The following is a 135,287-nucleotide window of genomic DNA, read 5'->3' as shown; positions in this document are numbered from 1 at the left end:
ATAGAATTTGCCCAGGAATCTCAATTAATGGTCCTGTGATAAGAACACATATTCCATCTTGGGTGCTTCACAAGTTGGATATAATGGTATAAACACTTGCTAGTTCAAGAACTGAAACTCAAAAATATACTTTTGGTGAAAATAGTGTTTGCATCTCAGCAGCAGACTGACAGGCTGTTACCTGCTTTTGGTTCGCTCCTAAGACGGGCTTCCTTTCATTTTAGTTGATGGGTTCTATCAGTTTGGGTGGGGAGCAGACATTTTGGCTGAATCCACTAAGTGAAATAAAAGAGGAGGAGAAATATGATTTTCGAGGGAGAAGGAGGGGGAATTACAATTGTCACAAAAAGATTTTGCATCAGTCATGGCCCGTGACTGAAACATTGTTGTCACCAATCCATGAGTACTACACAGATCATTAAGAGGGTGGTTTGCATCATGTTGGTCACTGTTACTTGGACTTTCATAATTATTGTAATCCCATGTCTTGTTAAGACAGATAAATTGCTTGGGGAAAAATGAGATTGACCATGTAGGATATGAATTCAAATCTTTCTGTAAGCCTAGTTGTATGGATACTTTCTCAGAGTGACAAAAAATGTTCTGACATGGTTTCTATTCTTTATCCCTATTACATACTTTTGGAAATGTAATGTTGACTGCCTTATTTTTCTTCGGTGTCATGCTCAGTCAATCAATTTATTGTATATAGGCAAAGGCCTTCACAATGAACAACAGGGGGCAACAGCAAGGTATTTCTCTAAAATCACACCATAACCTTTAAAGTCTATGGTGTAAAAGCCTACAGCATAAACATTTAAGCATAAAAAATTAGAATTGCAATGCACTAACATAACTGGAGAAAGGCTTCTTATCTTCCAGTCCAAATTTGGCTACCAGTTTGTAGATATTTATTGGCTAAGAGTTCAACTATCACTGGGGGGAGGTTTAGATTGACCTGAAAATCAATAAAGAATAGGAGATAAAAAATCTCTGAGCACTATTTATAAATTTATAAAAACAATTAACAGTACATTATATCGTCAACCTGCTTACATCCATAAATGCATTTCCTTTCCATATGAGCTATTTCAATGTATTTCGCCTCTAAATATGCTGAAGGCATCTGCTGAAACCTAAGTTCAACAAAGGCCCTATATAATTGTGAAAAAGTCAGCCTTTCAAGGTAGTGAGGCCTTGAGTGGTTGTTTTTAATTTGAGGGTATCAAATAGAGCAACAGGCAGAAAAAATGGATTTTTTAAATTGGTTAGCACCATAACTGAAGTTCCAAGTTCTAAGTTCACGTAAACTAAGTGATAAATATTTATTCATTTGGACATTATAAAGCCTAAGATTGTCTTGACGCTTCTGTGCCGAACTTCCTGTCCTTAGTTGCTCCAACCAGCAGAGCATGGTAAGAATATGGTCTTCAAAGGTCTACATCATTTAGGCTAGATCAATTATGGCTGCTATCAAGGGAAGACCCAAAGTTCTAAGATGAGCTGGTGGGGTCCCATGAGGTGACAGTAGGAGGCCCTGTAGGAGCCTGTTCATGACACTTAGCATGTGGTGGTGATCAAAACCTTGGGATTTACATGTTGAATGCTTAAAGTTTTCTTTTTTAAATGTAAAACAAATTAGTCAATGGAGATTCGTTCATGTGGGAACCCACAAAGAAGAAATACAAGTCAGAAATAATAAAGTCATCTTCACCTTTACCTATTTGTGGAAATGACTGTGATTGACTTGTATTTATTTACTCACATGTAAACCTGAATCTATATTCTATAAATAAAAGGAGTCACATCAAACTATAGAAACATCAGACCAAGGGAAGTCAGGAACCATAAATGCTGTAGCTAATCTCAGGCATTCATTGTGAGACCTTTATTTGAAGAGGATTTTTAAATGTATTGATAGATGAGCTAAGATAAGAACTGCTCAGAATTTTAGGGACATATGTAAAGTACTAGTTTTTAACATGACAAGAACTTTACTATCTATGTTCTGCCTTCTGAATCCTCTTGAGTTACCTTTGGGTCATTTTGCAGATTTATGCTAAATGGAACAGCATCCTTAACGTGGGTTTTTTTGCAGGGGGAGGGCGAGAAATGCTCAATGTTCTGAAGGATTTTTTCCACGATTCCCCCTCCAATCTTCAGTGAGTAAAAAAAACCCAACAATAAATGGTAAGCTATTTTGTTTATTCGTTATGAATTTTTGAAATATTTGTGGTCACTTCATGGGGCTTGGCTTAATAAGTTTCTCACTATTCTTGTATGAACTAGCATATTTGTGCCATGAAGTATTCCAAATTACATCTTACGCATTTATACATTTTCTCTTAAGATCACCATTTCAGGGAAGCAGGTTGAATGATCTAAATTCAAAATGAGGGGGAATCAATTAAACAGCAACTAGAAATATTTTCAATCAATTGCAAACATTTCATTCTACATACCTTGGAAATCTGTTGGTAGAAGGGAATAAATCCACTAAATCATTGTGTGGAAGCGTCCAGATATAATAATGAAATAAATGAATGCAATTCTATATTTTTCTATTCAGAAGTCCCATTAAAATCAATGCTTACTTGTAGAAAAGTTGATACAGCATTGCAGTCGGATAAAAAGTCCAGTTGTAAAGGTACTATTTCTTCCAAATGGAGGTCTCATATTTCTCATAGGAGCATAAGTTTTGTCATGCTTTGTTATGCTTTGTCATGCATTGTCAGTTCAGTGCTTCTAATCAGCGCCTCTCACTGTCAAAGCTGGTGTTACATGAGCTTTTCACAAGCATAACATGAATACACCATCTATTCTTCTTTGTTCCATCTTTGTAGTAAGATGTTTGAACATTACACACTTTGACCATTATAAACATAGTAGAGACAGCCTTGTACAAATGAATTTCATTATGACTATTTCTCTGTAGACTCACTGCTTGTAAAGGAAGTGACCTACTACCGCAACTCTCTTTATATTAGAAAAGTGAGTAGTATAAAAATGTCTTAGAAATATGGTACTTCTGGTGAATGACATCTTTCTTTTCCTCTTGGAAATTATTTTAATAGGATTAAGGGAACATTTATTTAAAATTTGTTTCATTCTGTATGGTTGTCTAGAGCTACACATTTGTTGTAATTTCTACTAATTTGCAGTTTACACATACAGTGTAAGGGGACTTTGTAGCTTCTATTATAATATCAGTATGATGGCATTAGGTTAGTAGAATTAGACTGAATCAAACCTAAGATCATAGAATCATAGAGTTAGTCACATTTAGGTTTTGTTGAAATTCATGGGACTGATGGCTAATTTTTCACACTGAATTCAATGTAACCCAAGTACTACTAACATATTAGACTTGACCAGGTTTTAATGATTTTATAATGGCTATAGAAATCCAAATGGCATTTGATTTCTTTTCCTTCAGGTAACATCCTGATGCCACAACTAGGAGAACTGAATAATACTGAGATAACTGAATTTGTCCTCATTGGATTCTCAGGGAAACCCAAGACAAGGATGGGTTTAATGAGCTTTCTTATCTTAGCCTACTTGGTGACAATAATCGGAAATGGACTCATTCTTTTTGTATATGTAGCTGAGCCCCGGCTTCATAATCCAATGTATTTTTTCCTTTGCAATTTGTCCGTACTTGATGTCTGTTACACCACAACTTCAGTCCCTCAAGCTATTGCCAACTGCTTGGTGGACAGACCGGTCATGTCCTTTAACATGTGCTACCTTCAAATGTACACTGGCTTATACCTTGGATCAACAGAATGCTTCCTGCTTGCTGTCATGGCTTATGACCGATATATTGCCATCTCCAATCCCTTACGTTATATGGTCATCATGAACTGGAAAGTTTGCATTGCTTTGGCAGCTATCTCCTGGGTAGGTGCCTTCATGTTGTCTATAGTTCCTTGTCTTGCTAACCCAGCACGTTTTTGTGGACACAATGAAGTGGATCAAATAACATGTGAGCTCACAGCCCTCATGAAATTAATTTGCTCAGATAACACTGTGGGTCAGCTTGTTATGTATTTTACAAGCAGCTTCACTCTCCTCTTCCCCTTCTCTTTCATCCTCTTTTCCTATTTACGTATTATTGTGGCCATCCTAAGGATTCATTCGTCAGGTGGGAGGTGGAAAGCTTTCTCCACCTGTGGTTCCCACTTGACTGTGGTGTGCATCTACTATGGAACATGCATATTCACCTATCTGAAACCTCAGTCTAAGGTGATGGAAGAAAAAGACAAAGTTATAACTGTGATTTATGGAACCGTTGTTCCTCTGTTAAACCCGCTAATCTACACACTGCGAAACCAAGAAGTGAAAGGTGCACTTAAAAGGCTGACTGGGAAGAAACAGAGATCTCAGCATTGAATCTGTATTTACTTATGAATTCATATATATATATATATATATATATATATATATATATATATATATTGTTGTTTAGTCGTTTAGTCGTGTCCGACTCTTCGTGACCCCATGGACCAGAGCACGCCAAGCACTTCTGTCTTCCACTGCCTCCCGCAGTTTAGTCAATATAGTCATATTGAAATACTGCCCCTCAGTGAGGCCAAACCTAGATTCACAAAATGTTTAGGGATATGCATATCCCCTCATTCACTGTATGTATATATTGTGTCCAATGTGGTTTCCGCTTTAGAAAGACTATTTGGGATTTCAGCCGAAAGGTCATGAAAATGCCTGTCTTTTGTATTTCCTTAGGGCCAATATAGACCAGATGGGGTTGGCCATATTTATGGTTCATGTGTCTGTCTTATTACCAAACAAGGTGGGGTGTGTGAAGTTTCTTTTATGTCAAGAGTTGTGCTTGGTTTTATAGAGCTGAACCTTCCTCACCCAATTCTATTGCTTCCTACACATCTCGCTTCCAGTACATCAGCAATTTACTGGTGGAAGAATTGGATGAATTATGGAGAGTTAGTGTGTGTGAGATGAGAAGGCTCAGTTCCATACTTCCGTTCAATAGGTTTTAAACAGCCTCACCTTGCCTTCACTTTATATGATAATGAGGCAGACATGTACAAATTCACTCTTCTTCTATCTGCATTGGCCCTATTTCACATGATAATTTTGTCCTCAAAATAATACTTATTATTTTCCCCAAAATATATCAGCATCATCAGCATCACTAGTGTAAAATTAGGAAAACTCATTTAAACATGATTTTCTGTATATATCTACTGTAAGTGTTTTACTATATGTATATTGGGTCTTGGGCTATCTTACCCAAAGGTTTCAACTAGAATAATAGAAATATAATTTTTCTCTGTCTTGATACACCAAAATGTAAGGAAGAAACAAACTGTAAGGAGCATTAACACTCCCACAGTTATTAATTTTTGCATACTTTCCAGGTGCATGTATATATCTGCGTATGTAATGAACCAATAATAAAATTATAAGTTATCAAAAGTAACTTTGTTGAAATGAGTTTATCACAGTCATATTTACACTTTGGGTTGGGGGACAGCAATCTAAGAACTAGTAATTGATTAAAGTAAAATGTGTCTTAATCAATGGTTAGAGATAATGAAGCAGTCCATAACTGTAATATACAGTTACTGACTCACACTTGCATGCACAAAAGCATGAATTTGCACCCTGAGTGACTCTCCGAAGCCTTTGTGCTCGCTCTCACTCTCTCTCACATTGCATTGGAATGTGTTTATGCCTACACTCCAGATAGCCATCGCCAGTCACGGCCCACCTGATGCCCTGATCCTCCAACTGGGTGAGAACAACCTTGTCATTTGAAAAAGTACGGACTTGATTTTGACAGCAATCGCTGACCTAGAACAACTGCAGTCTGCATCTTTTAGTCATAGCTCCTCCCTCATTGTCAGTGGCGTGGCACAATGAGATCAGCCACCTAAACTATGCCCTTGTAAAAATCAATAGGGCCTTGCGACAAGTAATGCAGCATCTTCAGTGTCGCATAATTCAATACCCAGACATTAAGCCCAACATGCCCAAATTGTTTCATCCTGATGGTGTCCATTTCTCCCCCTTGGGGAATGAGCATTGGGTAAAACCTGTGTTTTGTGATGAATTCACCCCTGAATAGACTCTGTCATGCGTCAGTTGCCCCAGAAGGGGGGGCTGAGAGGGATACACACCCAATGCCTATGCCAGGGGTCAGCAAACTAAGGCCCGGAGGCTGGATGCAGCCCACCGGGATCGTAAATCTGGCCCTCAGACCCTGTGGACCCTGCTGCCCATGTGGTCAGTCCCCACACTAAACCTGCATGGCACAGGGGCCTCGCCGTGTGGGGACAGACTTCCACTACGCTGGCACGGCTTTGGATTGGCTGCAGGAAGTTCCTGCAGCCAATCCGAAGCTGCGGGTGCCTCTGGACAATGCCCCTTCCCACTGAGGCGGCCGTGTATGGCCAAGAGCCAAGCGGAAGGAAGCAACAGTGGCAGGGAGGCTGCCTCCACCACCAGGCCAGTGGCCTGGGCTCCGTGCCCCATGGACCCCTGGCCAAGGCAGAGGACGATGACACTGCCAAAGACAAGATGGTGGCGGCGTGAGTGGTGGCAGGGGGTCCTTTCAGGAGAGGGTGGATCCAGCAACCCACAAGGTCAGAGGGACTCCTGAAAAAGTTTGTGGAACCCTGGCCTATGCCAAAGCTTTCTACATCTGAAATCAAAAAAGTTGTGGTTGTTTAAATCCAAGACAGTTGTGTCCATTCATTTACCACTCAGCTGTTAGGCGCGCTGGGATGGGGGACTGCGGCTGGGCATGCAAATGGAGCCTTAAAAAAAGCAAAAAAAAAAAAAAAGCAAGTTGAGTGCAAAGTGAATGTTTGGAAATTTAAATAGATCACATTGATTTGCATTTATTTATTTATTTATTTATTTATTTATTTATTTGGCAAACATTTGTAAACCCTTTACTAGGGAAAAGAAAAAGTAGTTTTCAAGAAACTCTTTAAAAATTGGTTATAAAATGCCAATGAAAAGCCAAATATTGAAAAACGGGTTCTGTTAAACAAAATATAATTTCAAATAATAGAAGAATTTTTAAAACTCTTACACCTACTAAAATCACAGGGCTGCATAGGCTTTTTGGAACAAAAGCATTTTCATACTAAAAATAAGTATAGATGCTGCCACCTATACTTTATCTAACTGGATTCATGAGGTGAAATCAAAGCAAATCTTATTGCTTTCTAGTGAACTCAGTGGAATTCCTTTTGATTAAATGGGTAAGGGCTATTCTCTCTGTTTGAAACGTAGATGGTCTTGTGATCATTACTTCATTTATATGTTGAATAGTTATTGGTGGTTCTTGATTGCTCTCAAGCGAATTAATCAGTATAGATTAGGTCATGTGGGAATGCAGAAGGTTAAAGCAGAAATCAAGAACTAATATAAGGTTATTCCTGTTTACCTGAAAGTAACAATGCTTCAAGATGCATTTTCACTCACATATAGATAGATCCAGTTGTTCAAGAATGGAAGATATGTTTCCTACATAGCTATGGTTATTGGATGCCCAGATAACATAAGAAAAAGAACTTGTAAAGTAAATATGTTGTAGCTAGTTTGATACCTTCAATGTATAACTTTCTTTTTAATTCGCTAATAGTGGATCAAAAAGGATCAATAAAATGGATTCTTAAAATGTATTGATGTGAGTGCACTAGATTTGGAATAACCTTAAGGAAGAATTTAAAATATTTCTTTTTAATCTGTAAAGAACTCCAATTTAGCTTCAAAAGCTCTTTCTCTCACCTTTCCCAAGTCTCTTGAAATTATTTTTGCATCATCCTGCTGTAAGTCTGAAAAAAGGGGAACTACCACATTGCACCGATTTTTTTTAAAGCATACTGTCACAACTGAGTAGATTATTCTCAATATTTGGAAGAGGTTTTTTTAAGGTAACTTTCTCTTTTAAATGAGCTTATTACTTGTATTCCACTTATAACTGGGTGCAGCATTTTACATTAGGCACTGAACCTCAGTTCAATAAAACTTCATTAGAAGTGTTTGATTGCTATTATTTTTCATATTTATTTTATACATTTTGTGTTTTTATGTTGCAATTCTCATTAATCTTGGAGGAAGGTAAGTTAATAATAATAATAATAATAATAATAATAATAATATGCCTACTTACATCTCTCTCGCTGAAATCAATTGGACTTTTAAGTTTTTAACTTACACAAAGTCTTACCCAGTGGAATGATTTTGAAATAACATAACATTGTGTCATTTTTCTGTATATGTGTGCTTGTGCAATCTGCAGTGTTGTTTAGCTTGTAATATTGCAGAAGACGATAAGGAATCAACAACCTGCACTTGAAAAGGATAATAATCAACAAAACAATAAATAGGGATACTAAAATAGAATACCAGTCAATTCAAAACAAAATATTGCTCATCTACTGTTAAAGATGTCTTAGAAACGTGAAAATGTAACAAATTTAAAATGGGCTTTAATAAAACAAATCTCCAGCACCTACGTAATTTGATTATCATGATCTGGTAAATTTGCATTGCATTGGTGTTTGTTCCATGGTTTGCTGGTTGTTTCATGGATTTCCTATGTTCCCTTTTTCCAGCCTTGCCTAAGCCAGCAGGGTGACTTGGAAACAATAGAATGTATCATGCAGCTTGTGATGTCAAAGCTTGCATTAAATGCTCAGCTGGTGCTCTGGGTCACTTGGTTATGAAATACATATACTGCTCTTTCCCCTTAACAGGTAATATTGTGGCCATTCTGCAACACTTTTCAGCACATGGCAGATGGGAAGCTCTCTCCCACTTGAACCCCACTTAGTTGTAGTTTGCATCTCTATGAAACTTGCACATTCAAATATCTAAAAACCCAGTCTAATATCACACAAGATAGGCCTCAAAATTGCATTTTACTGACCAGTGATTTGTATGTTAAACAACTTAATCGACACACTGCCATTTATTTATTTATTTTTAAGTTTGAGATCTTTCCCCAAATATGAGTCTCTTTTAGAAAGTTGAAAAAAAATAAAAGCAAAACTGACCATAAATTACATGTGGGTTATTGCCCTGTGGGGGGCACTAATTAGTGAGCTTAGAGTCCTTAGGGGCCAAAGAAAGAAAGGATGATTCCATACCTGTTTGGTCTGACTTTATTTCATTTGTAAGCAAGGAAGAACATGGCTGAGAAACTCCCTTGGCCTATGAATGATTATGGTTGCGACTCAGAGTATTTGAAAACTTTAATTACTTTTCTCTGGTATAATAGCATCCATGTTTTGTAACCCTCTCTGGTTTAACCATTATGTCTGTCCTATAAATAGTTCCAGTTACTATGTTCCACATATTCAGATACCCGTGGTTTATTTTATTTGGTTTTATTTTATTTCTGATTTCATTTGACAGTGATCTATAATTGTATATGGACTATGTTTATTGTTGCCAAATCCTGTTTGATAATACTGTATTTTGTTGAATTTTGTATAACATTTCTTTTTAAAATAAAAAAATTAAAATATAGGCTTTTTGCCTGTAATATATGCAATGCATAGAAATAACTCTTGACCTATTTCTCATTGAATAATGTACATATTTTCCCCACTTGTTTTCCTTTTATTCTGTACGATCATTGGCTGTAAAACTAAAAATTTATTTAATTTGACCTGTATAACCTGTTTGTGTGTGTCTATGATTCAGATTACAAACATTTTAATCTAGTTATAAAATTATCAATTTCAATATCACGTTTCTACTATTCTTTTTATAAATGCCTGTATCATATGTAGCCAATACTTTCTCAAATATTGTGCATTTTCAGTTTCTTCCCTTGATCACCAAAAGCAAATTCCTTATGCAGAATCTAGGAGACATGAATGAGACTGACATCACTGAATTTGTCCTCATTGCATTTTCCGGACATCCCAAAATAAGAACAGGATTAGCGGCTTTAATGAGCATCATCTACTTAGGAAATGTTGTTGGAAATGGACTCATTGTCTTCGTGGTCACAGCTGATCCTCGGCTTCACAATCCAATGTATTTTTTTCTTTGCAATCTGTCCATCATTGATATTGGTCTTTGTACTTTTTCAGTTCCACAATCTATTGCCAACTGTTTGGTGGACAGACCTGTCATGCCTTTTGCTTCATGTTACATTCAAATGTATGCTGGCATATACCTAGGAGGAACGGAATGTTTCCTGTTAGCAGTCATGGCTTATGACCGGTATGTTGCCATCTCCAGTCCACTGCGTTATATGATTATCATGAACTGGAGAGTTTGTGTTGTTTTGGCTATTGCATCATGGACAATGGCCTTTTTGCTAGCTATCGTTCCCTGTCTTGCAAAACCAGCCCACTTCTGTGGACACAATGAGGTGGATCATTTTGCCTGTGAGCTCACAGCCCTCATGAAGTTGATGTGTTCAGACATGGCAGTGAGCCAACTGATCATGTACTTTACCAGCACCTTCACAGTACTTTTCCCCTTCTGCTTGATCCTGTTTTCCTATTCACGTATAATTGTGACCATTTTGAAAATAGATTCATCTGGCGGCAGAAAGAAAGCTTTCTCTACTTGTGGATCTCACCTGGCTGTGGTGGTGGTTTTCTTTGGAAATGCTATAGTCCAATACATCAAGCCTCAATCTAAGGACAATCAGGATAGTGATAAATTTATTTTTGTCTTCAATGCAGCAATAATACCCATGTTAAACCCTTTAATCTATACACTGAGAAACCAAGATGTGCTGGGGGCACTTAAAAGACTGATACGGAAGAAACTGTAATCATATTGTTGACTGAACCTTAGGGTTTCTCTTAATACTTGAGAGTACAGTGGTACCTCTGTTTACATACTTAATTCGTTCCGGAGGTCCGTTCTTAATCTGAAACTGTACTTAACCTGAAGCACCACTTTAGCTAATGGGGCCTCCTGCTGCTGCCACGCGATTTCTGTTCTCATCCTGAAGCAAAGTTCTTAACCCGAGGTACTATTTCTGGGTTAGCGGAGTCTGTAACCTGAAGAATATGTAACCTGAAGCATATGTACCCCAAGTTACCACTGTATGTTAAACTGAAATGATGCTTTAAACTTTGCATTTTCCTTAGGCCAAAGAGATGTGAAGGGGCCACATATATATTTATACAGTGCTCTCTTTTAATGTAACCCTTTTAATAGGTTGTTAGTTTTGTTAATTAAGAATATGGAGATGTCTATTTTTTTCTGAAAGGAAGAAAAAATGAAAATAAAGGAAATGTGCAGTTTTTCTTCACATAATGTATCTGCTGTATATAAGTACCTTAGCTGTGGCAGATGAAGGCATCCAGTTGTGCTGCAAACGATGCACCACAGCTTTTCTTCTCACTGCGCTCCTCCCTGTAGGCATTCCTCTTTTGGTCACTGTTATGGATACACAACTTGCCTGTCTGTCTCTAGGCACTGTGGTTGTATACAAGGGTTGATGTTCCCTGCCTTCAGGTCATGTATGCAGACATCTTTGTAACACAGAGTTAGTCTGCCAACAGGCCTGGTGCCAGAAGCCATCTCCACATACAGCACATCCTTGGAGACCCTGACATATTCCATACTGTGGACATGGCCAAGCCAGCATAGATGTCACTGATACAGGAGTGTGAACCTAGTCAGATAATAACATAATAAACATTATTATAAATAAATAAATAATCCAAGAGGTGAGTCGGTTAACGACTCTATATAACACGAGTTCTCTTCAGTTAGTATGCATCCTTTAATCAGGCTGTGTCAGGTACTGTCTGGATGAGGAGTGTGAGGAGCCTTCCACCCAGGAGCTCCCCAGGGAAGATGAAGACTTAGACCCCTGGTCCTGGTGGTGGGACAATGGGGAGGGTTGAGCTGGGTGGTGGTGGAAGCATGAGGGTGGAGTGATCAAGGGGGGTTAGAAGTCCTTTCCAGGACAGGGCTGGAGGTTGAGCGTCTTGATGTGAATACAGACACAAACAGGGAGGAATCAGAGAGTACACCTGCCATACCTTAGCAGGGTAGTCTCAGTCCTTCTGGCTCTCCTCCTCTCACACACCCCTTTAGTAGAGTCCTACATGTTGCCTAGCAATGAGCCAGACAGACCCAGAGGAGGAGCTCATCCCAACGTCACAGTCTCTTGTCTGTTGGGGAGGGCTCCAGAGTGAGAGGCTAGAGGGGAACGGCAGGGCCAGAGCTCAAGTTTCCTTTAACGTCTCAAGCTGAAGGAGTTAAGCCTGGGAGAACTCACTATGTTACTTTCTGTGAATAAAAAGTCAAGTGCATTCCAAGTCTCTAGCCTCTTTCTTATTGACCTGCAGGGGCCTGGCACTTCTCTGTTGGCCCTCATTACAGGCTGTAAGGCTAGTTAGAGAATGTGGCATGGACACATTAATGGCAAAATGTGATACTGGATCAGCCTTTCACCTGCTACCTAGACATGCAGATGATTTCTACTGGTTAGGGTTACAGTTCTGGCCTTCAGGGAAGTGGACACTATCTAGATGATTATGTATTAATGGGGCCAGCTTCATCGCAGGCTTGTTGGCAACTCATGGAGTTCACCACTTTGACAGGGGAACTGTGCATTCCACTGGCCACAGATAAGACTGGTGGTCCAGCCACTATTAGGGATATAATAAGATTCAGTGGCCCAGACTGAAAAGTTAGTCTGTAAGGTCTGATTGCTCAGTTGCTACAGCAAAAGAAGGCCACATCAAGGCAGGTGCAATCCCAGCTCAGTCACCTGAACTTCACTTGCCAGGTTATAGCCCCAGGCAGAGCCTTTTGCATTTCTCTAGCCCAACTCAAGCCCTCCTGCATATTGGCTCCCCATCATGATGTCAGTCTCACAAAAGCTTTTAAAGCTTATGTATTGGTTTGGCTAAAGTTCCTCCAGGATGATAGTATGGTGGTGATACTGGCCTAATATTTCTGGGCAGGAAGTTGCAAAGTGCCACCAGCACTTTAGAAGACTCTACTGTTTTCTAGTAAACTTGGTGTGATTCCTTTTCATTAAATGGTTGAGTCCTAAACACTCTTTGTGGTACCTTGGTTGTCGAATGGCTTGGCTCCCGAACAAATTGGCTCCCGAACACTTCAAACCCTGAAGTGAGTGTTCTGGTTTGCAAATGTTTTTCGGAAGCTGAACGTCTGACACAGCTTCAGCAGTTTCTGATTGAGTGCAGGAAGCTCCTGCAGCCAATCAGAAGCCTTGCCTTGGTTTTCAAACAGTTCCAGGAGTCGAACATACTCCCGGAATGGATCAAGTTCAACAACCAAGGTACCACTGTAAATAGTTTTGTGATGATAACTATATATTTATATGACTAGTTATAAGAGTTCCTTGAATGCTTGCAAGTAAATTAGTCAATAGGGATTATTTCATATGGGAATGCAGAAGGATATAGCTGAAATCAAGAAGTAATATAATGTTATGTATCTTTATCCAGATGTGACAATGCTTCAGTATATTTTTTCATTGAAACATAAATACACCTGATTAAGAACCAAATCTGTGTTATCTATACACAGATAGCTATTGAAGGATCAGAGAGCATATGAAAAAGAATTCAGAAAGTAAATGCCATATAGCCAGCTTTGACATTTTAATTATATTAGTTCAATTTTAAGTTGATAAAGCTAGTAAGTCAAAAGGAATCAGAAAAAAGGATTCTGCAAACATATTGATATTAATGTGCTAGATACAGAACAGTTTTGAATTTAAGGGATAATTAAAAATATTACTTTTTAATTTGCAAGGAACTCCATCATAGCTGCAAAAAGCCCCACTTTCTTTCCCAAAGTCTCTTGAAATTGTTGTTGTGTTATCCTACCAGAACTATGGGGAAAATATTTGGAAATAACCAGAATACACTGAATGTTTTTAGAGAAAGCCTATTGTCAAAACTGAATAGATTTGAAGATTGTATTTAAAAGGTAAGCTATCATTTTTAATTAACCTTATGTATTCCACTTAGTTATTCTTGGATATGCTAGCTTGTACATTAAATACTATGCCTCTGTTCTATAAAGCTTCATTAGAAGAGTTACATGCATACTTACATATCTACCACTGACATGAATGAAAAAGTACTTAAATTTTTCAAAGTCTTACCAAGTGTCTTAATCTAGAAATAAAATTATATTATATGAGAGTCATATATTCAAATGTCTGAAATCTCACTCTAATATAGCACAAGAAATAGACAAAATTATTTTGCATTCTATTGACCTGTTATTTTTATGTTAAACAATTTTTTAGTGAATTCACTTAGAAATCTTTTTAAAATGTGTTTGTGATGTTTCCCCAGATGTGGTGTGAGAACGCAGGAACGTAGGAAAGAATAAAAAGGAAACATCTAATAAGATCTCAGGCTTTCTCAATAAATTACCTGTGATGCATATAAATATTAGTTGAGCTGTCTATCCAGGGAGTTTCTATAATTTTGATCCTACACATTTTTATCTAATCAGAGCATTATCAATTTCAAGGTTGATACTGTAGTTTCAATACTGTAAATGTCTAGTTTATATATAGTCAATTCTTTTACTTTCTCAAATATTAAGCAACTTTTATTTCTCCCCTGATCACCAAAAACAAATCTTTATACAGGACTTAGAGGATATGAATGAGTCTGAAATAACTGAATTCGTCCTCATTGGATTTTCTGGACACCCCAAAACAAAGATAGGATTGGCGGCTTTAATGACCATCATCTACTTGGGAAACATAATCGGAAATGGACTCATTCTGTTTGTAGTCATAGCTGATCCTCGGCTCCATAATCCAATGTACTTCTTCCTTTGTAATCTGTCCATCATTGATATCTGTCTTTGTACATCTTCAGTTCCACAATCTATTGCCAACTGTTTGGTGGACAGACCCGTCATGTCTTTTGCTAAATGTTACATTCAGATGTACACTGGTATATACCTTGGATCAACAGAATGTTTCTTGTTGGCAGTCATGGCTTATGACCGGTATGTTGCCATCTCCAATCCACTCCGTTATATGCTTATCATGAACTGGAAAGTTTGCATTGTTTTGGCTATTGTATCATGGACAATGGCCTTCTTACTTGCTATTGTTCCCTGTCTTGCAAATCCTGCCCACTTCTGTGGACATAATGAGGTGGATCATTTTGCATGTGAACTCACAGCCATCATGAAATTAATTTGTTCTAACATGGCTGTGGGACAACTGTCAATGTACTTCACCAGCACCGGCACAATCCTTTTCCCCTTCTGTTTCATCCTTTTTTCGTATGCACGTATCCTTGTGGCCATTTTGAGAATCCATTCATCTGGAAGCAGACTGAAAGCTTTCTCTACTTGTGGATCTCACCTAGCTGTGGTGCTGGTGTTCTTTGGAAATGCTATAGCACTATACATCAAACCTCAGTCTAAAGACAAACAGGCTAGTGACAAAATTATTTATATCTTTAATCAAGCACTGGTACCCATGTTAAACCCTTTAATCTACACACTGAGAAACCAGGATGTGTTAGGAGCACTTAAAAAGGTGGTGGGGAAGAACCTGCAGTCATAATATTGGATGAATCTTGTGAGTTTTAATGGCATTTTAAATTATCATATCACTGTCATGTTTTTAATAAGCTTTTTTTAAAAAAAATTCTTGTAAAGAACTTTATATTTCTGAAATGTGCAATAAAAGGAAATAAAAACATAAAAAATAAAACATAATAATAAGAAACTAAAGCACAGGTTTTGTTGTCATAATGTATGACCTCTTTATCTATCATCTATTTATTCAGTTGTTCTGTAAATCAGATATGGGCTATCCTATCCGAATGATTTAATCTGTTCAATATATTAGAAAGATAAACTATTATTTTACTGATAAAGCAGAAATGGTGAATTGGTGGTTCTACAAATGATGTTTGACTCCTTCTCGCAGCAGCCTGAGCAACCGTAATAAGTAGTCAGGGATGATAGAAGCTTTAGTCCTGCAATATTTAGAAGTCCACAGGTTCCTCAACCCTATGATAAAGCAAATAATTTGGAAACCAAAAGGCCCAGTTATCAGATGAAATCTTCCTATAACCTAGCATTGAATCACCTCTGGTTTCTGGAACTAAATAAGCCCGGCAGAGATCTTAATTTGTTCTGCAAAGTCATGTTTGCCAAGTCAAGCCACGCCCTTCCACTCTACACCTGATGTCAAAAATTTAAATTCTGAGAAGTTATTTAGAATGTATAAAAATGTTCCAAATACCGGCCGAAAGTGTCAAGAAAAATGAAGGGACATTTTATCATGCTTGGTGGACATGTAAAAAAGCTTTTAAATAGTATTGGATTCAAATACATACGCTGATACAGAGGATTTTGGAGATCAAGTTTCATTTGAAACTAGAACTCTTCCTACTGGGACTAATGGATATAAAATTAGAAAAAGACTGAAACTTTATTTCAATATGTTTCAATATAGCAGAAATACATTTGTTTCAATATAGCAGCAATACATTTATATGCACAGATACCTACAGTTGAGGATAGTTATTAAAATTACTGGACTTAGCAGAGTTAGTGAAATCAATGTGCTTAATCAGAATAATCACTGTTAATATTTACTAAAGATTGGAAACTTCTTATAGACTTTTTGCATGAAAAAGAAAATGAACTTTTAATATCTAGCTTTGAAAATTGAAAATAATGTTGATTTATAGAAGGTGGATTTGCTGTTGGGTGTTATCTTGGAGTGGGTGTGTTGAATAATTTTCTATATAGCTGGCAGATGAAGAATCAGAAGTTCTCTTTATTTTTATCCCCCCCCTTTCTCATTCATTTATTCCCTTCTTTTCCCTATTTCTGCCCTGTGTTTTTATTTAGATTAGCATTTTAGTCTTGATAAAAAGATATCTGATAGTCATATTTGTATCCCCCCCAATTTCAATAACATTTACTAAAAAAAGAAAAATAAATAGGCAACTTTTAAAAATTAACACATACAACTGCAAGGTGATTTTTTAGTCCAATCCACAACCTTGCCATATTTCCAGTCATTCCTTTGGACAAATGAGATACAACATAATATAGACAACATTTATGTGTTATACAATAGAACAGAAGACCTATAAGCATTTTACAAGTCTATTATATTCTTCCAGAATACCAATAAAATGCAAAATAAACATTAATTTCAGGTGTTTGTGTGTGTGGACGTGTGTGTGTGTAAACTAGCATGTATAAAATGTGTATACTTTTCAACATAACACAACTTCTGGAGCACAAAAAATAATAGGAGGCACCCAAAACAATGCCATAATGTTGTCTGTCTAATATCCGTTGGTAGAAAGTTCTAAAGTGCCACCTACACTTTTTTAAGACCAGACTCAGTGGATGCAGGAGGGGATCAGAATAACCCTTGAGTGTGTTCAAGTAAATTCAGTGGGATTAATTTTGTTCAAGTTGTTGAGGTCTACAGTTTCATTGTGAAACCTAGTTTTCTGATGATAACTTCAGATTTATAAGCTGGATAGTTGTAGATCTATTTTCAACACTCTCAAACAAAGTAGTCAGTGGGGATTGTATCATATGGGAATGCGGAAGGGCAAATCAGAAATGAAGAACTAATATAGCACTGTGTATCTTTAGCTGGATGTAACAATGCACACACACAAATACACATACCTGTCTGTTTAGGAATTAAATTTATGCTACTTATATAAGGAGAATTACTGAAGGCCTGGATAATGTAAGACAAATAATTAAGAAAGTAAAAGTGCTATAGCCAGCTTTCGGACCTTTATTGCTTTCCTTTCTTTTTAATTTGATGAACATAGTGAGTCAAAAGGAATCAGTAACATGGATTCTGAACCTGTGTTGTTAGTAATACACTAGATCTAGAACTGTTTTGAATTTAAGGGAGAACTAAATATATTACGTTTTTAATTTGCAAAAAATGCCACTATAGCTCCAAACATCTTCTTCTCAGTCTTGCATTATGTTACCAAAATATTCTTGCATTATCTTACCAAAATTGTGGGGGGAAATCTAGCACAATGAGCTGATGTTTAAAAAAGCATATTGTCACAACTGAGTAGATTTTTCACCCTCATTTGAAGAGATTTTTTAAAAGGTAAGCTCTTCTTTAATTGACATGATTATTTGGATTCCACTGTTTCGATTTGTATTGTAAACAACTCTGTGATCCTTGGATGAAGAACAATATATAAATTTAATAATATTATGAAAATAATATACCTCTGTTCTATAAAGCTTCATTAAAAGTGTCACAATGCATCAGTCCAACTGAAATCCCTGGAATGTTTAAAGATTTAACTTTGACAAAGCCTTACCCATTTTTTACCTTCATCTGAAAGGGACGAAAATCAATGAAATAATAATCTGGGATGCTTCCAGCCAACTGAAAACAGTTTTCCCCCCTTTCTCTTGCAACTGTTAAAAATGTTTTAGAAACATGCTGGGGAATTTTAAAATGTGCCTTAAATGAAAACATGTTGTTTTGTTTTTTATTAGTGTGCATTTGAAAGTGTAGAAACCATCACATAGTTCTAGATAAAATGGAAGATAACATAACAAGAGAAAATAGCTTTAAAACCCTTATTTCACATGTAAATTATAATTAGATAGCATAGCATAGTTACCTTATACTGAGTCACACCATTAGGCCATTTAGCTCATTATCTTCTAAACTGACCAACAGTGACTCTTTGGGGTTTCAGACAGGGAGCGTTTTTGTCCCTATCTGAAGATGCCAGAGATTGAATTAGGAACCATCTGCACACAAAGCAGATGCTCTTCCATTGAGCTGCAGCCCTCCTTCCTAAATTATCAGATATTATGACATTAGGTATATGCAGATAAAATGAATGCCTATTGGTATCAATCACTTTGACTGAATAGTGTTTTGTGTATTTGGTCTACCAAAGGGACGTGGGTGGCACTGTGGTCTAAACCACAGAGCCTAGGGCATGTCAGTCAGAAGGTCGGCAGTTCGAATCCACACAAAGGGGTGAGCTCCCATTGCTCATTTCCTGCTCCTGCCAACCTAGCATTTCGAAAGCATGTCAAAGCACAAGTAGATAAATAGGTATCGCTCTAACGGGAAGGTAAACGGCGTTTCTGTGCGCTGCTCTGGTTCGCCAGAAGCAGCTTAGTCATGCTGGACACATGACCCGGAAGCTGTACGCAGGCTCCCACGGTCAGTAAAGCAAGATGAGCACTGCAACCCCTGAGTCGTCCGCGACTGGACCTAACAGTCAGTGGTCCCTTTACCTTTATTTGGATTACTGCCTCTAGCACTTTTTACTAACTTATTCCAAATGGAACTTTGCCACATCATAGAAGCATTAGCCATGTCAGACCAATGGTCCATGTAACTTTTTGTTTTGTTCTTCAAATGATGCATAGTAAGGTACTGCTTGAGCTTTTGCAAGCAGGCATGATAGAGCCACCAATCCTCCTTCGTTAGGTCCCACCACCCAGTGTTTACATGCGTAGTGTCTGTGTAGTGTACCTTTTTCAAAGATGCTTAATAGCAGAGGCAGATTAACCATCATTTGGAGCAAGAAATCCATTGTATTTGGTGCAGTCCCAAGATGATATTTATTCATCTTCGGGTTTTTCAGTTTATTCTGGCAGATCTATTGTACTGCTATTGTTAGAGTCATATTTTAATTTTTAATTATTTCTAATAAATGCCAGTACAAAACCTGGAGCCATATGTAACTGAACTGGTTTCCTTTCTACTGAACAATTCTATAGTTGGAATTAGGAGAATTATACAGAAATATTTGTTTTTCATTGGATATTGGATATATTAAATTAACTATATTGCTTTGGAATTAAGGCCAGAATGGGCTTCATAAATTTTCTGATCTTAACCTCCTTGGGGTCAATAATTATAAATGGACTCATGGTCTTAAGTAGTTGCTAAGTTGAATGCACATTTTTCATTTTTCCATGGTTGACACTTTTTTACCACCACTTCATTCTCATAAGCTAAAACGCTGTTTAGTGGACAAACCTATCATGCCATTAACCAGTGTATGTTGCAATCTCCAGTCCCATACATTATATGATCATCATGAAATGATATGTTTGCATTGCAATGCATGCCTCGTGTACATAAACTTGCAGTTGGTAGCTGTGCCCTTGTATTGTCTCATGCACTTCATATTTCCTACTGTTTTGAGCTTTGCTGTTTCAGCAAATTAATTTGGACACAGTGTTACATAACATGTAGCATGTGGCATGTAACATGTAGCATGTGAGGTTTCATTAAATGGATCTACTCAGCGAGCATATTGGACAAACTGGTTATGAAGTACATGTTCTTTCCCCCCCAAGTCTCCTTCCCTACAATATCACTGGGTTTTTTGTATATCAGTTATGTGATGCATGTGGTTGTTGTTGTTGTTCTGCCCTATACCCAGGGAAGTCTCAGGGTGGTTCACAGGGTAGTTCACGGAATAAAATCAAAATATAAAGCCACAAAATACGTAATCAAAATAAAAACAACAACAACCCAATCCCCCCAACCCCCCTCCGCTTGATTATCTATTTAGCTATCAGTTCTATAGTTCAGATCCTAAAAATTGTTGATGCAATTTAATGGTATCAATATCTTGGTTCGCAATATTCATATAAATTAGATTTATATATAAGTTAGATTAAATATGGTTAATCATCTAGCTTTCTCAGATATTGAATATCTTTAATATCTTCCTTGATCACTCCAAAAAATCTTTCTGCAGAGCGTATAAATGAATGAGACTGAGATCACTGAATTTGTCCTCATTGGCTTTTCTGGACATCCCAAAACAAAGATAGGATTGGCGGCTGTAATGACCATCATCTACTTAGGAAACATAATCGGAAATGGACTCATTCTGTTTGTAGTCATAGCTGATCCTCGGCTCCATAATCCAATGTACTTCTTCCTTTGTAATCTGTCCATCATTGATATCTGTCTTTGTACATCTTCCGTTCCACAATCTATTGCCAACTGTTTGGTGGACAGACCCGTCATGTCTTTTGCTAAATGTTACATTCAGATGTACACTGGTATATACCTTGGATCAACAGAATGTTTCTTGTTGGCAGTCATGGCTTATGACCGGTATGTTGCCATCTCCAATCCACTCCGTTATATGCTTATCATGAACTGGAAAGTTTGCATTGTTTTGGCTATTGTATCATGGACAATGGCCTTCTTACTTGCTATTGTTCCCTGTCTTGCAAATCCTGCCCACTTCTGTGGACATAATGAGGTGGATCATTTTGCATGTGAACTCACAGCCATCATGAAATTAATTTGTTCTAACATGGCTGTGGGACAACTGTCAATGTACTTCACCAGCACCGGCACAATCCTTTTCCCCTTCTGTTTCATCCTTTTTTCGTATGCACGTATCCTTGTGGCCATTTTGAGAATCCATTCATCTGGAAGCAGACTGAAAGCTTTCTCTACTTGTGGATCTCACCTAGCTGTGGTGCTGGTGTTCTTTGGAAATGCTATAGCACTATACATCAAACCTCAGTCTAAAGACAAACAGGCTAGTGACAAAATTATTTATATCTTTAATGCAGCACTGATACCCATGTTAAACCCTTTAATCTACACACTGAGAAACCAGGATGTGTTAGGAGGGCTCAAAAGGCTGGTGGAGAAGAAACTGCAGTCATAGTGTTGATTGAATCTAGTGTGTTTAGACATTATTTTAAACTGTCATGACACTTATATTTTCAGTTTTCTTTGGGTGAAAGGGAGGGGGTAATGGAGCTGCATTAATATTTTTCTAAACAGAGTGAATAATATTGATAATAATAGAAATAGAAACAAAAAGGTTTCATTTATATAACATATCCACTGTATATACTCAATTACTCAATCCAGTGGTTCTATAAATCAGATCTGTGTGCTATCCTACTACAAGGATTTAATCTGATATATCCTGAGAGTAGAATATATTCAAATAATGAACAAATTCTCTACAGCAAATTAAGCTCTGGGGAGAATGCATAATATGAACCTACGAGGACTTTAAAAAGAAAAATGCATTCCAATACATAGTGATGAGAAAAATGCTTTACCCATGAGGATATCCTCATGGGGAAAGCATTTCTTCTAGCCAATTTTATCTGTGCAAAAGCACTTACAGAACCTGAATTAAGCAGCCCATAGGCAGAGCTTTTTTTCAGCTGGAACTCACCAGACCCCAGTTCCAGCACCTCTCAGGTGGGTACCATTGCCATTGTGTGCTGAGGTCCCCAAAACACCCCTACCCCAATAACTCACACATCACGCATAATTTTTGTTTAAGGTTTTTGGCATAATTTTGGCCACAACTTTATTAAAATACAAATTGTGAGTGGTTGCTTAGGCATTGGTTATGACTATCTGTCCCCCCCGCCTTGGGGGACAGCACTGACTCCCGGATTCCAGCGAAAGCCAGTGTGGAGGAACAAGATCAGGGATAACTGGAGCTGCGACACAGACCCTCAGCTTCTCCCCGCATGCTCCCAGGAGCTTACGCGGCCCGCACCTGATTCCAGGGGTTTGGACGAGAGGATGGTAAGCCCCTGAATTCCTTTAATGGAATTCCCGTGCAGCAGCAGCATTGGAGGGGCAGGCACAGCCAATCCATACCCCTCCACCAACCAATTTAACCAATGCCTAACCGCCAACCTTACAAGTTGTGACGATTTGCTACGCAGTAGGCAAAAACCAATTGGCACACACTAATCAGCCAAAAGGAAAAATTCCTACCAGGCCCCCGGACCAATGCGGACGACCCCATGACAGGCATAGCAAGGTCAAAGCACAAGCCCAATCAAGGGAGGGAGGGCGGGTGATCCGGTGCCCACAGCGAAAGAGAAAGGAACATGCTGTGAGCCTTGTTTAAATAACCTCTGTTCCCACCCCTAAATTGGCAACATCAAATTTACCCCAGTAACACCAACCACCAATCCGATCCAAGCCCCTTCAATCTATCCTGCCTGGCAACCATGGGGTGCTTTGCTGGACCCCATCTGCAACACGTGCTCTCCTTTAAAGAGAACACACTTTCTAGGAGAACAAGGAAGGTGTTCATGCTGAGTTCCGGCACCTCTTTTTCTATTTTTTTTTTAATGGCACTGCCCTTGGGCATGGCTTTATCAATATACCAGCAGTGATTCAATTCAAAACCCAGCAGTCAGAAATCACCTGGATGTACAGGAGAGCAGGCAGAAAGCAGATTCAGTGTCACATTTTGCCAAAGGTGTGGCAGGATCTGATCAACTTCATTGTGATACAAAAAGGCATACCACACTGATCATAATTTATGTGGGATTACATCATTCACAGACACACCCACCCCCTGCCTAGGATATGACAGATTGCGAATTAACTTGCCCAGAGCCTTTTTGGGTATGATGCCCAAAGTATGCACCTGAAACTCCCCTAGGGGTGGGTCCAGGCAGGGGTCAGAAATCCTCTCTGTGGCTCTCTCTCTTTCTGCAGCAATGTCAGGATGCTCCAAGAATAAACTCTGGTTGGAAGCCTCATGGCAACTGTGCTCACTCATCACTGGGATCCTCAAACCTTGGGTGAAACCGTCCAAGATATATTGAGTGGCTTGATGGTTCGCATAAAGTTAGCACAGAGGGTATACAGCCACTAACTTGATAAGTTCTGAAAGACTTACATTGGCTCCAAGTACGTTTCTGAGCACAATTCAAAAGTGTTGACACTGACTTTTAAAGCCCTAAATGGCCTTGGTTCAGTATACCTGAAGGAGCGTCTCCACCCCCATCGTACAGCCTAGACACTGAGATCCAGCTCTGAGAGCCTTCTGGCGGTTCCGTCCCTGCGAGAAGTGAGGTTACAGGAAATAATGCAGAGGGCCTTTGGGTAGTGGTGCCCACCCTGTGGAAAGCCCTGCAATCAGATGTCAAGGAAATACACAACTATCTTACTTTTAAAATACATCTGAAGGCAGCCCTGTTTAGGGAAGTTTTTGATGTTTGATTACAGGTAGGTAGCCATGTTGGTCTGCCGTAGTCGAAACAAAATAAAAAAAATCCCTTCCAGTAGCACCTTAGAGACCAACTAAGTTTGTTATTGGTATGAGCTTTCGTGTACATGTACACTTCTTCAAATTATGAATTCTTCAGATGTATCTGAAGAAGTGTGAATGTACACAAAAGCTCATACCAATAACAATCTTAGTTGGTCTCTAAGGTGCTACTGGAAGGGATTTTTTAATTTAATTTTAACGTTTTATGTTTTATTGTGCTTTTATTTGTTAAATCATTTTTATTAATTTCCCAGTAAAAACATCCAATTAACATATCAAATCATAATCCAATAAAAAGAAAAAAAACTAAAATAAAAAGGTCAAATTATCTTACAAATTGTAATTATTACTTTTTCAGGCTTCTCATAGTCTGGACCTTGAAGCATAATTCCAAATCTCAATCCTGCCTCTCGTTGTTGTTTCCATATTTCCACATCTCAATTATAACACTCTAACTCCTTGTCTCTGGCTCTGCGATTCTCTATCATGTCAGAATTCATATATCCTTTCGTCCGTCGAGTATAGCTTTATTTGTGTAATATACTTTTCCAACTGTCTTTTTGCTAGTGCAGCTTCAACTGGCTCCATTCCAATCTGGGCTGTTATCCAACTCTCTGAAGTTTAATGTCGCGGCAACTCCCAAATCATTAATCCTTCCAGTCCAAGCTGTTGTCCAAACCTTCCTTTTGAGATTTAAAAATACAGTACCTTCCACATTATTGAGTTATTCTTCATAATTATTAAGCAGACTGTTTGCTATGTTGCAATATATCAGCCATTTGGCGATCGATCAGCCTTCCTGATTGTTTTAAAAAAACAATCTTTCACTATAAAATGGCATGTTGAAATTACATGCCTGGGGAGGCTTGTGGAAACAAAGAAAAAAAGAGTTTTTCAAGAGGTGCCAAAAACAAGACTATGAAGGTGCTTGCCTGCTATTACTGTTCAGACCAGCCCTTCCAACGTGCAATTTAGTGAGAGTGAGCAACAAGGAAGAGACAGAGGTGATGGAACCAGAAAACACAGTTGTGCACTTTTTCTTAAATGACTGCAATTAGATGGTGGTGAATGCTAGGATCCATGTCATCTCAGTATAAATTCTAAAAGTGACCCACTATGCCTCAATAGATATTAATGCAACACTTTAATGAGTTTGATTACTAGCCCTGTTCACATTAGCACACACCCTAATCTGTGAAGATCTTCAAATAAATAAAGGCAAAAATGAAGCTGGCGATTATCCATAGACCATCCTATGGCCTCCTTTGTGAGGATGTTGACTCCTTCCATGGATGTTTTTTAAGCCATTTGTCAAGGATGCTTTATTTGAGATTCCTGCATCACAGAGGATTGGACTAGATGAACTTCTGGGTTGCTTTCAACTCTATAATTCTATGATTCTATATTTCTGTGTACATTCAGGAATTAAGGCTCTTAATCAAACAATATTGTGAATGCATGGATATTAGAAGCTCCTTTTCAGTGTGTTCATTTGGACTCTAATTACCCTATACACGGCAAAGAAGAACACAAGGAGTGTTGCGTTGATAAATAACGGCAGACAAAGAGATGTTTGTTTCAGAGCTTGCGTGTGATGAGCCAGATGAAATTGAGAGAGAGTGTGTGTCTCTGTCTCTCTGGCTCCACAGCTTCTCTCTTTTATTCAAAGTTAAAAAGCATGGCCACGGTGTGCTTGTGGCTGATTGGTTAAAAGTAAACAAAGAAACTGAATTCTTATTGGATTACATATATGTAAGGCGGGCTTACATAGGTTCATCAATCTTTGGTACATGAAAGAAAATATGCAAGAGCTGCACTTAGACAGGTATATAAGCTCTTAATCCACTTATGACTAAAATTGATTATAATATGACTAAAGCAATTACTGATGTTATGATCATATATAAACTCACATAATTAATTATACATTGAGGATTAACATATCATTGTGAACTTAACGTGAACTAAAATAAAAAAGTGGTATGCAAGGAATGGAATGTAGGGATTTGTGTGCCAGGGACAGGCTTGCGCCGTGTGCGTGAAGGAGAGAAGCGTGTCTGATTATAAGAAGCTAGAAATAGTTCCCAGAATGCAAGAGGAAAGAGAACCAGTGTTTTTCTATACTGGCACATAAGAATGACATGTCTACATCTCCTCCTTTCTTTTCTTCTTTGCGAGATAAGGCAACTGGGTGAATAAAGCAACAATACTTCCGGATTAGTGGTTTGCCATCAAATGCCGGAAATAATACTGCTAGGGTTGATGGGGCAAAAGTACTTCAAGATTAGTGGTTTGCCAACGAATCTCAAAATAATCCTACCCACATCTCCCCTTTTTGTTTTTATTTTTCTTACCGCTGGCGTTGCCATTTCGCATAATAGGCTGCAAGAAGTGCACTAGGTGGTTGAGGGGGAGAAAAAAGGCGAGAAAAAAGACTTGTAAGGCTAGGAATGCATTGGAGAAAGCAACAAAACAAAATTAATATACATACAATAATAATGGCATAATAAAAAAGACTACGAAGCCAGTTGAGATTAGGGAGCCATGCAGTGGACCATAAGGAAAAGGAGTCCCAGAGACCAGAAAATCCGACATCCTTTTTTATGTGGTGAGTAAGATTTTGCAAATGAGAAATTTGTCTTTGAACGGCCTTAGAATTGTCAGTGATGTTGAAACAGCACATGTCTTCGACCTGTTCACAACCATAATGATGGAGCATGAGTAGGTAGTCAATAGCAGGATTTTGTAAAAGTCCATAGTGGAGTTTTGTAAAAGTCCATTATGTAATTCACTCTGTTCTTTATTCAAAAGGTGCAGGGCTTGAGAAGTAAATTTCAGGGTTTTTTCTGCATAACAAGCTAAAGAATTAATATTTGCGCTATTACGTACAGCCAAGCCAGGAACACCTAGGAGAGAAACAGCTAAAGAGACGTATTCAGACCTGCTGGGAAGAGAGACAAAAGCATCACAATCATTAGTCAATTCAGTAGAGCAGCGATATCTAGAGCGGGATAAATGATGCTTCTTGGATAAAATGATGGTCAAACGGCTTAAACAACAAGGTGTGCCATGACTAATGTTTGCTGGAATGTAATTAAACGTATAGCCAGGACACGACCTGAAGATTTCCAGTTGAGGGGAAGTGCAAGCTTACTCATTAAATTGAATGGTAGCTTCTAATTGTTGTAGTAAGTCTCTTCCCCACAAGTTGAGATGGATTTTCAGCACACAGGGCTGGACGTAAGCAATGGTTTCAGAGCTATCAGGCAGAGAAACAGACAGCCACTGTGCGCTTTTGCAAGAAGTCTGGTTACCTCCCACGCCCCACACTTCAGGAGAAGATTCAAGGGGCCATGTGGGATCCCAAAATTTACTGGAAATGACAGAAACATCCGCGCCAGTGTCTATCAGACCCTCTAATAGTTTTCCATTAATTTTATACTTACAAAGGAGTTTTTCTCTTCCAATACGTTGGGTTACAGCTAGAAGCTGTGGGGAAAAAGATGAAGAGAGCTTGTGCAGATTAGTATCAATAGCAGAAACAGTATCAGGTGGAGAAGGCAGCATCACCAATTGTGCCCAAGATTCGCCTTTTGTTAACTGCATGGGCATATGGCTCCAAAATTGGACCATGATTGTGCCCACATAGTCAGGAGGTAGGACACCTGGGATGATCTGAATGCCTTGTTGTGCAGCAGAAAATTTAGGTAAAATTAAACCTGTGAGGTTAGAAGGAAGTGGACCTGCCATTTGGCTGGCCATGATTATGATTTCACCAGGTAATGCAGTGCTTTTGGTCTCTTGATTAATCAAATCAATAGCAAATTCAAAAGGCATATTTTTAGAAACTTTTGCAGCAGCAGAAACTAAAGGCTGACAACTCTCTATTCTTTGGGGCCCGAGAGTCGGGGCCCAATGAAGTTTCCCTGAGACCTACATTGATTTGCCCAATGATAGCCTTTCCCACATTTGGGGCATTTTTTGGAAGGTCTGGCCGTGGTATTTGCAGTATTATTCTTCTGTGCAGTCCCACCCGGGGCCTTGCACTGCTTTGCAAAATGGCCAGGACGCTTGCAATTGAAGCAATTACCTGTTGGTTTTACGGAAGCCTGAATTGCAGTAGCAAGCAATGACATAGCATGTGACTGACTTCCTATTTCCGAACACGATTGTATCATATCTGCAAGACTAAATTTTGAACGGCATATGATAGATTGTAACACTTTCTTACAGTCCGTGTTCGCATTCTCAAATGCCAATTTTTTCAACAACTCATCCTGAGCTATTTCATTGTCTATTTGTCTAGAGATAGATTCTTTCAATCTATCTACAAATTGATGATATGGTTCTGAATGCTGTTGTTTAACATTTACAAAAGAACTCAGAGGCTGTCCTGTAACAGGAATTTTGCGGAATGCACGCTGCACGCAAGTTGCAGTGTGCTGAAAGTGTGAAGGTGACAACAGGGCTTGGGCAGCCAAAGTATCAAATGGTGCAGAACCAAAAAGTTGACTGGCTGTATGCATTGGATCAGCTAGAGCTATGGCAGCATGTTTGAATTCATTTTCAAATACAACAAATTGTGCTGGAGATAGCATCATGCGCATCAAATCTCTCCAGTCAAAAGCTGTCATCGTATAAGATGAAGCAATTCCCTCTAACATTCCCATAACATAAGAAGATTTCAGACCTGAATCAGAAATGGCTTTTCTAAAATCTTTCATTACAGTATAAGGCAACTTTTCGTGGTAAACCTGCAACTGATTTCCTCCAGGGACATTTTGATAAGTGAGGGGAAAAATTAATGGCATTTCACCAGCCCACGCAGATTTTTCGTCCAAGGAAAGAAGCCCATTCTGCTTAGCTTGTAACAGCCCTGCACGGACAGCTCCGTACTGAGGTATCATGCAAGCATGCTCAGAAGGGAGGGGGGAGGGAAGAGAAGCATGCTGATTCACAGCTTGTACAGAGACAGACTGAGAAGCAGGCACAGAGGGGGGATGAAGGGGGATAGTTGAAATCTGAGACGAAGCAACAGCAAGGGGAGGGAGATTTTGGCTGGGTGATGAAAGAGACAAAGGAGGCAGGATCTGTGGGTATGGTGGTGGAGGTTTTTCTGCAGTTACCAACAGTGGAGAAACTGAGGGAGAAGACAGTTCTAATTTTGCTATTGCATTTGCGCATTTTTGCCATGTGAGTAGGCAGTTAATTGGAGCCCTTGGCTCAGAGAAAAGAATTTTCCCTATCTTCTCCCATGTGCTAATTTGTAATGATCCTTCGTCTGAATAAAAGGGGCATTGATATTTAATTTCCAGTAATAATTGTTCAATCTCTCTTAAAGAAATTTGAACTTTGTCTACAGTCTGTTTTACGAGCGAGTAAAGTTCTTTTGCATGAGCCATTTGCACCTTACTTAAATCCCCTCCCATACTAACGAAATAAGCGCTTGAGACTTTTATCCTAGTCGAGTTAGGTATGAGGGATGCAGGCTCTAAAGGGATCTGGCAACTTACCCTTCTTCAGTATCACGTCGGGGTCACCAGATGTTGCGTTGATAAATAATGGCAGACAAAGAGATGTTTGTTTCAGAGCTTGCATGTGATGAGCCAGATGAAATTGAGAGAGTGTGTGTGTCTCTGTCTCTCTGGCTCCACAGCTTCTCTCTTTTATTCAAAGTTAAAAAGCATGGCCACGGTGTGCTTGTGGCTGATTGGTTAAAAGTAAACAAAGAAACTGAATTCTTATTGGATTACATATATGTAAGGCGGGCTTACATAGGTTCATCAATCTTTGGTACATGAAAGAAAATATGCAAGAGCTGCACTTAGACAGGTATATAAGCTCTTAATCCACTTATGACTAAAATTGATTATAATATGACTAAAGCAATTACTGATGTTATGATCATATATAAACTCACATAATTAATTATACATTGAGGATTAACATATCATTGTGAACTTAACGTGAACTAAAATAAAAAAGTGGTATGCAAGGAATGGAATGTAGGGATTTGTGTGCCAGGGACAGGCTTGCGCCGTGTGCGTGAAGGAGAGAAGCGTGTCTGATTATAAGAAGCTAGAAATAGTTCCCAGAATGCAAGAGGAAAGAGAACCAGTGTTTTTCTATACTGGCACATAAGAATGACATGTCTACAAAGGAGTTTTTAGCTGGGACAGGAAAAAGCCCATTTAATCCAACATCTTGTTTCCCAAAGAGACTATGGGAGGCTCACCAGCAGGACCTGACCAACACAAGTTTTCCTTCAGATTAAGCATTATGTAGGTCCATATTCCTGCAGAGTGGCGTGAAAGTTTGTATTGTTTAAGAATATTCTTGAGAATGCTGATTCATTCCCCTGGGATTATGCACCAATGGGAGTGAAGAGGGAGAGTATTCATTAAAAATAGCAAGCAACTAAGGAACAAAGTCAAACGAAGTCCTATTGGGCGTTTTTGTTTTTTGTTTTTTTGTTTTTTTGCTGTTATATGGATGCATAAGAACAACAACAACAAAAAAAGTTGGATTTTTGTTCTGTGGAACACAAAAGGAGACTTTATTAATGCAAGTATTTATTGTGGGGCTGCACAAGGACAATTCCACACATTTTCAATTATGATGCCATCATGAAAGAGATGCAAAATTCATCCTCTTATACGGTATCTAGTTTTACTTAATTTTCTTCTTCTTATTATTATTTTGAAATCTCATAAAATATTAAGTTGAATTAGTTTTCCTAGTTGCTATTCAAACAACTTTATATTTTTCTCATTGTTCCACATACTGATTGGATGCAATTCCCATGTAATTTAAAGAATGCTGCTTCTTGATTTAATAACAAATGCAGACACAGGACATCCACAGAGCCTTAAAGGGCAAAAGCATTTAAAGGTATTGTTGTGTTTTCATTTCATTCTTTATTTCTCTTGCCAAATTTATCCAGCTGAAAGGTGCTGTGCTCTATTTTGACAAACTGTGAGTATTCAAACTGCAATCAGATGAAGCAAAATCACTTGGATCTATATTTGCTTTTAGGCAATTCACATATTGCAGTTTCTACGGTATATAAAGTGAAATACTTGAGTTAATATTTGTGAGAGAGACCCAGTAGGGATGTGTGTGTTTGTTTTGCAGTGGCAGGTGTCCAGAGAGTGAGAGAGATTCTCAGCAGAGTTTTAAAGGTTTTTCTTGAAGGTATTCAAAACTAAATGACAAAAAATAAGCACGTTTCAATGCTGCTATTTTATACTTTATAAAATTCACGTCTGCCCTGATAAAATAGTCTTTCAACTGAAATGCTATATTGAATATTATGCCAGCTTCACAAATGACATTGAAGTGTTGTTGCTGTTTTTCAGTTATTCCTAAAGTGGAATGTGAGGTTTTCCAATGCACAGCAATACAAACTTAAGTTATCATGAATAAAATTCTTAACAGCTCTAGATGTACTGGTTCATTTTTTTAAAAAATCATGTAAAACATATTTCCAAAATAAGTGGGCATAACTATCAAATATGCATTAAAGCTGTCCTAACATATTCACATCTCCAACATTATTATTAATGTCATTTGGATGTATCTCATTTAACATAGGTGGAGAAAGATATATTGTTTGTAAGGTGAGTTTTAGTTCAGTTGTTTCATCACCATGCAAATGTTTCAACATAGACTGCAATCCTATATCCACTCACCTTAGAGTAGCTCCAGCCAAACTGAATGGAGCTTACTTCTAAGTAGATATGCCCAGGGATGTGCTTTGAATCACTTAATGATTTAGTATAATTTATATTCCAAACCTGCAACAAAAAGCTATATTTCCAAGGTGCCCCAACAACCAAAGCTATTTCATAAATAAAGATAAAAAGTTTACTGGAAAATGGTTCTTTTTGTAAATTAATGGAATAATAAAATCATAGCTAAGCAACATTCATTTATTTATTTTCTTAAGAAAAGGTAAATAATTAATACTTTATAATAATTTTATTTTAACTATATTTACATCTTTATTAATCTTGTCTATAAATTTGAGTAAGTTTTTTCGTTTTTCGTTTACCAAAAATGCATTTTTGTTTTTGTTTTTTATATAACACATATATAAACTTAAAAAGCCCTAAACAAATACATTTTGGATTACATTTTATTGCTTTCAAATTACTGTTTTTCATAATTTAATCAATAATGTCCTACACTCACTTGAATAAAAAGAATGCATGCAAATAATTATACAATGTGAATTATTTTTCCTATGATACTTGAAGAGAAGTACCGTATTTTTTGCTCTATAAGACTCACTTTTTCCCTCCTAAAAAGTAAGGGGAAATGTGTGTGGGTCTTATGGAGCGAATGCAGGCTGCGCAGCTATCACAGAAGCCAGAAGAGCAAGAAAGATTGCTGCTTTCACTGCGCAGCATTTCCTCTTGCTGTTCTGGCTTCTGAGATTCAGAATATTTTTTTTCTTGTTTTCCTCCTCCAAAAACTAGGTGCGTCTTGTGGTCTGGTGCGTCTTATAGAGCGAAAAATATGGTAATATTTTCACGCTAACTTTCTGATTAAATAAAATAAATAATGCATCATAAGAAAAAGTCATCCTCCCCTCTGACTGAAAGGCTTACTTGCATAACATTTTTGTAATTTGACCGTGGCCTTGATTTAGATTAATTCCTTTCTCTATGTCTTTGCAGATAATACTGAATTCAGGATATGGAAGAGGAAAATGAGACGACAGTGACTGAGTTTGTCCTTATCGGCTATTCTGGTAGACCAAAGACAAGGATAGGATTACTCGTTTTCATAACTGTTGTGTATTCTATAACAGTGGTGGGAAATGGCCTCATCATCTTGGTGATTGCAGGTGATCCTCGACTGCACAACCCCATGTACTTTTTCCTCAGTAACCTTTCCCTCCTTGACATTGTATATTCAACATCTTCAGTCCCACAGTCCATTGCAAACCTTCTGGTAGACAAGCCCACCATGTCCTATACAATGTGTTACTTGCAAATGAGCATTAGTGTTGGCTTGGGTGTGACTGAATGCTTCCTTTTGGCCATCATGGCTTATGATCGGTATATAGCCATTTCCAGTCCTCTACATTACACACTAATAATGAGCAGGAAGTTTTGTATTCAGTTAGCAGCTGGGACATGGACAAGCGGCATATTCTTGGGGGTAATCCCGATTTATACCATGCCAGCTCGCTTTTGTAAACAAAATGTGATTGACCATTTGACGTGTGAACTCAAAGCAGTTTTGAAGTTGGTTTGCTCAGATACTTCCATGAACCAACTGGTGATGTTCTTAACTGGCGTTCTTACCTTGCTTGCCCCCTTTGCCTTTATCATTTTCTCATATTTGCGTATTGTTGTGGCAATTCTGAGAATTCATTCATCAGGTGGGAGACTGAAGGCTTTCTCCACATGTGCATCCCACTTGACAGTAGTAACAATCTTCTATGGCACTGCTATATTCTCGTATCTCCGACCACAAACTAAAAGTACCCATGAATTAGACAAGATAATTTCTGCCTTCTATGGAATTGTGACTCCCATGTTAAATCCACTCATATATACACTCAGGAATCAGGAAGTAAAAGGAGCATTAAAAAGACTTGTGGGAAGAAAAGAGAAATAATAATTAAAAAATGAGCATAGAGATATAGTGAACAGAATTAAGTTCTCATAGGTGCTGCTACTTTTGAACAAGCCTTTATCCACTGGTATGTTCTACTTGATTGTGATAAAAAAAAATTCAATGGCACCACTATATTCTATTATTTTCTACCCCCTAGTTAAATCTACTGGGGATGTAGAATTAAGCTTATGTTGTGCAATGATCTCTGCAAGTGCGATTGAATTTTCCTTTCTTCTCTCCCCATGCTTTCTCCACACTCCTCCCAGTTGACTCTGAAGGATTGGGGATGATACTAAGCAAGTTTCTGGGGTGCACAGGGGAAGGAGAGGTTGGGACTTGCAAAAGTTGTTCCAGTCATGCAGTGATTGAGGTCACAACCATACCATATATTAAAAGCGCATTGCTTCCCTCAAAGAAACATGGTAATTGTAGTTCCATTTCACTTGCAGTAGGACCCACTGAGCAAAGTGGGCCTTACTACTAATTGAATAAGCATGCACACAATTGCACTGTAAATTAATTAGAAGTGGACTTATAATGTTGGTTGTGAGTACTAACTCTTCGCTTCACAACCTTATGTACTTTTTTCCTCATGAACTCTCCTTCTCTTGTAGCTAATATTTTTCACCTTTCAGAGCACAGTTTCTAGAAAACCTGTAATTTCATTTGTCAAATGTGTTGCTCAAATAACCAGGGTGCTTTTCTAGGGCATAGCTCAAAGCAGTCAGAGATTATAAACATTTATGACCAGTATGCTTCTTTCTTTCCTTTATTTTCCTGTGTTATATATTCAATATGAATGTAAGAATCAGAAACAGATGGTACAGGACTCAAGGACATGCCTTCTTGCTATGGCTGGTTCTATGTCAGTCAATGAAGTCTAATATTTATGGGCACCATACTTCTGAGGCTCTTGCACTTCTAAATCTCATATCTCAGTTGGTCAGCTGCTTGTTTTTCATGCTTCTCCCCCTTCTTATTTCCCAATCCTTCCATTTTAACTCATGGAGAAGTAATTGAAACTTGTAAAAGAGCTTGGAATTAGAATATGGTTACTCAGTAGCATTCTTCAGAGGTCCATGCCTATGTGATTAGATTTTTGCAAGAAGGAGAGTGGGGGAAAGTCCATCTGCCCTGTTCCTTCATTGAATTCTAATCACGCAAAGCGTGTTCTCCCTAAAATGAGAGCACGGGTTGCGGTGTGGGCTGCCAGGCCAGCCCTCTGTTGCCAGGGAGGTTAATGGTTATTGCCTGGTGCAATGATTGGCTGACTAGGTTGCTGGGGCAAATTGCTTGTAGCAAATTGGTGGGTGGGACCATAGTCTTTAAATATTGGGGCACTCTGGCTTTTGCTTTCTCTTTAGCAGAGTGCATCAGATCGCCCGCCCGCCCTGTGTTCTGGTTGACCTTGCTTTGCCTGTCATGGGGTCGTCTGCCTTAGGGCAGGGGCCTAGTAGGAATTTTACCATTTGGCTGATTGGCTGGTGCCACTTGGTTTTTGCCTACTACTTAGCAATTCGTCACAACTTGTAAGGTTGCGGTTAGGCATTGGTTATAAAAAGCTGGTGGTGGAGGGGTCAGGATAGGCTGTGCCTACCCCTCCAATGGTGCGCGAAGGGAATTCCATTAAAGGAATCCTGGGGCTTGCCATGATTTTGTCCAATCCCTGAAATGGGACCAGGGCCGGCAAGCCTTGGGGAGCTGGTTGGGTGAGCGGTGAGGGCTGTCGCTCAGCTCAACTGATCCCCAACATTGTCTTTCCTTTCACTGGCTTCCGATGGACTTTGGAATGTCAGTTCTGTCCCAAGCGGGGGGACAGATAGCCATAACCAATGTCTAAGCAACCACTCACAGATTTTGTATTTTAATAAAGTTGTGGCCAAAATAGTGCCCAAAAACCTTAAATTTAAATTACGTGTGTTTTGTGAATTATTTTGAGGGGTGGCTTGGGGACCTACAGACACAACTATATATCATTTCATGAACTGGGAGCTGAAATACTTTGGGGAGATTACTCTGCTCTCCACACAGTTTAGAATCCTGGACTGTAAGGGTCCTAAATCACAGTGGAGCCTACTAGGGATGTTGAAGATGTAGAAATGGCTGATATTCCCATATTCATCCTGTGTCCAGAACAGAAATCAATCAACCCAGTGACTAGAAATCGGTAATAACTGTTGTTATTTAATGACACTGTGCAATGGACATGTAATGTATGACATTCCCTGCTGTTTAATTTGTGTGCCCCCCCCCTTTGCATTGACAATAAATGCTGTGGAAATAAAGTATGTTATTTATGTAAATTTGTAACATACATAAATGAAGTTTAAAAAATTATGTAAATTGCATTGAATAGTGAATGAGACAAATAAAATTGACCCCTAAAGCCAACATAACAGATTCCAAGCTATGATAAAGCCCGTCATCTACACACTCAGAAATCGGGAAGTAAAAGGAGCATTGAGAAGATTTGTGGGAAGCAGAAAGGTGCCACAGTAAAAGTATATTTAAAAAGGGAGCAATGCTTTACTGGACCTGTTCTGATCATATTGCTAATAAAAGATTCTTGCAAATCTAGTTGACTTGTCAAAGGTAAACATTTTTAGGTAGAAGTATCTCCATCCATGTCATTCAGTGGCCAACCTATTCAAATTCTAAGGAAATGTATGTAGATAAAGGGAATTTGGAAATCAGCTCATCATGAAATGAAACAGTGAGGGGGATGAGTTTGGAACTGCTGTGAAACACAGGAACATTGAAAGTCACCTTATACAAGCTCAGACCACTGATCCATGTGGTTCGGCATTGTCTTCCTTGACTGGTAGCAGATTTCCAGGATTTCAGGCAGGGAAATTTGCAACCCTACCTGGAGGTGTTGGGAAATATTTATACAAATGTACTCTACTGCTGTGTTATGGACCACCCCACATATAACACACTAGATTTCTTTATTTTTCTTTGCAATATGAACAGGTACAGATGACACTCTGTATTGCATGAGTGTTCTTGAGGCTGCTGAATCAATGAGGCTCCTGGGACTATGTACCCAAGGGAATGCAGAATAAGAATGTAAACTAACTAAGGAAAAATACTGAGAGAAGGGCTTTTCTTTCCAAGAACATATATCTACTGCCTTCTGCAATGCCCTTCTCTCTACTTGGAACATTTGGAACTTTCCAAGGATCAGAAATTGATACTCTATTAATGCAACCCTTTATCCTGTGTACCCATAAAGTTATAAAACCTTTTCAGATTAAGGATCCACCTTTACCTCAAATATTAATTTTTCAACCTGCTTCTTATTTATTTATTTTTTACCTCCCATAAAAGACTGCTCTGGAGGGCCATCTTGGGTCTGGCTGTGAACCCTGAGTGGATCATGATGCACCAGGTGAAGACCAGTGGTTAAAAAATGTCAACTCTCAGTTTAATAACAAATGCTGATGGAGGACACCCAAAATGCTTTGAGGGTCAAAGGCATTTAAAGGTATTCACTGTCTATTTTAAAAGTATATTTCTATATATATTGAATGAGCAACCGTCTCTTTTTAAAAGAGAAAATGAACTTGAAAGATGTATTCAGCTTGTAAATTTATTGGGAAGATGAAACAAAAATAAAAACAAAAATTCAAATGAGCAAACAGCAATCGATTTATCCGCATTTACTGGTTTGGGCATCCATTGTAAGCACACACAAAATGCAGTCCCACAAATCTTATTTGTTTGATCACTTTATGAAAAGCTTAGAGTATATCTGAATGAATTCAGGATGTCTTTACTTATGATTAATAATAATAATAATAAATTTTATTTATATCCTGCCCAGCTGAAGCCGGGCTCAGGGTGTTGGATGTAATCCTATATGAACTTACCTTCACAAGTCCCTTAGAACTCTGATGTTAGTGGGACTGAAATTGGAAGCAGCAGTATAATTATAACGTTATGGAGGTTTGCAGAAGAAGAGTTTTCCATCATCCTTCTGCAGCTCTTTTGGAGAGCAGGGAGATTCCCTGAACAATGTATTGCTTCAGTGGCAGGGGAAATCACAAAAGTGTAACTTGAATCCTGAGTTAAATGAATTTAAGTAAGTTAGCATTAACTTTCTCCCATTAGTCCAACTGAATTAAGACAATATGGAGACTTCTGCATAAATTCAAAGTACAAGATTTAATTATTAATTGGACTGTGTGATCCTTGCTGCATTCACCAGAAGGATCAAAAGTTGCCCTTCATTTTTAGTGCCTCTTCCCAAAGCATCCATCAGGAAATTCTTATATTCATTACTTAAAAATAGCACTCATTCAGGATAGTTCCATCATTTCACTGTACTTAGGCAACATTTTTATCTTTTCAAATGATACTGGGTAAATTTCGTCGTCTTGCTGGAAAACTTCCGTGTGACCATAATTTCTGAATTATTAATGCAGCTTTTCTAAAACATGTACCGTATTTTTCGCTCTATAAGATGCACCAGACCACAAGACGCACCTAGTTTTTTGAGGAGGAAAACAAGGAAAAAAAATTCTGAATCTCAGAAGCCAGAACAGCAAGAGGGATCGCTATGCAATGAAAGCAGCAATCCCTCTTGCTGTTCTGGCTTCTGGGATAGCTGCGCAGCATGCATTCGCTCCATAAGACGCACACGCATTTCCCCTTACTTTTTAGGAGGGAAAAAGTGAATTTTATAGAGCAAAAAATACGGTATTTCAGATGGTCTCTGGGAGATGTATGCTATACTATTAACAAGTCAGACCTCAATGTGTGCCAAGATTATGCGTGATCAGCCAGCCATTTGATGATGAGATTAAACCAGCAAGATACAGAAGAAGAAATGGCAGATCAATAGGGGATTTCCATAGTTTGCAATGCATTTATACAAACTTTTTTCTTTTATAACTATTTCTCAGTTAAACAGGATAAAATGTAGGAAAGTTACAAGAGTGCCTGCATGGCTGCAATTTAGTTTTTATACAATTTTAAAAGGGAGCAATTTGTAAGATTTTAAAAATAACTGCATGTTAATCTGCATTTTACAGTATGTTAATGACTGAAATACCTGAATACTATTGACTAGCAAGTTGGTTATTTCCTTTCTTTAGAAAATCCCATTCTCAGTGTCATTCAAGATAATACTTGATTCAGGCTATGGAAGAGGAAAATGAGACTACAGTGACTGAATTTGTCCTCATCGGTTATTCTGGTCGACCAAAGACAAGGATGGGATTAATAGCATTCCTGACAGCTGTCTACTCCATAACCATTGCGGGAAATGTTCTTATTATTTTGGGCACCATTGCTGATCCTCGACTCCACAACCCCATGTACTTTTTCCTTGGTAATCTGTCCTTCCTTGACATTGGGTATTCAACAACTTCCATCCCACAAGCCATTGCAAATCTCCTGGTGGACAAACCTACCATGTCCTTTGCAATGTGTTCCTTGCAAGCCAGCAGTGGTGTCTGGTTAGGTACAACTGAATGCTTCCTGTTGGCTGTTATGGCTTATGACAGGCTTATAGCCATTTCCAGCCCACTACATTACATGCTGATTATGAACAAGAGATTGTGCATTCAGTTAGCAGCTGGGACATGGTCAAGTGGCCTTTTTTTAGGGGTTATTCCCATTTATGCCATGCCGGCTCGCTTTTGTGGGAGAAATGTCATCAATCATTTCACATGTGAACTCATAGCTGTTATGAAGCTTATTTGTTCAGATACCTCCGTGAGCCAACTGCTTATGTTCTTCTCTGGATCCCTCTCATTGCTTGTTCCTTTTGCCTTTATCCTTTTCTCATATTTACGCATTATTGTGGCAGTTCTGAGAATCCATTCATCAGGTGGGAGACTGAAGGCTTTTTCCACATGTGCCTCCCATTTGACTGTGGTAACCATTTTCTATGGCACTGCTATATTCTCATATATCCGACCTCAAACTAAAACCACAAATGAACTGGATAAAGCAATTTCTCTCTTCTATGGAACTGTGACTCCCATGTTAAACCCACTCATCTACACACTCAGAAATCAAGAAGTAAAAGGAGCCTTAAGAAGACTTATTGTAAGGTAAAGGAATTATTTAAAAGAAACAAACAAATGGGATTCAATAACGAAAAAACAACCAAGTTATGGAAAGATATAGTCCCTCCTATTGAGAAATGGTTGATAAAATTATTGGACTTAGCTAAGATAACAAACTTATCATGTTTAATCAGGAAAAAAATATATTCTTTTTTAGGGTTACAAACTTCTTATGAACATTTTGCATAAAAGAGAAGATGAATTTGTAGTAACTGGATATGAAGATTGAAAAAAATATTGGTTTATAAAAATTAAATAGTTTGATATACATTTCAGTGAATACAGAGAATCAAAAGTCTTTTCATCTTTTATTTTTTATTTTCCCCCTTTTACTCCCTCCTTTTTAAAAATAATAATAATAATAATAATAATCTTTTTCTGAAGTTTTAGAATTCTGAGTTACCACCAAGGGCATTTTTAATTGTGAAGCCGCATCTTTGAAATTCCCTCACCAGAGCATGATATATGGACAGATTTTTTTGTTTTTGTTCTTTCAACTTTTTATTTAATATTGATGTGGGTTGATATTCTAGCATCTATTGCAGCCCCCTTCCCCTTTATTTTAAATAAGTGGTTTTCAACTATGTTTTACTCAGAGTGTACTCAATAGGCGCCAGTAAAATCAGTGTATTTTAATTAGTCTATGACTGCAGTCAGTTTCAGAGACGACAGCAATCCCATTTGCCCATGTTCATTTTTACCTGAATGAAAAATTATTTGGAGGCTTATTTTCTTTCTTTGAATATTAACAGCATGAATTTTGCATGGTGTGAGGCTGTTCTTAGGTGCTGAATCAGTGACATTCTTGGGAATATCCTCCAGCGGGAATGTAGAGGAAGAACATGGTTTAAAAATATTAGCTAACTAAGAAACAAAGTAATAAGTCTTACTGGGCTTTTCTTTCATTTAATACCAACTACTAATAAAGAACACCCAGGAGAAATGACAAAAATATTTAAAGTATTGTAAATACCCAGATACTTAGGTTAATCTGTTTATAATTTATTGTTACTTAAACTTTTCAAAAGTGCTAAATTATTACTGTTAATTGTTCTTATTGATAGTTTTATCATTTTTGTAAACTGCTTTGAGAGTTTTGTTTTTTGTTTGTTTATTATTTGTTACCAAGCAATGTATCCTTTTTTTACATCTTATTTAATCGGCAAATAAACATGTTTAAGATTTCTCATTCAATATTATTGAACTTTTTTTAAAAAAACACCATACTTTTCATTTTTTTAACAAATCTGAAACTATTAACCAAAGTAAAAATGATGGTTCATCAGCCTTGACTACAATATATTTCATGATCATTCCAGGGAAGCAATTTCCAGCTATTTCCTCTCCACCCTTGAGGTTCCCCCAGTCCTGTCTAGATCTATTCTAGATGGTTGCAACATGCCCCCGCCCCCAAGAGCAGACGTAGATGGATAGGAATGGCAGAAGGAGGAAGAGATATTACAGCTGATCTCGACTCCACGACCCCATGTACTTTTTCCTCAGTAAACTGTCCTTCTTTGACATTCTTGGATCCTTCTTGGATATTCAACAACTTCCATCCCACAAACCATTGCAAATCTTCTGGTAGACAAACCCACCATGTCCTTTGCAATGTGTTACTTACAAATGAGCAGTGGTGTTTGGTTAAGTACGACTGAATGCTTCATCTTGGCCATCATGGCTTATGACCAGTATATAGCCATTTCCAGTTCACTGCATTACATGCTAACCATGAACAAGAGGTGTTGTATTCAGTTAGCAGCTGGAACATGGAACACTGATGTATTTTTAGGGATAGTCCCAATTTGTGCAATGCCAGCTCACTTTTGTAGAAACAACATGATTGACCATGTGGCAGGTGAAGTGAAAGCAGTTCTGAAGCTTACCTGCCCAGATACCTCTTTGAACCATCTGGTAAGGTTCTGAACTGGGGTTCTCGCATTTCTTGACCCTTTTGCCTTTATCTTTTTCACATACTTGCATATTATAATGGCCACCCTAAGAATTCATCCATCAGGTGGCAGGTTGAAGGCTTTCTCTACATGTGCTTCCCACCTGACAGTGGTAAGTATTTTCTATGGCACTGCTATACCTCAAGCCCCAAAGTTAAGGCACTCGAGAGCTGGATAAAACTGTTTCTCCTTCTATGGGGTAGTGACACCCATCCTAAAGCCCTTCATCTACACACTCAGAAATCAAGAAGTAAAAGGAGCATTAAGAAGACTTGTGTGAAGGGAAAAGGTGCCACAGTAAAAGTATATTTAAACAAGGAGCAATCTTTTATCTGGACCTCTTCTGTTAGTATTGCTAATAAAAGATTCTTGCAAATCTTGCTGACGTGTCAAAGGTAAACATTTTTAGGTAGAAGAATCTCCATCCATGTCATTCAATGGCGAATCTATTAAAATTCTAAGGAGATGTATGTAGATAAAGGGAATTTGGAAATCAACTCATCATGAAATGAAACAGTGAGGGGGATGAGTTTGGAACTGCTGTGAAACACAGGTACATTAAAAGTCACCTTATACAAGTTATGACCACCGGTCCATCTGGTTAGGTATTGTCTTCAGTGACTGGTGGCAGCTCTCCAGGATTTCAGGCAGGGAAATTTGCAAACCCTACCTGTAGTTGTTGGGCAACTTTTCATTTAAAATGTACTCAACTGCTGTGTTATGGACCACCCCCACATATAACACACCAGATTTCTTTATTTTTCTTTGCAATATGAGCAGGTACACACAAAACCCTGCATTGCATGGAGAGTGTTCTTGAGGCTGCTGAATCAATGAGGCTTCTGGGCCTATGTAGCCAAGGGAATGCAGAATAAGGATGTGGATTTAAAAATACTAACTAACTCAGGGGAAAATGGCTTTTCTTTCCCCGAACATATATCTACTGCCTTCTGCACCATCATTCTCTCTACTGGGAACATTTTGAAACTTTCCAAGCACCAGAAATTAATACTTTATTAATGCTATCCTTTATCCTGTGTACCCATAATGTTATAAAACTTTTCCAGACACAGGATCCATACTTAGCTCAAATATTGATATTTCAACATACTTCTTATTTTTTATTTTTTACCATTTATATATGAAAGACTGCTCTGGTTGGCTGTCTTTGGTCTGCTTGTGACCCATGAGTGAATCATGATCTACTAGGTGAAGACCAGTGGTTAAAAAATGTCAACTCTCAGTTTAATAACAAATGCTGATGGAGGATATCCAAAATGCTTTGAAGGTCAAAGGCATTTGAAGGTATTCACTGTCTATTTTAAAAGTACGTATATTTCTATATGTATTGAATGAGCAGCTATCTCTTCTTAAATGAGAAAGTGAACTTGAATGATGTATTCATCTTGTTAAATATACTGGGAAGATTAAACAAAATGAAAACAAATATTCAAATGCACAAAAACAGCAATTAATACATCTGCATTTATTGGTTTGGGCATCCATTGTAAGCACATACAACATGCAGTGTCAGAAATCATATTTGTTTGATAACCTCCAAATAAACGTAGAGTATATCTGATTGAATTCAATGTGTCTTTACTTAAGATTAGACATGTTGTTGGATGCAATCCTATATGAATTTACCTTCACAAGTCCTAGTGATCTCTGATGTTAGTGGGACATAATTTGGAAACAGAAATTTAATTCTACTGTTATGCAGGTTTGCAGAAGAACAATTTTCCATTATCCTTCTGCAGCCGTTTTGGAAGGTCAGGGAGATTCCCTGAACAATGTATTGCTTCAGTGGCAGGGGAAATCACAAAAGTGTAACTTGAATCCTGAGTTAAATGAATTTAAGTAAGTTAGCATAGTAACTTTCTCCCATTAGTCCGATTGAATTAAGACAATATGGAGACTTCTGCATAAATTCAAAGTACAAGGTTTAGTTATTAACTGGACTGTGTGATCTTTGCTGCATTCTCCAGAAAGATCAAAAGTTGCCCCTCATTTTTAGTGCCTCTTCCCAATGCATCCATTAGGAAATTCTTATATTTCTTACTTTAAAAAGCATTCATTCAGAATCAATTCCATCATTTCACTGCACTCAGGCGACATTTTTATCTTTTCAAATGATATTAGGAAAATTTCCTTGTCTTACCTGAAAACCTGTGTGTGAGCCACCCATTTGATGATGAGAATAAACCAGCAAAATACAGAAGAAGAAATGGCAGATTGATAGGGGATTTCCATAGTTTGCAACGCATTTATACAAACTTCACCCCCCCCAACCAATCGATTTCTCAGTTAAAGAGGATAGAATGTAAGCATGTTAAAAGAGTGCCCACATGGCTGCAATTTAGTTTTGATGCAATTTAAAAAGGGAGTAAGATTTGTAAGGTTTTAAAAGTAACTGCTTGTGATTTTTTTAGCATGTTAGAGTGTGTTAATGACTGAAATACCTGAATACTATTGACTAGCAAGCTGGTTATGTCCTTTCTTTAGAAAATCCCATTCTCAGTGTCATTGAATATTTCATTCAGGATATGGAAGATGAAAATGAGACTACAGTGACTGAATTTGTCCTCATCGGCTATTCTGGTCGACCAAAGACAAGGATGGGATTAATAGCTTTTCTGACAGTTGTCTACTCCATAACCATTGCAGGAAATGTTCTTATTATTTTGGGCACCATTGCTGATCCTCGACTCCACAACCCCATGTACTTTTTCCTTGGTAATCTGTCCTTCCTTGACATTGGATATTCAACAACTTCCATCCCACAGGCCATTGCAAATCTTCTGGTGGACAAACCCACCATGTCCTTTGCAATGTGTTACTTGCAAATGAGCAGTGGTGTCTGGTTAGGTACAACTGAATGCTTCCTGTTGGCTGTTATGGCTTATGACAGGCTTATAGCCATTTCCAGCCCACTACATTACATGCTGATTATGAACAAGAGATTGTGCATTCAGTTAGCAGCTGGGACATGGTCAAGTGCCTTTTTTTTAGGGGTTATTCCCATTTATGCCATGCCGGCTCGCTTTTGTGGGAGAAATGTCATCAATCATTTCACATGTGAAGTCATAGCTGTTATGAAGCTTGTTTGCTCAGATACCTCCATGAGCCAACTGCTTATGTTCTTCACTGGATCCCTCACATTGCTTGTTCCTTTTGCTTTTATCCTTTTCTCATATTTACGCATTATTGTGGCAGTTCTGAGAATCCATTCATCAGGTGGGAGACTGAAGGCTTTTTCCACATGTGCCTCCCATTTGACTGTGGTAACCATTTTCTATGGCACTGCTATATTCTCATATATCCGACCTCAAACTAAAACCACACATGAACTGGATAAGGCAATTTCTCTCTTCTATGGAACTGTGACTCCCATGTTAAACCCACTCATCTACACACTCAGAAATCAAGAAGTAAAAGGAGCCTTAAGAAGACTTATGGTAAGGTAAAGGAATTATTTAAAAGAATCAAACAAATGGAATCAACACTGAAAAAAACAAGCAAGTTCTGGAAAGATATAGTCCTTCCTATTGAGAAATGGTTGATAAAATTATGGGACTTAGCTCAGATAACAAACTTAACATGTTTAATCAGGAAAAATCATTATAGACTTTTATTAAGGATTGGAAACTTCTTATGAACATTTTGCATAAAAGAGAAAATGAACATTTAGTAACTGTATTTGAAGATTGGAAAAAAATACTTTTTTATAGAAAATAAAATAGTTTGATGTCTATTTGAGTGAATACTTTGAACAACTAATTATATTTAGCTTACAGAGAATCAAAAGTCTTTTCATCTTTTACTTATAATCCCCCCTTTTACTCCACCTTATATTTTTCCTTTCTTTTTCTTTCTTCCATCTCTCTATCCTCCTTCCTTCTCTTTGCTCCTGATTCTTTTTAGACTAATCCCCCCCTTTATTCTGGTTTATTTTAAAAAGATACTTTGTGCTGGGTATAAACCTTTTCATATCTTTTGATGAGTATCAGTAAAAATAAAATGTAAAAACAAAAACGAATACACAAGCAAGTACCTATACTCATACACAGTCAGTTTAAAAAAGTAAGGATGTAACAACTTGAAGTGAGCAACAGTGTAAATTGGTAAATGACAGTAAAGAAGGCCCTGTCTATTAATCCCAGTAAATTCATTTATCTTGATCTTGGGCTTATGAGCAGGATCTCTTATGCTGATTCTTAAGACCTGAGTACATTTATCTGTTGGCATATTCGCCTTCCTCAACCTGTAGATGGCTTTCAAAGTTCAATAGCAGCACTTTCAATTGTGCCTAGATATGCCCAGTAAACCAAGGGCCATATTTAACATTGTTACTATTATCTATGACACAGTAGCCCTTTGGAGGGTTTATGCAACTCAGTTGTGGGATATAACAGGGTCATGCCTTCAGACCCTGAGCCGCTGTCCCTGTCCTCTAGTGTCCAACTCTTGGACTATGACTAGGGAAAGGAACTCAGCCCAAGGGTCCATATAACCCAGCATCCTGCTGTCACAGTGGCCAGCCATATGCTCATGGGAAATCCCAAAGCAGAACCTGGGCACAAGTAAACTCTCCCCTCCTGCATTTTCCAGAAACTGATATTCAGCAGCCTTCAACTATGGAGAGTCTACATGTGTACAGAGGTGTGGAGCCACAGATCCAGGGGCCATTTGCAGTTCTCAGGCTTGCTCTGTCTGGTGTTTGGGACTCTCACCATGCCACACCCCATAATGACATTTCTCCTCAAGTGCATGAATGTATTCTTGAATTGCTAGCTTTGATGGAAGAAAGAGCTATGCCTGTATAAGCCTTTGATTTTTTCATGGCAGAAACGCAGCCTATAGGAGAAAGGCTGTATTTTGTATGTTGTTCCCCACACTTTTTGCCTCTGAGCCCAACCTCTTTTACCTTTGCTCTCACCACCAGTAGTATGTGATCCACCCCCCAGAAAGCTGTTCAAGTAAGAATGTGAATCTTCTGGTGGACAAACCCACCATTTGCAGTGTGTTACTTGCATATGAGCAGTAGTGTCTGGTTAGGTATGACTGAATGCTTCCTCTTGGCCATTGTGGTTTATGACCAGTATATAGCCATTTCCAGTCCACTGCACTACATGCAAATCATGAGCAAGAGGTGTTTTATTCAGTTAGCTGCTGGAACATGGAGCAGTGGTGTATTTTTAGCGATAGTCCCAATTTATGCAATGCCAACTCACTTTTGCAGAAACAACATAATTAGCCATGTGACATGCGAAGTGAAAGCAGTTCTGAAGCTTACCTGCCCAGATATCTCTTTGAACTAACTGCTAATGTTCTTAACCGGGATTCTCACTTTTCTTGGCACCTTTGCCTTTATCCTTTTCTCATACTTGTGCATTATAATGGTGATGTTAATAATTCATTCATCAGGTGGTAGGTAGAAGGCTTTCTCAAGCTGGCTTTTCCCACCTGACTGTGGTAAGCATTTTTTTCGGCACTGCTATATTTCCATTCCTCAAACCTCAAAGTAAAGACACACGAGAGCTTGATAAAACCATTTCTTTTTTCTGTGGGGTACTGACACCCATGTTAAACCCCCTCATCTACACACTCAGAAATCAGGAAGTAAAAGGAGCATTAAGAAGACGTGTGGGAAGGGGAAAGGCACCACATTTAAAGTGGATGAATGATTCTACAACTATTGAAAAATCTATTTTAGGCAGGGAGCAAGGTTTTATCTGCACCTGTTGTGTTAATATTGCTAATAAAAGATTCTTGCAAATCTAGTTGACATGTCAAAGGTAAACATTTTTAGGAATAAGTATGTCTATGTCAGCTTTCCAGGATTTCAGGCAGGGAAATTTGCAACCCTACCTGGAGTTGTTGGGCAACTTTTCATTTAAAATGTACTCAACTGCTGTGTTATGGACCACCCCCACATAAAACGCACCAGATTCCTTTCTTTTTCTTTACAATATGAGCAGGTACAGATTCAATTCTGCATTGCAAGAGAGTGTTTTTGAGGCTGCTGAATCAATGAGGCTCCTGGGACTATGTACCCAAGGGAATGCAGAATAAGGATGTGGATTTAAAAATACTAACTAACTAAGGAAAAAGCCTGAGAGAAGTGCTCTTTCCCCCCAGATATGAACAAAACATATACCCACTACCTTCTGCACTGTCCTTCTCTCTACTTAGAACATTTTGAAACTCTCCAAGGATCAGAAATTGATACTTTATTAAGGCAATCCTTTATCCCGTAATGTTATAAAACCTTTTCAGACTCAGGATCCACATTATCTCAAATATTAATTTTTCAACCAGCTTCTTATTTTTTTTTACCTTCCATATCTGAAAGACTCCTCTGGAAGACCATCTTGTGTTTGGCTGTGACCCATGAGTGGATCATGATCCACCAGCTGTAGACCAGTGGTTAAAAAATGTCAATTCTAATTTTAGTAACAAATGCTGATGAAGGACATCAAAAATGTTTTGAAGGTCAAAGGCATTTGAAGGTATTCACTGTCTATTTTAAAAGTATATTTCTATATGTATTGAATGAGCAGCCATCTCTTTTTAAATGAGAAAATGAACTTGAATAATGTATTCATCTTGCTAAATTTTTTGGGAAGCATAAACAAAAGAAAAATTCAAAAACAATTAATTCACTCAGATTTATTGGATTGGGGATCCATTGTAAGCACACACAAAATGCAGTGACACAAATCATATTTGTTTGATAACCTCCAAATAAACTTAGAGTATATCTGATTGAATTCAGTATTTCTTTACTTAAGATTAGACATGTTGTTGAATGCAATCCTATATGAACTTACCTTCACAAGTCCTAGTGATCTCTGATGTTAGTGGGATTGTGATTTTTTTAGCATGTTAGAGTGTGTTAATGACTGAAATACCTGAATACTATTGACTAGCAAGCTGGTTATGTCCTTTCTTTAGAAAATCCCATTCTCAGTGTCATTGAATATTTGATTCAGGATATGGAAGATGAAAATGAGACTGCAGTGACTGAATTTGTCCTCATCGGCTATTCTGGTCGACCAAAGACAAGAATGGGATTAATTGCTTTCCTGACAGTTGTCTACTCCATAACCATTGTGGGAAATGTTCTTATTATTTTGGGCACCATTGCTGATCCTCGACTCCACAACCCCATGTACTTTTTCCTTGGTAATCTGTCCTTCCTTGACATTGGATATTCAACATCTTCCATCCCACAAGCCATTGCAAATCTCCTGGTGGACAAACCCACCATGTCCTTTATGATGTGTTATTTGCAAATGAACAATGGTGTCTGGTTAGGAACGACTGAATGCTTCCTGTTGGCTGTTATGGCTTATGACAGGCTTATAGCCATTTCCAGCCCACTACATTACATGTTAATCATGAACAAGAGATTGTGCATTCAGTTAGCAGCTGGGACATGGTCAAGTGCCTTTTTTTTAGGAGTTATTCCCAATTATGCCTTGCCAGCTCGCTTTTGTGGGAGAAATGTGATCAATCATTTCACATGTGAACTCATAGCTGTTATGAAGCTTGCTTGCTCAGATACCTCCACGAGGCAACTGCTTATGTTCTTCATTGGATCCCTTACATTGCTTGCTCCCTTTGCCTTTATACTTTTCTCATATTTATGCATTATTGTGGCAGTTCTGAGAATCCATTCATCAGATGGGAGACTAAAGGCTTTTTCCACATGTGCATCCCATTTGACTGTTGTAACCATTTTCTTTGGAACTGCTATATTTTCATATATCCGACCTCAAACTAAAACCACAAATGAACTGGATAAGGCAATTTCTCTCTTCTATGGAACTGTGACTCCCATGTTAAACCCACTCATCTACACACTCAGAAATCAAGAAGTAAAAGGAGCCTTAAGAAGACTTATTGTAAGGTAAAGGATTATTTAAAAGAAACTAACAAATGGAATCAACAATGGAAAAAGAAGCAAGTTATGGAAAGATATATTCCTTCTTGTTGAGGAATGGTTTCTTTTTAGATTAGGATTTTTTTGTTCTGGTCTATTTTTTAAAAAAATACTTTGTGCTGGGTATAAACTTTTGTATATCTTTTTAATGAGTTTAAGTAAAATTTAAATGTAAAAACAAAAACATACCCACAAGCAAGTTCATATACTCATACACAGTCAGTTTAAAAAGTAAGGCTGTATCAAGTTACAATGAGCAACAGTGGGAATTGGTCTCCCAGGGTCAACACTCTTAACTATACCATGTTGAGTCAAAGTTGCTCCAAAATGAGTTGACAATAAAGCAGGCCCTGTCTCTTAATCCCAGTAAATTCATTTATCTTGATCTTGGGCTTATGAGCAGGATTTCTTATGCTGATTCTTAAGACCTGAGTACATTTATCTGTTAGCATATTAGCCTTCCTCAACCTGTAGATGGCTTTCAGAGTTCAATAGCAGCACTATAAATTGTGCCTAGATATGCCCAGTAAACCAAAGGCCATATTTAACATTGTCACTATTATCTATGACACAGTAGCTATTTGGAGGTGTTATTGCAACTCGGTTGTGGGAAATAACAGGGTCATGCCTTCAGACCCTGAGCCGCTGTCCCTGCCCTCTAGTGTCCAACTCTTGGACTATGACTAGGGAAAGGAACTCAGCCCAAGGGTCCATATAACTCAGCATCCTGTTGTCACAGTGGCCAGCCATATGCTCATGGGAAATCCCCAAGCAGAACCTGGGCACAAGTGTACTCTCTCCTCCTGCATTTTCCAGCAACTGGTATTCCGAAGCCTCTAACCATGGAGAGTCTACATGTGTACAAAGGTGTGGAACCTCAGATCCAGGGGGTGTATGCAGTACTCATGCTTGCTCTGTCTGGTGTTTCGGACTCTCACCATGCCACACCCCTTTGCCTTTGAGAATGACCTTTCTCCTCAAGTGCATGAATGTATTCTTGAACTGCTTGCTTTGATGGAAGAAAGAGCTATGCCTGTATAAGCCTTTGATTATTATTTTTCATGACAGGAAAGCAGTTTTTAGGAGAAAAGCAAGTATTTTGTATGTTGCTCCCCGCACTGTTTGCCTCTGAGCCCAACTGCTTTTACCTTTGCTCTCACCACCAGTAATATGTAACACCCCCCTCCCGAAGCTGTTCTAGTAAGGATGTGGATCTCAGACTTAAAAAGCTTCCCCACCTCATCTCCTTTACACACATTCCTCTAAATCATAGACAGTGATGCTGTGGAGTTTGTGAGGCCATAAGGGGTAATGAGGATTTCTCTTCATGCTTGGCCACTTAGAACTGGAGCAACTGGTCTTTGTGGTTTAATGTCTCCTTGATGAATGATTTGATCTTTCTTTTTCTGCTATAATTTGTCCATCCTTCCCCCTGGTTAGCTTCTTAGTCAAACACTTAAATACAAGGTGTGAAAGGTTCCCTTGTCCTTGTTTCTAGCCCATCAGGCACCTCTTGTTCAATTTTGGCAATTGTCCAGTCCGAGAAGTCTGTCAGGCTTAATTGTTTAGATTTTGTTTTTGATCTGGTTAAGCGACTTGGCTCGGAGAGCTCTCGCTGCTGCAGCAGCTTTTTTTTTCTTAGCCATCAATCAAAAGCAATCCTCCTTTGTCAAACTTAATTAAAATCTGGCATCACACCAGTAGGGAGTCCAGCAGTTACTTGTCTTTCAGCAGATTAAGGCAGAGGAACACAGCTGAATCACTCTTCTGATAGGCACACATGTTGAGAATGACAGGAAGAGCCCTAGTTTGATTGATCTTGCAGCTAACAGCCTCCTGAATAGCAAGGCTATTAGCCTTGGCTTGTTTCAGGGCTCTCCCCAAGGATGGTCAGTTAAGTGAGTGGGTTTGGGGATGAAAGGTGAGATAACTATATTTGGGGAGGGGTGCTGTGGGAAAGGTCAAATATAATTTATATATAAAGATTAAGCCTTCCAATCATATGCTAGCAGCAGCAATTACAACATATCCCTATGTCTATGATGGCACAATACATGCTTGGAGGCTTGCTATACTCTGTCAAATCGGATCCACTTTACTGAGGGTACACGTTGCGATCGGATCTCTGAGCACGCCTCACTATCTGGTGCGGCCAGGGCTAAGCCTGTTGCACTCTGGTTGGTCATTTTGCGGTCACTTGGACCCTAAAGCCAATCGCTTGGCTTGGGGGGTGGCCGGGAAACAATATAAGCCCTGTGCGATGTTTGCTGGACCTCTTTTGCCTTGCACAGTGGAACACCCACCCACCCACCCACCCACCTTTTCCTTTGTGCATCTGGCTTTGCTATGGACTTTGTTGGTCGCCTGTTTTGCAACGGGGGCCTGGTAGGAATTTTTCAATCTGGCAGATTGGCAGGGCCATTTCATTTCCACCTACCGCGTAGTAATCGCCACAACTTTGTAAGGTTTAGCGGTTAGGCATTGGATCAGTGATGTGTGAGGGTGGGGAGGTGTAGCCATCACATACCCGTCCAAGATCAAAGGTATTCCGTTAAAGGAATCCAGAGGTTGGTCTGTATCTTGTCTGAAACTCCGTGGTAGGGGCTAGGTCCATGCCAGGACCCCATGGGGACACTGGGGGTGAGCTCAAGTCGGTTGCCACTGGCAGTGCTCCCTTTGGCGATGTTTCACCCTTAACAGACTCCCTGCAATGCGAGCAGGAGTCTGATATAGTCTGTGGGATTCCAGTGCCTAAGCCAATACCACTCAAATTCTGTATTTAATAAAGTTAATTGCCCCCAAACTTAAACTAAAATCCTGTGTCACTGTGTCTCATTTTGGGGGGCTGCTCAAAGTGCAACTGCCTCCTCTCCTAAAGTTTTCCTCCTTGCCTCCCCACAACTATTGAATAAATGGGAGCTGGCAGAAATCAGCAAGAGGGAAAGCTGAAAATGACCAAATCTCAGACTTTGAAGGGGGCTTTGGTTCAGCTTGAGAGAGATATTTGAACTGCAGAAGGCTATTTCTGATGACCACTTCCCTGAATACATTTAAAGAAGAAAATAACCTTACTATATTTTCCCACAAAAGCAACAACTACATTATGAAGCAATTCTTAAGTTTCTTGGAATGCTACATGTTCCCTGATGGGATTCAAAGTTAAGACCTAATTAGTGCTGTTGGGCTCCAGTGGGAAAATGTCTTTCTGCAGGAAATTAAAAGTACTCTGCTTCATAGTTTCTTATTCTGACTTGGAAGAATATCAGGGTACATGTTGGGACCTAACAGATGTTCAAATCTCAAAAAAGGCAAATTGGGAATAGATGAGCAGTAAACTCATGCCACTGTTATTGAGGTTCTCATCCATTTTTTTTAAAGAAAAATATATATTCATAGATCTATACTTGTATTTGTTTCAAGGCTGGGTTATAAAGAATGCTGACACTAATACTCCTATTAATGATGCAATAATTTTAGATAGGTGAAATACTGTTTGTGGAAGGAGATTTTGATAAGACAAAGCATATTAACCCATCATATAAGTGTTTTGTCAAAAAAGTCAGTCGACCCACCCCATGTTAGTGTTACCATAAAGCACCAATGCTGCAGCAAGCAAAGGCTCTAGCAGCTCAGCCAGCTGCTTGTGGCTGGAAAGCCAGACAGGATGTTTGTGACTGTTGCCATGGGAACAAAGGGGCAGTCCATTCTGTACTGAGCACCGGATGTTAGCTCAGTGTGTGTGTGTTATATGACCCGTACTGGATGTACTTGGGAGGAGTTTCTTCTTGCTGTTGTTGAGTGCAGACACGATTCTCTGTACTGATGTAAGAGGCAGAAATAAATGATGTAAATAGTTTTCTGTCTGCTTCTTTCCCCTCCCTGGGGACACCAAAGGGGAGAGAGGAAGAACGGTGTGTTCCTCTCATACATCTGAGAAGAATCGCCGGACCTCGCCTGCTTATCAGCAGAGTGGAGACGCGGGGAGGTCGACAGGAATATCTGCCGGTGCCTACGCAGTGGCACATTCCTCTGACACAGGCAGAATTCCAACATTGGCAGCCTTCGGATGGTTGCGATTCATCGGACATCTGCATGAGAGGCTGGTGGATTGTCCTCCTCTGCTCCAAGGAGGAAGAGAAGCGTCTGAAAGAAGCCAGAGGCTCCACAGACAGCTGGTGGAAAGAAGAGGTGTTTTCCAGAGCAACTAAGTTCAAGGTATGCTGCATTTCGGGCTAAAAGTGTGAACGCAGGAAGATTAATTCCCTGGTTCACGGAGCTGCGTTTCAAAGAAAACAAGAGCTCCGGAGGAAGAGGCCTGCAGCTTGAAGGCTGAAGCCTGCATTCCACAAATTTTTGTGGTAGATAAGATGTCCTATTGAAATGCATTGTTGCTAGGTAACGGTCCTGGAAAGTTACTGGCAAAGGGGCTGGACTCTGAGTGTGAGCCTGGGAAAGCGAAACAAAATCAGAGAATGTTTTGGCTACAAGGTTTACGAGCTCTTGGAAGGGACTTTTCAACAGCAGCCTGAGTTTAGCTGCCAGGTGCAAAGAGCGTAAACAATTTGCAGTTTGCTGCGTGAGAAAGGAAAAAACAACTGTTGGATTTTACAGTTTGTTTGACATTGTGAGCTGGAGGCTTGGCTTCAAGATGGATGCCAAGAAAGGGGGAGGTTTGCCTTGCCCACCTCCCTTAACCAATGACAATTATTCATCTTGGTCTGTAAAGATGAAGGCCCTGCTGCAGAATCAGAGGCTTTTTGATGTAATTGAAAACCCCATCCCTGCAGCACCAACCAGAGGTTGGGAGTCACAGAATGTAAGGGCCAGGACTGCTATAATTCTGTGTGTCTCAGATGATCAGTTGGTGCATGTTCAGCATTTAGAAAATGCGAAAGAGGTATGGGACACGCTGCGTACAACGCATCAGAGAGATGCTGGTTCTTCAGCGTTGCTGTATTTTGAGAAATTGACCAATCTGAGACTTGCGCCTGATGGAGATGTTCAAGCGCACCTGACAGAAATGAAGTTTCTGCGTCAACAGATGGTGGAACGCAATTTTCGTCTTCAGGAGGAAGTGTTTTGCTTCATGATGATAAACAGCCTTAGCCGCACCTACAAGGTTGTTGCCAGTCAGCTTGGTTCCCTACCGGCCGCGCAGCTGACCGCGGAGAGAGTTTGTGCTGTGGTCCTGAATGAACACGACAGACTTGCTGCACTGGAAGAAAAAGACAGGGGGAGGGAAGAACAGAGTTCTAATTCCCCCACTGCTGATGCTACTGGAGAGCATGGTATAGCATTGAGTGCTGTCCGATGTTACAATTGTGGACAGACTGGGCATCTACAGCGAAACTGTAAGAAGCCGCGCCAGTCAAGAGGAGCAAAGAGCAGCTCTACGAAGCCTCAGGCGTCAGGCAAAAGCCGTACCAAGTGCCAGGTGAAACCTGCAAAGGCTATGATGGCGAAAGGAACCACGCCAGATGTTGGGAACGCATTCATAATCGACACAGGCTGTACAAAACATTTGTGCCCGCACAGAGGACTATTTTCGACGTTGAAGAAGCAAAGCTTCACTGTGAAACAGGCCAACGGTCAAGAGTTGGAAGCGACTGGAATTGGGACTGTGTATCTTGAGAGTCTGAACTTGACTATAAGTGATGTTTACCTGGTTCCAGAACTGAGATTTAATCTGCTGAGCGTGTCGCAGATTGCAAAGAAGGGACTGAAACTGTCCTATGATGCTAAAAGCTGCAAGATCTACAAAGATGGAGAACTGTTTCTTACTGCCAAAGAGAAAGATGGACTGTATTTGTTGACTTTTGATCAAAGTGATTACATGAAATGTAATTCCTCTGTTTCTAACGAAATCTCTCTTGCAGGTGTGACCAGTGTGAGCACCAGGAAGGTGACTAAGACCAAGAAGGTCGACAGAGCATTTCAGCGGGTGTATGCTGATGTGATTGGTCCTCTAGAACCATCTAGAGGCGGTGCACGATTTTACCTTGTGTGTGTGGATTGTTTCACTAATTATTCTTGGGTTTATATGATGGAGAAACCGCAAGAAACTTTAGAAAAGTTTCAGGAGTTTTGTGACAAGGTTAAAAGTATGCATGATGCTAACATTGATTGTCTTTTCACAGATGAGAAGCAAATTTTTCTGTTGCAGAAGTTTCAGAAGTTCCTGGATGGAAAAGGGATAGACCACAAAGTGGCAGTTTCGCAAGAAGCGTGGAACAGGGGGGTCTGTGTAAAAGTGAACAAAGAATTGCAAAAGGGGATGAATGCGCAATTGCTGGGTTCACATTTGCCACATGAATATTGGGCCGAATCGCTAGCGTCCTATCTTCATGTGTGGCTGAGAAAAGTCTCAACAGAGTTGGGATGTTCTCCTTTTGAGAAGCTGTTCAATAGAAAACCTTCTGTTGCCTATTTTAAGGTTTTCGGGTCTCATGTGAGAACAGAAGCTCCAGGTGGAGTAAAGAATGCCAGAGGCATTTTTGTGGGTTATGAAAAAGGTCTCTACAGAGTAATTTTGTCTGAATCTGGTCAGGTGATTCTCACAAAGTTCCTAGAGAGTGCTCCAAAGCAAGAGCGGATAGTACAGACATTTCCCACAGGAAACGATTCTGATGATGATGATGATGATGAGTTTGATCTTATTGAGTTCAGTAGTACTGATGATGACAGTGAGAGCTCAGAGAGTTCAGTTGTAACAGTCATTGAGAGGAAATCTCACACAATGGATAGACCTTCACAGGTGAAGGAAGAACCACTGATTGCTACTGGTTCTCAACAGAGTCCAAAGGTTGAACCAGTGAGCACAGAGGATCAGAACCTCTTACGTAGGTCTGAGAGAGCAACGAAGGGTGTACCACCCAAGAGGTATTCAAAGGAGTTTGCTAACCTTGCATATGTTGCTATTGTAAACGACCAAGGACGGATTGAAGCTGTGTCTGAGTCAGAGACAAAGGCACAACAGAGAGTTGTTAACCAAGGTAATGCGAAGTCACACAACCAGAGAGGTACATTGGTTAAACCAGTGGCGGGTAGTTCCAAGGGTGGAACTGAAACAACAGGGGAATGTTATAAATATAACAACTGTTTGTTTTCTTCTCTGGATGACGCTTTGCTCGCAGCACACATTGATACTTTAGGGGGAGTATGTTACCATAAAGCACCAATGCTGCAGCAAGCAAAGGCTCTAGCAGCTCAGCCAGCTGCTTGTGGCTGGAAAGCCAGACAGGATGTTTGTGACTGTTGCCATGGGAACAAAGGGGCAGTCCATTCTGTACTGAGCACCGGATGTTAGCTCAGTGTGTGTGTGTTATATGACCCGTACTGGATGTACTTGGGAGGAGTTTCTTCTTGCTGTTGTTGAGTGCAGACACGATTCTCTGTACTGATGTAAGAGGCAGAAATAAATGATGTAAATAGTTTTCTGTCTGCTTCTTTCCCCTCCCTGGGGACACCAAAGGGGAGAGAGGAAGAACGGTGTGTTCCTCTCATACATCTGAGAAGAATCGCCGGACCTCGCCTGCTTATCAGCAGAGTGGAGACGCGGGGAGGTCGACAGGAATATCTGCCGGTGCCTACGCAGTGGCACATTCCTCTGACACAGGCAGAATTCCAACAGTTAGTTACCCGAAAGTGAAGAAGCTCCCCATAGTGTTACTTGCCTAATTCCAATTTTGTTTTCAACAATTATACTTTTGCATCAATAGGAAGGGGAGAGAAATTTAATTTTGTTTGTATTTAAATGAGAAGCTGCCTAATTCAAACCTCTTGAACCAAAACACAAACCAATGCACAACTATCCCTCAAAATTCACATGTATCTGAATATTGTGACATATGTCTCAAAGCAAACAAAGTACATATATTAAACTGAGCATAAAACTGCATATATTAATACAAAATGCACTACATTTGCAAAATTGCTTGCAAAAATGTGTACCTTAGTTAAAACTGCATAGCAAATGAATTTATTAGGAGAAATTTGCACTAAATGTTAATGAAAAATTCTACATATGTTTAAGGGGAAATCACTGTGTTAAAGCTGGCCAAAAGTCCAGAGGTAGCATGATTATCAATTTACGATGGGGTGGAAGGTTCACAGGCTATGAAGGACTTGCTCACAAATTTATTGACAGCCGTATGAATTATGATAGCTGGGAAGTAGCAAGCAGAATATAAAATTGAAGAGTGATATAAAGAGGTGTGGGATATAGCTATTAATGATAAATTAGCATGTGCCATTAAGGTAAGATGAGGAATATGCAGGAGAAATGATTTTGAGGAGATATGGGAAGTGTTTGTAGAATTTGTACTGTTAAAATCATTAGAAGAAGTGTTGACATTTTTGGAGGTTGGATAGTTAGAATGGAATGGTCTCGGTGGTTGAGTTCACATTTTTATTCTTATTTATTTATGATTGTAACTTTGGTAAAATGAAATAATAATAATAATAATAATAATAAATAAATAAATAAAAGAAAGAAAGCAAATACAAAAGAGCTCACTGAATAAAAGTCTACATATGTACACATCTATTTTAAAAAATGCTAATGAATTTTCATGGACTGAAAACAGATTACCCACTGCCAGATGATGCCGCACCCAAGGAAAGCACAACATCAAGCCTCCCAGAGACAGATCTAATCATTTTTTACTCTGATCCCCCGAAAGCCACAAACAACTGGACACTACTGCTTACGGCTGGCAATCTGGACAAGTCTGTAAAACAACCCCAGAAAGAACAACATTTCAAACACCTCAAGAATGGCTGTGTTATAACTGAGACAGAGGAAGAACTGACTACAATCTGCCCTTCACAATGAAGCCAAATTGCCAATGACGAGAGTAGCCTAAATATTATTTCATGGAACATAGCGGGTTGTGCCAACAAAGTAGGGAATGAGTCATTTCATGAGTACATAATGAGTTTCGATGTGATAATGTTGCAGGAAGCCTGGGCAACTGACTTATTATAAATAATAAAGAAAACAACAGAAAGTGATGTAGAAATGCAGAGACCTGAACTTAAGATAGGAAAAAATGAGTGGAGAAAATCACATCTACAGATTTGTCCATCCCTTACCCCTGTCAATATGGTCAATGGTCAGCGATGATAGTAGTTGTAGTCCACAATATCTGGAGGCCACCATGTTGGCTACCCCTACACTAGATGAACATATGGAGAATGAAAGGACCTGGCAGTATTATAACAGGAGATATACAGGTTTCTCCATCCCTGCTCAGCAGCTACATTGTAGCCTGTTATACAAGCTGGCTGCATCTGAGGGAAATGGCAGACATTAAAACACACTCCATCAATTCAGCTGAAACCAACTGTTTGCCTCCTTTCCTTGGCTTCAATTGACAATCATTCCACCTAGCTGCATCTGAAAGAGAGGAGAGGTCCACCCAATAGCTTGGTTTTGACCAAGTGCCATTTCGCTCCTCCTTTCCTGTTTCTATGTGCAGATATTTTCCTTGGGTTGAAACCAGAGGGAGGGGAAAGGACAAAAAAGAGAGAGAAAGAAGCCCATCTGCTTAGCTGGAATCAGTAACTGCCATTTTAGCTCCTTTTCTCCAATATTTATCTCCCCTGTGCCAATTACAGTAGGTCACTATAGGACCAGTTGTGAATACAATTTAACCTTTGGTATCTGAATTTGCTCATTTTTCTCTCATCTATTGTGTCTGATTAACCTTTTTACTGATTACAATTAATGAGCCTAAGTTAATGATGTCCATTGACTTCAAAGGGTCTTCTCTAAGTTAGTCTAGCATTGGATACAACTAAATACAACCAAATACAAAGGGACTAGGAAATAGGGACATAAGTGGAAAGCAAATACATTTGGGTTTTATGGTTAAGCCTACAGGCTGGTATTTTCTAATTTAACTTCTCTACAACATTTAGAAAATTGTAGTCACTTTAATCAACACCTTTTCAACTATTTATATGCTAATGCAGAAATTCTAATCGTACAACAGTGAATTTTGTATTAAGTTGGTTTGTATTGTGCATGTACATGACTTCCTTAGATTTAATCTCCAACGGTAGATTTAAACACTGTTAGGAATTACTTGCTTTGACATGAAAGAAGCTACTTTTAAAACAATAAATTTATCTTTAGCATATCAGTTATATTTTCAAGGAGCCTTTATTTCCATTTTAACACAACATATTCAGATTTCCTAGTTTCAAATGAATTCAGTACCTAAGTTGTTAAGGTTGTGATAATAACAGAAGCAATAACAGCAAGAGGCACAGAAATATTTCAGTCCTCAGTATGATCAAGGTATCTTTTTCATGAATCCACTTTCTTTCCCACAAGTCTTCTCAATGCCCCTATAACTTCCTGATTTCTGAGAGTGTAGATTAATGGGTTTAACATGGGAGTCATAACTCCATAGAAAATAGAAATTATCTTGTCTACATCCTTTGTGGTCTTAGTTTGGGGGCGGAGATATGAGAACATGAAGGTGCCATAGAATATGGATACTACAGTCAAGTGGGAAGCACATGTGGAGAAAGCCTTCATCCTGCCCCCTGCTGAGTGGATTCTTAGAATTGCCACAATTATGCGCAAATATGAGAAAAGGATAAAGCTAAAAGGACCAAGCAAAGTGACACTCCCAGTGAAGAACATAACCAGCTGGCTCATGGAAGTATCTGAGCAAACCAGCTTCATAACTGCTTTGACTTCACATGTCAAATAATCAATCATATTTTTCCCACAAAAGCGAGCTGGTATGGCATAAATGGGAATAACCCCTAAAAATAAGCCAATTGACCATGTCCCAGCTGCTAACTGAATGCACAATCTCTTGTTCATGATTAGCATGTAATGCAGTGGACTGGAAATGGCTATAAGTCTGTCATAAGCCATGACAGCCAACAGGAAGCATTCGGTCACTGCTAAGTAGGCACCACCACTCATTTGGAAATAACACATGGCAAAGGACGTGGTAGGTTTGTCCACCAGAAGGTTTGCAATGGACTGTGGGATGGAAGAAGATGCATAGCAAATGTCAAGGAAGGACAAATTACTGAGGAAAAAATACATGGGATTGTGAAGCCGAGGATCAGTTGTGGTCACCAAGATTATAATAAAATTTCCCACTACAGTGATAGCATATACAACAATCAGGAAAACAATGAGTCCCATCCTTGTCTTTGGCCGACCAGAATAGCCAATGAGGATAAACTCAGTCAATTCAGTCTCATTTTCTTCTCTCATATCCTGATTCAAATATTATCTGCAAAGACGTACAAAAAAGAAAGAAAGAGAAAGGGACCTCATTATGTATTATTTGCATGGTATTTTGCTAACAGGTTTGGGAAGTTATGGTACTGTAATAATGAGAACATATTAATGATTCGTTTCAAAAATCTATTAAAGCTTCTCTTTTGTTTATTATCAGCCATTAGCAAATCTAAAGAAATGATGTTGCACACTGCTTGCTTTGGAGAAATTCAAACCCTTTGACGTTTTCTGTCTTGAAGATTCTTGCACTGAGCATGGGGTGGGGTGAACCTAGAGGATCCCTTTTGGCAAGAAATAGATGAGGAAAAATGAAAAAAACAATGAAATCAGAATAACTTCCCCCATGATCAATTACAGAAATAAAACTCAGAAACTTAGACTCTGAAATTATCTCTCTAATTGAGCAACTTCACTATTACACATAATTTAAGAAATTTGTGCCCTACATTTAAATACCTGTGAAACAATTTACATAAAAATCCAACTTTTTAATATTATGAAGTTTAATGCAGCAGCATTATATCCTACTGTATTTCTACAAATATGTTTCAAGATCCAATATTTTGCAGAAATATTGACTTAAAATTGAATATTTTATAGTTATATTTGCATTACAAACAGATTTCTTTATTTTGTCACTTTTGACATAGCTTTTTAGTGCATAACACATATGCTCATTTTCATGGATAAACCATTTAGAGAAGCAAGGGTGAAATTTTCTCCTTTCTGAGTTTCAAAATAAATGCAATTGTTTCTTGAAAGCTCCTGTATTCTTGGCCATCCTTCTGATTCAGCATACTGAGCAAAATACAGGGCTGCAAAAGATATAGCTAAGTAGAAAAAGCTGTAGTGCTTCTTCTCCCCCTGTCCCCACACACATTATGCATTCTTCTAAGCAATACAAATGAACCAGATCAGATTGAAGGAAAAGTCAGAGTTCCAGATCAAAATTCCCCAAATGCCGTTTTAACTGCTATAAGGTGGGGTAATGACAATGAAACTAACATGGCAAAGTATATAAACAACTAATACCTTTAATTGCTTTGGTCTTTCCAAACTTCCTGAATGTCCTTTGTCAACATTTGGTATTAAACTGAGATACAGGATTCTTCAAACTGTACAGGAATTCTAGTAAGCCTTCAGTGTATCGGATGAGAAAGACTGAAATCGTTCCAGTGTACAATAAAGAGCAAGTTGTCAGTTGACTGTTCAAAAAAATAAAAATATGGAATATGAAGAAGGATTCATGTTGCATGAATCTCTGAAAAATAATGCACTAGAACAGCACAAGATAGCATCTTTATGTATCCAATACATGTTTCCTTTAATAAAGTCTCATTTTATTTTCTATGAAAAATTCAGGATGCTCTAGATATAGTGGAAACATTTCAGGAGGCATAGATTGCTATTTTGTTCCCATGAAAACTTGGAACTGAAAGAAAAGTCTAAGTGTTTTAGTTAGCTCAATTAGATAGGCAATATTTTAAAACCACTTTCTCCATAATTCCCAGTGGTGGCATAATCCCGGGAGCAACAGTGATTCAGCACTCCTAGGGAGGCCACATAATAAGAAAAGCATAACATAGAGCATAATATACACATAATAATACAGTGGTGGCCCGCAAGACGAATGCCTCGCAAGACGGAAAACCCGCTAGACGAAAGGGTTTTCCGTTTTTGAGTTGCTTCGCAGGACGAATTTCCCTATGGGCTTGCTTCGCAAGACGAAAATGTCTTGCGAGTCTAGAGATTTTTTTTTCGCTTTCCCCCCCCCCCTTTATCTAATCTGCTAAGCCTTTAAAAGCCTTTAATAGCCTTTTAGCAGCTAATCCCCTAAGCCTTTAAGCCTTTAATAGCCGCTAAACCGCTAATAGCGCTAATCCGTTAAGCCCCTAATCGGGTTGCTTCGCAAGACGAAAAAACCGCTAGACGAAGACTCTCGCGGAACGGATTAATTTCGTCTTGCGAGGCACCACTGTAATAATAAAACAATTGTAATAGCCCCCTTCCAATTTAACAGGCCATAGATTATTTAAAGAATGGGGGTTAATAGAAATGCTTTTGCCTGGTGCCTAAAGACATGTAATGATGGGTCCATGTGAGTCTCTCAGGGGGAACATTCCACAGATGGGGAGCCACCACAGAAAAGGCCCATTCTTGTGTTGTCATCCTCAGAACCTCTCGAGGAGCGGGGACATAGAGAAGAGCCTCAGATGACAAGCGCAGGATCTAGGTCAGTTTGTATGGGGAGAAGAGGTCCTTAAAATATTGAAGTCCTGAGCCATATAAGACATACTACATCAGCATTGCACTCTGAACTGGGCCCAATTATTAATTAGTCTGTGTGATCCTTGCCGCATTCTCCAGAAGGATCCATATTTGCCCTTCATTTTTAGTGCCTCTTCCCAGTGCATCCATTAGCAAATTCTTACATTGATTAATAAAAAAGCATTCATTCAGGATCAATTCCATCATTTCACTGTAGTTACATGGCATTTTTATCTTTTCAAATGATACTGGGAAAATTTCCTTGCTTTGCTTGAAAACTTGTGTGTGAGCATCACTGTTTGCCTCATTTCCTTGGTTTCAATTGACAATCATTCCACCTAGCTGCATCTGAAAGAGAGGAGAAATTTATCTTTAGCATATGTTATATTTTCAAGGAGCCTTTATTTCCATCTTAACACAACACATTCAGGTTTCATAATTTCAAATGTATTCAGTAGCTGTTAAGGTTGTGATAAAAACAGAAGCAATAACAGCAAGAGGCACAGAAAATATTTCAATCCTCAATATGATCAAGGTATCTTTTTCATGAATCCACTTTCCTTCCCACAAGATTTCTCAAGGCCCCTATAATTTCCTGATTTCTGAGAGTGTAGATTAATTGGTTTAACATCGGAGTCATTACTCCATAGAAAATAGAAATTATCTTGTCTACATCCTTTGCGGTGTTATTTTGGGGGTGGAGATATGAGAACATGAAGGTGCCATAGAATATGGATAATACAGTCAAGTGGGAAGCACATGTGGAGAAAGCCTTCATTCTGCCCCCTGCTGAGTTGATGTCCTTTGTGACGTGTTACTTGCAAATGAGCAGTGGTGTCTGCTTATGTACAACTGAATGCTTCCTGTTGCTTGTCATGGCTTATGACAGACTCATAGCCCTTTCCAGACTCACTGCATTACATGTTAATCATGAACAAGAGATTGTGCATTCAGTTAGCAGGTAGGACATAATCAAGTGGCTTATTTTTAGGGGTTAGTGGGATCATCTTAAAATATGGTCCTGGTTGCGGGAAGGCCATCAACCCGGTTCCCCCCACCCTGGCATGGGTGGAGTAATATCCTCTCGCCAGGGTGGCACCACGATCATCCTAGGCCTCTTGGCCAATCATTTTGAGTGTATTGGCAAAGGAGTCATCGTGTTCTCACAGGGTTACATGCCTTCTGTGGGCCTTTGTCCTGCATTGTTTAAAATTTAGCATTGTATTTTTGGCCAAATTTATCCCTGGGGTCTCTAATGAAATTGCTGTTGCACAGTCTCGATTTCAGATAGACTGCTTCAGATTATTGGCACCAGAAGCCCAAGCCTTTTGAAGACCACCTCTGGAACCTTGGAAGCGTATATTGACGCAGGGAGTAGTCGCCTCCTTCGCCCCCTCTACTCAGGTCCTACAAGAAAGCTTGGGCTGATTTTATAGCCTTTCGTGTGAAGACATTGGCCATTGCCTCGGGTCCTCCACCAACTACAGATCTAAGTTTGTCATTATCTCGTGCATTTGTTCCAGCTGGGGCGGCCAGCCAAGACATTAAGAATTCAGTCTGCCACTATTTCATTTTTTAGCAATTCAATATTTGCTTTTGACAGCACAGAGGGGTCTCTGCCTGGTCAAGGATGCCAGGAGGTTTCTGCAACTCAGGCCTCCTGGAGCTGGCCCATTCCTTAATCACAGCGATGGAACTCATTTAGCTAGGCACCAGTTTACCAGAGTTATGAGAAAGGCTATTCAGGCCTGTGGGCTTCCAGCGTTGGAATATGCGGCCCATTCTTTTCGAATCGGGGCTGCTACGACAGCAGTGCATTGGGGTAAGTCTGCAAGCAGAATTAAAAACATGGGTTGCTGGAAGTCCCATGCTTACAGGGGTTACATTTGGAAAACCCGTTAGTTTGGTGCCTAAATCATATGTTAGAAGCAGCAATGACAACATATCCCTGTGTCTATGATGGCACAATACAAGCTTGGAGGCTTGCTATCCACTATCACCTGCCTCCTCTCCTAAAGTTTTCCTCCTTGCCTCCCCACAACTATTGAATAAATGGGAGCTGGCAGAAATCAGCAAGAGGGAAAGCTGAAAATGACCAAATCTCAGACTTTGAAGGGGGCTTTGGTTCAGCTTGAGAGAGATATTTGAACTGCAGAAGGCCATTTCTGATGACCCCTGAATACGTTTAAAGAAGAAAATAACCTTAATATATTTTCCCACTCAAGCAACAACTACATTATGAAGCAATTCTTAAGTTTCTTGGAATGCTACATGTTCCCTGATGGGATTCAAAGTTAAGACCTAATTAGTGCTGTTGGGCTCCAGTGGGAAAATGTCTTTCTGCAGGAAATTATCAGTACTCTGCTTCATAGTTTCTTATTCTGACTTGGAAGAATATCAGGGTACATGTTGGGACCTAACAGATGTTCAAATCTCAAAAAAGGCAAATTGGGATACTTGAGCAGTAAACTCATGCCACTGTTATTGAGGTTCTCATCCATTTTTTTTAGAAAAATATATATTCATAGATCTATACTTGTATTTGTTTCAAGGTTGGGTTATAAATAATGCTGACACTAATACTTCTATTAATGATGCAATAATTTTAGATAGGTGAAATACTCATTGTGGAAGGAGATTTTGATAAGACAAAGCATATTAACCCATCATATAAGTGTTTTGTCAAAAAAGAAAAAGTCAGTCGACCCACCCCCTGTTAGTTACCCGAAAGTGAAGAAGCTCCCCATAGTGCTACTTGCCTAATTCCAATTTTGTATCCCTCAAAATTCCCATTCATCTGAATTTTGTGACATAGGTCTCAATGCAAACAAAATGCATATATTAAACTGAGCATAAAACTGCATATATTAATACAAAATGCATTACATTTGCAAAATTGCTTTCAAAAATGTGTACCTTAGTGAAAACTGCATAGCAAATGAATTTATTAGGAGAAATTTGCACTATATGTTAATGAAAAATTGTACATATGTTTAAGGAGAAATCACTGGGTTAAAGCTGGCCAAAAGTCCAGAGGTAGCATGATTATCAATTTACGATGGGTTGGAAGGTTCACAGGCTATGAAGGACTTGCTCACAAATTTGTTGACAGCTGTATGAATTATGATAGCTGGGAAGTAGCAAGCAGAATATAAAATTGAAGAATGGTATAAAAAGGTGTGGGATATAGCTATTAATGATAAATTAACATGTGTCATTAAGGTAAGAAAGGGAATATGCAGTAGAAATGATTTTGAGGAGATATGGTAAGTGTTTGTAGAATTTGTACTGTTAAAACGGAAAGGGGTCAAACCATTGCAAGAGGTGTTGAAATTTTCGGAGGTTGGATAGTTATAATGGAATGGTCTCGGTGGTGGAGTTCACATTTTTATTCCTATTTACTTATGATTGTTTCTTTGTCAAAATAAGAATAATAAGAAAACAAATACAAAAAGCTCATTGAATAAAATTCTACATATCTACAAATCTATAAGAAAAATAAAATGCTAATAAATTTTCATGGACTTATTAGGAATAATAAACAAAACAACAGAAAGTGATGTAGAAATGCAGAGACCTGAACTTAAGACAGGAAAAAAATGAGAACCACATCTACAAATTTGTCCATCCCTAACTCCTGTCAATATGGTCACTGGTCAGCGATGATAATAGTTGTAGTCCAAAACATCTGGAGGCCACATGTTGGCTACCCCTACACTAGAGGAACATATGGAAAATGAAAGGACCTGGCATTATTATAACAGGAGATACAGAGGTTTCTCTATCCCTGTTCAGCAGCTACATTGTAGCCTGTTTTACAAGCTGGCTGCATCTGAGGGAAATGTTTGCCTCCTTTCCTTGGTTTCAATTGACAACCATTCCACCTAGCTGCATCTGAAAGACAGGAGAAATTTACCTTTAGCATATCAGTTATATATTCAAGGATCCTTTATTTCCATTATACACAACACATTCAGCTTTCCTAGTTTCAAATGTATTCAGTAGCTGTTAAGGTTGTGATAATAACAGAAGAAATAACAGCAAGAGGCACAGAAAATATTTCAATCCTCAATATGATCGAGGTATGTTTTTCAAGAATCTACTTTCTTTCCCACAAATCTTCTCAAGGCCCCTATAACTTCCTGATTTCTGAGAGTGTAGATTAATGGGTTTAACATGGGAGTCACAGTTCCATAGAAGAGAGAAATTATCTTGTCTACATCCTTTGTGGTCTTAGTTTGGGGGCGGAGATATGAGAACATGAAGGTGCCATAGAATATGGATACTACAGTCAAGTGGGAAGCACATGTGGAGAAAGCCTTCATCCTGCCCCCTGCTGAGTGGATTCTTAGTATTGCCACAATTATGCGCAAATACGAGAAAAGGATAAAGCTAAAGGGACCAAGCAAAGTGACACTCCCAGTGAAGAACATAACCAGCTGGCTCAAGGAAGTATCTGAGCAAACCAGCTTCATAACTGCTTTGACTTCACATGTGAAATGATTCACCAAATTCTTCCCACAAAAGCGAGCTGGTATGGCATAAATGGGAATAGCCCCTAAAAATAAGCCAATTGACCATGTCCCAGCTGCTAACTGAATGCACAATCTCTTGTTCATGATTAACATGTAATGCAGTGGGCTGGAAATGGCTATAAGTCTGTCATAAGCCATGACAGCCAACAGGAAGCATTCAGTGACTGCTAAGTAGGAACCACTACTCATTTGGAAGTAACACATGACAAAGGAAATGGTGGGTTTGTCCACCAGAAGATTTGCAATGGCTTGTGGGATTGAAGAAGATGCATAGCAAATGTCAAGGAAGGACAGGTTACTGAGGAAAAAATACATGGGATTGTGAAGCCGAGGGTCAGTTGTGGTCACCAAGATTATAATAAAATTTCCCACTACAGTGATAGCATATACAACAATCAGGAAAACGATGAGTCCCATCCTTGTCTTTGGTCGTCCAGAAAAGCCAATGAGGATAAACTCAGTCAATTCAGTCTCATTTTCTTCTCTCATATCCAGATTCAAATATTATCTGCAATGACATAGAAAAAAGAAAGAAAGAGAAAGGGACCTCATTTTGTAATATTTGCATGGTATTTTGCTAGAAGGTTTGGGAAGGTATGATACTGTAATAATGAGAACAGATTACTGATTAGTTTCTATTGGTTCATTATCAGCTATCAGCAAATCTAAGGAAAGGGTGTTGCACACTTGCTTTGTAGAAATTTTCTGTGTTGAACATTCTTGCACTGAGCATAGGGTGGGGTGAGCCTAGAGGATCCCTTTTGGCAAGAAATAGATGAGCAAAAATGAAATAAACAATGAAATCAGAATAACTTCCCCCATGATCAATTACAAAAATAAAACTCAGAAACCTAGACTCTCTCTAATAGAGCAACTTCACTATTACACATAATTTAAGAATTTTGTGTCCTACATTTAAATAACTGTGAAACAAACATGCTCATTTTCATGAATAAACCATTTAGAGAAGCAAGGGTGACATTTTCTCCTTTCTGAATTTCAAAATAAATGCAATTGTTTCTTGAAAGATCTTGTAATCTTGGCCGTACTTCTGATACAGCACACTGAGCAAAATACAGGGCTGCAAAAGATATAGCTAAGTAGAAGAAGCTGTAGTGCTTCTTCTCCCCCCGACCCCACACACATTATCCATTCTTCTAAGCAATAGAAATGAACCAGATCAGATTGGAGGAACAGTCAGAGTTCCAGATCAAAATTCTCCAAATGTTTCTTTAACTGCAATCATTTGTTAAGGTGGGGTAATGACAATAAAACTAACATGGCAAAATATATAAAAATCTAATACCTTTAAGTGCTTTGGTCTTTCCAAACTTCCTGAATATCCTTTGTCAGCATTTGGTATTAAACTGAGATGCAGGACTCTTCAAACTGTACTGAAGTTCTAGTAAGCCTTCAGTGTATCGGATGAGAAAGACTGAAATCGTTCCAGTGTACAATAAAGAGCAAGTTGTCAGTTGACTGTTCAAAAAAATAAAAATATGGAATATGAAGAAGGATTCATGTTACATGAATCTTTGAAAAATAACGCACTAAAACAGCACAGGATAGCATCTTTATGTATGCAATGCTCTAGATATAGTAGAAACATTTCAGGAGGCATAGATTGCTATTTTGTTCCCATGAAAACTTGGAACTGTAAGAGAAGTCTAAGTGTTTTAGTTAGCTCAATATTTTAAAACCGCTTTCTCCATAATTCTCAGTGGTGGCATAATCCCGGGAGCATCAGTGATTCAGCACTCCTAGGGATGCCGCATAATAAGAAAAACATAAGATATAGCATAATATACACATCAAAATAATAAAATAATAATAATAACAGCCCCCATTTAAGGGGCCATAGAATATTTAAAGAATGGGGGTTAATAGAAATGCTTTTGCCTGGTGCCTAAAGACATGTAATGATGGCTCCATGTGATTCTCTCTGAGGGAACATGCCACAGATGGGGAGCCATCACAGAAAAGGCCCATTCTTGTGCTGTCATCCTCAAAACCTCTCGAGGAGCAGGGACAAAGAAAGGGCCTCAGATGACAAGCACAGGATCTGAGTCAGTTTGTATGGGGAGAAGAGGTCCTAAAGATATTGAAGTCCTGAGCCATGTAACATATACTACATCAGCATTGCACTCTTAACTGGGCCCAGAAACTAATTGGCAGCCAGTGCAATTTGGCGTAAAGCTTAAACCATCTTGTTCTAATGAGCAACCTGGCCATCAGATTTTGCACCAGCTGAAGTTTCTGAACTGAATTCAGAGGCAGACCCATTTATAACGCATTATAGTAATCCAACCTAGAGGTTTACAGAGCATAAAGCACAAATGTTAGGCTATCCTTGTCCATAGAGCTAAAGCTGATAGAAGGACCTCCATACCACCAAAGCCTCAGGTGATAGTAAAGGATCCAGGAGCAAACCCAAGCTATGTACCTGTTACTTAAGAGCAAGTGTAACCACCTCAAGAGGAGGCAACCTCCCATCCATCTTGTCTAGAGAACCACCCACTAATAGTGTCTCTGTCTTATCTGGATTGATTTTCAGTTTATTGGTTCTCTTCCAGACACCTGTCCAGCCTATCCACTGCCCCACCTGTAGATGTAAAGGAAAAATAGAGCTGCGTGTCATCAACACACTCCAAAACTCTGGATGACTCCACCCAGCAGCTTCATATGCTGCAGATATTAAGCAACATGGGCGACGGCAATGAACCATGAGGAACCCAACATTGAAGGCTCCTTGGTGCAATTTTTTTTTTTTAAATCACCTGCTGAAGATGACCATCCAAGTAGGAACAGAACCATTGGAAAGCATGGTCACCCACCCCCAATTTGGATAGCCTCTCAAAAGGAACACAGTGTTTGATGGTACTGAAAGCCACTGATACAAGAAGGATTAACAGGGATACATTGCACCTGTCTCCCGACAGAGGTCAACCAGGGAGGTTTCTGTGTCAAACCCAGGCCACATCCTAATTGAAATGGATCTAGAAAATTTGTCCCCTCCAAGAGCGCCTGGATCATGATAGAATCATAGTGTAAAGAAGGGCATGTTATCAGTTAGTGTGACTTGGAAGTTAAAAAAGAAAGGGAAGAAATTCAGGTCACAACAGGCCTTTAGTCTAAGGCAGCCTTTCTCAACCTGTGGGTCCCCAAGTGTTGTTGGACTACAACTCCCATAACCCCTAGCTAGCAAGGCCAGAGCTCAGGGATGATGGGAGTTGTAGTCCAAAACATCTGGGGACCCACAGGTTGAGAAATGCTGGTCTAAGGGCTAATCCACGCTTACCTTTTCTGTTCACCCCCTCCCCATCCAGCTGTCTGCCCACAACTGAAGGAGATTATGATATTGTGAATGAGGTGTTTCCCATTTCTTACCTGAATTGGAGTAAAACTCCAAGGAAGGATATTAGGCTTAGACAAATTATGGTGGAGGCAAGTGTGTGAGAGAGTGAGAGAAAGGAGCATGTAAAGGGGACAACAATAACTAGGAGAATAAAGCCTCTCCTCCTCCAGGAGGGGAGGGATTGTGAGCGTGAACAGTTTCCCGCGTTATGCAGGGAGCATTCTGGCCCCTGCCCTGCTCCATCGCTGGCACGCCACGCCTCCCAGAAGAACACCCAATCGGGTGGCAGCTTGGGGGCATGGTTTAGCCGGTCAAATGCGGCCGCACCAGCTCTCCCTGCCATTGCACTGCCGATCTCTTCTTTTTCCAATTGGCAAATTGGCACTGGCCTTTTGGTTTTTTTCGCCTACCTCGTAGCAATCGTCACAACTTTCTCGGTATTTGGCGGTTAGGCATTGGAATAGGTTGTTGGTGTATGGAAGTGCAAGGTGTGGCCATCCCCTTCACTTTTGGGTATTCCGTTAAAGGAATCCGGCGGTCGTGGATCCTGTCTGATGCCCTGTGCAGCTGGGGGCCACGGCACGACCTCCGGTGACATCAGGGGAGAGCTTATAGTTGTATTTGCATCAACAGGCTGCCCCTACTGGTGGTTAACCCTCATCAGACTCACCCCCCTCTGAGTGGGTGGAGTTAAAATTTGCAGTTGTCCAATGCCTAAGCCAATACCTCTCACATGCTGTAATCAATAAAGTTGTGGCCTTTTCTAGCCCATTAACCTAATATGCTGTGTCCATGTGTCTTTATTATTCCCAAGTGGGAAACGGGTCCTCGAATCACAATCACAGGTTTCAATGCAAAGCAGTGTGTGTGTACAAGTGAGCGGTGGGGACCAATCCTTTGCCAGAGGATACACAATTGACATTTAATGGGATGCCCCAGGTCCTTGTCTTCCTGGCTCTTACAATGAAATAATTGCATAGTTGTTTTCTGTTTCTATTACAAAGGGAAAGGGGGGGGCGGCGGAGGGAGGATTCCCCAGCCTAATTCTCCTGCGTGACAACAAAACATCGTAGTAGAACTCACTAAGGGACATAGTGACCTGTGATACCTTTATTTAAAAAAGGGGAAATATTACAAATTGGGTGGGTGAGGAGATGGCATGTCTTCCAGAAGAGATCAAAACCTACACAGGGCATTCCTGCATATCATGCAGTGCTGAATGGAAAACATAATTGTGAGTATAGAAACTAGAAGGACCTGAGAGCATGAGAAAGCTGAGCCTAGTGTAAATGGATATTTAGTTTGCTTCAGTATGGAGTTCTGCTGCTCAGTGTTCCAGCCAGCCCATGAGCTAGGCTCTCTTGTAGAATTTGAATCTGCCCCATTTTCATCCCACACAACAGAGGGTCAGCATTGCCATCATTGAACATCTTTTTCTGTCATTGGGGTGCTTCCTGTTTTCCTTTTTGCTGGTTTCTTTATTTTTTACCTTTTTTCTATTACTACAAATCTGCCCCTCAGCATGCTGCTGCATCCCCCCCCCCCCCCGCTCAGGTAACAATCCTTATGCAGTCAAAATATCACCACCACAAGAGAGATACCACCAGGCTTGGGGGCACTCCAAAATTTGCAGAAATACAAAAGTCTTGGGAGGGGGAACCACACCCAAATGAATTCACTATTAGTATATATGATGTCAACATGTAAAGTAGCTGTGCTTGTGTGTATCTAAAAGCATGAGACATGTGGAAAAGGAAGCAGATAGACTTTCCTAAGACGGAGAGGACAACACTTGTTTCATTCCTGAAGATCAGGCTGATGGACCGTAGGAGTAAGGATTCCCTAGATATCTATATGTGTATATGGTTTTAGTTCCATTAATGTTCAATTGTTTTTTCTAATTATTGCTTTTATTATGTTTTTAGTAATTGTTGATTTTATCTTTAAGCTGCCTTGAGTCGGGTCAGTGGAAAAGGCGGGGTATAAATAAACATATAATATTTTTAATAATTATACTAATAACTGACTTGTTATTCATGTTGGCTGGGCCAATCCCAAGCAGAAGGCATTTCCATGTATGCAAATAGAGGCAGGTACCTCTGATTTCTGTCTTTTCTCCCCTCATTTCTCCCACATTAAATGCTTTTTTGGAGGGTAACTCCAACTCTAAGGAGAAAATTTTCAGAGGCTTCAACTGCAACATATTGGTAGTAAAGCCTCATTCTATCCGTTGATTTCCATCTGCGGTTTTTGGGAAGATAAAGAACTGGCCACAATCCACCAGCCACCTAAACATGCCTATTGGTTTCAATTAATTTAGGTGTACTTAACTCTGTTCCAGTGTTCCCACACTGACAACAGACCTGGTGGCAGCTATTATTTATGTTCCTGCTGTTTCTTCTAGATTAACTTCACATGGCATACCTAACCACATGGAATGGGACCTCAGTCACTGAATTTTTGCTACTCGGATTCTCAGATACCCCTGAAATGCAGCCCTTCCTGTTTGCTTTGTTTTTGATCTTCTACATGGTTACACTTGCTACCAATTTCTTACTTTTGATCACTGTATCAACAGATCGTAGCTTGCACACACCCATGTATTTCTTCCTGGGTAACCTTTCCTTCCTCGAGATCATCTATACATCCAACATTGTTCCCAGGATGCTAACCAGTTTGATCTCTGAGGAGAAGACCATTTCTTTTATGGACTGCATGATTCAGTTTTATTTCTTTGGATCACTGGGTGGCACTGAATGCCTTCTCCTATCAGTGATGTCTTATGACCGTTATATCGCCATATGCAACCCTCTCCACTACACAACTGTTATGAACAGCAACATGTGTGTTTGGCTGGCTGCTAGCTCTTGGATCAGTGGCTTTCTGATAACCTTAATTACAGTGTTGCTGATGATAAGCTTGACCTTCTGTGGGCCCAATGAAATCGATCATTTCTTTTGTGATTTTTCTCCACTGCTGAAGCTTGCTTGTTCTGACACATACCTGTTTGAAAAGACTTCTTTCATTCTTTCTTCCAGTCTAACATTGATCCCATTCCTACTTACGGTTGTGTCTTACACCTATATATTGTCAGCTGTTATCAAACAGGCTTCTGGCACCAGGTCTAAAAAGGCCATTTCTACCTGCTCCACTCACCTCATAGTAGTTACAACTTTCTATGGGACGCTGATTACAATGTATGTGGTTCCTGCTGCTAAACACTCTGTAGACACAAGCAAGATCTTCTCAATCTTCTATACTATTGTGACTCCAATGATTAATCCCCTCATCTATAGCTTGAGAAACAAGAAGGTACGTGAAGCCTTGAAAAGGCTTGTAGATGCAAAACTTGTATTCTGGAAGTAGCAGAAATGGATAAATGTAATGAAGAAGGTCACATTTGAACTCTTACTTATCTATTTACAGAAGGAGAAGCAAGCCTGTAGACCTCCAGATATTGTTGAACTCCTGCTCCCATCAGCCCCAGGCACTACTGCTGATGGTAATGGATGATGAGATTTGTAGTCCAGCAATATATGGAGACCTACAGGTTAGCCACCTGCAATTTCCCAGAGCTATTTGCCTATTATGGAGCATATAATGTAACTTAACTTAACTAAATCACAGCAGGCACAGGTAATAATTGAGAGATGTCAGGTAAGTATAGGCAGTGAAATCCAAAGAGATTTCCTATCACAGTTCTTGCTCCTCAGTATCATCCATCAAGCCTGCTTTTATAACTCCTTTCCCTAATCTTGTTAGCAAGTAGACTTTGGAGCAGAAATATGATTGCTAGGAAAGAGTGACATGGAAATTAGAACATCCAGCAGAGACTCCCACAGTATTCTGGCTTGAATGTATCTGTCAGTTTAGGAGCTTAGTAATAAGAATGCTTCATCATGGAAGGTGGACAGGGAGAAGGTTACCTGATTATGATGTTTGTTCCGGGGGGGTGGTGGTGGTGTAGAAATGATGACTGTATAGAATCACCCGGAAGTGATTCTTAGAACTCCATCAAATCCATGTACTGCTGCTAATTGTTCCTAGAAAGATTTTGGTCTATCGTTTTCACAGGTTTCTGATAGCATATCAGTGTATCTGAAATGTTTTAGAATTATCTCAGTTTTATTGGTGTTTAATATGAATATATTTCCATTAGTTAAGCTATATTATATTTGTATACCTTTATTTATTTATTTATTTATTTATTTATTTAAAAACTAACTGTTCCCATTAGTAAACATATTATATTTGGACAGCTCCATCATTTTGCTTTATTATTCTATAATCAGAATTATGCATACCTTCTATTTTTAAAATCATTGCACACTTCACTTACCATTGCATGTTTCATGATACCTTCTTCTGTATAACTTAAATATTTTCAAAATAAACAAAGTAAGAAGCCCCAGTTATTTCAATGAGTAAGTCAATGTATTGAGATTCCTGCATTGCAGAGAGTTGGACTAGATGCTTGAGGTTCCTTTCAACTTTACAATTCTATTATTCTTATAGCCATGTAAATAGACACATAAATGAGAAACTTATATGGAGTGAAATTTGCAATGTTCTGAATTTTGCAGTGCAGTTCCCACATGAAGAAATGTTGACAAAAATACATACACACGTACAGTAAAATTCATGCATTTGTGACATTAACATACAAAAATGCATTATATTAGGGCACATTCTTTTCCAAAAATGTGTCTCTTAGGCAAAGATATATACAGACATGATGGATTTTCATGAGGGCTGTTTTATAATGCAAACTGATGTGGACATGTGGTAAGTGAATATAATTAAGATTAGAAAAATGAGAAATGGAGAGAAATTGAAATGAACAGATTCATACATCCCAAATGGTGATTTAACATTTTAGCTACTGCAGCACAAGTCATATTTCTTTATGTGCAGTTACCAAATACATTGAACAGGGATGAGAGGATTTCATTCAACTTGATATTTTTGTTCTTTTGGTCCATTCTTTCCATCTTGTTTCATAGATTCAGTTGGGGGAATTTTATTTCCTTTTATGAATGCATCAGGCAAAGTTCCAAACTAAGATTTAAAACTACCATATCCATTAAAGATCCACAATGGAAAAGAGGCTCTTCTTAACCTTTTCACTTCATGACATTGTATCACTGCCCACTATGCCTCAAACATATTTTTCCCATCTCAGAAAAAAAAAAAGAAAATCCTTTTTCTAATGGCATAAAATCGTAAGGTGCATTTTCAGCAAACCAAACAGCAGGCAAGTAAAGGACTAAAGTCCTTTAGAAAGTTAATTTTCCATTCCAGTTAACATACCTTATTTAATAATTCCATTTGCAAAAGCTGGAAATAAACATTTAAAAATCCATGTGCGGATTTTTGTTAAAGCCACAAGACGAATGAAACAAATTTGAAGGGGGAGACTCTTTATCAGAATGTATATAGTGCAGTTATAAGAATGTCTCCTGGTAACTGTGTCTGTGTTCAAAATATTTTCAAAAGGAAGCCGGTTTAGATCATTAGTGGCAATGGAGACCGCCTCTCAGTTCCCTGACTCAACAGTGAACTGGTAGACTAGGATTGAAAAACTTCAGCCCTGGAGGTCTATGGCAACCCTCCAGACATCCATTTTTTGTTGTTGGGATTCTTCCCAGACTACACTTCTATAAGTGTGTTTGCCTGGTTAAAATGTGATCTCAAAATATGATAATGCCTCTTAATTACTTGGATGGAGGATGGATAAATAAGTGGAAATGTCTACAACCCTCTGATTTTCAATGGCTGAAATGTAGCCTATGTGCAAAGGTAAAGAACACATCTATTGTTTCATTCAGTTTGGGGTCGGTCCTCCCCATCACTGAAATGTGGCTTAAAAAGATCCACTAGATCTAATGCAGATGAAATTAATATATATCAATGGTGAAGTCCACACATAAAGTCAGTGGTAGTGAGAAGGTTTCCCCTTTCCTCTAAAAAATTTAATAAGTTCTCTGAAACACCTGGAATGATTTTTTAATTGCTTCCTTTACCTCTTTGTTCCTCAAGCTGTACACAAGGGGATTGACTAGTGGGGTGAGCAAAGTGTAGAACAGAGAAAAGAGTTTCTTCAAGTCACTCAGTGAACTGATATTTGGTAAGACATAGACTATCATCAGGGAGCCATAGAAGCAAGCAACCACAGTCAAGTGAGAGGAGCATGTAGAGAATGCTTTTTGTTTACCAGTGGTGGATGGGATTCTTAAAATGCTCTTGATGATGAAAATGTAAGATGTCACAGTTATGATAAAGGGTGCCAGTGTACCTATGAAGGATATTATGAAGGCTGTAGTTTCAACCAGATTGGTATCATTGCATGAAAGTCTTATCATTGGGATCAAATCACAGAAGAAATGATTGATTTTGTTGGGTCCACAGAATTGCAGCTGAGATACCAAAAATATTATGAGACTGATAAACAGTGATCCACTGATCCATGATCCAGCAATAAGCATGATACAGATTCTCCCATTCATGAGCATTACATAATGCAACGGTTTGCAAATGGCTAAGTAACGATCATAAGACATCACTGCTAGAAAGTAACATTCTGTAGTTGCGAGATAACCAAAGAAATACAGCTGGGCAAAGCATCCATTAATAGAAATGGTTCTGTCCCCAGTCAGAAAACTGACCAGCATCCTTGGCATGATGGTTGAGCTGTAGCAAGTCTCCAGGCATGACAGGTTTCCCAGGAAGAAATACATGGGTGTGTGAAGATGCTGATTGAGGACTACTAGAATAATAATGAGAATGTTTCCAGCCATTGTCACAAGGTAGATAGGCAGAAACAGTATGGAAAATAATGTCTGTAAGTCCTCACTATTAAAGTCCAAGAGGATGAATGCCACAGGAGCTGTTTGGTTTTCCTCTTCTGTGTTGTCATTCAGTTTCATCTAAGTAATATCAGATAATATTAATGAATATTTAGGTTTGAATATGTGATTGAGAAGTTACAGCCTGTTAGCTGTATTCAGATCAAACATGATGAAATCAATGGACTTATTATTATTATATTAACCTTCTATTGTTTTCTCTCCAAGAAGTGCAAGGTAATACACATTCTTCTCCCACCAGCTTCTATCCTCACCTTGTGAGGTTAGGATAAGGGGAAGCAAGGATTTGAAACTGGATTTCCCCAGGCATGATGTTCTAATCACTACTCCATTCTGGATTTCAAGACTAACTTAAGCCCCATTGATTTAAAAAATCCAGCAATGGTTTCTGGTGTATGTCTATGAAAGTTAAGCAAACCCACCATAACTCTTTTTAACTATGTTATGAAACTAAGAATGCTTTACATGTAAGTTCTTTTCTAAAGTTTCTAACAGTGATGGGCCACTATGGCTCTACTTATGTTATTGGACTACAAGTACCATTACTCTTGACCATTGACCATGATGACAATGTATAGTGAGAGCTGGAGTCCAAAATCTGGTTTGCAGTATTATTATTTTTCAAAAAAATTGTTGTTCCAGTAAAAATCTGTAGCTTGATCATTTTCCTAGGCCTGTTTTACAGATACTGAAGTTCTCTCAGGAATTCAGGAAGTTACTAGCCAGCTCATCCTTCCATGGCAAAGAGGAGGAACAAAATTTATAGTCACAAGTATTTGACTAGAAATCCTGTCTACTAAGATGTACATCCTACTGAACTTAGTGTGGCTTGCTTTCAAACATAGTGTTTATAGGATTACAATCTTAAAAGACTGAAAGCTGTCATGTTACCATAGATATATCAATCTAAAATGTAGAATCCAAAAAGAAGTTATTTAAGTGATGATATCTGGATAACATAATTAGATTTTTCTTTCGTATACATGAGTTCAGAACAAAATGCATTATATCAATGAAGAGACATAGGGGACTCCAACAGGCATATTTTAGGGTTTGCAGAACAAATAACAGCTAGATTGCTTTTAGGGCCACTGTGAATGGGGTCAGGTGTGAAATGGCAAGTCCTAAATCTTAAGTCCACTAAGTGGGCTGCTGACAAGCCAAAAAGTAACATGTCCCTCTACAATGACAACTCTTTCAGCTCTGCCTTAGCAGTTGTGGGTGATAGATCCCTCATTACATGATTCCAGTGTACAAGAGACTGGATTGGCCTATTATATTTTCATACTCATTTTCAGATCTTTTACATTAAACTGACACATTAATGCATTGAACTAAATGGACATTACAAAATCCTAAGCACTTTATTTGGATTGTGTAGCAGAGCTCCAAATTGGTGCTAAAAGCTTTATTTCCATGGATCCTTACCTTAACATCAGAACACATTAGATGATGAATCCCATAAAGTTCTGGGAATGTCATCCTATTACTGACAATCCCTCAAAACATCCATCTAGAAAATGTCCTTGCATGTTTGACAATTCTCTGTTTATATTGAAAATATGGATGTCTCTTCTTGGTTAATGTCATCCATTGCCAAATATATCTTATATATAATGTTATATAATGCACCTGAAAAGTCTCACTGATAAATGGAAGAAACATTTCAAAATCATTTGGGACATCACCGACTCCCCCCTGATCAGTGGGTTACCTTAATGATTGCAAATTCTCTGTAGTTTTCCCCCCCTGAGGTCAAGAGCTATGAAGAAATTCACTAGAAAAATAATCCCTGCCAGTAAATCAGAGCTCTATATGATTTTGTATATTTTTTCCACTTTTCCTTTATTTTGCAAGTTGCAAATCCATCTACCAGCACTGAGATCACCACTCAACCCAGGTTGTTACAATCAAGACAGTGAATACATTATAGTGTAATGCATGTTAGCATGTCATGGGAAACATGTCATGTCTGGAGCCTTGCTCATTCTTCTGCTTGCTTTTAATGAACTTCTTCATCATACCTAGCTTTGAGATGAGTCAATCCTCACTTCATTAACTTTGTCTTTTAAGTGCCTAAAGACTCTTTGCAATGTTTTTCCTGAAAAAAGACTAACAGGCCTCTGCAAAATTAATTAACATTGAAATGGATACACAGGGAGGTAATTTATTTGTAAATATTTGTTAAACCATCATTTGATGGCTGATATATGAACTTTTACTGTGTGCTATAATCAGTGCTTTTTTCTAGGGGTACGCAGGGGTACGCATACCCCTAAACATTTTGTGAATCTTTGTACAGTGGACCCTCTGGATACGAATTAAATTTGTTCCGGGGGTCTGTCTGCAACCCGAAAAGTCCATAGGCAGAGGTGCCACTTCTGTGCATGCGTGCATGGCGAAACCCTTAAGTATACACTTCCGGGTTTGCCGCGTTCGTAACCCGAAAGTTATGTATCCAGAGCAGTATGTAACTAAAGGGACCACTGTACTTTTGTCCATTTACTGTATTTATTTCCCTTGATTTGAACTATAAAATGGTGCTTTTCTTGAGTCAAAATGAGAGTACCCCAAAACATTTTTTTAGGGGGAAAAGTGCAGGCTAGAATATATTCTTTTAAAGCAGGGTGAGGAACCTCAGGCCATGTTTACTCTCTAAGCTCCAGGCACACTTTCCGTCCAGGTCATACCCTTCACTTGTCTTGCTTCATACCCTCCTCCAGTTCCTGGAAGGTCTCCCTGAACTCTAATAAAGCCCCTTGCCTGCTGGATTTGAGAGATGTCCATGAAGAAACATCTGGCATTTATGAAAAAAGCCCCCCCCCCCTTTTAGTTTTAAAAAATGAATAGCCAATGTGGCTGGTACTTAGAACAATAGAAACACAGAAATATAAAGTTGGAAGGGCACCTAATGTTGGATGCTCATCTAATCCAGCCCCCTGCAGTGCAGGAATCTTTTGCCCCTTTGTTTGAATGCCAACAGGAAGCTTAACTAAATAACAGTTAAAAAGAGACTACTTTCCAGAGTCCTGTGTCCAAAGTGTAGACCAATACAAAATTTATAAAAAGTTTCTTTATTAGACACCAGACACCAGAAACATTCATACTGAGGATATAGAATGGTATCTACTTGATTTCTTATTATGCAGTTTCCCCCATTTCTCCCTATATTTCAATGAATTCTATGAAACACCTTGAACACTTTTTTCTTGGCGTGTGCTTTATGCCATTGTTCTTCAAACTGCATATAAGGGGTTGACCAAATGGTCTAAGGCATATATTGTGGTTGGAAGAATGCCTCCTGATAGTTGTGTCAGTGTTTAATGTCTTTCCAACTTGAGTGTCAACAAGAGCTACAAAGAAGACAATTTTCCAGAATCCTGCCTCTAAAATTATGATTTAACAACATGCATTAATATCACTTCCTTTAATAGTCAGCATAAAGCGTTCACATTCTGAAGGCAGAAAATTTTTCCTTAATAATAATGCCTCTGAAGCATCTTGCATGTTTTTTTAATTGCTTCCTTTACCTCTTTGTTCCTCAAGCTGTACACAAGGGGATTGACTAGTGGGGTGAGCAAAGTGTAGAACAGAGAAAAGAATTTCTTCAAGTCACTCAGTGAACTCATGTTTGGTAAGACATAGACTATCATCAGGGAGCCATAGAAGCAAGCAACCACAGTCAAGTGAGAGGAGCATGTAGAGAATGCCTTTTGTTTACCAGTGGTGGATGGGATTCTTAAAATGTTTTTGATAATGTAAACATAAGATGACACAGTTATGACAAAGGGTGCCAGAGTACCTATGGAGGATAGTATGAAGGTTGTAGTTTCAATCAAATCAGTCTCATTACAGGAAAGTCTTACCATGGGGGTGAAATCACAGAAGAAATGGTTGATTTTGTTGGGTCCACAGAAATTCAGTTGAGACATGAAGAATATTATTGGACTAATTGCCAGACACGCAATGATCCATGGTCCAACAATCAGCAGAATGCAGATTCTGTCATTCATAAGTATTGTGTAATGCAGTGGTTTGCATATTGCTAAATAGCGATCATATGACATCACTGCTAGTAAGTAACATTCTGCAGCTGCAAGAGACCCAAAGAAATACAGCTGTGTAAAGCACCCTTTAATAGAAATAGTTCTGTCTCCAGTCAGAAAACTGACCAGCATCCTTGGCATGATGGTTGAGCTGTAGCAGGTTTCCAGGCAGGACAGGTTTCCCAGGAAGAAATACATGGGTGTGTGAAGGTGTTGATCAGTAACCACTAAAATAATAATGAGGATGTTCCCAGCCATGGTGACAATGTAGATAGTTAGGAACAATATGGAAAATAACATCTGTAGGTCATCATTGTTAAAATCTAAGAGAATAAATGCTACAGGAGCTGTCTGATTTTCTTCTTTCTCATTGACAGTCAAGTGCATCTAAGGGATAATAGATAGCAATTAGGCATGAATATTTGTTTGAGGATCCTCAGAAGCTTAGTTTATGACTTAGAGCAGACTGATTTAAATATATCGCTTTAACTCCAAGGAGTACAGCTGCACTCTTACACTAACCACCACAACATTCTGTGTCTCATGACCAACTTTCCCCCTTTATTTCAAAGGCTCTATTTTTGTTTTGTGAGTATATCCATTATTAACTAGGAAAAATTAAACAAGAAATCTTTTGCAAGAATATGTTGCAAAACTCAGTATGACAATCAAATAATGTGTGTATGTGAAAGAAATGGGTGCAACAGATGTGGGGAGCCTGCGGCTGTCCATCTGGGATTCAACATTTATTCATGATGGCCACAGATTCCAAATTCCTGGTTTTCATTGGTCTATTTGTTTTGCTTTAGTTACAATAAAGCTCATTCAGTTTAGTCTCTCAGGAGCTCACACACTTATTCCCTAGTAGTGATTTGGAAGATTCTGTTGAACAAAAAAAATCAAGCACATTTCCTTACGTTGAGCCCATCTTACCCCCCAAAATGTTTGCAATGATTTATTTCACCACACATCTCTACTAATATATTTTTTTAGAAACATGAACACTTTGTTTAAGGTACCGTATTTTTCGCTCTATAAGACACACTTTTTGCCTCCTAAAAAGTAAGGGGAAATGTGTGTGCATCTTATGGAGCAAATGTAGGCTGTGCAGCTTTCACTGAAGCCAGAACAGCAAGAGGGATCGCCGCACAGCAAAAGCAGTGATCCCTCTTGCTGTTCTGACTTCGCTTTGCTGGAGAGGCGCTGTGCAGAGAGGGAGAGCTGTGCAGCGCCCCTTGTCTAATCCCCTTTTGAAGTTACCCAAGTAAGTAGCTGTCACTCAGTCTTGTAGCAAGTTCTGTCTTTTAACCATACATTGTGCAAAGTTCTTCCTTTTGTCTGTCCTGATCTCCTACCTAGCCGCTTCCTTGGATGTGTGTGGGGTGGGGTGGTCATATAAGTATCTTCAAGGTTCAGGGTATCCTGATGAAACCCTTCGGTTGTTTATTAAATAGTTTAGTACAACATTTGATTCAGAATATTTTTTTTCTTGTTTTCCTCCTCTAAAAATGAGGTGTGTCTTATGGTTGGGTGCGTCTTATAGAGCGAAAAATATGAAAAATATTTTCATACCACTTTAGGTAAAGGTAAAGGATAATTAAGTCCAGCCAAAGGCAACTGGGGTTGCAGTGCTCATCTCGCTTTAAGGCCGAGGGAGCTGGAGTTTGTCCACAGACAGCTTTCCAGGTCATGTGGCCAGCATGACTAAACTGCTTCTGGTGCAATGGAACACTGTGATGGAAGCCAGAATGACGGAAATGCTGTTTCCCTTCCCACCACAGCGGTACCTATTTATCCATTTGCACTGCCATGCTTTCAAACTGCTAGGTAGGCAGGAGCTGGGACAGAGCAACAGGCGCTCACCCCGTTGTGTGGATTTGAACTGCCAGCTTTCTGATCGGCAAGCCCAAGAGGCTCAGTGGTTTATACCACAGCGCCACCCTCATCCACTTTATCATTAATATTGCTAAGTAGTACATACTATTCCAAAAAGTAAACTACATAAAATAGAAGAATCATTTCAAAATCATCAAAAAGCCTGCTGATATAAGAAAGTATGTTGTCACATGCCAAAAGGTCAATAAAGAGGGTCCCTATCTAAATCTCAGGCCAGGGGGAGTTTATGAGGCTTGGGCCTTGTAAATACATATATAAGTCTATTGGATATGGAAGAGAGAGAAGAGACTGACTGCCACCCAAGAAGATGGTGGCAGATAAAGAGGGCTTAATTCTCCACAAAATCAGATCCCTACAATGGCTGGAGCCAATGAGCCAAGCAAAAAGAATGCATATTCTATGACACATGGAGAACAATTGATTAATCAGGTGTAAATCAAAAAAGGTTGTTCCTTGTGGTGGCACTGTCAGTGATGTGTTTTACTAGTAGTCAAAGACATTCCTGTTTGCCTAAGCATTTAATTATTTAACATTGTTGTACATTACTGTGAAACATTTTGTGAAAAGCAATATAAAATATATAAATTAAAAATCAGATAAACAAGCAACAACAACAAAAAATACCCCATTTACTGAGAGGACAGCAAAAATAAAATCAAAGAAAGGATGGAAGAAGCACAGGATTCAACAGAGTCTTGTATCAATTCCATAATGTTTCAGACTTGAAAAGCCTATTACAACATATAGCTGAGTTACATTTTACCTTAAGACACTGAGAGGCAACTGTGGAGGCCATCAGTGCCACAACCGGAAACATGTGATCAATAATGGAGAACCTATGGCTGTCCAGATGTAAGACAAGGGTGGGGAAACTGTCACCTTCCACATGGACTTGTAGCCAAGCAGCATCTGTAGGGAGAGAAGTTCACAACTTCTGAGCAACAATAAAAATCACTTACACAGTGGTTGCTTTATCAGCACACCTTCTGATCAACTGCTCCATCCCACTACCTCAAGGTGTGATTTCCCCCTCCTAGTTTGAACATAATGCAGTAGGCAATGCTGTTGTTGTTTAGTTGTTTAGTCGTGTCTGACTCTTCGTGACCCTATGGACCAGAGCACGCCAGGCACTCCTGTCTTCCACTGCCTCCCGCAGATTGGTCAGACTCATGCTCGTAGCTTCGAGAACACTGTCCAACCATCTCATCCTCTGTCGTCCCCTTCTCCTTGTGCCCTCAATCTTTCCCAACATCAGGGTCTTTTCCAGGAAGTCTTCTCTTCTCATGAGGTGGCCAAAGTATTGGAGCCTCATCTTCACGATCTGTCCTTCCAGTGAGCACTCAGGGCTAATTTCCTTAAGAATGGATGCGTTTGATCTTCTTGCAGTCCATGGGACTCTCAAGAGGCTCCTCCAGCACCATAATTCAAAAGCATCAATTCTTCGGTGATCAGCCTTCTTTATAGTCCAGCTCTCACTTCCATACATCACTATTGGGAAAACCATGGCTTTAACTATACGGACCTTTGTTGGCAAGGTGATGTCTCTGCTTTTTAAGATGCTGTCTAGGTTTGCCATCACCTTTCTCCCAAGGAGCAGGCAATGCTAGTTCAATGTATTAGTGTGCCTCAGAGTATTTGATTTTCCCATAAGGAAGTGAGGGAAATAAAGAGTCCAAGTTGGCAGATCAATTTCTTAAGGGGCCACTAAGTATATGGAATCAGATATAGAACACAAAACTCCTAGCTGACATGCTCAAAAGACACGAATGCAATTCCATTGATGTGTCTCTCTTCAAACTTAGCAGCCATTTGATTTTTGGTCATTTGACTCCTAGTCCAAGAGAGAATAGATTGACTTATGCTATTTTAAATCTTCATTTTTACATCTTTTAACTCAAACTAGAAGCTAAATACATAGAAAATTAAATGGGCATGAAACTATGTCCAACAACTTCATTCATATTCTGGACCAGATCACTGAATTCATGCTAAAGTGCTCCTTTCGAGGAGTTCTTACCTTAAAGCCACAACACACTAGATGGCTGAAGAGTTGGTTTTGCTTCATCTTAGAATGCAAAGTACTTGTAAAAGAATGAAAATAAATGCACTTTCTGCTGGTCTTCAGCACACTCTATCTTTTGAATATATATTGTATCATGTATTCCATGAAAGTTTGGCAATCCTCTGTAATAATGAAAAGATTATTGTCTCTGCTTGAACTGTGCAGCAATTGCTGCATATAACCAATCTATGCCTTATATAACCATCTAAATCTATCACTGCATCTGAAAAGTCTCACTGGGAAAGGAGTATGCAAGAGTAAAAAAAGAAAGAACAAAAAACCCCATCAAAATCATATGGGAAACCAAGGGCTCCACAATGATTAATGAGTTTTCCTCATTCTGAGAAATCCTTTGTAGATTTCCCCAGACCAAGAGCCCTGGAGAAATCATTGCACCATCTGGACTACGATTCAGGATTTTAGCTGATATACGTTCATTTGTTTTGTCCTTTTGTATGTTTCAAATGTCTGGCAGCATGGAGAGTGCCACTCTGTCAATATCAGCTTTTCTCAGTCTTGGGTCCCCAGATGTTGTTGGACTACAACTCTAGTCATCCCTGATCTCTGGTCCTGCTAGCAAAGGATGATGTGAGTTATAGTCCATCAGCATCTGGGGTCCAAAGGTTATGAAAGTCTGATCTAGATGTTCTAATCAGAATAGTGATAACCATGTGCTGGTAACAAGACAAACTAGCTCCAGTTTTTGTCAAGGATGGGGACAGAAACAATTCTAAAGTTGCCTTTCCTATCCAATTACTGTTCTGCAAGCAATCCCATTTCATTTCCTTATAAGAATTATTATAAGGAGATGATGGAATGACTTCTTAAGATGTGTATGATGTAGCAACATTCCTGGGGAGAGGACAGATCACATACAAAATGGGAGTACTAGGAGAAATTAATAAAATGCAGATAAAATGTTGTCATGTTTTTTTAAAAAATGCAGACGAATGCGGAGAGGTAGAGACCTGAACATAAGAGTGGGGGGGGGGGGAGGTGATGAGAAAAGTAAATAAACTAAAATTGAAAGGCTCACCAATCCCATGAATGTGGGCAGTGGAATGCTGATTTGAATAGAAAGCTTCTAAACAAAAATATATAATGTAGCTGAAAGGTTTTCTGATAGTTGTGTTAGAATTTGAATTTCTGTCAACTTAAACACAAACAGGAAGTCTACATATATGATTGCAAAACAGACTGATTTCTGGACCTTGCCTCCGAAACAAACATTGACAAAATGCATTAAGATTTCTTTCTTTATTTAATAGCTTAAAACATCAACATCATGGAAACAAAGAGGTTTCCACCTTGTTTACCACACTTTAGAGGTAAAAGAGTTATCCTGGTTTTTCTTCTGAATTTTAATAAATTCTATTGAACATTTTAAAGAGTGTTTTCTTTATGGCTTCCTTCACTTCTTTGTTCCTCAAACTGTATACAAGGGGGTTGACTAGGGGAGTGAGCAACGTGTAGAACAGAGAGAATACTTTCTTCAAGTCGCTCAATGAATTCATGTTTGGTAAGACATAGACTATCATCAGGGAGCCATAGAAGCAAGTAACCACAGTCAGGTGAGAGGAGCATGTAGAGAATGCCTTTTGTTTACCAGTGGTGGATGGAATTCTTAAAATGCTGTTGATGATGAAAGCATAAGATGTAAGTGTTATTAGAAAGGAAGGCAGGATGCCTATACAGGAGACAATAAAGGATGCAATTTCAACAAAATATGTATCATCACAGGAGAGTCTTACAATTGGGATCAAATCACAGAAGAAATGATTGATTTCATTTGGTCCACAGAATCTTAGTTGAGATACCAAAAATATTATAAGACTGATACTCAGTGATCCACTGATCCATGATGCAGTGATTAGCATGATGCAGATTCTGCTATTCATCAGCAATGCATAATGCAGTGGTTTGCAAATTGCTAAATAGCGATTGTAAGACATCACTGCTAGAAAATAGCATTCTGTAGTTGCAAGATAACCAAAGAAATACAGCTGGGCAAAGCATCCATTAATAGAAATGGTTCTGTCCCCAGTCAGAAAACTGACCAGCATCCTTGGCATGATGGTTGAGCTGTAGCAAGTCTCCAGGCATGACAGGTTTCCCAGGAAGAAATACATGGGTGTGTGAAGATGCTGATTGAGGACTACTAGAATAATAATGAGAATGTTTCCAGCCATGGTCACAAGGTATATAGGAAGAAAAAGTATGGAAAACAATGTCTTTAAGTCCTCACTATTAAAGTCCAAGAGGATGAATGCCACAGGAGCTGTTTGATTTTCCTCTTCTGAGTTGACATCTAAGTTCATCTAAATAATTGCAATAAAAATTAAGAAATATTTAGGCTGAACTATTTGATTCATTTGTTGTTTTAATTCAGCATATGCTCAAAGATATGAAAGTATGTTTGAGTGTATCTTTAATTATGGTTGCATTGCTGTACACACTTGTTAGGGTGTAAGCCCTATTGAATTATACAGTGGTACCTCGGGTTAAGAACGTAATTCGTTCCGGAGGTCCATTCTTAACCTGAAACTGTACTTAACCTGAAGCACCACTTTACCTAATGGGGCCTCCCGCTGCTGCCGCGCCGCTGGAGCAGAATTTCTGTTCTCATCCTGAAGCAAAGTTCTTAACCCGAGGTACTATTTCTGGGTTAGCAGAGTCTGTAACCTGAAGCGTATGTAACCTGAGGTACCACTGTATTACACTTTGGAATCATGCTTAGGATAGGTAATTCAGCCAATCACATTTTAGATATATTACTGTAGTGAAAACAATAATCCAGATAGTGCAATGTGTACATGTTGGCCCGGGGGGGCAAACCTGCTATGATATTTATAATATTCTAAATCCGAAGCAGCCACTGTCTGTTCTTCAGATGTTGTTGGACTCTAATTCTTATCAGCTCCCCCCTCCTCCCACCAGCATAGTCAATGATGAGAAATGATGCAGGTCAGCGGGGGAAAGAAAGTCCACTTTAAGAATGGGCTGCACAGAGGGCATTTTGCATAGGTGCATCCAAATCAGGGTAGCATTGCTGCTTTTGCATTCTTTTGCTGGTGTCTATTTAGGTAGCCAGTGAATCAGCACTAAAGAAGAGAACAGAAGGGGGGCTAAATTTCCATTAAAACTGCATAATCTAATTTCTATGTAATTTTGAAAGGAATGGAGAAAGAATCAATAGGTGGCCAGTATCTCTGTACGGTCCACTTTCTGGAAGCTAAGTGCTCATGGGCTACTTCAAAGTTCCTGTCCTCCCTTCTTACAGTCATTTATTCTTAAGCCTTGAACCAGAGTGTCCTTCAAATAGATAAATGATGGACCTATGTAAACTAGGACCCTTGGCCACACTAGCTAACTTTCTGCATGGAAATTATAAGTTGCAGACTCATAAGAAATCATAGAATCATAGAATTGACTCTAGTTGTGACCATGGGGGTCATCTAGTCCAACTCCCTGCAATGCAAGAATCGTCCACCCAATATGGGGCAAAAATAAAGCAGAAAGTGAGTTCCAAATTTCAGTGGCATCTTGGCTTATTTCCTTTATGTCTCAGTGAAGACAATCCATCAGAGCGCTTTGCTGGAGCTCGGTCTCAGCTCCTGCCAACCTAGCAGTTTGAAAGCATGTCAAAGTACAAGTAGATAAATAGGTACCGTTCCGTTCTGGCGGGAAGGTAAACAGCATTTCTATACGCTGCTCTGGTTTGCCAGAAGTGTCTTAGTCATGCTGGCCACGTGATCCGGAAAAACTGTCTGCGGACAAACGTCTGCTCCCTCGGCCAGTAAAGCGAGATGAGCGCTGCAACCCCAGAGTCATTCACGACTGTCAGGGGTCCTTTACCTTCACATATGAGAAAATATATGTGTCTGGTTCTGAATCAGGTGATAAAGAGTTTTCAGGTGTCATTACCTTAAAGCCAGAATGCCCTCAAAACTTGATTGCTTGTTGTTTTTCCTATTACAAAAAAAATCTGGATAATGGACTTTATTGCCAGAACAGCTTCTTTAGCACATAACAACTCTCAAATTTATGAAAGGGGACAATCCTCCAACTAGGGACAATCCTCCAAAAAATCCATCTATTTGAAAGGTTTTCTTGAAGTTTTGGAATCTTCTGTTATAATAAATATGTAGATAGCTGTCTTCTTCAGAGGTGCCATCCATTACTGAATATAATCTATAACATAAATTAACCTCTCAGTTCAATCTATAAATCAGAAAAATCTCATTGGGATATGAACACGGAGAAGAAAAAATAGAAAGCACAAGGGAAATCAATGATTCCCCTTTGATTTCTGGCATATTCTCTTGGGCGATCTGCAATGAATTCCATGAAGAAATCTGTTCAAAACTCACATCATCCAATTTAGATCAGGATTCCATCTATGTGAGATCTGTTATTTTTTATGCAAGCCAGGTTGCTCAAACCAGGCAGAAGCTACTGATCATTCTGCATGTTTAAGATATTTGCTTTGCCTTTTTATTTATTTTACTTGCCACTATTCATATCCCCCCCAAAAAAACCCTACACTATTGTTCAAACATACATATAGCATACACACAGCCCGTACCTTCAGATAATCCATGCAGATAATCCGAGGAAGGAAGTTATTGCCCTGTTTGTGCTCATGGAAAGAGGGAGTTGATTATCAGATAGGAAATTATTTCCACCACCATCACAGTAGTGGGTTTTATCTACTGCAGCACCATAACTGGGAATAAACATCATTCAGTCACAGTTTCTCAATTTCCCAGTCATAGCTTCAGTTTTCCAAAATTCCACATCAGTTTACAATTTAATTTTAAGAGGTCTTATTGACAATAGAACTTGTGGACATGCTATGAAACTGATTGTTTAAAGATTGAGGAGAAATAAAAGAAATCACTTCTTTATGCAGTGCGTAGTTGCCTGCTTCCACAGGATGTGATGATACTCACCAACATGGATGGCTTTAGAAGAGAATTAGACAAATTCATGCTCTGCCTTTCACAGTTGGAGGCAGCAATGCTTCTGAATACCACTTGCTGGAAACCATAGGTGAGGTGAATGCTGTTGTGCTTGAATCTTGCTTGGTGGATTCCTACAGCCATCTGGTTGGCCATCGTGAAAACAGGATGCTGGACTAGATGCCAAAGGCCTGACGCAGCAGGCTCTTCTTAAAATTATTGAGAATTACTCAAAATACAAACATTTTTCTATGCAATTATCTCCAACATACACATATTTGCAAATAAATTACTCCTAACATAATGCATATTTTCACTAATATACGCCTTCTTGCATACATTATGTGACGTCAGAAGTGCATTGCAAAATTCATAGAAGGGAGGATTTTTAAAGATGGCAATGTTGTGGTTCATGTATTATTTCAGAAAGGGTGAATTTGGTAAGTTCACATTTAAATGAGAATCAAAATGAATTATTCCCTCACCAAAATTGTAGGACATTTGAGGGCCAGAAATTAATTTCTTCAGGTCTTGGATCAACCCTTCAAATTTGGGTTTCATCCACCTCTTCCCTAACTCCAAAACCCCCAATTCTTATAAGTCTATAAAGAATTTCCATAAAGTTCCTGTGAATAGTTCAAAGCCTGTGTGTGTATGTGTGTGTGTGTGTGTGTGTGTGTTCTTTACCCTAATAGAATGGAGGGAACAGACTCTTGAACCCATTGTCAACAAGGAGTTTGGTATTATCCATCAGCTCTCTTTTTAAGTCTTTAGCAATTTCCCTTCCATTTTCAGAACCACCTATTTTTCTATTTTCAACCATTTGCATGCTCTCACATTATTTGACTTCTCAGTTACTTCTCTGATATGTGTAGGTGCCTGTGTATTTTGTTATGAAAGATTATTGTATTATTTCAGAATCACTTACAAGTTCTTATTCATACTAATTCTCCTCCTTTGTTTTACACTTAACAGTTGACAGACCTTACCCTTTCTGACCACACATATTGTCAACAAATGATGTACATTTGTTGCTTGCTTGGAATTATACATTGATCCTTCCTGCAGTCAAAAAGTCAACAGCAATCTGTCTATGCCCCTAAACTTCCTGTTTCTTAGCTGCCCAAAGCCAGCTTGAATAGCATCACATATGATAGGCATTTAGAATTCTAGAGTTATATGTTACATATTTGGGAACCACCATAGTGCCTGAAACTCTGGACTCTATATTGGTCACCTTCCTTTGTTATTTCTGGGAAATTTTGTGATGTGCTGTGAGATTGTTTCTTTCTTTCATTGCAAAACACAGCAATGCTGCATTCAATAACCAATATGAAACCAAACTGTAAAATTCATGTCAAACAAAATTATTATTTTTTTCAAATTCCTTCCTTGATAAACAAGGCAGAGGCAAAATACATTAATTAATTACATTAATGACCTGTTTTTGTAAGCATTCATATTGTGAAGCCAATGCAGTCAATGTTCTCCACACTTTTTGACCTGAATTCTAATCTGTTCTGTGAAGCAGCTTGAAAGTTTTCTTTGCTGCATCCTTTACCTCCTTGTTCCTCAAACTGTATATAATGGGGTTGACCAGTGGGGTGAGCAGAGTGTAGAACAGAGAAAAAAGTTTTTTCAAATAACTCAGTGAACTCATATTTGGTAAGACATAGACTATCGTCAGTGAACCATAGAAGCAAGCAACCACAGTCAGGTGAGAGGAGCATGTAGAGAATGCCTTTTGTTTACCAGTGGTAGATGGGATTCTTATAATTTTTTTGATAATGCAAACATAAGATGACACAGTTATTACAAGAGGGGGTAGTATGGCTACAAAGGAGACAATGAAGGCAGTCTTTTCAACCAAATCAGTGTCATTGCAGGAAAGTCTTACCATGGGGGTTAAATCACAGAAAAAATGATTGATTTTGTTGGGCCCACAGAATCTCAGCTGAGATACGAAATATAGTACAATGTTCATACCCAAAAAGCCACTGATCCAAGACCCAGCAATGAGCATGATGCAAATTCTGCCATCCATGAGCGTCACATAATGCAGTGGCCTGCATATTGCTAAATAGCGATCATATGACATCACTGCTAGTAAGTAACATTCTGCAGCTGCAAGAGACCCAAAGAAATACAGCTGTGTAAAGCACCCTTTAATAGAAATAGTTCTGTCTCCAGTCAGAAAACTGACCAGCATCCTTGGCATGATGGTTGAGCTGTAACAGGTTTCCAGGCAGGACAGGTTTCCCAGGAAGAAATACATGGGTGTGTGAAGACGCTGATCAAGAATCACTAGAATAACAATGAGGATGTTCCCAGCTATGGTTGCAAGGTAAACAGGCAGAAACAGTATGGAAAATAAAACCCACAAATCTTCATTCTTAAAGTTCAAGAGGATAAACATTATGGGCTCTGTTTGATTTCCATCTATATCATTGTTTTTCAGTTGCATCTATATAAATAAGACAATATCAAGAAAGAATTAGAGTTGAGTATTTGATGCTGAATTCACTTTAATTCATAGGATTATATCAATGACATTCAAAAGGCTGGGGGTTTGTACACAACCCGCATTTAAGCAAACAAAATTCTCTACAGTGGAACCTCGGGTTGCGAATGTGATCCATGCGGGAGGCACGTTCGCAACCCAGAGCACTCGCAACCCGCATTGCTGTGTCTGCGCACACGCGTGACGCGATTCGGCACTTTTGCACATGCGCAAAGTGACATTTAGAGTATCTGCGCATGTGTGATTGCCGAAATCTGGAAGTAACCCATTCCGGTGCATCCGGGTTTGGCGTGCCCGTAACCCAAAAACACACAACCCGCAGCATTCGCAACATGAGGTATGACTGTATTTCTGTTTCGGGATACATCACAACATTGACAATGATTCAGCTATGATATGATTGATGCATGCTATTCACTGCTATTTTTAGAATTAAATCTCTGGCACATTTATAGTGTAATCCAATACTGTACGATACATATCTACTCTTAAGCAAATGACTTTGAATTCAATGTCAATTTGTGCAGCAGTCGGTAGAGCTTCTAATCCAAAAACAAATCTAGCACAATCTAAGCCACTGGTTGGATGATAGGGGCTGCATAAAGCTTTCGGGGAAGTTTATGTTTCTGAGAGTTAAATAATAATCATTAAAAAGCTGAAATCCTATGTTCACTTAACTTGGACTAAGTCTCAATGCTGTTAGCAGAACTTACTATTGAAAAAACCTATAGAGGATTTGCCTGGAAGAGTTTCATGTGCCCCTTACCTTGAAGCCAGAATTCACCAGATTCTTGATGAATTCTGAGTTTTCCTCTGCATCACCCAGAATCGTAGGTCATGGAAATATTTCACAAGTATCGTTATTTATTTCCAAAGGGCATCAACTTAATATATGTCTTGCTAGTATCATCCAGTATGTTTCAATATATATCACTAAGATTTTGTGACCATCTAGTGCTGCTCTGAAAATGTGGATACATCTCTTGTGGATATGGGTCAACTATTGCTGAATGCCATCAATATATAACTTATATTAACATTCACGTCTATCCATCTGTAAAATCTCAAAGGAGAATGAACACAGAGGAGACACCCGATTCATGAGGGAAATTAGTGGCACTCCTATGTCTACTGTAATAGCTTTCTTCCAGGGAAATCACTGATGGATTTGTTGAGATCCAAGAAACACCCAGTTATCTAGTAATGAGGAGCAGCATAATCACTTTGCAAAGCAAGCTGCAGCAGGTTCCCTCTGCGCCTTGTCGCCTTGGGGGGGATTACCCCATGTGCCTGCCCCAGGCAGTGGGACCTTATTCTTCGGCACTGCTGTGAACACAATTTGTTTAAGCTAAATTGTTTATGCTTTGTTTAAGATTGATTAAAACATACAATGTGAAGGGTTTATTTATATATAACAGGAAGCATAAGGGTACTAGTTCTAAACAGGAAATGGAGAGTAGCAATCAGTCTCATATGCAAGCCTGGCTTGTCTATGAAGGATATTAAAAAACAGATGCTTTTTATTCCCATGTTGAATTGGGCTAAGTAGGACCAACTATAGGGTTTTCATTGGTTTCCATTGTCTCTGAAACCAGCAAAAACGGGTGCAAAAATGTGTTCAGGAGTGAAAATATTTGCCACACATACACAGCCTCTTACACAGAAAGCCCTTCTCTTCAGATAATCCATGCAGGTAATAGAAGGGGGGTTCATACCACTGTACTCCCTTTTCACTCAGAAAATGATGAGATGACCAGAGAGATAGTGATTTTCATGTTCATCAGCTCCACCTGCCCCAGCACTGTGAAGAGGAATGAGCAAAACATTCAGTTTTGGTTTCTCTCAGTTTCTCATTTTTCCATTCCATTTCCATGCATTCTTCTCTAACATGACAGATTTTTGCAAAGCACTTTCCTCTCATATAATAAATATTTCCATCTTATTTTTACTAATGAATGCATTTTTGTACCTGTTACTTGGTGAAAGGTCTGCATTGCAAAATTTGGAGATGTGCTAATTTTGAGAGACAGCAACTTTAAAAAAAAATCAGTTATTATTATTATTATTATTATTATTATTATTATTATTACTACTACTTATTTAATTTCTATACCGCCCTATACCCAAAGGTATATCAGGAAGATTTTTTGACCATCACCTGTAGTGCTGCTCTGAAAATGTGGATACATCTCTTGTGGATATGGCTCAGCTGTTGCTGAATGCCATCAATCTATAGTCAAAATAAAAAAATCCTTCCAGTAGCACCTTTAAGACCAACTAAGTTAGTTCTTGGTATGAGCTTTCGTGTGCAAGCACACTTCTTCAGATACACACAATCTATAGCTTATGTTAACATTAACATCTATCCATCTGCTGAACCGAAGGTGTATATGTTGCATATTGTATGCAGAAAATTCCACGTTCAGTTCTTGACATCTGCTGGAAAGTCTTACAGAGAGTCCTGAAATCCATCTATCTCAAAGATTTTCTTGAAGGTTTTGCAATCTTCTGTTATAATAAATATGTAGATAGCTGTCTTCTTCAGAGGTGCCATCCATTACTGAATATAATCTATAACATAAATTAACCTCTCAGTTCTATTTATAAGTCTGAAAAATCTCACTGGGATATGAACATGGAGAAGAAAAAATAGAAAGCACAAGGGAAATCAACGATTCCCCTTTGATTTCTGGCATATTCTCTTGGGCAATTGCAATGAATTCCATGAAGAAATCTGTTCAAAACTCACATCATCCAATTTAGATCAGGATTCCATCTATGTGAGATCTGTTATTTTTTATGCAAGCCAGGTTGCTCAAACCAGGCAGAAGCTACTGATCATTCTGCATGTTTAAGATATTTGCTTTGCCTTTTTATTTATTTTACTTGCCACTATTCATATCCCCCCCCCCAAGAAAACCCTACACTATTGTTCAAACATACATATAGCATACACACAACCCGTACCTTCAGATAATCCATGCAGATAATCCGAGGAAGGAAGTTATTGCCCTGTTTGTGCTCATGGAAAGAGGGAGTTGATTATCAGATAGGAAATTATTTCCACCACCATCACAGTAGTGGGTTTTATCTACTGCAGCACCATAACTGGGAATAAACATCATTCAGTCACAGTTTCTCAATTTCCCAGTCATAGCTTCAGTTTTCCAAAATTCCACATCAGTTTACAATTTAATTTTAAGAAGTCTTATTGACAATAGAACTTGTGGACATGCTATGAAACTGATTGTTTAAAGATTGAGGAGAAATAAAAGAAATCACTTTTTTATGCAGTGCGTAGTTGCCTGCTTCCACAGGATGTGATGATACTCACCAACATGGATGGCTTTAGAAGAGAATTAGACAAATTCATGCTCTGCCTTTCACAGTTGGAGGCAGCAATGCTTCTGAATACCACTTGCTGGAAACCATAGGTGAGGTGAATGCTGTTGTGCTTGAATCTTGCTTGGTGGATTCCTACAGCCATCTGGTTGGCCATCGTGAAAACAGGATGCTGGACTAGATGCCAAAGGCCTGACGCAGCAGGCTCTTCTTAAAATTATTGAGAATTACTCAAAATACAAACATTTTTCTATGCAATTATCTCCAACATACACATATTTGCAAATAAATTACCCCTAACATAATGCATATTTTCACTAAGTATATGCCTTCTTGTATATATTATGTGACGTCAGAAGTGCATTGCAAAATTCATAGAAGGGAGGATTTTTAAAGATGGCAATGTTTTGGTTCACGTATTATTTCAGAAAGGGTGAATTTGGTAAGTTCACATTTAAATGAGAATCAAAATGAATTATTCTCTCACTAAAATTGTGGGACTTTTGAGGGCCAGAAATTAATTTCTTCAGGTCTTGCATCAACCCTTCAAATTTGGGTTTCATCCACCTCTTTCCTAACTCTAAAAGCCCCAAATCTTAGAAGTCCATTAAGAATTTCCATAAAGTGCCTGTGAATAGTTCAAAGCCTGTGTGTGTGTGTGTGTATGTGTATGTGTGTGTTCCTTACCCTAACAGAATGGAGGGAACAGACTCTTGAACCCATTGTCAACAAGGAGTTTGGTATTATCCATCAGCTCTCTTTTTAAGTCTTTAGCAATTTCCCTTCCATTTTCAGAACCACCTATTTTTCTATTTTCAACCATTTGCATGCTCTCACATTATTTGACTTCTCAGTTACTTCTCTGATATGTGTAGGTGCCTGTGTATTTTGTTATGAAAGATTATTGTATTATTTCAGAATCACTTACAAGTTCTTATTCATACTAATTCTCTTCTTTTGTTTTACACTTAACAGTTGACAGACTTTACCCTTTCTGACCACACATATTGTCAACAAATGATGTGCATTTGTTGCTTGCTTGGAATTACACATTGATCCTTCCTGCAGTCAAAAAGTCAACAGCAATCTGTCTATGCCCCCAAACTTCCTGTTTCTTAGCTGCCCAAAGCCAGCTTGAATAGCATCACATATGATAGGCATTTAGAATTCTAGAGTTATATGTTACATATTTGGGAACCACCATAGTGCCTGAAACTCTGGACTCTATATTGGTCACCTTCCTTTGTTATTTCTGGGAAATTTTGTGACGTGCTGTGAGATTGTTTCTTTCTTTCATTGCAAAACACAACAATGCTGCATTCAATAACCATTATGAAACCAAACTGTAAAATTCATGTCAAACAAAATTATTATTTTTTCAAATTCCTTCCTTGATAAACAAGGCAGAGGCAAAATACATTAATTAATTACATTAATGACCTGTTTTTGTAAGCATTCATATTGTGAAGCCAATGCAGTCAATGTTCTCCACACTTTTTGACCTGAATTCTAATCAGTTCTGTGAAGCAGCTTGAAAGTTTTCTTTGCTGCATCCTTTACCTCCTTGTTCCTCAAACTGTATATAATGGGGTTGACCAGTGGGGTGAGCAGAGTGTAGAACAGAGAAAAAAGTTTTTTCAAATCACTCAGTGAACTCATATTTGGTAAGACATAGACTATCATCAGCGAACCATAGAAGCAAGCAACCACAGTCAGGTGAGAGGAGCATGTAGAGAATGCCTTTTGTTTACCAGTGGTAGATGGGATTCTTATAATGTTTTTGATGATGCCAACATAAGACGATATGGTTATTAGAAGAGGTGGCAGAGTGCCTATAGAGGAGATTATGAAGGCTGTCATTTCAACTAAATCAGTCTTATCGCAGGAGAGTCTTATCACAGGGGTTAAATCACAGAAGAAATGATCGATTTTGTTGGGACCACAGAATCTCAGCTGAGATACCAAAAATATTATGATGCTGATACCCAATGAGCCAGTGATCCAAGACCCAGCAATGAGCATGATGCAAATTCTGCCATCCATGAGCATCACATAATGCAGTGGCCTGCAAATTGCTAAGTAACGATCATAAGACATCACTGCTAGAAAGTAACATTCTGTAGCTGCAAGAAACCCAAAGAAATATAGCTGTGCAAAGCATCCATGAACAGAAATGGATCTGTCCCCAGACAGAAAACTGACCAGCATCCTTGGCATGATGGTTGAGCTGTAGCAGGTCTCCAGGCAGGACAGGTTTCCCAGGAAGAAATACATGGGTGTGTGAAGATGCTGATCAAGGACTACTAGAATAACAATGAGGATGTTCCCAGCCATGGTCACAAGGTAAATAGGCAGAAACAGTATGGAAAATAAAACCCACAGATCTTCATTATTAAAGTCCAAGAGGATAAACATTATGGTTTCTGTTTGATTTCCATCTCTATCACTGTTTTTCAGTTGCATCTAAATAAATAAGACATTATTAGGAAAGAATTCGACTTGAGCATTTGATTCTGGATTCACTTTAATTCATAGGATTATATCAATGACATGCTAAAGGGTGGTAGCTTGTACTCAACCCGCATTTAAGCAAACAAAACTCTCTGTATTGGGTTACATCACAGCACTGACAACAGCGATCCAAATATGATATCATTGACACAAGCTATCCGCTGCTATTTTTATAGTCAAATCTCTAACACACTTACAGCATAATCCAATCCAATACATATCTACTCTTAAGCAAATCACTTTGAATTCAATTACAGATAGGTAGCCGTGTTGGTCTGCCATAGTCAAAATAAAAAAATTCCTTCCAGTAGCACTTAGTTGGTCTTTAAGGTGCTACTGGAAGGAATTTTTTTATTTTGAATTCAATGTCAGTTTGTGCAACAGTCAGTAGAGCTTCTAATCCAAAGACAAATCCAGAACCATCTGAGCCACTAAGTGGATGGGAGGGGCTGCATAAAGCTTTTGGGGAAGTCTATTCCTTAGTTTCTGAGAACTACAGGTTTTTGTTTTTTAAAAAAACAAAACAAAACACAGAAATCCTATGCTCACTTAACTTGGGGTAAGTCTCACTGCAGTTAGCGAAACATACTATTGAAGAAACTTATAGAGGATTTTGCCTGGAAGAGTTTCATGTGCTCCTTACCTTAAAGCCAGAATTCACCAGATTCCAGATGAATTCTGAGTTTTCCTCTGATTTACCCAAAATTGTAGATCATGGAAATAATTGCACAAGTATCATTATTTCCACAGGCATCAACTTAATGTATGTCCTGCTAGTAACAGTCTTACATCCAGTATGTTTCAATATATATCTGGAAGATTTTGTGGCCATCTAGTGCTGCTTTGAAAATGCGGATTATGGATATGTGGATATGGGTTAGCTACTGCTGAATATCATCAATCTATAGCTTAAGTTAATATTCACATCTATCCATCTGCTTGTAAAATCTCAAAGGAAAATGAACACAGAGGAGACACCTGACTCATGAGGGAAATTATTAGTGTTTCTAATGTCAAAGCTTTTACCTGGCAAATCACTGATGGATTTGTTGAGATCAAAGAAACTCCCAGTTCTCTAGTAATGAGGATAACATAAAAACATAAAAAAATTGTATTGTGAATAGCAGGCTCCCTCTTCACCTTGTCCCCTTGGGTGGGGGGGGGGCACCCTGTGCACCTGCCCCAGGCAGTGGTACCTTACACTCCACCACTGCTGTGAACACAATTTCTTTAAGCTAAATTTGTTTGAGCTCATTTCCCCCCCCCATCAAATTTGTTTAAGCTTTGTTTAAGATTGATTAAAACATACAATATGAAGGGGTTTTTTTTCTTTATAACAGGAAGCATAAGTGTATTGGTTCAAGACAGGAAATGGGGAGTAGCGGTCAGTCACATATGCAAGTCTGGTCTGTCTAAGAAGGATGATAAAAAATAGAAAAATGATTTTTTATTTCCATGTTGAATTGGGCTAAGGAGGATCAATTATAGTGTCTGTTCCATTGTCTCTGAAACCAGCAAAAATGTGTTCAGGAGTGAAAATATTTGCCACATATACACAGACTCTTACACACAAAGCCCTTCTCTTCAGATAATCCATGCAGATAATAGGGTTCATACTACTGCACTCCCTTTTCACTCAGAAAATGATGAGATGACCAGAGAGATAGTGATTTTCATGTTCATCAGCTCCACCTGCCCCAGCACTGTGAAGAGGAATGAGCAAAACATTCAGTTTTGGTTTCTCTCAGTTTCTCATTTTTCCATTCTTAACTCCAGTGGCCAGTTTGTTTGTCCAAGGCAGTTTGTATTTTAAAAGCAGAACAAATAATATGTAATCATGAAAATGCTTAAGAATTGTAGTCTGACTCTCTCTAAATAAACACATTTTTGCATACAATCTTCTCTGACGTAACATATTTTTGCAAAGCACTTTCCCCTAACATAACAAACCTTTCCTTTTTTTATATAAAATATTTATTAAAGGTTTTAAACAGTATAACACCATTCACATACACAACCCAAAAACAATAAAAAAACCATCACCAAAATGAAAAAAGACATACACAAGAAAAAAAAGAAAAACAACGGACAAAAAATCATATAAAAGACATAAAAAATAGTTCAATTTCATACACCAAATTTCCATAACCCTCTTTTCTGACTCCCTCACATATCCCTTTTCTGTGTTCCCATTTACAAAATCTTGCTCAGCAATACTTCACCTTTTCTCAAAACTTATTTTAAATTGTACGTTTCAACTATTATGTCTCCAATTTTACACTTTGTTATCAAATGTTTAAATATTTAAGCTTGACATAATATTATTCAAATTTCACCTTTGTTCTTATAGTTCAATTATTTTCATGCTCCTTTCAGCTAGGTCACTAATGCCATATTATCTTTATATCCTGCATCATTCTAACATTCATACAATTTACAATACTTTTGCAAATAGTCCTTAAATTTCTTCCAGTCCTCTTCCACAATCTCTTCTCCCAGGTCTCGGATTCTGCCAGTCATTTCTGCCAATTCCATATAGTCTATCAGTTGCATCTGCCATTCTTCCAGGGTGGGTAAATCTTGTGTCTTCCAGTACTTTGCGATGAGTATTCTTGCTGCTGTTGTCGCATACATAAAGAAAGTTCTGTCCTTCTTTGGCACCATTTGGCCGACAATGCCCAAAAGGAAGGCCTCTGGTTTCTTAGGGAAGGTATATTTAAATACCTTTTTCAGTTCATTATAGATCATTTCCCAGAAAGCCTTAATCTTGGGGCACGTCCACCAAAGGTGAAAGAATGTTCCCTCAGTTTCTTTACATTTCCAACACTTATTGTCTGGCAAATGGTATATTTTTGCAAGCTTGACTGGGGTCATGTAACACCTGTATATCATTTTCATAATATTTTCTTTCAGGGCATTGCACGCCGTAAATTTCACACCAGTGGTCCATAACCGTTCCCAGTCAGCAAACATAATATTATAGCCAATGTCTTGTGCCCATTTTATCATTGCTGATTTAACCGTTTCATCCTGAGTATTCCATTTTAACAGCAAGTTATACATTCTTGAAAGTACCTTGGTTTTTGGTTCTAACAATTCTGTTTCTAGTTTCGATTTTTCCACCTGGAAGGCTATTTTTTTATCCACCTTAAAAGCCTATAACAAACCTTTCCATCTTAATTTTACTAGTGTATGTCTTTTGTACATATTACTTGCTGAAAGGCCTGCATGGCAAAATTTGGAGATGTGCTGATTTTGAAAGACAGCTACTTTTTAAAATGTTGCAGTTAGGTGTATAATTTGCATTTTGGGGAGGACCATAGTTCAGTGGTTGTTTGCAGGAAATCCCAAGTTTAGTTCCAGGCATCTGCTCGTAAGTCTTGCAGAGAGTCCTGCCTGAAATTCTGGAGAGCTGCCATCAATCAGTATTGGCAACACAGTGGAACAATGGGCTGACAACATATGATTCAGATTCCTCTTTTCTTTTTAGATAGTTTTATGATGCAATGCGAGGTTTCTCTTGTTGTAAATCACAACCACAACGATAAACCACAAGAATAAACCAAAGGATTAATTCTATAATCCTTTCTCTTGATGCTGGACTCAATACCAATATGAAGCTAAGCTATATAATTCATACAAGGTCGAACTCCTGCTTTGATAAAGAAGTAAGGGGCAAAATATGTTAATTAATCAGAATCTGTCCCAGTAAAACATTGACATCATAAAGCCAATAGTAGCAGTGGTCTACTCCACATTTCTACCAGAAATTTAGTGAGCTCTCTGAAGCAGCTTGAAAGTTTTCTTTGCTGCATCTTTTATTTCTTTGTTCCTCAGACTGTACACAAGGGGATTGACCAGAGGGGTGAGCATAGTGTACAACAAAGATAATAGTTTCTTCAGGTCCATTAAGGAACTCATGTTTGGTAAGACATAGACTATCATCAGTGAACCATAGAAGCAAGCAACCACAGTCAGGTGAGAGGAACATGTAGAGAATGCCTTTTGTTTACCAATGGTAGATGGGATTCTTAAAATGCTTTTGATAATGCACACATAAGATGACACAGTTATTAGAAGAGGAGGTAGTGTGGCTAAAGAGGAGACAATGAAGGCTGTCTGTTCAACCAAATCTGTCTCATTGCAGGAAAGTCTTACCATGGGGGTGAAATCACAGAAAAAATGATTGATTTTGTTGGGCCCACAGAATCTTAGCTGAGATACCAAATATATTAGGACACTAATACCCAATGATCCACTGACCCATGATCCAACAATAAGCATGATGCAAATTCTTCCATTCATGAGCATTACATAATGCAGTGGCTTGCAAATTGCTAAATACCGATCATATGACATCACTGCTAGGAAGTAACATTCTGTTCCTGCAAGACACCCAAAGAAATACAGCTGTGCAAAGCATCCATGAACAGAAATGGTTCTGTCTCCAGTCAGAAAACTGACCAGCATCCTCGGCATGATGGCTGAGCTATAGCAAGTCTCGAGGCAGGAGAGATTTCCTAGGAAGAAATACATGGGTGTGTGGAGGTGCTGATTATTCACCACTAATAGAATAATGAGGATGTTTCCAGCCATGGTCACAAGGTAGATAGGTAGAAACAGCACAGAAAATAAAACCTGCAGATCTTCATTATTAAAGTCCAAGAGGATGAATGTTATGGGCTCTGTTTGATTTCCATCTTCCTCATTGTTCTTCATTGACATCTGGGGGGCAGGGGAACAGACAAGATTGAGAAAAACATTGACATGTATATATGACCAGGGGGTTTTGTCAACCAGAAGTCACTGGAACTCAGTTCCGGCCCCTCTCAGGTGGGCACCATTGCCATTATAAGACAGCAAGGGAGACATTCATGGTGAGTTCCGGCACCTCTTTTTCTAGAACAAATAGCAGTGTATATAACAGAGGTTCACATTAAGTGAAACACAAATTGAATTACAATGGTAATGGCTAGGGCTGTGTAAAGGATTGGACTGAGATTTAAATTCTGAGCTAAATATGACCTATTTGGAGAGATCCAAGCTTCAGCTGAGTTGGGTTGGGGAAACTGTGGATCCCTTTGTCCTGGGCTGTCAGGGAGTGGAGTTTCAGGCAGGAAAGAGAGACTGTCATGAGGTAGAAAAAGGAGAAAGAGCAAAAAAACCCATTTGGCAGCTACCTTTTTGACAGAGAATGTATCTGTGTGAGGTATCTTCCTGCTTGGCCTCTCCTCCTTCCTGCCCTCTAAAGTGGCATAGCACAGGATCAAACTCTCTCTGTTATGAGCTCTTAACCAGGAAATTTTAACCTCGCACAGTGCTGATCACTAGGTTTTTTGTGAGAGGCTTGCCTTGCTTGTAGGGAAGCTGCTTGTGAAGGAACAGCACCATACATGATTGGCTCCTCCTGCTTAATAGCTAGGAAGTGGGAGAATCTGATCCTTCACAGTGCTCGTGCTTTCATTCCCGACTGCATTTTTAAGCTGTATGTTGACTCTTTGTTAAATGCAGCAGGGATAAGTAGTTTCCAGGTTGACCCAAGGCAAATTGGCTCTATCTGGGAGCCAAAGATTGCAGCTGATTGGACATATTTAGGTTCATGGTGAAAGAGTTGCCTGGGCTTCTTAAATTAAAACCTGAACAGCAGGGTGTGAGAATTCAGGCAGGAAGGAGAGGCAAGCATGAGAAAGGAGGAGGAGGAAGCATAAAATGGAGGGACCTACTGGGCAGCTGCATCTTCAAGGGACAAGGTATGGGTGCAGGTGGATGCCTTTATTTCCCAACCTCTAACTTTTCCTGCCAGGCCTCTACTTCTTGCTGACCCTAGAAGAAGGACTGCACAGAATTGGATCTTCCCATTTAACAACTCTCAACCAGGAAATCTGGAAGCTGTTCAGTACTGGTTGCTTTTCTTTTGTGAGCAGTTTCCTTTCCATATAGGGAATCTGCTCACAAAGGAGCACAATTAGATCCCCTTGCTTAAAAACTGGTAAGTGGGGGGATCTGATCCTGCACAGTTCTGGTACACCCTTTCCCAACCATATATTTAAACTCTATGTGTCTTGTATGTTAAAATATGATATAATATTAAAATATTTTAACTATGCCTCCCAGAGGCCAAATATTAGAGCCACATGGTAAATACTCCCAGGTATTTGTTTGCTTTCGTTTCTCAGAGCTATTTTGAAGTGAGGGAAGCTGAAATCCTATATTGGCTTAACTGAGAGTAAGCGCCAGTGAAATTAGTTGAATTTACTACTGATTAGACACATTATAGGATTGTGCTTAAATAGTTGACTGTGCTCCTTACCTTAAAGCCAGAACAAACCAGATTCTTGAAGAATTATGGGTTTTCCTCTCTGCATCACACCAAAATGTGTCTCACAGAAAAAATTGCACAAGCATCATTTCTGCACGACCAACACATGTCAGATCTTGAATGTAAGTCTTGTTAGCAACTGTTCTGCATCTAGTAGTTTCAAGTATAAATCTGGAGGATTTCCCTGAAGTCTTGAAAATCTGATGCTGCACTGAAAATTTTGATGGATTTCTTCTTGATATTTGTCAGCTCTTGCAAGATGCAACCATTCCATAGTTTATGTAAGCATCCAAACCTATTAATCTGCTTGCAAAATCTCAATGGGAAATCGACACAGAAAAGTCAATGCCTAAATCATAAGGGAAATTAGTGGTTCTCCTAACACTATATCCATAACTTCCTTCCTGGCAAATCCCTGATGGATTTGTTTAACTCAAGGGAACCCTGTGATATCTAAAGCTCAAGGACAGTTTAGAAATCCATAAATATGCATACTACCAAAAAAAAAAAAAATCTGTTAGAACTCATAATTTATAAAAACCTTTCTGGGTTATCCAAAGCCGAGATTCTGTATTCTGACTAAGTGATATCTGCCCATTTCATTCTCCATAATATAAATTGGAATACTGGTTTATATGACATGAATGATCCTTCTAGGCTAGCATAGTGAGACTTCCAGGGCTGCACCATGTTCATACAGGACCACTATTCAGCATGCCAATTAGAAATTTCATTCTCTCTCCATTAGGACTAGTTTATGTCTAGTAGTGTTGGTTTTTCTTTGTAGTCTTATTGATTTTATTTCCATGCTTTTTACTTGATTACTAGTTAGTTTGGTCTTTGCCATGGCAAAAAGAAAGCCGCCAAATTGGAAGATAGATGAAATACTACATTATAAAGTCACATGGCCATTGGCTGGCTAAATATGGACATACAACTTTGTTCCATTTGAATCTTTGTGTCAGGGACTGGCTGGATGAGGAAGAGCTAAGTAAGTGAGTTGGGAGATCAGAAAGTGAGAGAAACTCAGTGACCCATATGGCAGACAAATGGAACAGTTATCAAGAAGTGGCTCAGCACAAAACAGTGCAGAGGCAGAGTAGGAGGGACAGCTTTGTTTCACATTACTCCTGCTTGATTCTTAAAGAAAGCTGATTGCCATCCTTGGCATGATGGTTGAGCTGTAGCAAGTCTCCAGCCAGGATATGATTCCTAAGAAGAAATGCATGGGTGTGTGAAAATACTGATCAAGAATTACTAGAATAATAATAAAGATGTTTCCAGCCATGGTTGCAAGTTAGATATGTAGAAAAAATATAGAAAACAAAACCCAAATATCTTCTTTATTCAAGTATAAGGATGAAAGTTATGGGCTTTGATTGATTTCGCTTTCTCATTGCTTTTCAGTTGCATCTAAATAAATCATACAGAATCTAGGAGAAAAAATAGACTTGAATATATGATGTTGAAGTCACTTTGGAAGGTAATATCAAGGACATATCAAATGATTGTGGTTTGCATATGACCCATTTTAAAAATACATACAAAAATATGCTTTGATACTTTTAGCACTACTTTTTCCTGTCAGGGAAAAAGATGGGAGATGATGGATAGATAGATAGATAGATAGATAGATAGATAGATAGATAGATAAGAATAGCTCTCCACCACAAGAATGGGTTTCAAAGCTTTACTGGACACAGCCTTATAATATTTACAAAGAAACATAACAAAATACAAAGTAACACATAGCTCTTTAACAGCAAGCAATGTGGTCCCATCTTCTTTTAAGTCCTTCATACAGTTCCAAAAACTTTCCTTTTTCTAGTGCCAGATAGATCCTAAGCAACTTGCTTCCATCAGCATCAGAGTTTGCCACTTGTGCCTAATGCAAACTTTTCTTGTAAAATGTTTTCAAACACAATGCCTACAAAAATGCATTTTATGCGTATTAAACTTACACCTTAAACCATTTTTACAATGAAGACAATATAGTAGCATACTAAAAACTGAGAGGAAATAGAAACAACTCAGACTTGGATTGGTTGCAGATCAACCAATTGAATGATCTTCTGAGAATTCAAGTCAACAGCCACTTTACTAATCCAAGCAACAGTATTGAATCAGGGTGATGCAGGGAGGGGATTGGAATCCACAATGTCCAAACAGCAGTTGCACCAGTGCTTATTTCTGGTATTCTCTGATATCAATGAATACAGGAACAAAACCCAAATTGGCACAATGCTTTTCTAAGAATATCCTTTACATCTTTGTTCCTTAGGCTGTATATGAAGGGATTTGCCATTGGAGTTAGAATTGTGTACAAGAAGGAGAAAACCTTATTTAGATCTTTGAATTTACCACTTGTTGGTAAGATGTAGACAAAGGTTAAAGATCCATAGAAAACCGAAACAACAGTGAGATGAGAAGAGCAAGTAGAAAAGGCCTTTTGCCTCCCAGTCACAGATGGGATTTTTAGGATTGTACTGATGATAAAAATGTAAGATGTTACAGTTATGAGAAATGTGGGTAGAATTCCGATGGATGATGTTATGAATGCTGCAGTTTCAATAACCCGGGTATCACTGCAAGACAGTCTTACTACAGGTGTAAAATCACAAAAGAAATGGTCAATTTGATATTGACTGCAGAAAGTGAGCTGGGTCAACAAAGATGTTAAGATGGTTATAAGCAGCGACCCAATTAACCAGGAGACTGAAACCAGCAGGATGCATGTTCTGTTGTCCATAAGCGTGACATAATGCAATGGTCTACATATGGCTAGGTAGCGATCATATGACATCACTGCCAAGAGGTAACATTCAGTAGCTCCCAAGGTGGAAAATATATGCATCTGTAGGATGCAGCCCACAAAAGAAATGGTTTTGTCCCCTGTAAGAAAACTGTTCAGCATTCTTGGTAAGATAGTCGAGGTGTAGCATATCTCCACGAAGGACAAATTTGACAGAAAGAAATACATGGGAGTGTGAAGGTGCTGCTCAGCCATGACAAGTACAACTATGAGGAGATTACCAGACAGAGTCACAATATAGATGGCTAGAAATAACAAAAAGAGGAGTATGTTCAAGTTCTCAACATTCCTAAATCCCAGGAGAATGATTTCGGTGATACCTGTTATGTTTTGCCATTCTGAGTTTTTCAAATGCTGCATCTATAGATAGGAAGTAATATACTGAGTAATTGAAAAAGTAGGTTTCCACCCACCCCCATCCCCACACAAGAATTAAGCAACCATCACTCAACACACATACACCATTGTGCCATATACACATCTTTTTTAGCAGGGCCATTTTAAATCAGCACTTGCATTGGTTTTGCTGCATCTCTTGACAAGTTGCTATGTAATATGTTTGTTCACTTCTCATGGGCTGCATAAAATCTGCAGAAAATTCTTGACTCCGAAGGTGGGCACTTTCAAACTGCCATTTTTTGGGGGTAGGATTCAATCACTGACTGGCAAATTCAGGGTGCAAAAGTAAAAAAGAAAGAGATGGCTTGTGCTGTTGTGCAACATATCTGGCTCCCCACAAATCCACAATAAGGGGAACAGCTCTTAAATGTGTGGAATAACAATTGCAACATTGTGTAACTTCCCTGATGCTGTCTATCCTCTCTGCAAACTTTGTGCAAAGCAATCAAGATGACTCTTGGTTCTAAATCATCTAGAAGCAACTTAAGACATGTGGAAACAGGTGTGCACTTCATAGGAAATATAGATAAGTTGGATGGGTGTAAGGTGTAAAACAGCCATAGGCAAACTCCGGCCCTCCAGATGTTTTGGAACTACAATTCCCATCACCCCTGACCACTGGTCTTGTTAGCTAGGGATGATGGAAATTGTAGTTCCAAAACATATGGGGGGGCCAGAGTTTGCCTATGCGTGGTGTAAAAGAAAAAGGAGGTGTGTGCATTGTAAGGGAGATTCATGATAGAAGTTTTGAGCCAATGTTAGTCTAAATGTTTTGGCTGCTGATTATTATCCCCTCCTTTAAAAAAAAAAATCATAGCCTCGGTTCCTTTAAACTAGAAATCTAACCTGCAGTGTGTTGAAAAGAGCAGGTAGATAGTAGCTTTTGCCATGGATGGGATTTTCAGGTCTGTGCTGCTGTCGAAAATAAAAGGTATCACAGTTTCAAGAAAAATAGACAGAATTCCTGTGGCTGGTGCTGTAGTTTCAATTACCCAGGTGTAATGGCAAGGACGTTTCACCATGGGTGCAAAACTGCAAAATAAATGGTTTTATATTGGCTGCAGAAAGGGAGTCATGTCTTCTACAACTAACAAATAATATACTGAGTCAAGGACTCTTACGGAATTAGTCAACAGCAATCCAAAACATAAATGTTCATGTCAGATACTGTATCCATCTTTTGAACAATGTTGTTTGTTTTGTTTTTTTTAAATGCATAATTGAGTTCCCTTCTCATAAACAGTGTAAAACATAATAGAATCAAAATAAGAATTATGAAAGCATGATATTCATGGGAGAACATGGGGTGCATTGCAGGGAATAGCAGTAATAATGGGGACAGCTGGATTTCAGAAAAACATGCCAAACATTGCTGCTCTTCTCATTAAAGATTGTTCCCACTGAGGAATCTTCAATAAGATCCTAAATGAGTCAAAAAAATCCCTGGAAGGAGTAGAATTTTTAAAAATCTACTTTAAGCAATTTACCTAAAATCTGAGTGTACCTGCTTTTTCACATCCATTTCTAGAAGGTTCTTTCTTTCATGATGTTTGTAAGTCCAGGTGATGTCTTTCTGGCTTACCCATTGATATGTCCAAACTATTAAGAAGAAGGCTACGAAACACTGAATATATTCATTTGTATTTATATTTGTATCTGCACAGTCTCACAGACACATTCTCTCTCATATTCCAGGTTAATTGCATTATTCTTTTATTCTCAGTGGGGAAAGCCAAGCAGAACACAAAAGCCCCCAAGAGCCATTGTTGATTGCAAATGAAGTTTCTATTCAAGGGAGACTATTGGTCAGGTGGGAGAAAGAGGCAGAGCATAAACATGGAGAATGAAAGAATGAACAGCTATCATCTCATTATTTCTCTCACATGTTTGAAATGGCAGTCCTTCAGCCAGGAGAACTGATCTTATCATAATATAACTTATACCTAGTTCTCACAGAAATATAAAATGAAATGGTAAATCTATTTTTAGACTGTTTACCCCAAACTTCAAGTCTGGGCTCACATGAAAGCATTCCAGATCCCACCTGCTTTCTTTATTCATGAAGGGTTGTATATAAACATTATTAATAAATAAGTTTATCTATAGAAATACATTCTCTGATCACAGAAATTTAGCATGTCAAGTAGAAATATATAATTAAGAGCCTAAACATCCACCCCAATTAGTTTCCACATTTGTACGTTGCAAAACTGGAACACCCATTTCATATATTTTGGGGGTGATGTTTTTCCTCACAGAACTAATGACTGGTGCTTTTCCATAGAATGATGCTATATAATGATGGGCATTGCTTTGAGGGGACTCCTAGTGGGAGGGAATCTGGTATCAAGAAACAAGTGTTGGCAAAAACAACCAAAACAAATGCTTGTGTTGAAGTTTCAGAACAATTTTCACTCCGTTTTATTCATCCCAACTCAGAAAAGAATGAGTTAAACTTTCAGTCTAGTGCACATTAATTTCAGCATAGGTTAACATCTCACTATTTTGCTTGACAGCCCAGTTTTCTGTGTGCATGGAATTTATATTGTATTATTGAACATTGTGTCATTTGCGACTGCTCCTGCTGTTTAGGGTGGCATAGTCCAGAAATGGCTTTACTGTCTCCTCAGTAAGGAGTGGGCTTGAAGGAGAGATTGTGAAAGTCATACTAGTGGCTGGCATATGAGAGGATTTGAGTCCTACTGTCAGTTGAGGCTTACTTCAGAATTCAGAATAGGGAAGGATGAAAAAATTGATTGGTCTGCTCTTCACAATGAAAATATTTTGTGTTTCCAAATGTGATTGTGGATAAGAATGCAACTCACATGCTTCTCTAGATTTTGCAGTGCAGTTTCAATGAGAAAAAGCATATGCAAAAGATGCCTACCTGATTAAGATTTCAACTAAATACATCATGCGGATATAATGGAAGACAATGAAAAACATTGAAATAGTTAAATCTATGTAAATGAAGCATGCTCATCGTCCCCCACATTATCCTCAATCTTAATGAATTCTATGAATCATCTTAAATAAAGTATTCTTTATTGCTTCCTTCACTTCTTTGTTCCTCAAACTGTATACAAGGGGGTTGACCAGTGGGGTGAGCAAAGTATAGAACAGAGAGAATACTTTCTTCAACTCACTCAGATAACTCTTGTTTGGTAATACATAGACTATCATCAGGGAGCCATAGAAGCAAGCAACCACGGTCAGGTGAGAGGAACATGTAGAAAATGCTTTCTGTTTCCCAGTGGTGGATGGGATCCTTAAAATGCTCTTGATAATACAAACATAAGATGCCACGGTTATTAAAAGAGGGGGCAGAGTGCCTATGGAGGAGAAAATGAAGGCTGTCATTTCAGCCACTTTGGTGTCATCGCAGGAAAGTCTTATCAATGGGGTGAAATCACAGAAGAAATGGTTTATTTTGTTGGCACCACAGAAACTCAGGTGAGATACCAAGAATATCATGACATTGATAGGTAGTGACCCACTGATCCATGATCCAGCAATCAGCAGAAAGCAAATTCTTCCATTCATGAGTATTGCATAATGCAATGGCTTACATATTGCTAAGTAGCGATCGTAAGACGTCACTGCTAGAAAGTAGCATTCTGTAGTTGCAAGAAGCCCAAAGAAATATAGCTGTGCAAAACATCCATTAATAGAAATGGTTCTGTCTCCAGTCAGAAAACTGACCAGCATCCTCGGCATGACAGTTGAGCTGTAACAAGTCTCCAGGCATGACAGGTTTCCCAGGAAGAAATACATGGGTGTGTGAAGATGCTGATCAAGAATCACTAGAATAATAATGAGGATGTTTCCAGCCATGGTTGCAAGGTAGATTGGTAGAAACAGTATGAAAAGTAGTATTGGTACATCATCACTATTGAAGTCCAGGAGAATAAATGCCACAGGGGCTGTCTGATTTCCTTCTTCTCGTTTCATGTTGAGGTGTATCTAAATAACATCAGGCAGTGTTAATAAAGCTTTGCACTTGTAGAACTGATGCAGGAGTTTCTGTAACTCAGCTGAGCAAACCACATTATATATAGGTTAAATAAACAATTCTTCTATATTATGAAGTTGACATTCAAATGAGCACAACATGTAATCATTTGCTAAGACTGTATTCCTGTCAATGCATAGAAACTTTGCAGATGGGATCACATTAGAAGAGAAAAGTCTCCCTGTTTCTACTCAGCACCTATTGAGGGTGATTTCATTTCATTTATTTTACAAAAGAAACACTGCATTTCAATTGCATTCAGTCCTTTAACATTATGTGCAGTTAAAGGCCAAAGACAACAATCCAAATAAATTGATGTTTACATTTGAGGATGGGATTTGTGGAAAATTCTCAATGTTCTTTGCTTTCAGTGTTAGTTTCACCAATAAATTGTGTAACTCATTGGTTTCTCAGGGATATTTCTACCAAATATAGCTCACATACAATAATAATAATAATAATAATAATAATAATAATAATAATAATAATAAAATTTTATTTATATCCCGCCCTCCCCAGACGAAGCTGGGCTCAGGGCAGCTAACAACAGTCAAAATAGTCCAACATTCTAAAACATTCATTCTAAAATTAATTAAATCAAATTAAAATCAAATTAATGGCAACCATCATGCAAAATTTTGTGCAGATTGCCAGAGGAGGGGGTCAGGCTGCGCCCTGACCAAAGGCCTGGTGGAACAGCTCTGTCTTGCATGCCCTGCGGAAGGATGTCAGGTCCTGCAAGGCCCTAGTCTCTTGTGACAGAGCGTTCCACCAGGTTGGAGCCGCGGCCGAGAAAGCCCTGGCTCTAGTTGAGGCCAACCTAACCTCTCTGTGGCCTGGGATCTTTAGGATGTTTTTATTTGCAGACCGTAAATTTCTCTGTGGGACATACCAGGAGAGGCGGTCCCGTAGGTACGAGGGTCCTAGGCCGTATAGGGCTTTAAAGGTTAAAACCAGCACCTTAAACCTGATCCTGTACTCCACCGGGAGCCAGTGCAGTTGGTATAGTATCGGATGGATATGATCTCGCAGCGAAGACCCCATAAGGAGTCTCGCCGCGGCATTCTGCACCCGCTGGAGTTTCTGGGTCAGTCTCAAGGGCAGCCCCACGTAGAGCGAGTTACAATAATCCAGTCTGGAGGTGACCGTCGCGTGGATCACAGTGGCTAGGTCAGGGCGAGAGAGATAAGGAGCCAACTGCTTAGCTTGGCGGAGATGAAAAAATGCCGCCTTTGTTATAGCTGTAATCTGCGCCTCCATAGAGAGGGAGGTATCGAAGATTACACCCAGACTCTTAACGGACGATGCTGGCACTAACTGCACCCCCGCAAGAGATGGGAGTTGCCCCCTCAATCCCATATCGCTCCGTCCCAGCCAGAGGACCTCTGTCTTCGAAGGATTTAACTTCAACCGGCTCCCACGTAACCATCCAGCCACAGCTTCCAGACATCTGGTCAGTGTATCTGGGGCCGAGTCAGGATGGCCATCCATCAACAGATAGAGTTGGGTGTCATCAGCATACTGATGGCAACCCAGCCCAAAACTCCGGACAAGCTGGGCGAGGGGGCGCATAAAGATGTTATAAAGATTAGTCAGCAGAACAGATAAAGGGCTGCTTTCAAGTTCATGGGTGAGGCAAAACTTATGTGAATGCTATGCATCAGCTGCTTCAATTTCTATGCTGGCAGCAACTAAAGTAAATAGTATGTTTGTATGGATAATTTCAATAAAGGAGCTTACATAGCTCATCTGTGCAAGTTCTGTATTAAACAATACAGCAGCATGTAAGAGCTCACCAGTATCTAGACACACAAATCCATATGCACATTTAGAGGCATCTTAATTTCTAATATCATGCAGAATTGATCTCATTGGCAAGCAGTTGGCAACAAATATAATGCAGTATGAAATAAAAGAGAGGGTGAAGTTCTGCCAATTGTGTGACCAGGCAGTGACAGCCCCAGCCCCCAGGGACCATAAGGAAAGAATAAAGACTCTGATGATGTTATATGGAATTACAATTAGGCTACAACTTTATTAAACTTCTGAATGTAGGAAGACCTTGGCTTAGGCTGTGGGCGTGTATCCCTCCCAACCCCCCAGCCAGGGGGAGCTGGGGCTCATCAGGGTAAATGGGATATTGGGGTGCTCTGCGAGACATAAGTGTAGCAGGCAGCCCAGCCCATATTCCCGCATGCAGGGTAGTTTACTGACAACCTTTCAGTGGCCAGTGACACCCATTATATATAACCCCTTTAAGAGGAGACCCTGGAATTGCCGCTGCAGGGGGGAGTGAATCACCACTTCACGCCCTCCCCCCATACAGGGAAGAAAAGACTAAAGGATTCCACCCAAGGCCATAACCGCCAAAGTTGTGACGAACTGCTACAGGGAAGACGAAACCTGCCAATGCAGGAAAATTTCTTCCCGGTCCTTCAACAGCAACCAGTCAAAGACCGTAGCAGCGCCCGCTAAACAGGAAGAAAAAGTTAACCTGCAAACAAGAGAACATTAAACTAAGGGAGGGTAGAGAGGGTGAATCTCCTAAGCCGACTGCCTGGATACTGTCGGCTCCACCTCCCAGCAATGAAACTTGACTACAGAAGCTGGGCATGAACCTCCAAAGATTAACACTGAGAGGCAGGCCAGTCCTTGTTTGCCAGTAAGTTCCCTGGGAACTGTAGCACCGCGCGCAATCCTGTAAAGGGCTCCCACAATGTAAAGTGTGAGTGCTCACTATCAAACTTAAGAATTGTCTGATAAAAGAGCCTAAATGATTGAAAATAAATACTTGTTCACCAACAGACTCAAAAACTACTTGGAACACCTCCAGATGACCTATCTGTTGAGTATTCATCCTAATTTGTTTGCACATAGTTTATTCAGGGTTGGATTTATTGAGCATTTGTTCTCATTTGTTTGTCAGGCTGTAATAAAACAATGAATGTTCACCTTGATTTCCTGTTAATAATTAATTCATCGAAATATTGGTGTATTACTCCATTGTCAAACTATAAAACCAGTTGAAAACCGTAGAACTCAATGTCAGTTTTCATAATGTTTCTGCATCTTGAAAGTGAGCATTTCTGATTACATTTTCTCTGTGCATCCATTTAATGAACGAACAGCTACAAGGGCTTGTGTGTATCTCTGCACACATGTGTGTGTGTCTGTGTGACAGAGAGAGGAGAGAGAGAGAGAGAGAGAGAGAGAGAGAGAGAGAGCGCACTGGACTGGAAAGATGATAAACAAAATGTGAAAAGAGAAATATGAAAACTGTAGTCAGTCACTATGATTATTGCATGACATTCCTGTGACTGGAGTCAAGATTATGCCTGAGCATGATCTGCTGCCCAGTCTTGCTGCTATTGATGCCGCTGCAGTCTCACACCTCTCCTGCCTCTAGCATTGAGTACCTGGTTCCTATGTTTGTGTGTAAGAGCAGTCTGAGATATTACCTGTTTTCATCCTGATGCTCTGTCAAATAAAACTATTTAATTTAAACAGCTGAAATCTAAATGGGAATTGAAAAATAAATATAAAAGAATACTTCACCCAGGCTGTGATCAGGTCACAGGCAAAGAGTGTTCAGGAATCCTGGAGCATGGGAATAGTTGGACACATAACATAATTTCTGTTGATCTTCATCAGTTGTATGTTAGGTAGAAGCCATTATATTAGTGAAACATCATTATATCCAACACTTCAAAGCTGTCTAGGTGTCTCTGACACCTAGACAATCTTGCCCTATACTGAAAATGTGGATGAATGTTTTGCGAGATCCCTCCCCCTGCATAATACAATTCATCTATTGGTCATATATATATATAGCCAAACCAATTAATCAACCTGAAAAAAATCTCAGTAAGAAATGTAAAAGAAGAAGAAAACACTAAAACCATAAGGGAAATTAATGAGTAAAGTAGAAATTCCTAACAATCAAGAATCAACAAAGGCAAGAAAAAAATAGAAGACACTCAAGGGAGGGAGAGCAATAAGTGCACTTAAGATAATGAGGGAAAATGTATTATTATGTATGTTTGGGGTGAGTGGGGGGCATATGAATGAAAGAAAGAGATGTGTCTGAGGAGAAAACAAGGGGGTGCATACCCCTAAATATTTTGTGAATCTTTGTACTTTTGTCCATTTACTGCATTTATTTTTCCTGATTTGAACTATAAAATGAGAGAACTCCTAAACATTTTTTAAGGGGAGAAAAGCACTCATGAGGGGTTTCATGTAACTCACCCTGACAGCTTTCTTGAAGGGTTAAGAGGGAATAAAATGGTCAACAAAAAAGGAATGAGGTAAGCAAAAAGCAAAAACTCACATGAGGAGTCCTCTAGCAATCCAGTAAAAAGCTCAGGTGGTTAGCAATGGAAGACCAAGGCAGCAACAGCAATCTTTGCTGGTTGTAAGCAAGCAATATTTGTGACATTGCATGGTCATGGGATACATTCACTGAGGCATCCATCCTAGCTTCTGATTTCACAATTCTGTGGCAACATGCCATAGTCTTAACTCTCATCTTAAAATGGCAGGTTGTTCCCCCCTTTTCTTTCTTATCATTGGATTATTTAGACATGAAGAAGAAAATTATGTGATCTGGCTGAGAGTGCAACAAATGTGATATTTACATGACCAAAAAATCCAATAAATAGGTCATGAGAATACTGGTAAATTCTATAGCTATTTCCAGATAATTTTATTTTACCAAACAAGTTTTTCTGTAGCTGACTTGTAGCTAAACAAACACTCTGGTTCTGGTGTGGGTGTTGGATGCTTACAGCAGGGAAGGAAAATCTATGGCCCTCCAGGTGTGTCTGCATGACAGCTCCAATAACCCCTGACCTATGCTTATTAGATCTGACAAAAGTTGGAACCTAACAATATCTGGAAGGCAACACTTTTCAATCCTTGGACTCCAGCTACCACACAAGATTATTAACAGAAAGCAGGTGTCATTTGCATACCCAGGCACATGATGCCTGCTACCTGGTGCAGGGTCTCAGTATGAAATAAGACATAGGACATTGATGTTGGGTGGAAATTGGCCACAACTTTTATTGATTGCAGATGGAATAGGCTTTGGCCAAAGTCATTGGGTACGTATCTCGTATCAAGCAGCCCGACTGCTGGTTGATAAGTAGGTGTAGAAAGGGGGGGTCACCTGCCAGGGCCACCTTTGGGAAGGCTGCTATGGCCTGTTGGCCCCTGTGTGGGCTCTCAGGCAGAGACAGCCCCTCCCTGGCCCCTTTACCTGATCAGCTAAGTATACAACCCAATGCCTTAACCGCCCAAGTTGTGATGTTTTCTATGAGGTAGGTGAAAATCTACAGACCAGCCAATTTGTCTGCAGGAAAAATCCTCCCTGGCCCTGAATATGGTGACAACATATACCATAGCAAGGTCCACATTGTCCTGCCCACACATCTTTGGACAGGACTACATACAGATTATATACAAATGGGAGAGTGGGTGGTGAATCCTGTGTTAAGGTTCAAAAGGGGAGAGGCTCAGGGTGTGCCCCCCTGTTTAAGGCACTGCAACCCTGCTCATAGAGGTGACCTGACTGGCTAATATTTTTATCTCCCTGAGTATCTCTGTGAGTGGTACTGTTAGCCATCAATCCTGGGGGGGGGGGGGGATTCCAAAACCCAGTGACCCTGATTTCACTGCTCATGAATGGGACAAAGAAATAGAGGTGAGGTTCAACTTAACCCTAGATCATGGCATTGTTTATTATTGTTATGTTTTGATCAGTCTTCTTCCTCATTAATATTTCCTGTGGGATTAGAGTTTTGCTTAAGTCTAACAGGATGCCCCAGTGGTTTTTCTCCTAATTTCCCTTCTTCCTTGGAGACTCTTGTGCCATTGATTATCATGCTTGCAGTTTAAACTCTTCCTTACTGAAATTAATAGTCTGTAAATTAACAGGCCATGAGGCAGTTGATATTTAAAAGAATTGAAATCATTCCAAAAATCATTTATTTTTTTAGTAACGAACTCTGTTAAATGCTTTAAAGTGGCATGTTGCAGAGGACTTCCGGGTTAGCGCGATCGGCTAATGGCGGATTCCCTCCGAGCTCCGGAGGGAATCGGCTTGACAGGGGCTGGGTCTTGCCGTGCCGGCGACACGGGGACCCTCAAAAACCACGGGCATAGGAGCCCGTGGACATGGTGACTCGGCGGGCATCGTTAAGCGCCCTCCCGACTCGCGAAGGAGCCTTTTTAAAGGCTACGGAACGGGTGCCGGGGAGCGGCGTGGTGCTGTGAGTCTTCTGCTTCCCCTGCCGAGCGAAGCCGCATGCCATTTGTCGGAGAGCGCTGACTTCTTCCTATTAAAATTTGGACTTAAAATCAAGAACAACAACCCGTGAGTAATTGGAAATTGGATTACAAATAATTTGATTTTGAATTTGGCACGAGCGGGGGAGGTGAAAAAAAGGGAAGTCCGCCCCCCCCCCTTATTGTAAACAGTCTGAAGCAAGGAGCTGTCAACTAAGGTTGCGTGAAGAATTGGGGTAATTCGATAAAAGATATAAATTCCACAGATTTAAAGGACTAAGTTAATGTGCCGGAGGACAAAAGTTTAATTATTTGGACTAAGTACCACCTTTCTCAAGCCCGGGAGTAACCCGTGAAAAGAGCCTGCAGAGGATTTATAGAAAACTTTTGACAGCTGTCAAATTAGCTGTCAAAGCCGGAAAAATCAAAGCTTAAATTCTAACCGGCTATACTGCTACAAAATATTGAAAGTAAAGAAAGACTGATACAAATAAACTTGATTTTTGGATCGGAAGGGAAAAGAAATACTAAGTAACTAGAATCCCTCTAGAGGGGATTCTTGGATATTACAAGAATGGAACTAGGTCGGGAAATACGAGCTGACTTGCAAGAGCTTATTTTTCTCATGGGAAAGCTGCAAGAGAGGATAGAGCAAGGCCATGTTTTGTCTACAAGTCCTACGAAACCGAAGTCAACAGAAAATATACCTACTGAGTTGGAAAGGGACTTGATGCTCAAAACACAGGCAGCTGGACAAGAAAAGAAACCAAAGACTAAGACATCAGCTGAACAGGAGGAGCAGAAAGAAGGGGTGGCTGAAAAGTTACAGAAGATAAAAGAGAGCCAGAGACCTGCCAAGAAGAATTCCAATTCGACTAAGATGAAAACTGGATTATTTGGGACATATAGACTTAAGAAACAGAGTTGGAGCTCCACCTCTAAACAAGTAGGCCTTGCTGGAAGAAATATGGTTAACATGGAGAAGGTACTTTCCCGACCTGGGGCGTTCAATATGAAAGATTTTCGAAGAAGCCGGCGGAAAGGGACTGAGAGAGATCCGAGAGCCTCGGACGTAAGGTCACCAGGCTAAAAAGATGGACTAATTGGACTTTGGTTTGGGATTGAAACCGGGAAGAGAAGGGTGGGGTTTAGAAGTCCAAAGGGGGTCTGATTTTTATTTTGCAGTGTAAAACTATATGCTCTTTATTATTATAAGAATGGGGAATCTGTGGATGGGAATTAGGGACAATCTTAGGGAAGGTATTTTATTATTTGTTTTTATATCTCTTTTTTTTATCTTTTTTTATGTATGATTAAGGTATATATTCTAAAAATTGCTAAATAATCTAAATTAATGGATAATAATGAATTAAGGTTTAAAATTATTATAAAGAATCACATTAATAATTTATGGTTAAGTAAATTAATAAATTATGATTAGGACATTAAGGATAAAAACTTGCTTGAATAAACAATCGGAGTTGGAATACAATAAGGGGAGGCGTGGGGAAGTCATGAAAAGAAGTTATTGAAAATGAGACCTAAAAGGTGGAATTTTTTTTTTTTATGTCGTGTTTTGTGTTATTTTTGTGTGTGTTTTTGTTTTGTTTTTTTTGTAACCTTTTGAAACTTTAATAAAGATTATTTAAAATAAAAATAAAGTGGCATGTTGCAATGCTGTGAGGAATCTAATTGGATGTCTTGTCAACAAACCACAGACTTAATAACTTCTCCAACTGTAAAATCCTGGATTATGGGCAAAGCATAAGGTAGGATGAATAATGAAGGAAAAGATGAAAACTGAGACAGCAGTAATAATAGTTCTCTTTAATAAATGTTGGAATGGATGAAAATGCAGGACTGGGTCAGCACTGCTTTTAAAATTGTCCCATGTGACAAAAGCAGCAGGAGAAATGAGACATATTTAAAGAGATTTATCATTGTTGGAAGTTAAAAGAAATGTGCAAAAATTAGACACCTTTAAGGTCAACTGGTTCTTTTTCTAGTGGGAGAATTAAACACATTCTTACTTTTTAAAATTTCCCATGGAAATCAAGAGGTCTTTGAACTAATGTATGATGATGCTTATGAGTCCTGCTCTTAAGATCCAGAGTAGGAGAAAGCAGGAGAGACTGGGAAGACCTGCATTCAAGCTCCTATTTATGTTGCCCCGTTTTCAGGGACATTTTTTTTTTTTGTTATTTCTTCAGGTGATGGTAATATGTGGATCTTGTTTTGTTTTGCTTTGCTTTTAGAAGCATAGTTTAGCCTCCTCTCTCGAGAAAGAGTAGTGGTTCTTTTCTGAGTCTGGAGAGCTAACATGTTTCTCCATAATGCCTCATGTCTTTCAAGTAGAGATATTTCCCATTCTGCATCTGTAATGGAATTGTATCAAACATGTTTTTAATACATTAATTAATTAATTAATTTTATCACTTATGTGTTTGTTTCCCTAGGAGCCTTTAGAAGGAAGGATGGAATATCACAGCAGCAGCAACAACAACAGCTAAGCTGTAGCACACTGCAGAGAATGTTGCTGTGCATCAGAATGTTGTTGTGCATCAGTACCATTCACATCATTCAGTTTTAAGCATTTAACTGTGCTTAAGACTCATTGCTTTGATTGCTCTTCTGAATGGTGAAATTGAAGGACAACCCATAATATTTGCAATATTGTGTTCCTCTCTTATTTGCACCAGATTATATGTCTGAATATGTTTTACCCAAAGATGCAACTTCTAAGCAGCACCGATAAGGAAAATCAACCTAATGTGACCGAGTTTGTCCTTATAGGATTTAGTAATCTCCGAGAGCTGCAAATTCTTCTCTTCTTGCTTTTTTTGCTTTTCTACATGGTTACCTTGGTTGGGAACATTCTCATTGTCATGCTTGTTATAGCTGATAAACATCTTCATACCCCCATGTACTTCTTCCTTGGGAATTTTTCTGGCCTGGAGACCTGCTATAGTTCTACTATTCTGCCCAAGACTCTGGCCAGCCTTTTAACTGGTGACAGATCTATTCAATTCAATCTCTGCTTTGTTCAGCACTATTTCTTTGCATCATTTGGGGCAGCTGAGTGCTATCTCTTATCTGTGATGTCCTATGATCGCTATTTAGCTATATGCCGACCCTTGCATTATGCAACCCATATGAATGGTAAGTTCTGTGTGAAGTTAGTTGGTGTGTCTTTCATCAGTGGATTTCTGGCTATTTCCATAACAATATCATTAGTGTCCAGGTTAGCTTTCTGTGGCCCCAATGAAATAAATCATTTCTTTTGTGATGTCTTTCCACTCATAGAATTGTCTTGCAGTGACACTAGTCTTTTGAGGCTTTTGATATTCCTTGTTGCTTCTGTATTCACCGGTCCTCCATTTTTGCTGACATTGATATCGTATGCTTCCATTATCACTGCCATATTGAGAATCAAGTCCACCAGTGGCAGACAAAAGGCCTTTTCTACTTGCTCATCTCATCTTATTGTGGTCACAATTTTCTATTCCACAATAGCCATTGTCTATGTGTTACCAAACACTGTCACACTGAGAGACCTTAACAAAGTATTCTCTGTCTTCTATGCTGTCCTGACTCCCATGATAAATCCACTTGTCTACAGCCTGAGAAACAAAGAAGTAAAGAAGGCACTGAAGAGACAGATTCGTCAGTTGCTTGTAGATACGTAGCTCAAACAAGATGAATCCATATGTTTTCATGCACCCAATAGGAAATTGGATTTTATCAGACTGTATCACAATAAATAAATAAATAAATCACTGCTCAATTTCAAAACCAGTTTATCTTGACACATGGGAAACATTATCCCAATCTTTCACGTGAACGCAGATCTACCCACCATGGAGAAAGTGGAAAGAAATAAGATTCACACTCTCTCTCTCATAATGATGGAACAGCGGTCATCCAATTAAGTTGGAGGGTGGGTGATTCAGGACAAGTAAAAGGATACACTTTCATACAGCACATAGTTTAACTATAATGGCCATTCACCAATCCAGCAGTGGGTGATGTTTGTGACCCAGTGCAAGGCTCCCCCATCATCCCACAGCCATGGCTCTTTCTTCCTGCCCATTGCCACGTCCCGAACAGCCGTCACGGTGGCCTCTGGGTTCCCACCCAGATTCAAATTCAGTCAATCTGCAGGGGCCGGGGGCTGGGGTAACAGGAGCAGACTATGCCAAGGGATATTTCACTCTGGTCCGCTTGTATAAAAGGGGGCCAAAGCAATCAGCGGCATGAATCTACCAACTAGTAATGTAGTGATGAAGCATTCATGCTGAATTTATATATTATTTAATATTGACTTGTAATTAACATAGTGACTGTTGAAGAATTAATGAATTAAGCCAGGTAGGCAATCAGTCAGCCAAATCTGAGTGCATCATCCAAGTCCTTTGCCTCTTTGTGTTAGAATGCCTGCAAGGTAACATTTCATTCTCAGTGGCAGCAGCTTGGGGTTTGGATCCTGAAAGCATTAAGGCCGTGGCATTCCAAAGCATGTTTGGGCTCAGTCAAAATTCCAACCTTGTTCATTGGCCTCTTGGTCAAGCGGTTTTATATTTCACACAGGGGCAGTGAATGGCATATCCAAATTAAGCCAGGAAAGGGATTTAATTTAAGGAAGGGGTGGGGGAAATTCAGGTCTGGGAGCCAAATGTTGCCTTCCAGGCCTCTCTGTTTGGCATTTGGTACCCACCACAGTCAACTCCTCTTTTGCCAGGCCACATTCCTCACACTCCTTGTGTATTTTTTGCAATACAGTGGTATGTCGGGTTACAGACGCTTCAGGTTACAGATGCTTCAGGTTACAGACTCCGCTAACCCAGAAATAGTACCTCGGGTTAAGGACTTTGCTTCAGGATGAGAACAGAAATTGCATGGCAGCGGTGCTGCAGCAGCAGGAGGCCCCATTAGCTAAAGTGGTACCTCAGGTTAAGAACAGTTTCAGGTTAAGAACAGACCTCCAGAATGAATTAAGTTCTTAACCCGAGGTACCACTGTATCCTTGGATATTCCCTGCCTTGCTGGAATGTGTCCTTGCACTCTAATGATACTTGCTTGTTCAGATGGATGGTGGAGATGGGTGTGAGAGTGTGTGTATCCACTAGGCTACTGTATAAACATAAAATCCATCTCTCCACCCTCTTTTTGCTTCTGACTCTATCTACCACTGCCATGTGCCCCCTCCCTGTTTGCCAGAATTGGAGATTGCCCACTCCTGAATTAAGATGCTCAGCAGACATCATTAAAGAAAATAAATGTATATATTGCTGATTGCTCCCTGTCCTGTAAATTCCCCTTGAGTGCAGAATGCACTAGTAATAAGGAGGGGCATCTTGTAATAATCACTATACCAAGGAGAATCTAATCTTAATGTATAAAAGGCAACTCACATTCAAAAGATTCTTTCAGATGTGATAGGCTCCTTTCTGTATTTTCTCCAGTAATATAATAATAATGGACATGGTTCTGTTAGCATCTGCCTAGAAATATATATTTGGACCTTGAGATCTAGATTAAGTAGGGTTGTCTCCCTTTATCTGTTTAGAGAAAGAGACATGAAGGTGGAAAGGAACCTGGCCACATTTAGGAGGTTTCAATTAACACGTTTCTTGATTTTGACTTTTAGTGTTGCCCACATTTTTTTCTTCAGACTAAGTACTGCAATGTATTAAATGAAAGAACAGCAGAAGAATCACAAAGGAGATGTTAGATAGTATGGGTAAGACTATCCAACATGACAAAACAAATTCTATAGATGAAGAACTTCTAATGAAATTATGTGTTGGTTGCTGAAACGTTGGACAAAATTAACCAATGTGAATCAGTTATGACTACCCAATTAAAGGTATGTGGCCTTTTACTCTCTTTTGAAATATATAAAATGCATGCAATATAGTACTTAACAATGCTTAGAATTACAAGGGTGCAAGGCTGCTGGAGGTGTGAGTTAGATGGAGGAATGGAAATTTGGCAGGCTGGATTTCTAATGCAGATATTGCAGTTCCATTAGGAAACAGGAAAGCCATATTCCATTTGAGAAATGAAATTATCATTGTTGGAACTATAAACTCTTGCAAAAGCTAGCCAGGTTAAAAGTTGATGCAGCTGAACAATTATCATATGGAGAACAAAGGAAATGTGCTCCTTTTGAAGTGTTAGGATCCAAGATATAAAAACCATTTAATTTTGCCATGAACTTGTTTCTTTTTTACAGGTGCAGTTATATGAAAATAAAGAACAGCTAAATCATACACATGTAACTGAATTTATTCTTCTGGGATTTGGAGATCACCACCAGGCACTGCTGATTCCTCTTTTCCTTTTGTTCCTTTTCATCTACATTGTGACGATGGCTGGGAACATCCTCATCATTTTACTAGTTGCCACTGACCGACACCTTCACACCCCAATGTACTTCTTCCTTGGGAACCTCTCATGCTTGGAGACCTTCTGCAGCTCAAACATCTTGCCAAGAATGTTATCCAGTTTCCTTACGGGAAGGAAAGTGATTTCAGTCAATGCATGTTTTGTGCAACATTACTTCTTTGGTTTTTTTGGAGGTGTGGAATGCTACTTATTATCAGCAATGTCCTATGACCGGTACTTAGCTATATGTAAACCTCTCCATTATGTCACCATGATGAATGGCAAATTGTGTTTCCAACTCATAGTCAGCTCTTGGTTTAGTGGTTTTCTGTCAATTACTATGACAACGATTATCATGTCCAAGTTAGTTTTCTGTGGTGACAATAAAATTGACCATTTCTTTTGTGACACCTTCCCCATCATAGAACTATTTTGTGGTGACACTAGCACGTTAAAGTGGTATATATATGTTTTATGCTCTGCATTCACCTTTCCCCCATCTATATTGACCTTCACATCATATACTTTCATAATTATAGCCATAATGAAAATCCCTTCTGCAACCGGAAAACAAAAAGCATTTTCTACCTGTTCCTCCCATCTCTTGGTAGTTACAATTTTCTATGGCACACTGATGGCTGTCTATGTGATTCCGAACACTGACAGACTGAATGCCCTTCACAAAGTCTTCTCTATCTGTTATACCATCCTGACTCCCATGATCAATCCCATCATATATAGTTTAAGAAATAAAGAAGTAAAGGAAGCATTGAGAAGACAGATTTCATTCCTAGTAGTGCAAAATGAGAAGAAAAGACAGACTTAAGATTTGCTAAAGGTGTTGTTTTCTCAAAAGTGACTTCAAATTTTATAGCATCACTAAACATATATGCTTTCATTTTTATAGATAAATGTGCTCCTTTTTTGTGCACATTAGAAAAGCACACACACACGCAAACACACTGAATGTGGAATGACAGAATCTGGACTAGTTCCATCCCAAATTTAGCAAATTTCTAGCCTCCTTCCACAGGCTGAATCTGGCTAGAGAACCACAGAAATACCTGGGTAGGCCTTGCTCTATATTTTCAGTCAGGAGAGAGGTACAAGTTTATAAGAAGCTACTTTTTCTTTCCCAGGAATCATGCATCTCTCACACACAACTAAACTTTGATGCTTTCACTTGGTTACTGCTAGATCAGAATGGTATGTGGGATTTTTCTAATCTTTTCTTCATTACCTTTTATCCTCCTGTTTTACCTTTCATTGTTGTCTTTTCCTCTCCCTCTCTCCCCTTGACCCCAAATCCTCTCCTGTCCTGGGAACTCAAGGTCTCTAACTTTTGCAATATTCCTACAAGATGCAGAGCTTTATATATATATATGAAGTACATTTGTAATTGCTATGTAATCATATTGTAACAATGTTGTTGTTGATGACAATGATAACAGTAGTACAGTAGTCACTCAATCATTTAATATTGATTTAGAACATGTATCTTGTTTTGATCACAATTTGTATTTTTATTTTTGCAACAAGTTCACCTTTGGTGGGAATTAAGACTGATTTTTTGGTGGGGTGTGCATGTGTGGTTTACCTTTTGTAGTTGTGGTATATATTTATCTTGGATTTAGTGTTTTGTTGAGTATTGTGTGTTCATTTTGTGTATTAATTTAGACTATTGGTGGCATTGAACAGGGGAAAATTAGCAACTTAAAAAAAATACAGGGCTGAAATGTACATCTTGCAGACTGAGGTGTCTGAAAACAGATATGTTTTGCTTCCTTCCTGAAGAGATACAAAAATAGAGCAGATTTTTGTATCTCTTCGGGGAGATTCCACATCCACAGAGTAAATGTGGAAATGAATTATAATGATATCATAACTTCAGATGATATTGGCACATGGAGCAAAGACTGGAGAATGTAAACAGCAGTTGGGTGTATCTGGATAGAGGCAATCTGTCAGTTGTTTTAGTTTGGTTTGGCCTGTATCAAGCTTAAAACAAAAGAATTTACCACAGTTCACCTAGTTCTTCTGGATGAAATTAGTTTTCTATCTACCTTGCAATTACTGAAGCACCTGGGTAAATTCCCTCATGCCCCATATTCAGCTGAGGATCATAAGAATTATAGCAATGAAGGGATGTATTAAGAAAAAATGTTGCAGTGAAAGTGGCTAGGAGTACTTAAGTGAAGCTATAAATAAGACCACCCTTTGGCCTGACCTGACATTTCTACCTCAGATACGTAGCTCCTAAGTGAGATGGTGTTTTATAAGCAAGAGGGTTTATATTGAGATTATCTAGTTCATGTGTGGAATATGTTTTTCTAGCCTTCTCAAATCACTTCTTGACAAAATTCTTTGCATGTTCCATCTGGACCTCTGAGTTGGTCTTGAAATTTTATTTTTGGTGAAGCAGGTGGCAGCACAGAGGTATGAGGCACCTCTGAAAAAATATCCACTCATTTTAACCCTCCACCCTCTTCAAAATTCCTTGAATATTTCACAGGAAACACCAAATTCTTCTCAAACACCTTTCCCATTTGTGTCCAATTCAGAAGGCAGATAGAGAGATAGATTGGAATGTATCTTCATCTGGAGGTTTTCTTATATTACTTACTTCCTCAGTCTAGGCATGCATCAAAAATCCTTGTTCTTCCTCTCTCTTATTCAGTCATTCCTTTTTCTAAAGGCCTTACTTTCTTATCATAGCCCTGGGATACATGTGAAGGAAACATGCCCTGGCAGACCTTGTTCTGAAATGTTCATGATGCTCTCTCTGGTATTCCTTTCACTGCTGTTTCCAAATGTGGTAGGGAAGGAAACCCACTTTAAGTGTATACTTGAACACCGCTACCCAGAGGGGTACCATAAAGATGGGGATTTCATTATTGGTGCACTTGTATCTCAGTTCCTTACATGGGAAAAGCTAGAGAGATTTGATATTCAGCCTCCTCTTGCTTACTCATTAGATCCATAGTAAGTCACTCTTCTTCCTTTAAATGTGTTAAAGCTGTTTCAAATATGTTGTGAAATGCTTCTTATAAAAAGTTCATTTATTTCAATAAAGATGAATCCCTGTAAGGTTTTGTGTGTGTGTGTTTTTGGTGGGTATACAGACATGGTTCTTCATATTCTTCACACATACTTGAATACATATACAAAAATATTTAAATAAGGGCTAAACTGGGAATATTTTTTTTTAAATCTTCAGCAATTACATATATTTTCCCCAAACTACTCAATGATCACTCCAAACCAAGCTGGTATTTCTGTCCATTCCACACATTACGCAGAAGTAAACCTTGGTTTGTCTGTGAATGTTTACTCAACAGCTGCCAACAGATGTGATTTCAATGGGGTGTACTTATGATTCAGTTCTATGCATTTTGTTATGATTACTGCATTTTTTATAAGTGGTTTCTTGCAATTACTCTTGAAATTAAATTTTGCAGTGTGTGTGCATGTGTGGTGGTAATGGAATACTGCATCTTCTGTGCATTTACGGAATTAATTCTCATTGCAGTCCCTTGACTCGCAATTATCAACATGTTCTTGCCTTGGTCTATGCAGTAGAGGAGATAAACAAGAACCCCAATCTGCTACCCAACATGACTCTGGGATTTCACACCCATGAAAACTATTTCAATGCAAGGAAAACATATGAATGTTCATTAAGTATCCTTTCAGGAAGAGGCAGAGCAGTTCCCAACTACACCTGCAGGAAACAGAACAACTTAATAGCTGTTATTGGAGGGCTAAAGTCCATGTCATCCATTCAGATGTCAACTATCTTAGGTTTATACAAGATACCACAGGTGTGTATATTGGGAGAGACTTTCATGATAGAACATTCAGACATCCAGATCTTCTTTTGGCATATTATTTATCTCTAGCGATATTAGACAGTTTATATGTGAGCACTCTTTCACCACCAATAGGAAGGATGTTGGGATGTAAATTAATACGGAAATGTGTGATACTTTGTTTGTGACTCTCAGTGAAAAGGTTACTTGTCTTCTTTCCCCCTCATTTTAGATCAGCTATGGATCATCTGATGAAGTATTGAGAAGTAAAACCCTTTTCCCATTTTTCTACCGGACTGTCCCAAATGAAGGTCTACAGACCTTAGGAATAACCAAATTAGTTTTGCACTTTGGTTGGACCTGGGTTGGCCTCATAGCATCTTGTAATGATCAAGGTGAAACCTTTGTCCTGAACTTGAAGAAGGAATTTGTCCAAAAGGGTGTGTGCATTGAATTTACAGAAATGCTTCCAAAAATGCTTGATAATACTATGCATGTAAAAAATAAAATAATTAAGTCATCCTCCAGTATCATTGTGGTGTATGGAGATACAGATTTCCTCATCTGGGTAAAGATAACTATTGAAAGTTCTGCAGTTTCAGGGAAGGTTTTAATCATCACATCCCAATGGGACTTCCTATCTAGTGTCTCTTATCTGCATATGGGATTTTCTTCCTTCAGTGGCACCTTGTCATTTGCTCTCCATAAACATGAAATTGTGGGATTTCGCCATTTTCTTCAGAACATAACCCTCAGCAAATACCCAGATGATGTCTTTCTGCCACATTTTTGGGGGGCTGCATTCAGCTGTTTCATTCCATCACTAGATTCAGGCAGCATGTTTTGGCAACTATGTACTGGAAATGAAAGGATTAAGGATTTGCCTAAGTACAAATTTGATTTGCAAACATTGGACTTGAGCTACAATATATACAAAGCTGTTTATGCCATTGCAAAATCTTTACATGAAATGTATTCATCCAGATACATCTCAACAAAGATGGAGAACAGATCAAGACCAAAGATGCATAAAATTAAACCATGGAAGGTAGTAAGAATATTTACTTTCTACTTATTTAAGGTTATGAGCAATTGCTGCTAGCTTCTGTTTCCACTAAAGAAAAGTATGTCTCAGGATGGATCTGTGTTAACAAAGGAATATTATTATTCAAGGTTTCCATTTCCTGAGAAATTGAAAGATGAATGACAGCAATGATGGTCTCCAGCTTAAAGAAGGGGCAACCAAATTTTCAGTTTTCCAAAAACCCACCTGTTCCCACCAATGAAACAATTCAGTTGCAGTTGCACTTTCTACTACTTGCTTTAGTGTGTTCTTGTTAGTCAGATTACTATTGTTCTTCAAACTGTTTTTCCAGTGGCGGCAATCGTGGCTCTGCGTGGCCATGGGAAAACCAGGGGTTCTCACCTGCATGACCACCAGCAGCAATAACAGCTTTTACCAGTAGCAGGGACTTCTGGGACATCTCTCCAAACTTCAGATTGGCCAATAGTGAGTGTGGTTTGGGAGATGAACCTGAGGGAACTAGTCTCCACTCAGATCCATCGCCGTTGCATAAATTCTTGCTGTGCTTTGAGTGGCCAGCACAGTCAATACTCTGTATCTTTTGGCCCTGCCCAAAGGCTAGTAGGCAGTGCTCCAGCACAGCCTTGCTGTGGAATTAATCAGTTGCTGTATTAAGGGCCAGGGAGGAATTTGCCTGCAGACAAATTAAGCCTGTCTGGAGTTTTTGCCTACCTCATAGCAACAGTCACAACTTTTGGCAGAAAAGGCATTGGGTTGTGTCAGTGAAGCTCAGATGCTGACAGTAGAAGAAGAACCAGGCATAGACATAGAACAGTTAACTGCAGAAGACAGAGAGGAGGGGGAGAGCAGCTGTAATCTGAGCTCTGAACAAAGGGGAGACAAAAGACAGGGCCAAAGTGACAGGCGGCTGTGTGAGAGCTCCAATAGTGAGTTAGATGTTGGAATGCAGGAAGCATTCTCTCCCAAATCTCGCAGGATCTCAAAAGTGGCTGAGATGTGTGAAAGATACTGGAAAAGAAGGTGGGGGCTTTCGTGCTGGGGAAGGGGGAGGAGCTCAGTCCGGGCAACTCCATCTTCTGGGGAGGATGATGAGTAGAGGAGCTCTGTTCTAATTTGTTGTTTTAGCAATAAATCTGAAATAATTAACAGCCAGAGTTGTCTCGCATTTGTGGGAGAGACCAAGCCATAACAGGTTGGATCCTTAGTCAAAACTGCAACAAAATGTTAAGGGTACTCTGGTAAAGGGGTCCATGATAAAAGTTTTGATGATTAGCCCCAGATAGGGGCTAATGGGAGATAAAACATCCCAAATCATGGCCTGCAATACTACTCTGTCCATGTGTTTCAATTAACTGGAGAGATCATGCTCATGGTCCCACAACTGGGGGTGGCTCATTGAGTGATTACAAAAGACAGGACCTTTCCAGTGGTGACCCTCGGTCTCTGGAATTCCATCCTTGAGGAAATATGGATAGCCTGTCATTGGTGGCATTTAGAAGCCAGTTAAAGTTTTATCCATTTGCTTGGGCCTTTAAGACCCAGTAGTTGAAAATGCTTGAAAACTTTTTCCAAGTTTGTGTTTTTAGAGTCTTAATAGTGTTATGAATGCTTTGTGATGATGTTTTTAATTACATTGTTCCCAACTTGGAGGACTTGCAGTATACACATAAAAGCAAATCATACATAAAAATAAAACTATTACCCTTACTTCCTGTTACAAAAACACACACCAGAAGAACCACATTGTCTTCAAAAATGACTTTAAAAATAACAATAGCTTGCATCCAGACTAAATTAGTTGTACTTAGTTCCCACCAAAATCAATAGGATTTAACATTAGTCATGATTAAAATATCACATTGATTTCATATTGACTCAAGTTTGGGTGTAATCCAATATTTGTCTTCCATATTTGAAATTAACCAAACAATTACTTTGGCTTGCCAGGTAACTTGGTTCAACAGCTGTGGATCCATCACCGTGAAAGCCCTGCTCTGAGCACAAGAAGAGTCCATGTCTAAAAATGAAAGTGCCCAGAGTCAGGCTTCTGCAGCATAGTTCATAACTTTATTACTCCAAGCATGTATACAGAGGGTGTCTGTACAGGTTTTTATTATTTGGGATATGAATGCAAAAAATGCTATTGCAGTATATTAAAAAATGTTGCTTGCATTTGAGCAAAAAATACTGACCATTGCGCATTTCCTTCTTTTAATTGATCATGCTATGCAGCTGCATCCTTTTCTGAAGGAAGTCAGATATCATATTACTTCAACAGATGATGTCTTTTTTGATGAGAGGGGGGAATCAACATCTGGATATGACATTCTCAATTGGTTTACCCTACCAAACGATACCTTAATTAACAGGAAAGTTGGTAGAGTCTACATGTACCATCCATCAATTGAACCATTTTTCTTTATAAGTCCAACAAGAATTGTTTGGCAAAAGAATTTCAAGAAAGTAAGAATTGCTATGGGGTTGTTGTTGTTGTGGGTTTTTTTGTTTTGTTTTTTATTTTAATCACTGATAATTAATATAATATACTACTATTCACTAGCAATTTCTCCCCCTACCACACTAAGTAGTAATTTCATACATCTTTACATCTTTTAAACTGAATGCAATTGTAGATGATAATCAGAAAATCTGTCTATTTCTGCTCCATCATACTTCTGCATTTCTTTAAAGTATATTCGCTCAAAATATGTATTTAAATATGGAAAAAATATACACCTGCCCCATACTTTCTGTCTTGACTGAAGTGAATCAGCAGGGCTTGAGATAGAATGATAGAGTTGGAAGGGATTCCATGGGCCATCTAGTCAAACCCCCTGAAATGCAGGAATGCAGTGGTTTTAAACTCTGACTGAACATGGAGTCAGCAAGATGGGGGAAGGAGACACTGCATCTCCTTTTCTCCCTCTCAACCACGTGTTTAATTAGGTTTTCAAGCTTATTTAAGTGTTAGGCCTCCCTAGGGCTTGGTTCCAGGATAAATCAGGGCTGATAGGAAGCCCTGGATCAGCCCCAAAATCAGAATGGGAGTCCTGTGTGCAGCTTCAATAAATGCACATTGCATTTGACCCATGGAAATGTCCACAAATATACAGATTCCCAGTAAAGTACAAAAGAATAAAAAAATACATCTGCAGCCTTCATTTGAGCCATTTATTTTGTTTTCCCAGATATATAAAGTTTGCTTATATTCACAAAAAGCATATGGTCTTTCAGTAATCTCTTTCACATGCTAACATGAACCATTGCTTTCCCCCATCATTTTTGTGAATCTCTATTCTATTTTTTTCCTATATAAATAAAACATATTTTTATTAAAGATTTCTTGGTTTACAAAAGTATGTGCAATGTCTCTTTTTTCAAGTTACATTTTCTACAGATCAGTTTCATTTGTTGAGACATTAGTGTTACCTGAGGAAAAAAAGGGGGAAAGAGGTGGAGGGGGGCATGGTGAGTGGGGGTGGGGTCGGGTGGCAGTGTTTCTATTCTACTTAACATATGTGTGAGGTTTTGTGTCAGCGTTGCTTGTGTGGGTTTTCTTTACTATTCGCTTGTGTTCCTTTGGTTGTGAGAGAGGTTGGGGTTGGCCTAAGGTGTGGTTGTTTGTTTGTGATTGGCTGTGGTGAACTTCGTTTTCATGTTGTTTTAGGTTCCACAATCTATCTGCACCAAGAGCTGCCTTGAAGGTCAGCATAAGATAGCCATTGAAGGGAATCCTGTCTGTTGCTTTGCTTGTTCTCCATGCCCAGAAGGAACATTTTCTAACAACACAAGTAAGAGCTATGGAGAGATCATGTCTTGCAAAAACCTGGAATATAGTCAATGTCCTGTGAATTTCAGACCCACACATATAGCTCTGAAAAATCAGGAGGGACTTCATTCTTTGCAAATGCTCTGTATGCAAATACTCTATGACATGTAAAGAAGGGTGTTTTTGTTTGTTTTTTACAATTCATTCATTTTATCAGAAGGCATCATCATAACCTATTTGATTAGAAAGAAGTGGTCTCAGAATTTTATCTAACCCAGCCTTCCCCAACCTCTTGCCCTCCAAATGTTCTAAACTATAGCACCCATCACTCCCAGCCAGGATGATCCAAAACACTGGGAGGGCATGAGGTTGGGGAAGGGTGATCTAGTTAGTGAGTATAGGCTTTAAGATACTTGAAAGTGAGTTAGAGACATAGTTTCATGTCAGGCATAAAATCATTTATTTTGACTCACTGTTTCTGTTTCTGATGCAATAGAAAAGCACAGCAAAACTGTTTACTTGATGTGACAGTGAACTGAGTGTGGTACAAACTGCATGGGAAAAAAATTAATACTACCTTCAATGTCTAGCGGAGAGGACACCTATGATTTGTCTACAGCCTGATTAAACAAACAAGTGCATATATTTTGTTGTATTAATCTCAGTGGAATCAATATACTGGTTTATCTTAAATTTAAGTCCTAGATAGTTTAGTTGGCTTGTGGTTCGTTCTCTAATGCAGGGAGGGCAAACCAAAGACCAATTCATGACCCCCAGCATACTTCTACTGCAGAAACATGGGGGTGGTTGGAACAAGAGCTCTGGCCACTAAACCCCAGAGGGGACTTATGGGTGCAGGAGAGATCAGAAGAAGCCCCAAGCTGCCAAACTCACACATTATGACATTTTTTAAAGAGGATGCTGGCACCAGTGCCACTGCTGCTACTAAGATAAGCAGATCCCCCTCATCTGAACAGATGAGTTTACTTTCCAACCTAAGGGAGATGGAGCTCAGTTTTCAGTGTGAATCCCAAAACTGGGCAAACAGTTTGTAACTACAGGAGGGAGACACATGCACCTTTAGAGAATATTATCAAACTATCAGGAGCTCACACTGCATGCAATGGCCGTTGCTGAGACTAAAATGGA

At 39.1% G+C, this 135,287-nt stretch overlaps 19 protein-coding genes and 1 pseudogene across 20 annotated transcripts in view; 11 read left to right on the top strand and 9 right to left on the bottom strand.

Annotated features, from left to right (window-relative positions):
• Positions 1 to 3,447: 3,447 nt before the first annotated feature.
• LOC308460783 (olfactory receptor 13H1-like) lies at positions 3,448 to 4,395 on the top strand (the record flags this gene model as incomplete). The annotated part of the gene is made up of 1 exon (XM_080977307.1): positions 3,448 to 4,395. One exon carries the CDS (start codon positions 3,448 to 3,450, stop codon positions 4,393 to 4,395), a length of 948 nt encoding a protein of 315 aa, XP_080833433.1.
• A 5,482-nt stretch (positions 4,396 to 9,877) lies between these two features.
• Positions 9,878 to 10,795, top strand: LOC308460782 (olfactory receptor 13H1-like; the record flags this gene model as incomplete). The annotated part of the gene is made up of 1 exon (XM_080977306.1): positions 9,878 to 10,795. One exon carries the CDS (start codon positions 9,878 to 9,880, stop codon positions 10,793 to 10,795), a length of 918 nt encoding a protein of 305 aa, XP_080833432.1.
• A 3,089-nt stretch (positions 10,796 to 13,884) lies between these two features.
• On the top strand, positions 13,885 to 15,559 carry LOC308461553 (olfactory receptor 13H1-like; the record flags this gene model as incomplete). The annotated part of the gene is made up of 2 exons (XM_080978555.1): positions 13,885 to 13,947; positions 14,624 to 15,559. The coding sequence occupies exon 2, from the start codon at positions 14,636 to 14,638 to the stop codon at positions 15,557 to 15,559; it is 924 nt and encodes a 307-aa protein (XP_080834681.1). The 5' UTR covers positions 13,885 to 13,947; positions 14,624 to 14,635.
• A 5,200-nt stretch (positions 15,560 to 20,759) lies between these two features.
• LOC308461554 (olfactory receptor 13H1-like) lies at positions 20,760 to 21,683 on the top strand (the record flags this gene model as incomplete). Its single annotated transcript, XM_080978556.1, has 1 exon — positions 20,760 to 21,683. The coding sequence occupies one exon, from the start codon at positions 20,760 to 20,762 to the stop codon at positions 21,681 to 21,683; it is 924 nt and encodes a 307-aa protein (XP_080834682.1).
• Positions 21,684 to 32,756: 11,073 nt separating this feature from the next.
• On the top strand, positions 32,757 to 74,459 carry LOC308460781 (olfactory receptor 13H1-like; the record flags this gene model as incomplete). The annotated part of the gene is made up of 2 exons (XM_080977305.1): positions 32,757 to 33,684; positions 73,672 to 74,459. The coding sequence occupies 2 exons, from the start codon at positions 32,757 to 32,759 to the stop codon at positions 74,457 to 74,459; spliced, it is 1,716 nt and encodes a 571-aa protein (XP_080833431.1).
• On the top strand, positions 38,832 to 39,752 carry LOC308461555 (olfactory receptor 13H1-like; the record flags this gene model as incomplete). Its single annotated transcript, XM_080978557.1, has 1 exon — positions 38,832 to 39,752. One exon carries the CDS (start codon positions 38,832 to 38,834, stop codon positions 39,750 to 39,752), a length of 921 nt encoding a protein of 306 aa, XP_080834683.1.
• Positions 44,262 to 45,182, top strand: LOC308461558 (olfactory receptor 13H1-like; the record flags this gene model as incomplete). The annotated part of the gene is made up of 1 exon (XM_080978560.1): positions 44,262 to 45,182. The coding sequence occupies one exon, from the start codon at positions 44,262 to 44,264 to the stop codon at positions 45,180 to 45,182; it is 921 nt and encodes a 306-aa protein (XP_080834686.1).
• Positions 48,714 to 49,634, top strand: LOC308461557 (olfactory receptor 13H1-like; the record flags this gene model as incomplete). The annotated part of the gene is made up of 1 exon (XM_080978559.1): positions 48,714 to 49,634. The coding sequence occupies one exon, from the start codon at positions 48,714 to 48,716 to the stop codon at positions 49,632 to 49,634; it is 921 nt and encodes a 306-aa protein (XP_080834685.1).
• LOC308461539 (olfactory receptor 13H1-like) lies at positions 59,958 to 60,908 on the bottom strand (the record flags this gene model as incomplete). Its single annotated transcript, XM_080978536.1, has 1 exon — positions 59,958 to 60,908. One exon carries the CDS (start codon positions 60,906 to 60,908, stop codon positions 59,976 to 59,978), a length of 933 nt encoding a protein of 310 aa, XP_080834662.1. The 3' UTR covers positions 59,958 to 59,975.
• Positions 67,295 to 68,227, bottom strand: LOC308461541 (olfactory receptor 13H1-like; the record flags this gene model as incomplete). The annotated part of the gene is made up of 1 exon (XM_080978538.1): positions 67,295 to 68,227. The coding sequence occupies one exon, from the start codon at positions 68,225 to 68,227 to the stop codon at positions 67,295 to 67,297; it is 933 nt and encodes a 310-aa protein (XP_080834664.1).
• A 2,606-nt stretch (positions 74,460 to 77,065) lies between the features above and the next one.
• Positions 77,066 to 77,992, bottom strand: LOC308461571 (olfactory receptor 11A1-like; the record flags this gene model as incomplete). The annotated part of the gene is made up of 1 exon (XM_080978583.1): positions 77,066 to 77,992. The coding sequence occupies exon 1, from the start codon at positions 77,888 to 77,890 to the stop codon at positions 77,066 to 77,068; it is 825 nt and encodes a 274-aa protein (XP_080834709.1). The 5' UTR covers positions 77,891 to 77,992.
• A 3,443-nt stretch (positions 77,993 to 81,435) lies between these two features.
• LOC308460780 (olfactory receptor 2AP1-like) lies at positions 81,436 to 82,392 on the bottom strand (the record flags this gene model as incomplete). The annotated part of the gene is made up of 1 exon (XM_080977304.1): positions 81,436 to 82,392. The coding sequence occupies one exon, from the start codon at positions 82,390 to 82,392 to the stop codon at positions 81,436 to 81,438; it is 957 nt and encodes a 318-aa protein (XP_080833430.1).
• Positions 82,393 to 87,324: 4,932 nt separating this feature from the next.
• Positions 87,325 to 88,281, bottom strand: LOC308461503 (olfactory receptor 11L1-like; the record flags this gene model as incomplete). Its single annotated transcript, XM_080978498.1, has 1 exon — positions 87,325 to 88,281. One exon carries the CDS (start codon positions 88,279 to 88,281, stop codon positions 87,325 to 87,327), a length of 957 nt encoding a protein of 318 aa, XP_080834624.1.
• Positions 88,282 to 92,434: 4,153 nt separating this feature from the next.
• Positions 92,435 to 96,944, bottom strand: LOC308460779 (olfactory receptor 6B1-like; the record flags this gene model as incomplete). The annotated part of the gene is made up of 2 exons (XM_080977303.1): positions 92,435 to 93,388; positions 96,861 to 96,944. The coding sequence occupies 2 exons, from the start codon at positions 96,942 to 96,944 to the stop codon at positions 92,435 to 92,437; spliced, it is 1,038 nt and encodes a 345-aa protein (XP_080833429.1).
• Positions 96,945 to 98,296: 1,352 nt separating this feature from the next.
• LOC308460778 (olfactory receptor 11H6-like) lies at positions 98,297 to 99,121 on the bottom strand (the record flags this gene model as incomplete). Its single annotated transcript, XM_080977302.1, has 1 exon — positions 98,297 to 99,121. The coding sequence occupies one exon, from the start codon at positions 99,119 to 99,121 to the stop codon at positions 98,297 to 98,299; it is 825 nt and encodes a 274-aa protein (XP_080833428.1).
• A 3,948-nt stretch (positions 99,122 to 103,069) lies between these two features.
• Positions 103,070 to 104,067, bottom strand: LOC308461483 (olfactory receptor 6F1-like; annotated as a pseudogene). Its single transcript has one exon. The product of its transcript is annotated as an olfactory receptor 6F1-like (transcript).
• A 3,756-nt stretch (positions 104,068 to 107,823) lies between these two features.
• On the bottom strand, positions 107,824 to 112,764 carry LOC308460777 (olfactory receptor 2AP1-like; the record flags this gene model as incomplete). Its single annotated transcript, XM_080977301.1, has 2 exons — positions 111,859 to 112,764; positions 107,824 to 108,789 (listed from the first exon to the last, which is right to left on the bottom strand). Exons 1-2 carry the CDS (start codon positions 112,660 to 112,662, stop codon positions 107,824 to 107,826), a joined length of 1,770 nt encoding a protein of 589 aa, XP_080833427.1. The 5' UTR covers positions 112,663 to 112,764.
• A 9,093-nt stretch (positions 112,765 to 121,857) lies between these two features.
• On the top strand, positions 121,858 to 122,814 carry LOC308460776 (olfactory receptor 5B21-like; the record flags this gene model as incomplete). Its single annotated transcript, XM_080977300.1, has 1 exon — positions 121,858 to 122,814. The coding sequence occupies one exon, from the start codon at positions 121,858 to 121,860 to the stop codon at positions 122,812 to 122,814; it is 957 nt and encodes a 318-aa protein (XP_080833426.1).
• A 2,162-nt stretch (positions 122,815 to 124,976) lies between these two features.
• On the top strand, positions 124,977 to 126,341 carry LOC308460775 (olfactory receptor 5AR1-like; the record flags this gene model as incomplete). The annotated part of the gene is made up of 2 exons (XM_080977299.1): positions 124,977 to 124,994; positions 125,364 to 126,341. The coding sequence occupies 2 exons, from the start codon at positions 124,977 to 124,979 to the stop codon at positions 126,339 to 126,341; spliced, it is 996 nt and encodes a 331-aa protein (XP_080833425.1).
• A 2,788-nt stretch (positions 126,342 to 129,129) lies between these two features.
• The window catches only part of LOC308460774 (vomeronasal type-2 receptor 26-like), a gene marked incomplete at both ends in the record, with an annotated part of 7,159 nt that continues 1,001 nt past the window's right edge, over positions 129,130 to 135,287 (top strand). Inside the window, 3 exons of the mRNA XM_080977298.1 lie at positions 129,130 to 129,336; positions 129,557 to 129,892; positions 131,088 to 131,295. Of these exons, the coding sequence (XP_080833424.1) occupies positions 129,130 to 129,336; positions 129,557 to 129,892; positions 131,088 to 131,295 (751 nt within the window). The remainder of the gene's footprint in view (positions 129,337 to 129,556; positions 129,893 to 131,087; positions 131,296 to 135,287) is intronic.

Source organism: Podarcis pityusensis (genome assembly GCF_964106645.2).
Source record: "Podarcis pityusensis genome assembly, chromosome: 13".
NCBI lineage: Eukaryota > Metazoa > Chordata > Lepidosauria > Squamata > Lacertidae > Podarcis > Podarcis pityusensis.
Note: the sequence above shows the minus strand (reverse complement) of the source record. Positions and strands in the feature narration are given on the sequence as shown.